The following is a 105,877-nucleotide window of genomic DNA, read 5'->3' on the forward strand; positions in this document are numbered from 1 at the left end:
CACAAATCACCTTGAAAAAAAACAACCTTTTCCTGTAAGGTAACTGATACACTCCTAAAGTCCCACATCTCAAATGGAAGGAGTGCCTTCAGCGCTCTCCTCAACAGTTAACAGTTTTGCTCACTCACAGTCTGTCCCTCTCCCTTGTTTTTTTATTTTTTAAATTGTGGTAAAATACACATAATGTAAAATTTGCCATTTTAACCATTTTCTTTTTTTTAATTTTTAAAGATTGTATGTATTTATTTTAGATAGAAACAGTGAGAGGGAGAACATGAGCAGGGGGACGAGGGAGAGGGAGAAGCAGACTCCTTGCTGAGCAGGAAGCATGACCAAGGGCTTGATGGCAGGACCCCGGAATCATGACGTGAGCTGAAGGCAGACACTTAACCAACTGAGCCGCCCAGGCACCCATAACCATTTTCAAATGTCTAGGTCAGTCATTTAGTACATTCACATTGTGTGCAAACATCATCACCAACTAAGTGGAATTATGCAGTGTTTCTTCTATCACTGGCTATTTAACTTAGAGTAATGCTGTCAAGTTTCAACCATGTTGTCACAAATGACAGGATTTCCTTCCTCTTTAAGGCTGAAAAGTATTCCATGTCTATATATACTACACTGTTGTTGTAAAGATATGCATCTGCTGATGGACGTTGAGGCTGTTTCCCCATCTTAGCTATTGGGAATAATGCTGAAATGAGCATAGGAGGGTCAAGAATTCCTTGAGATCCTGATTTCAGTAGTTTTGGATAAATACCCAGATGTGGGATTGTTGGATCATATGGTATTTTATTTTAATTTTTTGAGGAACCTCCATTCTGTTTTCCGTAGTGACTGCATGAATTACATTCTTACCCTCAGTGAACAATGGTTCCCTTTCTCCACAGCCTTACTAATACTTGTCATCTCTTGTCTTTTTGATACTTGCCATTTTAAGAGCTGTGAAATGATATCATTGTGGTTTGGATTTATATTTCCCTGATGATTAGTAAAGTTGATCATATTTTCATTTACTTTTTGGCCATTTGTTTATTTTCTTTGTGAGAATGTCTATTCGAGTCTTTTGCCCATTTTTAATTTGGGCTATGTTTGCTATTGAGTTGTATGAGTTCTTTGTCTATTTTAGATACTAACCCTGTATTATACGTAAGGTTTGCAAGTATTTTTTCCCCATTCAATAGGTTGTCCTTTCACTCTGTTAATTGTTCCTTTGTTGTACAGAAGATTTTAAGTCTGATGTATTCCCATTTGTCTATTTTTGCTTTTGTTGTCTGTTCTTTTAGTGTCATGTCCAAGATTTCGCAGCCCATTCCAATGTGGTGAAGATTTCCTGATATGTTTTGTTCTCAGAGTTTTACAGTTTCAGGGCTTCCATTTTGAGTTGGTTTTTGTGAAGGTATAAGATAAGTGTTCAGTTCCATTCATTTGCATGTGAATATCCAGTTTCCCCAGCACCATTTACTGAAGAAGTTATTCTTTTCCATTGTGTATTCCTTTTTTTCTGATTTGATTCCATTCTAGCTTTATTTTTTTTAATTTTTTATACTATTTTTTATTATATTATGTTAGTCACCATACAGTACATCCCTAGTTTTTGATGTAAAGTTCGATGATTCATTAGTTGCATATAACACCCAGTGCACCATGTAATACATTCCCTCCTTACTACCCATCACCAGCCTATCCCTTTCCCCCATCCCGCTCCCCTCTGAAGCCCTCAGTTTGTTTCTCAGAGTCCATAGTCTCTCATGCTTCATTCCCCCTTCTGATTACCCCCCTTTCTTTATCCCTTTCTTCTCCTACCGATCCCGTTGTGTATTCTTGGCACCCTTGTCCAAGATCTGTTGACCATATGAATATACATGGGTTTTTTTTTGTGGTTTCTCTATTCTGTGCATTGGTTTCTATGTCTTTATGCCAGTACCATACAATTTTAATTACGGTAGCTTTGTAATATAGTTTGAAATCAGGAAGTGTGATGCTTCTAACTTTGTTCTTCTTTCTCAAGACTGCTTTGGCTATGGGAGTCTATTGCAGTTCCACATGAATGTTGGGATTTTTTTTTAACGTTTATTTATTTATTCTAGAGAGACTGAGAACATGAGTGAATGAGGGGAGGGGCAGAAGGAGAGGGAGAGATCTCAAGGTGACTCCCCATTGAGATAGGAGCCTGGCATGGGGCTTGATCTCATGACCCTGATTTCATGACCTGAGCTGAAACCAAGAGTCGGTTGCCCAACTAATGAGCCACCCAGGTGCCCCAGCATTGTGTGTGTGTGTTTTGTTTTTTTTTTTAATTTCTGTGAAAAATTCCTTTGGGATTTTGATAGGGATTTTACTGACTGTAGGTTACTTTGGATAGTATGGACATTTTGAAAATGTTGAATCTTATAATCCGTGAACACAGGATACCTTTCAATTTATTTTCCTTTTTTTTGGTTTTGTTTTTTTGTTTTTACTTTCTTTCATAAATATTTTGTCTTTTTCAGTTTACAAATCCTTAAAATTTTTAGTTCAGTTTATTTCTAAGTATTTCATTCTCTTTGGGTAATATTTATTCTGGCCTTATACAGCAAGTTCAGATGTGTTTTTTCCTTTTCAAATTTTTAGAAGTGTTTGAGAAGCATGGGCATTTATTCTTCTTTAAATGTTTTTGAGATTTCACCAGTGAAGCCCTCTGGTGTTGGGCTTTTCTTTCTTGGAAGGCTTCTCCTTATGGATTTGATTTCCTTGCTCTTTATTTGTTTATTCAGATTATCTACTTCTTCACGCTTCAGATTTGGTAGAATGTATGTTCCTATGAATTTATTTCTTCCAGGTTATCCAATTTATTAGTGCATGGCTGTAGTAGTGTCTTATAATCCTTTTATTTCTGTGTTGAGTTTTAATATTCCCTCTTTATGTGTGATCTTTTCTCAGTCTAGCTGAAGTTTGTCAGTTTTGTTTTACTTTAAAGCACAACTTTTATTTTCATTTATAATTTTCTATTGAGTTTGTAGTTTCTCTTTCCTTTATCTGCTGTAATTTTAATTATTCCTTCCTCTATTAACTTTAGACTTAGTTCTTTTTAAAAAAAATTTTTTTTTATTATATTATGTTAGTCACCATACAGTACATCCCTGGTTTCTGATGCAAACTTATACCTCAAGTAATGAGAAAAAGAACTAGACTTAGTTCTTTTGAGGTATACTCTTTGGTTACTTGAGATCTTTTTCAATGATGGTGATCATTGCTATAAATTTCCCTCTTAGTATCGGTTTTGCTGCATCCCATAGGTTTTGGTGTATAGTTTTAAATTTTGTTTGTTTTGACATTGTTCTAATTACCCTTTTGATTTCTTCTTTGACCCATAGGTTGCACAATAATGTGTTATTTAAGTTCCATGTATTTGTGAATTTTCCCCTTTTCCTTCTGTTATTGATTTCATTTCACTTCATTGTGTTTAGAAAAACTACATTGTATGATTTCAATCCTCTTAAGTTTATCAAGACTTATTTTGTGACCTAACATGATCAACCCTGCATCATCTTCCATGTGCACTTGAGAAGAATGTACATTCCACTGCATATTGGAATGACTGTTCTGTACGTGTCTGTTAGGTCCATTGGGTTAACAGTGTTGTTCATGTCCATTGGGTCCTTATTGATTTTCTGTCTATGTTGTATCCATCATTGAAAGTGGAGCATTGAAGTATCTTACTATTACTGTGTTTTTGCCTCTCTCTGCCTTTATATCTGTTAATATTTGCTTGATATATTTAGGTCTTCTGTGTGCATAAATATTTATAATTATTAAATCTTCCTTGTAAACTGTCCCTTTTATCATTTTATAATGTCTTTATTTATGACAATTTTTGTTTTAGAGACTATTTTGTCTGGCATAGGTATAGTCCTGCCCTCTTTTAGTTGCTGTTCACATGGAATACCTTTTTTTCATCATTTCAGTTTGAACCAACGTGTGGTTCAAATGTTAAGTGAGTCTCTTGTAGACAGCATTTAGTAGGTCAAAAAATCCATGGAGTCACTCTGTGTCTTTTGACTGTTGAGTTTAACCCATTTCCATATAAAGGAATTATTTATAGGTAAGTCCCGCCATTTTGTGCTCTGTGTGTCCCGTAGTTCTTCTGTCCCTCCTTTCCTTTCTTACCACCTTCCTTTGTGTCTTGGTGATTTTTGGTATTGATATGCTTTCATGATTTTCTCTCTTTCTCTGTTTTGGAGAACTTTTGTCTTGGGTCAAATTTGAAACTTTTTATTTGAGTTCTTTCTCTTAGAATGATCTGTGTCTGTATCTCAGAATACTTCCCATTGCATTGCTTTGCAATTGTCTTAAGGTTGTCATTTAAATTTGAATGCGTAGTCTTTCTGTCTTGCTTACGCAATTACCATTAACTCTCTCTTTTGTGCTAGATACTTTTGTTTCTATTACCTAAGGCAGAAATCCATGTAATTACAGCTCCTTCAGGGGTGAAGTGGTGTATAGTATGTCTTTGACAGAAGAAATGTTCCTCCAGTTATCTTCTGCCTGGGAATCATGTGCAAGATTGTTCTATGGCTGTACCTGGAAAAATTTTGTATTCCTTTTTGGCTTTAGGCAGAGAACATAATTTATTCTAGGAAGAATGCAGATTCCAGTGTAAATGGTGCCCGTAGAATTATGCAACAAGGCATCATTAATTTTGGGATGAATCCTCTCTCATTGTTTAAAACTCATTCATTTCTGGTTGATCTTTATTTCTCATCATAATAAATCTTGTTTGACTACATAGTTGGGATTGAAACTATTTTTGGGTAAATACTTGGACATTATGCCTTTCATTGAAATATTTTATTGTCTAATTGGTTATGTAATCTATACCCAAAGCTTTACAGAGAATTGTTCCAGTGAATACACATACTCAAAAATTTCACATAGGTTGTGACAATATAATGCTGATTCGCAATGTCCCTTTGATCAATAACTTGCAAATGCAGAGGTTTCTAATTGGAAGAGACTTTTGTCATCAGGTAATCAAATATTGATATGAAAGAGGAACCATTAAATATTACAGAAAGCACAGGTAGCATAATATTTAACACGCATGTTTTCACTTCAAGACCATTATCCTTTCTATTTAACTTGTTGTTAAAAGTTGAATCAAGTTCTTTTTTTCTCTCTAGTCACGTGAACAGTTACCCAAGATTACTCTGTGGCTCCAGAGCTTCCTCATGGCATTTTTCACCTCTGAGTTTCTAAGGTTGTAGATTAAAGGGTTTATCATGGGTGTTATCATAGTATAAACCACAGCCACTGCTTTGTCAATGAGGAAAGTGCCCACAGGCTGAAGGTACACAAATATACAGGGTACAAAGAATAGGACAACTACAGTAACATGGGAGGCGCAGGTGGACAGAACCTTACGTTGTTCTTCAGTACTGTGAGTTCTTAGGGAGTAAAGGATGAAGACATAGGAGGTGATAAGAATAGAAAAAATGATCAGACACATCAGCCCACTGTTGGCAGGAACAAAAAGTCCAAAGATGTGAGTGTCAGTGCAAGAGAGTTTTAGCAGAGGGAAAAGGTCACAGATGAAGTGGTCAATGACATTGGGGCCACAGAAGGGCAAGCAGACAGTAAAAAGGTTTTGAATCAGAGCATGAAGAAATCCCCCAGCCCAGGCCATGGCCACCAGGTGGCCACACATTTGCCTGGTCATTGTGAGCCTGTAGTGTAGGGGCTTGCAGATGGCCAGGTAGCGGTCATAGGTCATCACCGTGAGCAGGATGATCTGAATTCCTCCAAAGAAATGCTCTGCAAAAAGCTGAGTCATGCACCCACTGAAGGAGATAGTTTTCTTTTCAGTGAGTAAGTCAAATATCATTTTGGGAGCCATGGTGGAAGAGCAGCAGGTGTCTAGGAAGGACAAGAAGGACAGAAAGAAATACATGGGGGAGGCCAGGGCTCTGGTGGTGGTGATTGTCACGACAATGAGTAGGTTGCCTGCCACAGTGAGAAAGTAGATGACTACTAACACAGCCAACAAGAGTTTCTGCACATCTGGGTTCTGTGTCAGGCCAAGCAGGATGAATTCGGTCATGTTGTTCATTTTTTCTTTGAATCCACTTTCATATCTGGATAACTAATTTTCCTGTGAATAGCAAAGGGATTGCTGTTGTGTTAGATAGATTTTGATGATGCAAATCATTTCTGTCAGGATTGTTTTCTGTGAGACTGATGGAAACCCCAAGCAGATGAGCTCAGAATTAAATTTGGGACTTATTACTAGTTATATAATGAGCACATAGCCTCCTCACCCTCTGAGAGACACAGACAGTAAGGGGCATGCATGCATTCACACATATACTCATCCGTAACACAAATACAATTTTACGAAAGTAGGTCCTTTCTTATCATTGCGCACAAATCCATATTCTCTGAATAACTGCCATAGTATTTTCTCCCCTAGGAAAACCAGAATGATACGAGGATCAGAGGAGGGGCAGAGGCTTGAATTCATGAGAAGCTACTGCCCTGTGTCCCTTCTCTAGTCACCTCTGCTGCTAAGGCTAAGCTGCAGTTGTTATTCTTGGTGTTTGTAGCTTTTTCAGGGTGAATATAAAACATCAGGCAAATTCATTTTGAAATTAGGAATGATGGAGTCACATTTCAGAAAAAAACTGAGGGGATGTTTGAAGCTCCATTACGATATAAGAGCATTTGGATTTGTGAGCTTACAACACATTTAAACAGAATTGTCTAAGAACATCATCAACACGAAAAAGGAAGAATATCCTGTAGAGGAAGAAAGAGCATGATGTGAAATGCAAAATCCTGCAGATTTACTTGAAACTTTAGAATTCACTGTTTGGACAATTTTGTTATGTGTATTTTCCCCGGGTATTTTGCATATAAAAATTCAGATTAAGGAAGACTTGGAGAAGCTCTCTGGATGTATTTAGAAACCACATTCTTTAAAGGTGAGGAAGCAAAAGCATCCTAATTCGTTGGACAGAGTGTGTTCTTCACAGTCAGCTAGACTGTGTCTTCACTGTGTTCTCACTGCTTAGCAGCTGTGGAAGGATGTGTACAGACCTTAGTCTTACTCCGTCCAAACTGTCTCCCGTATAAAATAGGTAATATAACAAATAGCACAGGGTATTGAAGAATATCATTATTCCATAGAGCAAACTTTTATCTCAAAGGTAAAACATAGCTTTCTTCACAGTCTAAATTCTTGAAGGAAGGATAAAAATGAATAAACCTTTAATTTAATTACTCTTAACCTTGAAATATTTAATTGTTGTAATATAAAGATAGAAAATAAATGAAGAGAAAATAAATGAAATATTCAAGAAGCTAGGAAAGAAACCAGTTATATTCAGAAAAAAGATTGAATGCAGAAATCAGTATATGTCAATAGAAAAATGCTAGATTTCATAAATACATTAGAAGTTTTCGTATTTCAAAAATACAAGTACCTGAGCAGAAATATAACTGATGATGGGATAAGCTTAAAAAGAACCAAGTGCAGTCAGATTACAAAAGGAGATTATTTTTATTTTTTTACTTTTAATTTTTTAGAAGATTTTATTTTTTATTTTTTTTATTTTTTAAAAAATTTTTATTTATTTTTTTAGATTTTATTTTTTAGAGAGGGAGAGAGAGAGAAAGCACAAGTGGGGTGAGGTGCAGAGGGAGAAGCAGGCTCTCCACTGAGCAAGGAGCTGGGCACAGGACTCAATCCCACAAGTTCGAGATCATGATGACCTGAACTGAAAGCAGAAGCTTAACTGACTGAACCACCCAGGCTTCTCAGGGAGATTATATTTAAAGAATATTTAAAAGATTATTATGTGTAGTTCTTAAAACATTTTCAACAACTGGATAATTGTTTTTCAAAATATAATTAGTCTTCATGCCATCATCAAACAAAAATAAGAAAGAGAAAAAAGAATAGAGTGCATTAATGTCCTCAAATAAACTATGGATTTGTTCAAAAAAGAAAAAGAACTGAATATATATCTAATCTCTGGATGAGGAAGAGCATGTTAAGCAAAAGGCAATGGTATGAGAAATTGGAGAAACTAATGGATTTAGTAACATAAAGATCTGGAACACACTGGGAACATACTTGCAAGAAGTATAACAAGTAACCATTATTATGGAAATAGTTTTTATAAAAAAGTTCTACTCGTAACATTAGGAAAAAAAGGGAAAACTAATTAAAAGATACCTCTAACAGTAAAACAGTAGATCTCTCAAATAATCCTCTATTTCACAAGTCATCAAAGAAGTACCATATAAACACAGTGGAATGCTTTTAACTATCACGTTGGTAAAGATTTATGACAGTTATGTTACCCAGTGCTGGTGGCTGCGTGTTGATATAAAATCTTCTGGAAAGAAGTTTGACCTGATATATAAAGGCTTTATAACTGATCATGTCCAGTGCTCCTTAGGCTTGGGAATCTATTCTAGATAAAAAATTAGGGACAAAGATTATGCATGCATGTTCATGTTGTATTTCCTAATTATTTATGATGAATAAATGAACATAATCCAAATACCTGCATAAAGATGAATAATTAAGTGAATTATGGTTATGAAATGTCAGGTGGACATTGAAGTTAATTACAAGAAGAGTTCATAGTGTGGAAAGATTCTTCCAATATAATATTGAGTGGAAACCACCAGATATAAAACAGTTTATATATTTGATCTAAAATGTCCAAAATGACATACATACATAGAGAAGCATCTGAAAAAAAGGTACAGTATAAAGAGTTTTTAAAAAATAGTGCTTTCTTGAATTATGAGTTAAGGGCACCTTCTGTCAAAAATTACTTTTTAATCTATGTTTTCTACAAAGTGAATAGATTACCTTTATAATCAGTGGGATAAGTTAGTAAAAGATATATTATTTTCTTATCTCTGTTCTGGGTTCATCATATCCTGAGTGACTGCTTTTCTTAATAGACTACATGTAGTCATTCTTCAAAAATTTCTGTGACAGTAGATACACATATTTAAATCTAACTGACCAAATTAGAGGCCCTAGTATCACCCTGAGAACAAAATATTAATAAAAAAATTACACGTTGTACCTACCTGTCTGAATGCGTTCGAGAAAGAAGTATCAGATTCTTTCCAGAACAGGTGTCTTATTTCAGAGCACAGTTGGCATGGGGGTAGCCGTCACTGACCCATTCCAGTGGCTGCTTTGCAAGTTCATCCATTTTGATCTGAGGTATAAGATTTCTTTTGTTCACTTAGTGACTGGAAAATGATTGCTGAGAGAGACTTCCTAAATAATTCTGAGCTCATAGGCTGGGTTTAGTTTTGCTTCCTAGGCTCACAGCTTCCTTTGAGTGGAATCTACGAGCATTCCAGCTCAGATAATAAATTTCTTTACTTGGCTTCCAAAGTGTTAGGCTTCATAAGAAATCGAGGGGGGAAAACGTAACCACCGGGAGAACCTCTCTCTCCAAGCCACCTTACTACATATTTGCCAGTACTTTTTGGTGACCAGATGAGGTATATTTTAAAAGCCACTTGATCTGAGATCTACACTGATTTAAAGCCCTGAAAATAGCAAACTTCGTTAAAGCAGGAAGCTGATTATTTGCAAGCACCATACAATCAGCAGTGAATGAAGGATGCCTTGGAGTAGCAGGCAAGTTATCTCAAGTCAGCTCTTTTAAGTCTTTTTCTTAGTAAGCCTGTGCTCAACCCAGAGATGCCTCCTTTGGTGTTTGGGAATCTGGATCCAGCTATGTTGGAAACTCAGAGCCAAACAGCTTCTGTGATGTGTGTCTGGTTATTTTTATGTGGTCTTCCTGGGTCGATCTTTATCAATATTTCCATGTGTGGTTTCAGGCAAGAATTTAAATGGGTATTAGTTAAGTGCAAGGAGTTAGGGAGTCTCTGACCTTTCACCATTCTAGCAAGGAGGGAAATGAACAGAATATTTCTTTATTAAATTTAAATATAAGTACAGAATTTGTGAGAGAGGGATCCCATTGCACACACGAACAGGTGGCTGCCTTGCCTTGGAGCCCTACATGAGATCCTCCTGTGGAGTTACCTACACTCACAGCTGAATGGGTCCTTCCCTATGCTCAATTTACGGTGGGTGCCTAACAAGCAGTGTGGTGTGTAGATGGTAACTCTGTTGTGGAGAGCCATCACTCAGTCTGGACGTAGCTGCATAGAGGCTGATTAATTGAAGAGGAAAATATTAATCCCCTAAGTGTGTTAAGAGTGGTGTTTCTTGTGATAACAGAAGAACTGGATTATAACCTTAGTGATACAGTATGGCTTTTCTAAAGTTTGGGCAGTCGTCAATGGACTGGCAGTGCAGTCTGCAGCAGGGTCCTGGGATGACTGGAAAATGAGGGCAACCCTGGATTATATCAAATGAAGGGTCTGAGTGAAAATTAATTCAATAGCAAGAAGTAGCTGCTGCTAGAAAGGGAGCCAATCAATCAAAAATAATGCAACTGTTCCTTGGTTTAATACCAGTGTAACTGGTAGGATTAACTTGATTTCAACAATATCTTTAATACCGATATTGATGATCACAGGTATTAGGAAATTGACAACATCTCCCATGATGTTCATCCAATTAAATCTGATTGGTTAGGGCAGGAACTACAATTAGTTAATAATTAATTAATTGTTACACTAAATCTACCTATTGATACTTTTCATAAAATTTTAATTTCAGTTGTGGGAGGAGGTAAAATCATTCTCCAACTTGTGCTTGGTTATGATTAAGTTTGTGGTGGAATATTTGGTTAACTGAAATGCTTCTTTAAACAACAACCATCTCTTAGTTGATGATAGAAGATATTAGCACTTTGGATGTGGTCTATTTCTTTCTTGTCTATAAGTGGTGCAAAATATTTAGGAGAAGGAATAATTTTGAGTGATTTAGTGCTGATCAAGAGTCAGAGGGTGGACTCTGTAGGAAAGATTTATTTTAATACTCAACAGGAAAGTCTTCTTTATTTCTGGTTTGCAAGGTTTTGACCCTTGGTTAGGATAAGTCCAGTGGGATTCTTGGTGTATTTTTTAAAGTCCCAAACTCCCCTAATGACCGTAAGAATCAGTTTTTTACTGATTGTTTTGACCTGATGTAAGTGATTTGACCAGAGGACATAAACAACTCGTCGGAAACGTCTTCCTTGAGCTCTCCTGAAGCCAAGACTTATCTCATGCTGGTCTTGGTGGTTCACCTGGAGATAAGCTTGCTTGTCTGTGTGAACAAGGACTCTTGGGAGATTGTTTAGTTATTTCTTGGATCTTCAGTGCTTGCTTGTACTGTTTCTCAGACTGGTTCTAGCCAACATAATGTTCATAGAGGCTCATGATGATGAGAAAGATTTGCTCCCCCAAAGAGGAACACTAGAGGGATCTCTGTTGCAGGAGGTAGAATTGAAATTGGCTTGGAATCAGGAAGCTATAGTGAGTGGATTAAGTCAGTAATTGCTATGATGGAATGCCATATCTATCACTGTTGATGGTAAAAGACCTGCCCCTTATGTAGGAAAGCATATTGGCTGTTTTAATCACTATGTAATCTGACATCTGTAAAGTCTAATGGCCAGGAGTGCTAGAGGGCCAAGGCCAAGAGGAGGTTTTTATAGGAACGTTATGCTAAGCTTCAATTATGGCAGGTTGTTATTTTACAGTGTGGCCTTTATTGATTTGTGATGGCCTGATACCACAGAGATTTCTGTCAATGTTATCTTCCCTTTGGTTCAACTGGTTAAAAGAAAAAGACTCTGTTGAACCTGTTAGGGAAGGGGTGGCAGGTGGATAGTGTTACACAATGATTCTTGGAAGCCTGTGTATAAAACTAAACCTGTACTATGATATCTGGAATATGATTATATCCACAAACCAGAGGGCATCCAGAATTTGATAAGCAGTGGCCTCCAGTCACTATTCCAGTAACTGGAGTGTGTGGTGCATGGGAAAATTTGTTGGGAAGGAAAAGAGAATGATCCTGTAAGTTCACTAGCTTTATGGGGCGTGGAACACTAATCTCCCTGACATGGCTTCCTGGTGGAACAGAGGATTTGTAAGTTCATCAATGAAAACATATTTTGGGATGTTGATTTGAAGCCCATGATTGGTATGATACCTTTGGAATTGGATTGAGAAAAAAAAAAAAAAAACCAAAAAAACACCCACCTGAATTTGGTCTTAGAGTATTTGAAACTGTATGAAATGACTCCATTAATGTGTAGAAACATTTTAAATAACTGGATAATGCAAGAAAAACCTAATTGAGCTGCAAGAAAATATTGAAAGATTTTTGTATGGGTATGATCCCTAGGGGTATGCTTCGTTTACAGAAATCTTATTTCCTCTTGAATGAGGCCAATCCTGGTGGTCACTGAATAAGCTTATTCTTCTATATAATTTATTGTTGAAAGTGTTATGAGCTATATTTTAAAAGATGCTTGAGAATATGTAGAAAGGAGATTGTGATTGAGGTCAGAGGACGGACTGGGAAGGAAAGAGTTAGAAGCAGGTTAGCTGTCCCAGGTATTCTGCTTGAGGGGTGCATTTTATTGATAATACAGTGAAAGGAATTTTGTAAAATTTTCTTTGGCAGAAAGAAGAATACAGGCACAAAGTGAAAAAAATCTCATTTTATATAATAATATTTCCTGTGCAATACTTTTAAGTATTTTTCCTGGTTCCAGTAGGTTATATTTTCAGTGTTTCACATCTAATGTCAGTAGCTTACACATTCCCCCACAGTTTTATGTTCCTTTGTACACAGATTCTGTTCACCTGTTTAAACAGGTGACATTTATCTATATTTGCTGTCACAGAAAGTGTTTACCACTTAAGAGAGAACTTAAAAATCAGGTTATGAAACAGCATGTGGCCTGGTGATGTAAAATTCTGTAGCTTGTCATCTGCCTGTGCAGGTCTGGGTAGCGATGTGTGTTTGGAAGTAGGTTTATCAAATGGCAACAGTACTTAACTTTGTGGTTCGAGTCTACTTTAGATTGAACTTTTACTTATACTTTTTGTTTTTTTCTTAATTTACAGTAAGCATACTTGATTGCCCCAAATAATAAAGACACATTACAAACAGAATATACTGGAACTCATAATAAACTCAAGCTGGTTTCTTGACAAAAACCAACATCCCAGATGAGGTTCTAGATTCTGGGGGCATCACGCTGAGTAGAATCACACTCAAATCTTGTCTTCAAAGAAGGACCAAGTCCCTAGAATTTAATATTAGAAAGCTCATTAATAGAATGGATTTTCCTCTTAATAGGCCAATGGAGAAAAACTGTATGATTCTCTCAGTAAATTGTGGTAAAGTATTTTATTTCAGCTCTCAAAGCTATCCTGCCAGTGATTACAGTTCTTTTAGAATGCTGGAGATGATTTAAAATAAGAAGGCTCTGCAAGCCATGTCTTAGGAACTTTTATTAGCTATTTTATCCCTCACCCAATGAGAGTGGGGCAGTGTCCCATTCCAACACACCCCAACTCAGAGTGCCTTTGCTAAGGTTTTTATCACTGAATTTCTTCAGCCTCTTCCAAGTTTCCGCTAATTTCAGCACCTTTCCATCATCACATGGAGTCGGTAGAGTGGTCCATGGTGCTCATAGTGTTTAGACACACAATCCCTAGAGGTCTGCACATTGGAGAAGTGGTTTTCTCAGGGTGCCATCAAGTGGCCTATGTCTGGCACTTCAATCTGTGTACCTTACAGTTGAAAAATCGTAGTGATTGGAGGAGAAGTGTTAGACTCAACTCAGTAAGACTGTGCACTGTATTTAGAAGTTTTGAAATGTCATAGAACTGTGTGTGTGTATGTTTATAATGAGCATGAAACTAGCCCTGCAGAAATGGACCATGCTTCTGTGACCTCTCATTTTCACCCAAGAGCAGAGGGCTTAATTTAGTCAAGTCTGTTTTTCTAATCTTATCTTGTGACTTCAGCTTTAAAACAGTTCTAGTTTCTGTGATGGAAATGCTTTCTGTTGGGTGTGGCACCCTTGTTCCCAAAAGGTAATTCCCGAAGGCTTAAGTACTCTGCCTTCGGAGCTTGATGGGGTCGGTTCACCTGTTTCTTGCCTATCTTTGGTTATGTTCTAGTTCTTTGCTGTAGATGAAACTCATCTCATCTAGTCCTCAGCATAAATCACATACACTGTCTCACTGAAAATTGTGAGTAAGAGACAGGAGGTGCCAACTCAGCTCCATTGTATGCTGTAGTATGAATTAGTTGATGAGAGAACTGTATGTCTATTCCTTTTCCAGCAAGGATTCTCCATCCCAGGCTTTCATTCACCTTCCTTTTGACTCAGTACAAAACTTTGGAGTTATGCTGGCTCTTCTCTCTTTCTCTCCCCTTCCTTCCCCCCTCATTTCATAGCTGATCCATGAGCAAATCTTAGCTCAACTTCAAAATACGCCCCATATTGAAGAGTTCTAGCCCCAGACATGGTAGAGTAAGCACAGTCTGTCTGCCTACCACAGAGATGCAAGTATGAACCCTAGACAGAATGCAGAGAGAAGACATCTGAACGCATTTAAGCTGAATGATAACAGGCACATTTGGAAGGAGATCAGATTTGAAGGTTCTGCTTTATTATCCACCCTTCTCTTTATCACTTGGTCTGGACTCAAAAGCTATCCAGACCTGGAAATATACATTGGGTACATGTAGGAAAAGCTTCAGGAAAACGTTTCTCTTATTGGTCATACAAGGGGGCCAGAGAATGAAGAGATTATCTCTTCCCTTTCTTTTTACTACTACTACTACTGCTACTACTACTACTACTACTACTACTACTACTACTTCTCCTCCTCCTTCCCCCCTTCTTCTTTCTTCTTTCCTTCTTCCCTCCTTCTTCCTCCCTTCTTCCTTCCTTCTTCCTTCCCCCCTGTTTTCTCCTGTCCTAGACCAGACAGTCTTGTGGCAGAGAAGCAGTGACAAAGGCAAAAGTGGTGGTGGGACACGTGCCTTAAACTTTCAGGAAGGGGGATTTTTTTTAAAGATATTATTTATTTATTTGACAGAGAGAGAGACAACCTTCAAGAGAGGGAACACAAGCAGGGGGAGTGGGAGAGGAAGAAGCAGGCTCCTAGCAGAGGAGCCTGATGTGGGGCTCGATCCCAGAACTGGGATCACGCCCTGAGCTGAAGGCAGACGCTTAACAACTGCGCCACCTAGGCGCCCTAAGGAACGGGGATATTTTTAATTCACCATTGGAACTGTGATCTCAGGAGCCTGGGACAAATCCTTGTTATTCTCTCTGTCCTTCTGAGTCTTGGCCATTGACAGACTCAGTTGTGGGAAGCATGCGGCACAGTAAGAAAACTAAAACCAAGTTTACAGAGCTAAAAAGCACCAGGGAGATGAAAGAGAGGAGAACACTCAAGAGAGTCATCCCATTAAGCTGTGTATGAATTCCAGAGTTCTCCACCTCAGAGTGGTGAGATGTGTGAATCTGAACTCAAACAGCATACCAGAGAATGGCGTTATAGGACAGGCCACCACTCAAGTCCCATACTGGCCACTGGGTGGCGTACAGGTGAGAAAGAGCTGAGGAACAATGCAGAGGATTTGTTAACTGAACTGACTTTGGAATCACAGCCCATAGAAGATGGATTGGAAACTGCAACCTGAAACTAGCAAGGTTAATCACCTCCTAAAATTAAAGATTCAACATTCTCAATTTAAAAAATATCAGGTATCCTTGCATAATATTCAAAATCTCCAGAATACGATCCAACTTTATTCAGTATACAGAGAAGCAGGAAATCTCAACCTGCAAGGGGAAAAACAATGATGAGCAGACACAGTGACGCAGATGTTGGCATTTTCAGACAAAGACTTTAAAGCAACCGTTATAATCATGATTCTATCAGTAAGGGCGAGCATACTTGAAACATATAGAAAGAAAGTGTCAGTCAAAGAAATAGAGACTATAAAAAAGAACGCAATTGAAAATTGAGAACTGAAAGATTCAGTGGCCAAAATAAAGAATTCACTGGCTGGGCTCAGTGGCACAGTAGGAATATAAAAGAAAGGTTAACTTGAAAATAGACCTATAAAATTATCCAGTCTGGGATGAGTCGTCCCAGAGGGAGGAGGAGTAGGAGACCTTAATTTCATCTTGTCTCAGGAATTCAGCTAGATGGCTATCAAATCATTCTGAACAACTGCAAATTCAACCGGAGAGCTAAGAAAAGAATAGCTGCTTTTTGAATAGAAAAGTGCCTCAGAGGGGAGGGGGGTGGGGGAATGGGATAGGCCGGTGATGGGTAGTAAGGAGCGCACATATTGCATGGTGCACTGGGTGTTATACGCAACTAATGAATCATCGAGCTTTACATCGGAAACCGGGGACGTACTGTATGGTGACTAACATAATATAATAAAAAATCATTAAAAAAGAAAGAAAAAAAAGCGACCACTTTCTGCAAGGTAGGAGGTGGGGAGAAGTGAATCTGAGGCGATACACGGGAAAATAAACTGTGCGGGGGGGGCAGCCTCTGGAAGCCAGCTACTGCCAAGTGATAGAACAGCAGAGCACAAAATTAGAATTTTAGAACTCAGCTCTGGTGAGGGATGTTGCTCAGGTGGCCAGTCGGGGGCAGAACCATTGCTGGGCCAGTGTAGTTTTAGGATCCTTGGGGTTACAGGAAGACTGGGGGTGCCTGAGTGAGGCAGAGCTGCCAGGCATTGGAGTGGGGAACTGATGTAAACAGTGAGCCCGGGAGTGGGGTCTCAGCTCGGGGTTGTCCTAAACCATGAACTGTGGCATTGTCGGGCAAGTGGTCTCTGAGCTGGGGCCCAAGAAGCAGCAGAACTGGTGAGTCACCCCTTCATCTCCTGGAGGAAGCATTTGACAAATTGTTTTAAACTCTTCACAGTGTAAGGACAGAGGGAACATACCTCAATATCATAAAAGCCATATATGAAAACCCCACAGCAAGTATCATTCTCATTGGGAAAAACTGAGAGCTTTTCTCCTAAGGTCAGAAACACAGCAGAGATGTCCACTATCACCACTGCTGTTCAACATAGTAGTAGAAGTCCTAGCCTCAGCAATCAGACAACAAAAAGAAAAAAAAGGCATTCGAAAAGGCAAAGAAGAAGTCAAACTCTCACTCTTTGCATATGACATGATATTCTATGTGGAAACCCAAAAGACTCCACCACAAAACTGCTAGAACTCATACAGCAATTCAGCGAAGTGGCAGGATATAAAATCAATGCACAGAAATCAGTTACATTCCTATACACCAACAATGAGATAGAAGAAAGAGAAATTACGGTGTCGATCCCATTTCCAATTGCACCAAGAACCATAAAACGCCTAGGAATAAACTAAAGAGGCAAAGGATCTGTTTTCAGAAAACTATAGAACACTCATGAAAGAAATTGAGAAAGACACAAAGAAATAGAAAAACATTCCATGCTCATGGATTGGAGACGAAATATTGTTAAAATGTCTATGCTACCTAGTCAGTCTACATATTCAATGCAATACCTATCAAAATACCACCAACTTTTTTTCACAGAACTGGAACAAATAATCCTAAAATTTGTATGGAACCAGAAAAGACCCTGAGTAGCCAAAGGAATGTTGAAAAAGAAAACCAAAACTGGTGGCATCACAATTCTGGACTTCAAGCTCTATTACAAAGCTGTGATCATCAAGACAGCATGGTACTGGAACAAAAACAGACACATAGATCAATGGAAGAGAATAGAGAACCCAGAAATGGACCCTTAGCTCTTTGGTCAACTAACCTTTGACAAAGCAGGAAGGAATATCAATGGAAAAAAGACAGTCTGTTCCACAAATGGTGTTTGGAAAATGGGATAGCCACATGCAGAAGAATGAACCTGGACCATTTCCTTACACCATACACAAAAATAGACTCAAAATGGATGAAAGACCTCAATGTGAGGCAGGAATGTGTCAAAATTCTAGAGGCGAACACGGGCAGCAACCTCTGTGATTTCAGGTGCAGTACCTTCTTGCCAGACACGTCTCCAAAGGCAAGGGAAACAAAGGCAAACATGAACTATTGGGACTTCATCAGGATAAAAAGCTTTGGCACAGCAAAGGAAACAGTCAACAAAACCAAAAGACAACCGACAGAATGGGAGAAGGTATTTACAAAGGACATATCAGATAAAGGGCTAGTACCCAAAATTTATAAAAAACTTCTTAAACTCAACAACCACAGAACAAATAATCCAATCAAGAAATGGGCAGAAGACATGAACAGACATTCAAAGAAGACATCCAAATGGCCAACAGACACATGGAAAAGGAAATACAAATCTAAACCATAGTGAGATACCACCTCACACCAGTCAGAATGGCTAAAATTAATGTTAGGAAATGGCAGATGTTGGCAAGGATGCAGAGAAAGGGGAACCCTCCTACACAGTTGTAGGGAATGCAAACTGGTACAGATACTCTGGAAAACAATATGGAGGTTCCCCCAAAAGTTGAAAATAGAGCTACCCTATGACCCAGCAATTGCACCACTGGGTATTTACCCCAAAGATACAAATGTAGTGATCTGAAGGAGCATCTGCACCCCAATGTTTATAGAAGCAATGTTCACCATAGCCAAACTATGGAAACAGCCCAGATGCCCAATGATAGTTGAATGCATAAAGAAGATGTGGTATATGTATACAATGGAATATTACACAGGCATCAAAAATGAAATCTTGCCTTTTGCAACAACGTGGATGGAACTAGAGGGTATCATGCTAAGTGAAATAAGTCAATCAGAGAAAGATAATTATCATATGATCTCACTGATATGTAGCATTTAAGAAAAAAAAACAGAGGATCATAGGGGAAGAGGGGAAAAAGTAAAACAAGATGAAATCAGAGAGGGAGACAAACCATAAGAGACTCTTAATCATAGGAAACAAACTGAGGGTTGCTGGATGGGGGGGAGGTGGTGGAGTGGAGTAACTGGGTGATGGACATTAAGGAAGGCATGTGATGTAATGAGCACTGGGGTTTATATAAGACTAATGAATCACAGCCCTATACCTCTGAAATAAATAATATATTATATGATAATAAAAAAATGACAACCCATATTTGTAAAAGATCCAAGTAGATTTACCAGAAATTAAAATATAATGTAAATAAACAAAAAAAATTTTCCAGTCTGAATCACAGAGAGGAAAAACTATTTAAAAAACTGGATAGAGTCTCAGGGACATGTGGGACACAATGTCTATCATTCATGTTCTTAGAGTCTCAGAAAAAAGAGAAAGAATGTGGCTCAGAAAGAAATTTTTAAAAAATAATGGCTGAAAACTTCCCAAGTCTGATAAAATATATAAACGTATACGTTCCGGGAGCTCAGCAAATGTTAAACTGGATGAACTTAAAGAAATTCACCTGAGACGCATCATTATCAGACAATTAAAAAACCAAGACAAAATCTTTGATTCATAAAATGGGACACCCATAAAAAAACAAAGCTATTCAAGAAGTAGAACATTTCTAGCCCTCCCAGGATCCCTTCTATCTCTTTCCAATCATACCTCTTTCCTTCCCTTAAAGGTCAACACTCAGGTGACTTTTGTGATAAAACTTCTTTGCTTTTCTTCATACTTTTATACATTTACCACCTATGTACACATCCCTAGGTTGTCCTCTTTTGAATTTTATAGAAATGTGGTCATATATGCAATCATTGTGTCTGGATTCTTTGGCTCACCATTGTGTTGGTGAGATTCATTCATGTTGTGATATATGTCACTCACTTATTTTCATTCTGTTGTATAAATATAACAACTTTTTTACTCATTCTATTAATTTTGGACACTTAAGTTTTTCTTAGTTTTATGGTATTATATTTAGCTCTGTTACGAATCTTGGTGATGTTTCTTCCCAGGCACAGCTGCATACCTTTCTTTTAGGTTTATACCTAGGAATAAGGTTTCTGGGTCATAGGTTGCAGGTACATTGTTTTATATCCAATGTATACTTGGAAAACCTTTATACATTTCCACCAGCAGCATATGAGAGATACCATTCCTCCATATTGACAATAGACAGTTGGTATCGTCTACCCTTTTAATTTTGGGCATGTAGGGGAAGCATTGCTGTGGTGTTTTGTTGTGGTTCTGTATCCTATTTCTCAGATGATGAAAGAGGGGAGCCCTACCCCTTTAGATGTTTACTGACCATTGGGTATCTTCTTTGCTGAAGTGCTATTCCAATCTCATGTTTTTTTTTTTTTTTTTTAAATCTTATTGATTTAAGAGTTCTTCCTATTTTCTACATCAGTCCTGGTTCTGAGAAGTAGAAGAAGGTAAGGCAGAGTTGATGTGCAAGAGATTTACTGGAGGAAGCACTGGTGGAGGAAGGTGGGAGGAGCCATCCAGAATGACACAGATCTTGCTCTGTGAAGTAGAGCTGAGAAAAGGAAGAAAGAAGCCCATGAACTGCATTGTAGTTCTAGGAAACAAGACTTAGGGAGTTCTTGAGTTAAAATGAAGAGTAATGGGGTGTGTAGTGGCTCAGTTGGTTAAGTGTCTGACTCTTGTATTCAGTTCAGGTCATGGTCTCAGGGTCCTGGGAGCTAGACCCACATCAAACTGGATGCTCAGTGTGGAGTTGGCTTAAGGTTCTCTCCCTCTGCCCTTCCCCCTGCTCGAGTTCTTTCTCTCTCTTAAATAAGCAAGTAAGTGAATAAGTAATAAAATGTAGAGTAGTGATCAGATGTTGGGAAAAGGAATTTTGAAGAAAGTGGAAGTTTTAAATGGTCCTAAGAATAATTGGGGAAATGTGTTGATTATAGAAATAGAGTAGGATTGCTGGGCAATGTTGACGAGCCTTTCGAAGGTGGTGACCTGAATTTATAGTCGACTAAATTCTCCTTATTTTGTGACTCTTTACAGATGCTTTTGGGAAACAGTTTGGGAGACGGCTTAGAATAGGATTCATTCAGTCCTGGGGAATTGCTGAGCACTTGCTGAGCAGGCAAGAGTGCTAGAAGGGTAAATGGTCATATTTTATGGAGGAAAAGTTGCCAGCTCCATAAATAAGTACTAAACACATGCATCTCTGTCAGTATTGATCAGCATTGAAAATATGTAAAGTGAACCCAGCAATTCCATGTATTGGCTACTGCTCCGTTTAGAATATAAGTTCCATGCTGCCAAAGGCTATGTCTGCCTCACTCATTATGTATTCCTGACATTTAGCAAAGTGCTAATTTTTATTAGGTAGGGACTGTAAAAAATCCTTATTGAATGATTAAAATCATGGATGTACAGTTCTGATTCATGTCCTTTTGATCTTTTGATGCACCACACAGGAGAGGCATGGATAAGGACAGTGATCATCTTCGCTCAGCTTTAAGGGTGTGTGGGGGGGATGTAAGACCTGTGCCTAGAACACAGCCTCTGACAGGTTGACGGCATCTGACAAATGTGGGTGCCCTTTCCTGCCAGTGGGTAACAGAAGAAGAAAGGCTGGAAATAGTACAAACTTCCAAATGTTAAGCACTGTTGAAAATATGCTTGTGGAGGAAAAACAGAAGGAGAATTTTATTCCACAATTATTGTGACGTGGCTACTGGCAAGTTACTTGAAAATACAGTTTTTCACCTGTCGTGAACTTTCTTACCCCAGTGAAATTCTTTTCTTTCTATTTTAATGGACGACAGCAGGATGAGCACAGAATCATATCTAAAATATTTGTTATTTACTTATCAGGGAATACTACTTTATAAGCCACAGGTCATTCCTTTATATACAAACTATTGCCAATGGAGAAGAAAATAATTTCAAAGAAATTTCCTGTTATGTGGGAATCAAAGTATTTATGGAGTTGCAAATTACTGATTAGTCACTAGCTGGTTCTTTGCAGACTTGTACATTTTCAGCCTGGCCATTCTATGAAGTCAAGAGCACCTATGGATTGGTTCAAACCATGAAGGTGAAAGGTTTTTTTTTTAATGTTTTTTTATTATATTATGTTAATCACCATACAGTACATCCCTGGTTTCTGATGTTAAGTTCAATGATTCATCAGTTGCATATAACACACAGTGCACCATGCGATACGTGCCCTCCTTACTACCCATCACCAGCCTATCCCAATCATTCTTGAGCAGGATGGTTCTTAGTTTCCAGGTGTTTGAGTTTCTTCCAAATCTTTCCTTGTGATTGAATTCCAGTTTCAAAGCATTGTGGTCTGAGAATATGCAGGGAATAGTCTCAGTCTTTTGGTATCGGTTGAGACCTGTTTTGTGACCCAGTATATGGTCTATTCTAAGTTTGATATTTTAAACATACTGTTGCCTGCATATATTTATAAGAGGGTGACCCACAGGAAATTATGGGAAAACATCTATATTTTAGAATTTATTATTGTAATGTCATTGACATACAATGGTATGCTAGTTTCAGGTGTATGTACAACATAGTGATTTGACAGTTCTATACATTATTCAGTGCTCACCAAGATAAGTGTAGTCATCCTTCCGTCAACAGTATCACAGTATCATTGATTATATTCCTTATGCTGTCCTTTTCATCTGCTTGACATATTTATTTTATAACAAAGTTAGTACCTTTTAATCCTCTTTATGTATTTCACCCTTCCCCCACAACCACCTCTCGCAACCACCACTGTATTCTCTTAAGAGACTATTGGTTTGTTTGTTTTGAGAAAACATTTATTTTTAAAAGGCCTTCATGTAGATTGAGATATAACCTGATATAAAGTCCTGAGAACATGAGAAATGTCCGCATCATATGATACTTGAATCCCTGGTTGTGAAATCACCTTCTGAACACAAGTTGCTGAACTCTTCCTCAAGAATCCCAACCTCTGTGCAGAGAGGTCTGTTGGCCTCTGGCACTGGGCTCTCCCTATTCCTCCTTCGGGAGCAGGAGAAGGGGATCCATCATTAGTGAGAGCTTTTGAAATAAGTTGTCCTCAGATATCTCACAGTTGCCCCAACCAGGTCCCCCATTTGTTACTGCAGAGATGTTTGAGGGCATTCGTATCCTAGACTAGGGAGTTGGTGGTGGGCTAGCTTTTAGTGTCCACAGATCTGCTCACAGGTCCTCTTAATCTCCATGATGAGACAGTAACTCACTGCTATGTTGTCCCTCCTCATAAGCAGATACCTTTTATGACTTATTTTGAAGAGAAGTGAGGCTGGCACAGATGTTTGGTCCTCCTCTAATCATGGTTAGTGAATGATGGTTAGTAGTGGTGTTCTTGGGCTCCTCTTGTCAGCAACTGTTGTCCCTGGCATACTTTCTGTGCTGGTGATATCGCTGAAGCCTGTAACCATGTCTAAGCAATTTCATTAATCTTCAGCTGATTCATTTTTTCAATCTAAGTAATTTAATTCTTATAACTTAAGAGTGTACGCAATGCTATTTCCATTTTACAGATTAAAAGAATCAGGAGAGAGATGAAGCAAAATGCTTACATTGACAAAGCTAATTAATGCAGGAACAAGATGAGAAATCAAGCCGATGTGATCCGAAGCTCTTAATCTCTGATTTCAAAGCATCTGACTATTTCTAAATCTCTCCTAGAATTTCATTATGTACATGATCTGAATTCTTTTCTGTTATCCAGATCTGTGGTCATTGTCTTCTGGTTTTGACACAGACTTGTTCTTATATCACTGGTAATTTCCTGCCCCAGCTGTTCAGACTCTTCCTCTGTCCATGTCTAAAACATGACTTTAACATACAGATATTTGCTGCCTTAACTCTACAGATTTGATCACTTATTTTCTTTTGCATCAGCCAATTCTGCCTCTAGTTCTTTCTCTAGAGCATTGTATACTACTGAGAATGGTCGTGATGTGATTTTTAAGAAGCACCTTTGTGTGCAAGTGTTCTCTTCCTGGGATTGTGACAAGTAGAGTTTAGTTGCTCTGGTGCAGGAGCATCTCTAAACTTCTCAAAATTAGGAAGATAAGAAAAAGTATATTTGGATGAAAAATACTTCTTGATGACTCCCTGGCTTTCCATAGTTTTTTGTATATAGAGTTACTTTTCCTCTTTTAAAATAAAACTTCATTAGAGCTTCAGTGTGGTGTGTAAAGAGTGTTCAAGAATAAAGCTGCTAATCTGTTTCATACCCACGATCAGAGCAACATTATGACTTTTGTGGCCCCTTGCTACTTTGTCCTCATGAGTCCTTCTCCTCCATAAAGAATGTTAAAGATTCTATTTTATGAATGCATTGTATAATGAAACCTATACTCCAAATTGGACTTGGATTATATTCATTTTTATCTTCTCATTTTAAAAGAAATTAAACTACTTCAAGGACTCATAAAATTATTCTGGGCTTTAAGCACCATGTGTACTGTGCCTTAATGGGTATGTTGGTCCTGCCCACAATATATATGCCCCTGAAGAAATGTGCTCCGGACAGGATAGTTGACTGCCCCAAGTTTAATCAACTAAGAAGGGGAATAAATCTCTCTAAATTATCACTAGATATTTTTATGTAAATAATCTCAAGATTCATTTATCACCAGTTATCATTATTTTCTCCCAGAGTTTCTTCATGACATTTTTCACTTCTGCATTTCTGAGGGTGTAGATTAAAGGGTTTAACATAGGAGTTACTACGGTATAAAACACAGCCACAGCTTTGTCAGTGGAGAAGGAAGTCATGGGTCTCATGTACAGGAATGAACAAGGTACAAAGAATAAGATGACAACAGTGACATGAGAAGCACAGGTAGACAGGGCTTTGCGACGCCCTTCAGAGCTATGGGTCCTCAGAGAGCACAGGATGACAATGTAGGAAGCAACCAGCATAGAAAAACTGAGGAAGCATAGTGATCCGCTGTTGGCAGTAATCAGGGGCCCCAAGGTGTGAGTGTCTGTACAGGCTAGTTCCAGGAGAGGTATTAAATCACACATAAAATGGTCGATTATATTAGGGCCACAGAATGGTAACTGCGCCATGAACAAAACCTGGATCCCTCCATGAAGAAAGCCTATAATCCCAGCTGTTCCCAGCAGGAAAGCACAGACAGTTGGGCTCATGATGGTCATGTAATACAAAGGCTTACAGATGGCTACATAGCGGTCATAGGCCATGGCAACTAATAGGATGATCTCAGCTCCAGCAAGGAAATGTTCAGCAAAGAGCTGAGTCATGCAGCCATTGAAGGATATGGTGTTCTCAGAGATCAAGTCAAAGATCATTTTGGGTGCTATGGAAGAAGAGTAGAAACCATCTATAATGGACAAGTAGGACAGAAAAAAGTACATGGGAGAACCCAGGGCTGGGCTGATGAAGATGGTGACTGAGATGAGCAGGTTACCTGCCAGTGTGGTCAAGTAGGTGATTAGAAACACAGCAGATAAGAATTTCCTCAGTTCTGGATCCTGGGTCAGGCCCAGCAGAATGAATTCTGTGACATTGCTCATCCTTTCCATGGAGTCAGCTTGGGTTATATTCCATCGGGAAGGATCAGATGGTTCACCTGTAAAGATTACAGAAATTCTGAGTAGTATTTTTAATTCAACAGTGAAATCTTCATCACTTCTTTATTCCTGGCCTCTGGGATTGATGGAACCACACCTTCCTCTCACCTCAACCACTTTGGAGGTAGTTATAAAAATGGAATAAAAGAGATTAAATTTTCTTATTCATGTCTCAAACACCAGAATAAAAACAACGTTTTACTACGACTGTTGAGTTATAATTGACTTCCAATTTCTGGCTCTAAAACATTACAGTTGGTTTTCATTCACTGTTTTCTGGGAAGGATTTCATCAATAACAATTATTTTGAAGTTATATTTGCCCATTGGCATGAATATTTATATGTATAGGAACACAATATTCTTTCAAATGTGAACTGTATATCAGATAGAAAAGTGTCTTTCTTACTATATCTGTATCAGCAGCGTTCTTTGACCTAGGATTCCTTTCTGTCAAATGAACGCAGAGACACACAGAGAGACAGAACTGTAGATGGAGTGTTTCCCCTTCAGAATGCCAAGGAACTGTGTTTATAACAGCTCTTTGAACCACATTCAGTCAACAGCCCTGGATGTTGTGTCTGACTCAACATCACTAATACATATTCACTCTTCTCACCTCTTTGGATGTAGATATGTCAGTGGTACAAAGTTCCTGAAAAGTCTTCGGTATTTCTTCAATGAATTTTCTGTGCAATTGGTCTTTTATCATATAAAGAATAATGCTCTGGAATAGATTTAGAAACCTAGTCACAGTTTATAAATGGAATTAAATGAATGATGGAGTTTCCCTGAATTTCCTATTGTGAGACAGAAATGTTATCTAAGATAATACAAGTTTTTCTTTTGACATAGGTTTAGTCAATTAAGATAAACTAAAGTTTTTATTGCTCATTGTTAAAAAAAATGAACAAATACAGGAATGTATTCTTTTTTTGAATGACGTATAGATGGATTTTCAGTAGTGAGTACATGTTACAAAGGATCATAGTAGATTTTATTCCTTCTCCCCCTCACTTTCTCCTTTCCCTGTCAAAAAAATATAATAACATTTTTTCCTCAAAAGTTTCTGGACATACAATTCAGCATCATGACCTTCCAGCTCCAGTAAAGGTTAGGAAAGTATCTTTTATTTTCCCAAAAGCTCAGTCTCTTTAGTGGTTTCTTCTCTGTCCACGGCTGCTATGGGTGGCAACTACGTGCTTCATCGTCCTTAATAGATCTAATCCACAAATTCTAACCTCCGTGTGGCGGTATGGAAGTCATGAAAAGGGGAAACAATTTCAAATAATCACGTGTAGAAACCTACCGACGCAGTCTACTTCGGCGTCCATGTGCATCACAATGTTATAACAGTGACCTTATTTCTCAGCAGCATCTTGTCTGGCAGCATTACAGGTCATGTTTTCCACTGATATGTTCGTATCATCGTGTTCACAGTTGTCTTTAGAGAAAAAGATTACCTTCAATGACAGAATCTCGCTATAGAAAGTATTTGCTGAAAACAATTTGGGTAAATTAAGTGAATCTGCTTAAAATTTGGGGAAAAAGATTTAGTTATTACTGACCTGGATCTAATTGGTTGTGGATTCCACTGTTTTTTGATTGTATCCAGTCATTGTTTTCTTCCGTTGAGTGCATAGCTCCACAGCTGCAAATATAGTCCCATAAGTGGGACACTGGAATTCTCTCTCTAGACAACTCCCCCAGTCTTCTTGGTCATTTTAGTTTATTTTGGTTCCCATTACCAGTCTGAATTTACTCAGAAAATGAGCTGTTTTAGTTAGGAAACTTCAGTCGCTCTAAGATTTAATTTCTACTCTATTGGCCTCCTACTCAAGTGTAAAGACATCTTCAAAATACATGTATTTTTCACATCTCAGAAGTATCCTCAATCTAAATTAAAAACAAGGGAACAAAGAAAAATTCTTCAGAAAAAGCTGATGTATGGGTCTACAAAATGTGAAGTGCATCAGATCGACTCGATTGCACAGTGTTTTCATATCCATTCTGCCAAATTTATGTTTCCCAAAACGTCTATGAGAAGTGTGGAGAGAATTTTTTTAATTCCTGGTTTATGTCCCCCCTCACTCTTAACCCACTACGTTTAGGAGCAGTGTCTCTCATATAAATCTTAAGCTTGTTGGTACATCCTTTGCTTCTGTCACTACTTAAATATCCTGTAATTTTTTCTTCATTGAGTCTAGAAAAATATTTAAATAGACTTTGACAAAGTGCTTGCACTTTGGTATTGCATTGAACTCTAAGGTCCTCAGAGGATTAGTAATTGGTCCTGTTGGAATCTTTGCTGGAAGCGTCAGCTACCATCTTTCACTTACTCCTCATTGGCCCCAGCGACATCATTAGAGGCCAGTTTTAGAAATGCAATTGTGCTTTGGTGAAACATGTGTCTGTGACTATAGTTTAGGATGAGATTTTGTATGAGAAGTTGGAAAGCTTCCTGATAGGGCTTTGTTCATTTTGACATTGTAGATCCTGGCAGAGGATAAGGGGTAGTTTTAGGCATAGGTCAGAGTTCAGAGATTGGATTTCTTCCTGAAAAATGTGTCTGTTCTAATATGGTTGTCCTGAGATTGGAAATGCCAGTTGTCAAGGTTATGTGCCATGTCAGTCTAGGAGACTGACATTTTTATTAGTGTTTGACAATGGAGACTCAGAGGGCAGAATGCTCAGCTACCAAAGATTGGGTAATTTATGAGTCATAGATCTATCAAATTTCTTTGATGTGTGTATCTAGATGAAAGATCCTCATGATGTGTTCATGGGAATATAGCTTTTCTCTCTATCCCACACAGAAAGAATTGTGGAGATTTACAGTAAAGAGCAGTGCTTCCATATGGGAGGCATTGAGAAAATCACACTGAGCCAAACATTATAAAAAAGACATTCAGAGGTAGAGTTTAGAATCGCTATAGAAAGGAGGATCCACGACAAACTTCTCTCCCTCTGCTTCCGAAGTGTTAACTATCTGGCTAAAATCCTGCACAAAATCATCTTGAAAAAAATCAACCTTTACCTTTAAGGTTACTGATATACTGCTGAAATCCCAAACCAGAAAGGTAAGCAATGCCTTCAGCCCTGTTCTCAATAGTTAAGAATTTTGCTCACTCACAGTCTGTTCATCTCTCTGCCCCCATTTTTAAAAGATTTTATTTATTTATTTATTTATTTAATTTTATTTTTAATTTTATTTTTTCTGTATCTTTTTAAATGATTTTTTTATTATATTGTGTTAGTCACCATACAGTACATCCCCGATTCCGATGTAAAGTTCGATGCTTCATTAGTTGCGTATAACACCCAGTGCTCCATGCAATACGTGCCCTCCCTACTACCCATCACCGGTCTATCCCAATCCCCCAACCCCCTCCCCTCGGGCCCTCAGTTTGTTTCTCATAGTCCATAGTCTCTCATGTTTCATTCCCCCTGATGATTACCCCCCCTTTCTTTATCCCTTTCTTCCCCTACCGATCATCCTAGTTCTTATGTTCCGTAGATGAGAGAAATCATATGATAATTGTCTTTCTCTGCTTGACTTATTTCACTTAGCATTATCTCCTCCAGTGCCGTCCATGTTGCAGTAAATGTTGAGAATTCGTTCTTTCTGATAGCTGAGTAATATTCCATTGTATATATGGACCACAACTTCTTAATCCAGTCATCTGTTGAAGGGCATCTCGGCTCCTTCCACGATTTAGCTATTGTGGACAATGCTGCTATGAACATTGGGGTGCATATGGCCCTTCTCTTCACTACGTCTGTATCTTTGGGGTAAATACCCAGTAGTGCAATGGCTGGATCATAGGGTAGCTCAATTTTTAACTTTTTAAGGGACCTCCACACTGTTTTCCAGAGTGGCTGTACTAACTTGCATTCCCACCAACAATGTAGGAGGGATCCTCTTTCTCCACATCCTCTCCAACAATTGTTGTTTCTTGCCTTGTCTATTTTTGCCATTCTAACTGGCGTAAGGTGGTATCTCAGTGTGGTTTTGATTTGAATTTCCTTGATGGCTAATGATTTTGAACATTTTTTCATGTGTCTGTTAGCCATTTGTATGTCTTCATTGGAAAAGTGTCTGTTCATATCCTCTGCCCATTTCTTGATTTGTTTATTTGTTTCTCGTGTATTGAGTTTGAGAAGTTCTTTGTAGATCTTGGATACCAGTCCTTTATCTGTAGTGTCCTTTGCAAATATATTTTCCCATTCCGTGGGCTGCCTCTTACTTTTTTTGATTGTTTCCTTGGCTGTGCAGAAGTTTTTATCTTGATGAAGTCCCATAAGTTCATTTTATCTTTTGTTTCTCTTGCCTTTGGAGATGTGTCATGAAAAAGGTTGCTTTGGCCGATGTCGTAGAGGTTGCTGCCTATGTTCTCCTCTAGAATTTTGATGGATTCCTGTCTCACATCTAGGTCTTTCATCCATTTGGAGTTTATTTTTGTGTATGGTGTGAGAGAGTGGTCAAGTTTCATTCTTTTGCATGCAGCTGTCCAATTTTCCCAGCACCATTTATTGAAGAGACTGTCTTTTTTCCACTGGATGTTTTTTCCTGCTTTATCAAAGATTAGTTGCCCAAAGAGCCGAGGGTCCATTTCTGGGTTCTCTATTCTGTTCCATTGGTCTATGTGTCTGTTTTTGTGCCAGTACCATGCTGTCTTTGTGATCACAGCTTTGTAGTACAGGTCAAAATCCGGTATTGTGATGCCCCCAGCGTTGTTTTTCCTTTTCAACAGTTCCTTGGAAATTCGGGGCCTTTTCTGTTTCTATACAAATTTAAGGACTATTTGTTCCAGTTCTTTGAAAAATGTCCTCGGTATTTTGATCGGGTAGCACTGAAAGTGTAGATTGCTCTGGGTAGCATGGACATTTTAACTATGTTAATTCTACCAATCCATGAGCATGGAATATTTTTCCATCTTTTTATGTCTTCATCAATGTCTATCAAGAGTGATTTATAGTTTCTAGAATATAGGTCCTTTACATCTCTGGTTAAGTTAATTCCAAGGTAACATATGGTTTTTGGTGCTATTCTAAATGGGATGGATTCCCTAATTCCTCTTTCTTCAGTCTCGTAATTCATGTATAGAAATGCAACTGAGGGGCGCCTGGGTGGCACAGCGGTTAAGCGTCTGCCTTTGGCTCAGGGCGTGATCCGGCATTATGGGATCGAGCCCCACATCAGGCTCTTCCGCTATGAGCCTGCTTCTTCCTCTCCCACTCCCCCTGCTTGTGTTCCCTCTCTCGCTGGCTTTCTCTATCTCTATCGAATAAATAAATAAATAAAATCTTTAAAAAAAAAAAAAAAGGAAATGCAACTGATTTCTGAGCATTGATTTTGTATCCCGCCACATTACTGAATTGCTCTATAACTTCTAATAGTTTGGGGGGTGGATTCTTTTGGGTTTTCCATATAGAGTATCATGTCATCTGCGAAGAGAGACATTTTGACTTCTTCTTTGCCGATTTGGATACCTTTGATCCCTTTTTGTTGTCTGATTGCTGTTGCAAGGACTTCTAGTACTATGTTGAATAATAGTGGTGAGAGTGGGCATCCTTGTCATGTTCCTGATCTTAAGGGAAAGGCTTCCAGCTTTTCCCCATTGAGAATGATATTTGCAGTAGGCTTTTCATAGATGACTTTTATGAGATTGAGAAATGTACCCTCTATTCCTACACTCTGAAGGGTTTTAATCAGGAAAGGATGCTGTATTTTGTCAAATGCTTTTTTGGCATCAATTGAGAGGATCATATGGTTCCTGAGTCTTTTCTTGTTGATATGATGTATCACGCTGATTGATTTGTGAATGTTGAACCACGCTTGCATCCCAGGTATGAATCCCACTTGATCATGATGGATAATCCTTTTAATGTACTGTTGGATTCTATTAGCCAGGATCTTGTTGAGGATTTTGGCGTCCATATTCATTAGGGAAATCGGTCTGTAATTCTCCTTTTTGATGGGGTCTTTGCCTGGTTTGGGGATCAAGGTAATATTGGCCTTATAGAATGAGTTTGGTAGCTTTCCTTCTGTTTCTATTTTTTGAAATAGCTTTAGGAGAGTAGATTGTTTGAATGTTTGGTAGAATTCCCCAGGAAAACCATCCAGGCCTGGAGTTTTGTTTTTTGGAAGGTTGTTTATCACTGACTCAATCTCTTCATAATTGATTGGCCTGTTTAAAAAATCAATTTCTTCCTGTTTCAGTCTTGGTAGTTTATAGGTTTCCAGGAAGGCCCCCATCTCTTCCAGATTGCTTAATTTATTGGCATAAAGCTGTTGATAAAAGTTTCTAATAATCCTTCCAATTTCATTGTTGTTGGTTGTGACCTCTCCTTTTTCATTCATAATTTTATTTATTTGGGTCCTTTCTCTATTCTTTTGGATAAGCCTTGCCAGTGGTCTGTCAATTTTATTAATTCTCTCAAAGAACCAGCTTCTAGTTCTGTTGATCTGCTCTACCATACTCCTGGTTTCTAATTCATTGATTTCTGCTCTAATCTTGCTCAACTGCTTCCTCGTGCATAGATTAGGCCTGTCCCTCTGTTGCTGTTCCAGTTTCTTGAGGTGAGAATATAAAAACTGCATTTTATATTTTTCTATTCTTTTGAGTGAAGCTTGGATGGCTATGTATTTCCCCCTTAGGACTGTGTTTGCAGTATCCCATAGGTTTTGGACCATTGTGTTTTCATTCTCATTGGTCTCCATAAATTGTTTAAATTGATTTTTGATTTCCTGGTTTATTGAATCATTCTTGAGCAGGATGGTTCTTAGTCTCCAACTGTTTGAGTTTCTTCCAAATTTTTCCTTGTGGTTGAGTTCCAATTTCAAAGTGTTGTGGTCTGAGAATATGCAGGGAATAATTTCAGTCTTTTGGTATTGGTTGAGACCTGTTTTGGGTCCCAGAACATGGTCTATTCTTGAGAATATTCCATGGGCATTAGAATAGAATGAGTATTCTTTGGTTCTGGGGTGTAGTGTTCTATATATATCTATGAGGTCCAACTCATCGAGTATGGCATTCAAAGCCCTAGTTTGTTTGTCGATTTTTTGCCAGGGTGTTCTGTCTTTTTCTGATAGTGGAGTGTTGAGGTCTCCTACTGTTAACGTATTTTTATCTATATGTCTCTTTATTCTGGTTAAGAGTTGGCTTGTGTATCTTGCTGCTCCCCTGTTGGGGGCATATATATTTATAATTGTTGTATCCATTTGTTGGATACATCCTTTAAGAATAATATAGTGCCCTTCTGTGTTTCTAACTATAGTCTTTAGTTTAAAATCCAATCTGTCTGATATGAGAATTGCTACCCCAGCTTTCTTTTGAGGTCCATTGGCGTGAAAGATGGTATTCCATCCTTTTACTTTCAGTTTGAATGTATCTTTAGGTTCAAAATGAGTCTCTTGTAGGCAACACATGGATGGGTCATGCCTTTTTATCCAATCTGCAACCCTGTGTTATTTTATGGGAGCATTTAGGCCATTTACATTGAAACTGAATATTGAGAGATATGATTTTAATGATGCCATGTTGCCAGTAAAGTCTTTGTTTCTATCGACTGTGACTTTCTGTTCTGTATCACTCTTGGGGCCTTTTTACCTTTATAGAACCCCCCTTAATATCTCCTGAAGGGCTGGTTTCATGGTTACGAAATTGGTAAATGACTGGCGATTCTTGAAGGTCTTTATTCTCCATCAATTCTGAATGGCAGCCTTGCTGGATAAAGGATCCTTGGCTGCATGTTTTTCTCTGAAAGAGCTTTAAAAATGGGCCCCCAACCCTTTCTCTCATTCCAGGTCTGTGTAGACAGGTCTGATGTAATTCTGATATCTTTGCCTTGGTACGTGAGAAATTTCTTTGCCCTGGCTGCTTTCAATACTGTATCCTTGGATCTAATATTTGCAAAATGCACTATGACGTGACATAGTGTAGGTTTGTCGTGGTTGAGCTTGGGAGGGGTCCTCTCTGCCTCTTGGACACGAATGTTTGTTTCCCTTGCTAGATTAGGAAAATTTTAAGCTACAATTTGTTCAAATATCTCTTCTAGACCTGTTTTCTCCACCCTCTCGGGGATGCCGATGATTCTGACATTGCAACGTTTCATTGAGTCAGTAATCTCCCATAACCTACATTCTTGCGCGTGGATTTTTTTACGTCCAGATTCTATTTTAGCTTTCTCTTCTACTAACCCATACTCCAATTCGCTGATATGTTCTTCTGCCTCATTCACCGTGGCCGTCAGAGCCTCTAGTTTTGACTGCATTTGGCTCATAGAATTTTTAATTTCTGCCAGATTCGCTCTCATTTCCGCCCTTAGAGATTCTATATTCTCATTAACATTTTCGTTAATACTTTTTTCAAGTCTACACATCATCTTGACCATTGTTACTCTGAATTCCATTTCTGATAATTTGGTTATATCCATATCCATTAGTTCTGTGGCAGAGGCCACAGACTCATTGTCTTTTCTTTGCTGGGGGGCATTTCTCCTTCTGTCATTCTGATGAGGAGAGGTTGCGGGGTTGTCCAGAGCCCAAATTATTGACTGGGACCCAGGTAGTGCGCACTTTTTTTATAGGGACCTTAGGGATGTGGGCTTCTTGATTTTTTAGCCTGCCTTCTGGGGGAGGGGCCTGCCAGTCCAATACTCAGGCAACCCTGTTTGGGTAGAGTCTCTGTGTCCCCTGCGAGGGGGGATGGGGATGGGCATTCCCTGAGCCGGTATTTCCAGGCTTTTGTTCTCTGGCGGCTTTCCCTGGCGGTTTGCTGTGCCTCTTCTGAGAGTCAGAGCAGCAGCGGCCGAATCTCAGCCTCTGTCACAAAACTGAGGGATCACGGACTGTTCTCCACTGATTTCTGGCCACTTTAACTCTGCTTCTGTTGGTGCTGCTCAACCCTGCAGCGTCCCGGGATGTGCGCCCCACAATCGATGTCCCAGCCCTCACTTCCTGGGCCAGCGCGTCTCTGTCCTTTGTGTTTCTAACACCGCCAGCCGCCAGCCGTCCCCGCGCTCGGAGCTCCCGGTCTCAGTCTGTTTCCAGTGAGCTCACCGGAGCTCCATTTCAGTCTGGTGGCGCGCGTTCCTGGCTCACGGTCTCAGTCTACTGTCTCGGGGTGCCGACCGCGAGTCCGCCCGCTCCCCCGTGCAAGTGGCTACCGCTTCCTGGCGCCCGAACACGGAGGCTCCCTCCCCCTTCCATTTATCTTCTGATATCTGTGCACGGTTTCACGGCTCCCCGCTTCGTACCTCAATACTCAGCGCTGGAGATGTTCATTTGTAGAGATCCAGATGTATCTTCCTGCGTCTCAGGCTGATTCCGTGGATGTTCAGGCTGGTCTGGTACCTATCCAACTCGACTCAGGGGACCGGCTGAAAAAGGGGTCCCCTACTCCTCCGCCATCTTAACTCCCTCTCCCAAATCTGGTCTTCAAAGAAGGACCAAGTCCCTGGAAATTAATATTAGAAAGCTCATTAATATGATGGATTTTCCTTTTAATAGGCCAATGGAGAAAAACTGTATGATTCTCTCAGTATGTTGTGGTAAAGTATTTTATTTCAGCTCTCAAAGCTATCCTGCCAGTGATTACAAATCTTTTAAGATCCTGGAGATGATTCAAAACAAGAAGGTTCTGGCAAGCCATGTTTTAGGAACTTTTGTTATCTATTTTATCCGTCACTTAATGAGTGGGGAAGTGTCCCATTCCAACACACCCCAACTCAGAGTGCCTTTGCTAAGTTTTTTATCACCAAATTTCTTCAGCCTCTTCCAAGTTTCCCCTAATTTCAGCATCTTTCCATCATCACATGGAGTCGGTAGAGTGGTCCATGGTGCTCATAGTGTTTAGACACACAATCCCTAGAGGGCTGCACATTGGAGAAGTGTTTTTCTCAGGATGCCATCAAGTGGTCTATGTCTGGCACTTCAATCTTTGTATCTTAAGGTTGATAAATCATACTGATTGGAGGAGAAGTGTTATACTCAACTAAATGAGAACATACACTACACTCTATTTAGAAGTTTTGAAATGTCATAGAACTGTGTGTATGTGTGTTTATAATGGGCATGAAACTAGCCCTGCAGAAATGGGCCATGCTTCTATGAACTCTCATTTTCACCCAAGAGCAGAGGACTTAATATAGTCAAGTCTGTTTTTCTAATCTTATCTTGTGACTTCAGTTTAAAATAGTTCTGTCCATGATGGAAACACCTTCTCTTAGTTGTGGCATCCTTTTTCCCAAAAGGTAATTCCTGAAGGCTTAAGCACCCTGCCTCCTGAGCTTGATGGGATGGGCCCACCTGTTCCTTACTTTGATTGGTTATGTTCTAGCTCTTTGCTGTAGATGAAACTCATCTCATCTAGTCCTCAGCATAAATCACATACACTGTCCCACTGAAAACTGTGAATGTGAGACAGAAGGTGCCAACTCAGCTCCATTATATGCTGTCATATGATTTAGTTGATGAGAGAACTACATGTCTATTCCTTTTCCAGCAAGGATTTTCCATCCTATGCTTTCTTTCACCTTCCTTTTGGCTCAGCACAAACTTTGGAGTCATGCTGATCCTTGTCACTCTCTCTCCCCTCCCCTCTCCCCCTCATTTCATAGCTGTTCCATGAGCAAATCTTCTTAGCTCAACTTCAAAATATGCCACATTGTGAAGAGCTTCAGTTGCAGATATGATGGAGTAAGCACAGTCTATCGTCTCCCTCCCACAGAGATGCAGCTATGAACCCAGGACAGAATACATGGAGAAGCCCTCTGAACACTTTGAAGAGTTAATGATAGCAGGCACATTTGGAAGGAGTTCAGATTTGAAGGTTTAGCTTTTTTTGTTTTTTTCCCCTGCTCCTCTTATCACTTGTTCTGGACTCAAAAGTCATCCAGACCTGGATTTAAGCATTGTGTAATGTAGGAAGATCTCCAGGAGAACCTTTCTTGTGTTGGTCAGACAAGTAGGCCAGAGAATGAAGGGGTGGATGTCTCCCTTTCCTTTCCTTTCCTTTCCTTTCCTTTCCTTTCCTTTCCTTTCCTTTCCTTTCCTTTCTTTCTCTTTCTTTCTCTCTCTCTCTCTCTCTCTCTCTCTTTCTCTTTCTTTCCTTTCTTTCTTCATCCTCTCATAGACCCCAGTCCGTCTTGTGGCAGAGAAGCAGTGACAAGGGCAGCAATGGTGGTGGGACAGGTACCTTAAACTTTCAGGGAGAGAGATTTTTTTAAATTTGACTATTGGAGCTGTGATCTCATGAGCCCGGGACAAATCTTTTTATTCTTTGTTCTCCTGAATCTTGGCCATTGATACAGACTCACTTGTGGAGAGTGAGCAGCATAACAAGAAAACTAAAGCCATATTTCCAGATCCAAAAAGAAGCAGGGAGATCAAAGAAAGGAGAGCACTCAGAGTCACCCCATTAAGTTGTGTATGAATTCCAGGGCTCCTTGCCTCAGAGCTGTGAAAGTGTGAATCTGAGCTCAAACAGCAACCAAGGTCTTTGAGAATGGCATTACAGGACAGACCACCACTCAAGTTCTGGACTGGCTACTGGGTGGCATACATGTGGGCAAGAGCTGAAGAACACTGCAAAGAATGTGCTGACTGAACTGACTTTGGAATCACAGCCCACAGAAGATGGGTTGGATATTTCAACCTGAAACTAGCAAGATTAATTGCCTGCTAAAATTAAAAAGTCAACATTCTCAATTTTAAAAATATCAGGTATCCTTACATAATAATCAAAATATCCAGGATACAATCCAACATTACTCAATATACAGAGAAGCAGAAAATCTCAACCTGGAAGGAAAAAAACAATGATGAGCAGACGCAGTGACACAGATATTGGAATTTTCAGACAAAGACCTTAAAGCAACCATTATAATCATGATCCTATCAGTAAGGGTGAGCATACTTGAAACAAATGGAACATGAGGAAGTGTCAGCAAAGAAACAGAGATTACTAAAAAGAATGCAGTTGAAAATTGTATACTGAAAGATTCAATGGCCAAAAGGAAGAATTCACTGGCTGGGCTCAGTGGCACAGTATGAACATAAGAGAAAGGTGAAATTGAAGATACATCAATAGAAATTATCCAGTGTGACCACAGAAGAAAAAAATATTTACAAAAACTGGACAGAGTCTCAGGGACTTGTGAGACAATATCCAAATGTCTAACATTTATAGACATGTCTAATGTCTAATAACATGTTATTAGAGTCTCAGCAAGAGGAGAAGGAATGTGGCTTAGAAAGGAATTTAAATCCCTGGGTGTTATACACAAAGAATCATGGAACACTACATCAAAACTAATGATGTACTGTATGGCGACTTACATAATAAAAGAAACTTTAAAAAAAAGGAAGTAAAAAATAATGGCTGAAAACTCCCATATTTGGTGAAATATATACATTTACAGCTTCAGGAAGCTCAGCAAATCTCAAAAGGGGTGAACTTAAATCCACCTGAGACACATCATAATCAGAAAATTAAAGGCAAAGAAAATCTTTAATTGATAAAGTAGGACATCTGTAAAACTACAAAGCAGTTCAAGAAGTAGAACATTTCTAGCCCTCACAGAATCCCTTCTATCTCTTTCCAATCATGCCTCTTTCTCTTCCCTTAAAGGTCAACACTAGGGTGACTTTTGTGATATAACGTCTTTGATTTTCTCCATACTTTTATACATTTACCACCTATGTACACATCCCTAGGTTGTCCTCTTTTACATTTTAAATAATGCAGTCATATGCAGTCATTGTGTCTGGATTCTTTGGCTCACCATTGTGTTTGTGAGATCCATTCATGTTGTGACATCTGTCATTCACTTATTTTCATTCTGTTAGTCTGTTGTATAAATATACCAACATATTTTACGCATTCTATTAATTATGGACATTTAAATTGCCAGTTTTATGGTATTACATATAGCTCTGTTAAGAGTCTTGCTGATTTGTCTTCCAGTGCACAGTTGCATATCTTTCTCTTGGGTTTATACCTAGGAATAGGTTTTCTGGTTTATAGGTTATAGGTACGTTTATTTATATCCAGTGTATACTTGAAAATCATTGTACATTTGCACCAGCAGCATATGAGAGATACCATTCCTCAGAATCGACAATAAACACATGGTATCATCCATCCTTTTAATTTTGGGCGTGTAGGGGAAGCATGGCTGTGGTGTTTTGTTGTGGTTCTGTATCCTATTTCTCAGATGTGAAAGACGGGAGCCCTACCCCATTAGATGTTTACTGGCCATTTGGTATCTTTGCTGAAGTGTTGTTCTCATCTTATGTGGTTGTTTTTATCTTATTGATTTTTAAGAGTTCTTCATATTTTCTACATCAGTCCTGGTTCTGAGAAGCAGAACGTATGACAGACCTGTGCTTAGAGCACACCTCTGACAGGTTGACAGCATCTGATAAATGTTGGTGCCTTTCCCTGCCAATGGGCAACAGAAGAAGAAAGTCTGGAAATAGTATAATCTCCCCAATTTTAAATACTGTTGAAAACATGCTTGTGGAGTAAAAACAGAAGAATTGCATTGGAGAATTTTATTCCACAGCTTATTATAACATTGCTACTTGCAAGTTACTTGAAAATACAGTTTTTCACCTGTCGTGAACTTTCTTCCCCCAGCAAAGTTTTTTTTTTCTTTCTTTTTTAATGGACGACTGCAGGATGAGCACATAATCATATCAAAAATATTTGTTATTTATAAGGGGAAAGTACTGCTATGTAAGCCTCAGTTCATTCCTTTATGTACAAACTATTGCCAATGGAGGAGAAAATAATTTCAAAGAAATTTCCTGTTATGTGGGAATCAAACATTCATGGAGTTACAAATTACTGACTAGTCAGTAGCTGGTTCTTTGCAGACTTGTACATTTTTAGCCTGGCCATTCTGTGAAGGCAAGTCTAGCTACAGATTGGTTCAAAGAATGAAGGTGAAAGGGTTTGAAGAAGAAAATTCCAAAGATTAGAGAGAAATGTAAAAACTTTAGTTTGTTGTCTGGTTATAGTAAGCAGCTTCACAGTGGGCTTGGTAATGAGGAAAGGCTTTGGGTCGGACAGGCTTAGATTTGAATTCTGGTGCAGGCAAATTGTAGCACATTGATCTTGAGCTATATAATTAACCTCTCCAACCGATTGTTTCCTAATTCATGTAATGGGGAAGTCAGTGTCCTTGGAGTTACTGGGCTGTAGTAAGAATCAAATAACAAAAAATGTGACTACAAAGTACTTTGCACCTTGTAAACAGTCAAAAAGAAAAAAACCCACCCACAACCCTGTCACAATTATTTACACTAGCATTCTTTTATTGATTGTCACACAATTCCATTTGGAGTGTCCCCATTATGTTCAAATAGGGAAATGTTTAAACCGAGGTAAGTTCCCCAGGTTGAGACTTACATTAATGAAAGAAATATGGACAGAAGTGTACCGCCTCCAACACATATAAATGAGCGCGCAGGTCAGGACATTGTCCACAGAAGGTGCTCGACAAACTGTCATCATCAGTATCATGAGCATCGTCATCCTTATTTTTACATTATCTTTTTCATCCCATATTTCTTGGGAACTCCAGCTGGATCTTTAAAGGAAAGTTTGATATTTTAGACACACTGTTGCTTGTATAGATTTAGAAGATGGTCACTCAGGAAATTATAGGAAAACATCTTTTTTTTTTAGAATTTATTATTGAAGTGTTAGTGACATACAATGTTTTGTTAGTTTCAGGTGTACCACATAGTGATTCGATAGTTTTATACATTATTCCGTGCTCACCAAGATAAGTGTGGGCACCTGTCTGTCACCATGAAACAGTATTACAATATTATTGACTATATTCCTTATGCTATACTTTTTAATCCCTTGACTTATTTATTTTATAACAAAGTTTGATGTTTTAATCCACTTTACGTATTTCACCTTTCCCCACACAACCACCTCTGGTGACCGCCATTGGCAACCACCACTTTGTTCTGTTACTTAAGAGTCTGTTTGTTTTGGTAAACATTTATTTTTAAAAGGCCTTTATGTAGAGTGAGATCTAACCTGATATAAAGTCCTGAGAACATGAGAAATGTCAGCATCACAGGATATTTGAATGCCCGGTTGTGAAATCACCTTCTGAAGACAAGTTTCTGAGCTCTTCCTCAGGAATCCCAAGCCCTGTACAGAGAGGTCTGTTGGTCTCTGGCACTGGGCTCTCCCTATTCCTCCTTTGGGAGCAGCAGAAGGGGATCCATCATTAGTGAGAGCTTTTGAAATAAGTTCTGCTCAGCTATCTCACCGTTACTCCAAAATCTCCTCCATTTATTACTGCAGAGATGATGAAGGGCATTTGTATCCCAGACTAGAGAGTTGGAGGTGGGCTAGCTTTTAGTGTCCAGAGATCTGCTCGTAGGTCCTATTAGTTTCATTGCCGAGATAGTAACTTACCACTCTGAGGTCCCCACTCATATGCAGATGCCATTTATCACTTATTTTGAAGTGAAGTGAGGCTGGCACTGATGTTTGATCCTCCTCTAATCCTGGTTAGTGAATGATGGTTAGTAGTGGTGTTCTTGGGCTCCTCTTGTCAGTAACTGTTGTCCCTGGCATATTTTCTGTGCTGGTGACAAAGCTGAAGGGTATAACCATGTCTGAGCAATTTCCTTAATTTTTAGCCGATTCATTTTTTCAATCTAAATCATTTAATTCCCACAATTTAAGAGAGTATGCAATTATATTTCCATTTTACAGACTAAAAAATCAGTAGAGAGATGAAGCACAATGCTTACTTTGAGAAGGTTAATTAGATCAGGAGACAAAATGAGAAATCAAACCTATTTGATCCAGAGCTCTTAGCCCTGACTTCAAATCATTTGACTCTGACTTTCTCCTTGAATTTCATTATTTAAATGTTAGGAATTCTTTTCTGTAATCCAGATCCATGGTCATCGTTATAACTTTTGTGGCTCCTTGCTACTTGTCCTCATGAGTCCTTCTATGCCATAAAAAATACTAAAGATTATATATTATGAATGCATTGGTATAAGAATGACTGTACTCCAAGTTGGATTTGGATTGTATTCATTTTTTCCTTCTTATTTAAAGGAAATTAACCATTTCGTATGCTCCTAAAATTATTGTGGGTCTAGGCACCGTGCCTTAATGGGTGTGTTGACCCTGCCCATACTATATATGCCCCTGAAGAAAAGTGATCCAGACAGGATAATTGACTGTCCCAAGTTTAATCAACTAAGAAGGGGAATAAATCTCTCTACATTATCACTAGATATTTTTATGTAAATATCTAATCGCAAGATTCATTTATCACGAGTTTTCATTATTTGCCTCCAGAGTTTCTTCATGACATTTTTCACTTCTGCATTTCTGAGGGTGTAGATTAAAGGGTTCAACATGGGAGTTACTAGGGTACAAAACACAGTCACAGCTTTGTCAGCAGGGAAAGAGGTCATGGGTCTCAGGTACAGGAATGAACAAGGTACAAAGAATAAGATGACAACAGTGACATGAGAAGCACAGGTAGACAGGGCTTTGTGACGCCCTTCAGAGCTATGGGTCCTCAGAGAGCACAGGATGACAATGTAGGAAGCAAGCAGCATAGAGAAAATGAGCAAACATAGTGACCCACTGTTGGCAGCAATCAGGGGCCCCAAAGTGTGAGTGTCTGTACAGGCTAGTTCCAGGAGAGAGATTAAATCACACATAAAATGGTCAATGACATTGGGGCCACAGAATGGTAACTGCACCATGAACAAAACCTGGATCCCTCCATGAAGAAAGCCTATAATCCCAGCCATTCCCAGCAAGAGAGCACAGACAGTTGGGCTCATGATGGTCATGTAATGCAAAGGCTTACAGATGGCTACATAGCGGTCATAGGCCATGGCAATTAATAAGATGATCTCAACTCCACCAAAGAAATGTTCAGTAAAGAGCTGAATCATGCAGCCATTGAAGGATATGGTGTTCTTGTCAGAGATCAAGTCAAAGATCATTTTGGGTGCTATGGAAGAAGAGTAGAAACCATCTATAATGGACAAGTGGGATAGAAAAAAGTACATGGGAGAACCCAGGGCTGGGCTGATGAAGATGGTGACTGAGATGAGCAGGTTACTGGCCAGTGTGATCAAGTAGGCGATTAAAAACACAGCAGATAAGACTTTCTGCAGTTCTGGGTTCTGGGTCAAGCCCAGCAGAATGAATTCTGTTACATTGTTCATCCTTTCCACAGAGTCAGCTTGGGTTATGTTCCATCGGGAAAGATCACATGTTTCATCTGGAGAGATCACAGAATTTCTGAGTAGCGTTTTTAATTCAACACTGAAATCTTCCATCACTTCTTTAGTCCTGGCGTCTAGAATTAATGGAACCATACTTTCCACTCACCTCAACCACTTTCGAAATAGTTATAAAAAGGGATAGAATGAGGTTAAGTTTTCTTATTCATATAATTTGAATAGTGACAGAAATAGAATAAAAGCAAGGTGTTATTACGATTATGGACTTTTGATTGACTTCTAATCTCTGGCTGTAAAACGTTGCAGATGGATTTCTTTCAGTATTTTTTGGGATAAATTTCATTAATAACAATTATTTTGAGGTTATATATGCCCATTGGCATGAATATTTATATGTGTAGGAACATAGTATTCTTTAAAATGTCATCTGTATATCAGATAGGAAAATGCCATCCTTAATATTTCTATACCAGCAGTGTTCTTTGAGCTGGGATCCCTTTTTGTCAAATTAATGCACATACACAGAGACAGAGCTGAAGATGGAGTGATTCCTCCTTCGAATGCCAATGGACTGTCTTTCCAACAGCTCTTTGAGCCACATTCACTAGGCTGCCCTGGATGTTGTATCTGGCTCCACATGACTAATATACACGCTTCTCACATCTTTGGATGCAAATATTTAAGTGGTACAAAGTTCCCTGAAAACTCCTCAGTATTTATTAAATGAATTTTCTGTGCAAATGATCTTTCTTCACATATAGAGTAATGTTTTGAAAAGATTTATAATCCTAGTCACATTTTACAAATGGAATTAAATGAGTCATGGAATTTCCCCAAATTTCTTATTATTGAGACAGATATGTTTTGTAAGATAATATAAGTTTTTCTTTTGACACTGAGTTTAATGTCAAGATGAACTTCAAGTTTCATTGCTAATTGATGGAAAAATTGAATATACGAAGAATATATATTTTTTTTGAATGATCTGTACATGGATTTTAATAGTTAGTACATGTTCCAAAAGATCATAGAATATTTTATTGCGTCTCCCCCTTTCTCCTTTCCCTAAATACATAACGATATATTTTTCCTCAAAACGTTCTGGACACAGAAGTCAGCATCATGACCTTTTAGCTTCAATAAAGGTGAGAAAAGATATCTTTTGTTTTCCAGAAAGCTCAGTCTCTTTAGTTGTTTCTTCTCTATCTGTGGCTGCCATAGGTGGCAACCATGTGCTTCATCATCCTTACTAGGTTTAATCCACAAATTCTGACTTCGGTGTGGCACATGGAAGTAATGAAAAGGGGAAACAATTTCAAATTATCACATGTAGAAACCTATTGAAGCAGTCTACTTCTTCATACCTGTTAACTACAATGTTATACAATTGACCTTAGTAGTTATCAACAGCATCTTCTGTAGGAAACTTATAGATCATGTTTGACTGGTATTTTCTTAAGTTTTATTTATTTATTTATTTGTGTGTGTGTGAGAGAGAAAGCTTGAGATATAAGCAGGGGGGAGGAGTAGAGGGAGAAACAGACTCCCTGTTGAGCAGGATGCCCACTACAGGACTTGATCCCAGGACTCTGGGATCATGACCTGAGCCAAAGGCAGATGCTTAAGCAACTGAGCCACCAAGGGGCCATCTACTGGTATTTTCATGTCATTATGTTCATTTTTTAGAGAAAAATATTACCTTCAGTTCACAGCATCCAGCTGTTAAAACTATTTGGTGAAGATAATTTATGTAAAATAACTTAATCTGCTTAAGTTTGGGAAAAAAGATTTAGTTATTACTGACCTGTGTCTAGTTGATTGTGGATTCCACTGTTTGTAGATTGCACCCAGGCCTGGTTTTCTTCCCTTGGGGGCATAGCGCCACAGCTGCAAATACACTCTGAACTAACAAGTGGGTCACTGGAATTCTCTCTCACACAGCTCTTCTAGTCTTGGTCATCGCAGTTTATTTTTGTTCCCATTATCGGTCTGAACTTACCCAGAATATGAGCTGTTTTAATTAGGAAACTTCAATACTCTGGGATTTAATTTCTACTCACTTTCTTGGCCTCTTTTGAGAGTACAGACACATCTTTGAAATACATATATTTTTCAGATTTCAGAACTAAATTTAAAGTAAAAAGAATGGGGAAAAAGAAAAGAACTTCACAAAAAAGCTAGTATATGGAACTGTAACATACAGAAGTGCATTGAATCCACTTGATTGGATACATTTTTTTTTTCAGATCCTGCCAAATTTATGTTTCCCAAGAAGTCCATGAGCAGTGTGGAGAGATTCTTTCATTCCTGCTTTTAACCCACTGAGCTTGGGTGCAGCGTCTCCCTTATGAGTCTTCAGCTTGTTGGAACATTCTCTGCCTCTGTCATTTTGTTAAATGTCCTGTAATTCTTTCTTCACAGACTCTAGAGAAATATTTAAATAGACATTTACAAAGTGCAGAATTTGCTAATGCGTTGACCTCTCAAGTCCTCAGAGGATTAGTAATTGGTCCTGTTGGAATCTTTGCTGGAAGCCTCAGCCACCATCTCTTGCTTACTCCCACTTGGCACCCACAACCATCATTAGAGGTCAGTTTTAGAAATGCAGTCAAGCTTTGGTTAAACATGTGTCTCTGGTTATAGTTTAGGGTGAGATTTTGTTCAGCTAAGTTGGAAAGCTTCCTGAAGGGCTTTGTTGCTCATTTTGACATTGTGGAGCCTGGCATAGGGTAGGAGGTGGTTTTAAGACATAGGTCAGAGTTCAGAGAATGGATTTCTCTCTGAAAATGTGATTGTTCTAAGTATATAGTTGTCCTGAGAATGGAAATGCCAGATTTCAAGGTTATGTGCCATGTTAGTCTGGGAAACTGACATTTTTATTAGTGGCTGACAAAGGAGACTCAGATGGCTGAATTCTCAGCTGCCAAAGATTGGGCATTTTATGAGTCATAGGTCTATCAAGTTCCTTTGACGTGTGTATCTAGATGAAAGATTATCATGATGTGTTTATGGGAATATAGCTTTTCTCTTTATCACACATAGAAGGAATTGTGGAGATTTAGAGTAGTGTTTCCACTTGATAGGTGTTGAGAAAATCACACTGAAACAAATATTATATGTAAAGACATTCAGAGGTAGAGGATGGAAACACTAGAGAAAGGAGGCTCCACTACAATCTTTTCTCCCTCAGCCTCTGAGGTGTTGAGGAGCTGGTTGAAAACCTGCACAGAATCACCTTGGAAAAATCAACCTTTACCTGTAAGGAAACTGCTACTCTGCTGAAATCCCAAACCAGAAATGGAAGTAGTACCTTCAGCCCTGTCCTTAATATTTAACAATTTTGCTCACTCACATTCTGTCCCTTTCCCATGTTTTTTTTTTAATTGTGGTAAAATACACATAATATAAAATTTGCCGTTTTAACCATTTCCACATGTACAGTTCAGTGATATTAGCTACATTCACATTGCTGTGCAAACATCATCACCAACCATCTCCAGAACTTTTTCATCTTTCCATACATAAAATCCATATCCTTTAAGCAATCCCTGCCATTTTTTCCTTCCCCCAGCTTCTGGAAAACACTTGTTTGCTTTCTGCTTCTTTGAGTTGGACTATTTTAAATATTTCATGGAAGTGGAATTATGCATTATTGCTTCTTCTAACGTTGGCTTCTTTTACTTAGTGTAATGCCCTAACGTTTCATCCATGTTGTCACATATGACAGGATTTCCTTCCTTTTCAAGGCTAAGAGTTTTCTATGTCTGTATATACTGTATTTCTTATTTTAAAGATAAGCATCTGTTGATGGACATTGAGGTTGTTTCCCCATCTTAACTATTGTGAATAATGCTGAAATGAACATAGGAGTGCAAAGAATTCCTTGAGATCCTGATTTCATTAGTTTTGGATAAATACCTGGATGTGGGACTGTAGGATCAAATGGTTTTCTATTTTAAATTTTTTGAGGAATCTCACCCTGTGTTCCATAGGATTTACATTCCTAGCATCAGTGAAGAAGGGTTCCCTTTCTCCAGATCCTCACTTAGTACTTCTTACGTCTTCTCTTTTTGATACTGGCCATTTTAACAGATGTGAAATGATATCTCATTGGGGTTTTGATTTGTATTTCCCTGATGATTAGTGATGTGGAGCATCTTTTCATTTATTGTTGGCCACTTGTGTATTTTCTTTGCGGTGATGTCTATTCAAGGCTTTTGCCTATTTTTAAATTGGGCTATTTTTACTATTGAGTTGTATGAGTTCTTTGCGTATTTTGGATACTAACTCAGTATTAAATATATGGTTTGCAAATATATTTTTCCCATTCCATAGGTTGCCTTTTCACTCTGTTAATTGTTACTTAGTTGTACAGGAGAGTTTTAGTCTGATGTAGTCCCATTTGTCTATTTATGTTTTTGTTGTCTGTTCTTTTGATGTCATATCCAAGATATCGTAGCCCAATCCAGTGTGGAGAAGATTTTCTGCTGTTTTCTTTTAAGAATTTTAGAGTTTCAGGGCTTCCATTTTAATTCCATTTTGAGTTGATTTTTTGAAGGTATAAGATAAGCATTCAATTCCATTCGTTTGCATGTGGATATCCAGTTTTCCCAGCACTACTTATTGAAGAAATTATTCTTTTCCCGTTGTGTATCGTTGGCACCGTTGTCAAACATAGTTTGGCGTATGTATATACATGGGTTTTTTTGTGGGTTCTCTATTGTTTTGCGTTGTTCTCTATGTCTGTCTTCATGCCAGTATTTAGTATTTTAATTACTATAGCTTTGTAAGATAGTTTGAAATCAGGAAGTGTGATGCTTCCAGTTTTGTTCTTCTCAAGATATTTTTTGGCTATTTATGTTCTACCGTGGTTCCATATGAATTTTAAGATTGCTTTGTCTTTTTTTTAAAGATTTATTTATTTATTTTAGAGAGAGCAAGATTATGAGTGAGTCGGGGGAGGGGCATTGGGAGAGGATGAGATGTCAAGGAGACTCCCCACTGAGATAGGAGCCTGACTTGGGGCTTGATCTCACGGAGATCATTACCTGAGCTGAAACCAAGAGTTGGATGGTCAATTACTGAGCCACCCATGTGCCCCAGGATTGTTTTTTCATTGCTGTGAAAAATTCCATTGGGGTTTTGATAAGGATTGTACTAACTCTTGATCACTTTGGATAGTATGGACATTTTGACAGCATTGAATTTTACAACCCAAGAACATAGGATGTCTTTCCATTTATTTGCCTTTGTTTGTTTGTTTTTACCTTCTTTCATAAATGTTTTGTCATTTTCAATTTACAAATCCTTAAACTTTTTAGTTCAGCTTATGTCTAAGTATCTCATTCTTTTTTGGTTAATAGTAATTCTGGCCTTATAAAGCAAATTGAGATGTGTTTTTTAGTTTTTAAATTTTTAGAAGTGTTTGAGAAGGATTGGCATTTATTCCTTTTTAAACACTGTATTGTAGATTTTACCAGTGAAGCCCTCTGGTCTTGGGCTTTTCTTTCTTGGGAGGTTTCTCCTTATGGATTTAATTTCCTTGCTCATTATTGTTCTGTTCAGATTATCTTCTTCATGCTTCAGATTTGGTAGATTGTATGTTCCTAGGAATTTACCTATTCGTTCCATTTTATACATTTTATTAGTGTATAGTTGTAGTAGTGTCTTATAATCCTTTTATTTCTGTGGTATGAGTTTTAATGTCCCCTCTTTCTTGTGTGATGTTTTCTCAGTCTAGTAAAGTTTGTCAGTTTTGTTTTACCTTAAAAAAAAAAAACCTCCGTTTCATTGATATTTTTCTATTGTTTTTCTAGTCTCTGTGTCTTTATTTCTGCTGTAACCTTAATTATTCCTTTGTAGTAAACGTTGGACTTAGTTCTTTTTCTCTTTTCTTGAAGTATACTGTTAGGTTATTTGAGATCCATTTCTTTTTTCTTTTTTCTTTTTTTAAATTTAAATTCAGTTAGCCAACATATAGTACACCATTAGTTTTTGGGGTGGTGTACCATGAATCTTTTAAGATCTTTTTAAATGTAGCCATTCGTTGCTATAAATTTCCCTCTCAGTATTGCTTTTGCTGCTTCCCATAGATTTTGGTGTATACTTTTAAGTTTTGTTTGTTTTGACATGTCTTTAATTCTCCTTTTGATTTCTTCTTTGACCCATGGGTTGTACACTAATGTGTTGTTTAATTTCAGTGTATTTGTGAATTTTCTAGTTTTCCATCTGCTATTGATTTTGTTTCACTTCGTTGTGTTTAGAAAAGATACATTGTATGGTTTCAATCTCTTAAGTTTTTCAAGACTTGTTTTGTGACCTAACACATGATCTATGCTGCATCATCTTCCATGTGCACCTGAGAAGAATGTATATTCCACAATTTTTCGACGGGATGTTTTATATATGTCTGTTAGGTCCTTTCCATAAATAGTGTTGTCCATTGGATTCTTTTTTTTTTTTTTTAAAGATTTTATTTATTTATTCGACAGAGATAGAGACAGCCAGCAAAGAGGGAACACAAGCAGGGGGAGTGGGAGAGGAAGAAGCAGGCTCATAGCAGAGGAGCCTGATGTGGGGCTCGATCCCATAACGCTGGGATCACGCCCTGAGCCGAAGGCAGACGCTTAACCGCTGTGCCACCCAGGCGCCCCTGTCTATTGGATTCTTATTGATTTTCTGTCTATATGCCGTATCCATCATTGAAAATGGAGCATTGAAGTCTCTTACTATTATTGTTTTGTTGTCTATTTCTACCCTTATGTCTGTTAACATTTGCTTGATATATTTAGGTATTCTGATGTTGGTTGGGTGATTACATATTTATAATTATTTTATCTTCCTGGTAAAATGGTAAAAACTGATGCTTTTACTATTATATAAAGTCCTTATTTGTGACAGTTTTTGTTTTAGAGTCTACTTTCTGTGACACAAGTATAGTCCCTGCCCTACTTCAGTCGCTGTTCACATGGAATATCTTTTTTTCATCACTTCACTTTGAGACAATGTGTGCTCTTAAAGCTTAAGTGAGTCTGTTTCAGACAGCATTGAGTGGGATTTAAAAAAATCCATGGAGTCACTGTATGTCTTTTGACTGTTGAGTTTAACCCATTTCCATATAAAGGAATTATTTATAGGTAAGTCCCGCCATTTTGTGCTCTGTGTGTCCCGTAGTTCTTCTGTCCCTCCTTTCCTTTCTTACCACCTTCCTTTGTGTCTTGGTGATTTTTGGTATTGATATGCTTTCATGATTTTCTCTCTTTTGGGAGAACTTTTGTCCTGGGTCAGATCGGGATCTCCTTTTCTTTGAGTTCTTTCTCTTAGAATGGCAGTCTGTGTATATCTCAGATTACTTCCCATTGCATTACCTTTCAATTAGTCTGAAGTTTGTCCTTCAAATTTGAATGCGTACTCTTTCATTCCGGCTTACTCAATTATCATTGACTCTCTCTTTTGTGCTTGATACTTTTGTTCCTATTAGCTAAGCCAGATATCCAAATAATAACAGCTACTTCAGAGGTGAAGTGGTGTATAGTATGTATTTGACAGAAAAATGTTCCACCAGTAATCTTCTGCCTGGGAATCATGTGCAAGATTGTTCTATGGCTGTACCTGGAAGAATTTTATATCCCTTTTGGGTTTTAGGCAGAGAACATAATTTACTCTAGGAAGAGCCCAGATTCCAGTGTAAATGGTGCTCGTGGAATTGTGCAACAAAGCAGCATTAATTTTGGGATGAGTTCTCGCTCATTCTTTAAAACTAATTCATTTCTGGTTGATCTTTATTTCTCATCATAATAAATCTACTTTGACTATATAGATGTGATTGAAACTATGCATTTTCAGCTAAATACTTAGACATTATGCCTTTCATTGAAATATTTTATTGTCTAATTGGTTATATAATCTTTACTGGAAGCTTTACAGAGAATTGTTCCACTGAATACACAAACTCAGAGATTTTCTATATGTGTGACATTTTTATGCTGATTAACAATGTCCTTTTGATCCATAACTTGAAAATGCAGAGAGGGTTCTTATTGAAAGAGAACATCATCATCACTTAATCAAATATTGCTATGAAAGGGGAACGATTAAAGATTACAGAAAGCACAGGGAGCATAATACACTTAAACTCTCATATTTGGACTTCAAGACCATCATCCTTTCTATTAGTCCTACTTGTTCTTAAAAGATGAATAAAGTTTATTTATTTTTTCTTTTCTGGTCACGTGAATTATACCCAAGATTACTCTGTGGCTTCAGAACTTCCTCATGACATTTTTCATCTCTGTGGTTCTGAGGGTGTAGATTAAAGGGTTTAACATGGGTGTTATCATAGTATAAAACACAGCCACTGCTTTGTCTAATGGGGAAGGTGACCATGGATCAAAGGTACATGAACATACAAGATACAAACAATAGGACAACTACAGTAACATGGGAGGCACAGGTGGACAGAGCCTTACACTATCCTTCAGTACTTTGAGTTCTTTGGGAGTAAAGGATGAGGACATAGGTGGTGATGAGAATAGAAAAAATGAGCAGACACATCAGCCCACTATTTGCGGCAGCAAAAAGTCCAGAGATGTGAGTGTCAGTGCAAGAGAGTTTTAGCAGAGGAAAAAGGGCACAGATGGTCAATGACATTGGGGCCACAGAAGGGCAAGCAGACAGTAAAAAGGATTTGAATCAGAGCATGAAGGAATCCCCCAGCCCAGGCCATGGCCACCAGGTGGCCACACATTTGCCTGTTCATTGTGAGCCTGTAGCGTAGGGGCTTGCAGATGACCAGGGAGCGGTCATAGGCCATCACCGTGAGCAGGATGATCTCAACTCCCCCAAAGAAATGCTCTGCAAAGAGCTGAGTCATGCACCCACTGAAGGAGATAGTTTTCTTTTCAGTGAGTAAGTCAAATATCATTTTGGGAGCCATGGTGGAAGAGCAGCAGGTGTCTAGGAAGGAGAAGAAGGACAGAAAGAAATACAAGGGAAAGCCCAGGGCTCTGTGGTTGTTGATTGTCATGATAATGAGTAGGTTGCCAGGTACAGTGAGAAAGTAGATGACCGAAAGCACAAGGAACAAGAGTTTCTGCACATCTGGGTTCTGCGTCAGGCCAAGCAGGATGAATTCAGTCACGTTGTTTATTTGTTCTGTGAGTCCACTTTCACATCTGGATAATTGATGTGTCTGTGAATAGCACAGGGTTTGCAATTGTGTCAGATAAATTTTGATGAAGCAAATCATTTGTGTCAGGATTCTTTTCTGTGAGACTGATGGAAACCCCAAGCAGATGAGCTCAGACTTAATGTCGGGACATATTACTAGTTACATAATGAGCACATAGTCTCTTTTCCCTCTGAGAGACACAGACCCACAGACACATGCACACACACATTCACACATACACTCATGCATACACACAAATACAGTTACGAATGTAGGTCCCTTTTTGTAATTGCACATGGATGGATATTCTCTGAACAACTGCCATAGTATTTTCTACCCTAGGAAACCCAGAATGAGACGAGGATCAGAGGAGGAGCAGAGGCTTGAATTCATGAGAAGCTACTGCCCTATGTCTCTTCTCTAGTCACCTCTGCTGCTGAGGCTAAGCTGCAGTTGTTATTCTCGGTGTTTGTACCTTGTTTCTGGGTGACTCTAAAACATCAGGTGAATTCAGTTTGAAATTAGGAATGATGGAGTCATATTTCAGAAGACACTGAGCGAATGTTTGAGGCTCCGTTAAGATACACCAGCATTTGGATTTGTGAGCTTACAACACATTTAAACAGAATTGTCTAAGAGCATCAAACAAGAAAAAGGAAGAATATCCCAAAGAGGAGGAAACAGCTTGATGCAAAATCCTGCAGATTTACTTGAAACTTTAGAATTCACTGTTTGGACAATTTTGTTATGTGTACTTTCCAAGGGTATTTTGCATATAAAAAGTCAGATTAAGGAAGACTAGGAGAGACTCTCTGGATGTATTTAGAAAGCACGTTATTTAAAGGTGAGGAAACAAAAGCATCCTAATTAGTTGGACAGAGTGTGTTCTTTACAGTCAGACTTTTTCTTCACTGTGTTCTCACTGCTTAGCAGCCATGGAAGGATGTGTACAGACCTTAGTCTTCCTGTGTCTAAACTTTCTCCTGTATAAAAATAGGCAATATGTCAAATAGTGTAGGGAAATTGAATTATTCCATAGAGCAAAGTTTTATCCCAAAGGTAAAACATAGCTTTCTTCACACTCCAAATTCTTGATAAAGATGAGAAAACCCACAGATCATTATTCTTTTCCTTGAAATATTTGATTGTTATATTAAGAAAGAACATAGATGAAGAGAAAATAAATGAAGTATTGAAGACGTTCGTGTAACAACCATTTATATTCAGAAAAAAGGTTGAATGCAGAAACCTGTGTATCAGTCAATAGAAAAATACTATATTTGATAAATGCATTCAAAAGTTTTTTAATATTTCAAAAATACAAATAACTGAGCCCAAATATAACTGATGATGGGATAAGCGTAGAAGGAACCAAGCATGGTCAGATTACAAAAGAAGATTACTTTTAAGGAATATTTAAAGAATAAAAGAACCCAATACATACATGAACAAGTGGCTGCCTTGCCTTTGAGCCCCCTGTTAGATCCTCCTGAGGAGTCACCTGCACTCACAGCTGAACAGGTCCTTCCCTCTGATCAGTTTTTGGAGCATGTCTAACAAGCAGTTTGGTGTACAGATGGTGGCTCCAGTGTGGAGAGCCATCACTCAGTCTGGAAAGTTGCTGCATAGAGGCTGATTAATTGAAGAGAAAATATAAATGCACTCCATGTTGTTGAGTTAAGAGTGGTGTTACTTGTGGTACCAGAACTGGATGGTAACTATAGTGATACAGCATGGCTTTTCTGAGGCTTGTAGTCAATGGACTGCCAATGCAGTCTGCCTCAGGGGTCTTGGATGACCGGAAGATGAGGGAAACCCAGGGTTATATCAAATGAAGGGTCTGAATAAAAATTAATTCAATAGGAAGAAGGAATTGCTGCTAGAAAGGGAGCCAGTCACTCAATAATAATGCAACTGTTATTTGGTTTAATACTGGTGTAACTGGTAGGATTAATTTGATTTCAACAAAATATAATACTGACACTGACGATCACATGTATTAGGAAGTTGAATTAACATCTCCCATGATGTTCATCCAATGAAATCTGATTGGTAGAGGAGGAACTAAAATGAGTTAACAATTAGTAATTGTTACCTTAAGTCAACATATTTCTACTTTTCATAAAATTTGAATTTCAGTAGTGGGAGGAGACAAAATAGTTCTCTAACTTTTGCATGCTTTTTTTAACAAGGTTATGATGGAATATTTGGTTAACTGAAATGCTTCTTTAAGAAAATGCCGTTTTCTTATTTTTTATACAATTTATTAGCATTTTGGAAGTTATCTACTTTTTCCTGTTCTATAAGTGGTACAAAATATATAGGAGAAGGAATGATTATGAGTGATTTTGTCTTCACCAAGAGTCACAGTTTGAACTGTGTATGAAAGAGATATACTATGCAACAGGAGAGTCTGTTCTTATCTGTGGTTATGTTTGGCTTTCACTCTTGAGTGGGATACGACTGCAGGGATTTTAATGTGTTTTTCAACATCCCCAAATACCCAAGAGATTTTTTTTTTTTTTTTTACTGATGGCATTTATTTTCATAGCTGGCTTAACCGGAGGGACATAATCACCTCATTGCAAACTTCTGCCTTGAGCTCTCCTGAAGCCAAGACTTACCTCATGCTGGTCCTGGTTCAGCTTCAGATGAAGCTTGATTGTCTGTGTGAACAAGGACTCTTGGGAGGTTATTTGGACACCTCTTGGACCTACAGTCTTGCCTGTACTTTGTTTCTTATTTCTCAGTATTGTTGGTCTTTAAATAATGCTTTCTCTGGCTATGCTTTGTGGGTTCTTGTGAGTCCTTTCAAATATGCAAACTTGCGAAACCTTTATAGTTGATGTCTCAACTAGAAGTATTTTTAGTGTTAGTAGCAAAAGGAGATCAATAATGATGCCATTCCACATTTTCTTATCTTCACCATTTCACAACATTTTAAACAGAGGTATGTTCCACTGTTTGAGACTTAAATTAATGAAAGAAATAAAGACCAAAATTACTGCCTCCAAAGCATGTAACTGAGTGGGTAGGTCAAGACATTGTTCACAGAAATTGCTCAACAAATTTGGCTGTCAACATCAGCATCATGGACATTGTCATCCTTATTTTTACATTATCCTATTTCATCCCATCTTTCTTGGGAACTGCACTAGATCTTTAAAAGATAAGTTTGATATCTTAGATATACTGTTGCTTGCATATATTGAAAAGATGGTCACTCAGGAAATTATGGCAAAACATCTATTTTTTAGAATTTATTATTGAAGTGTACATGACATACAGTGTTACGTTAGTTTCAGCTGTACAACATAGTGATTCAGCAGTTCTACACATTATTCAGTGCTCACCAGGATAAGTGTAGTCAGCCATCTGTCACCATACAACAGTATTACAGCATTATTGATTATATTCCTTATGCCGTACTTTTCATCCTCTTGACTTATTTATTTCTTAATGAAGTTTGAACCTTTCAATCCCATTTAGCTTTTTCACCTTTCCCCACACAACCACCTCTACCAACCACAAGTTTGTTCTCTTACGTAAGAGTCTGTTGGCTTGTTTGTTTTGGCAAAGTATTTATTTTTAAAAGGTCTTCATAGAGTGTGTGACCTATCCTGCTATAAAGTCCTGAGAGCATGAGAAATATCAGCATCACAGGATATTCGAATGCCTGCTTGTGAAATCACCTTATGAAGATGAGCTTCTGAGCACTTCCTGAGGAATCCCAAGCTCTGTACAGAGATTGGTCTGTTGCTCTCTGGCACTGGGCTCTCCCTTCTCCTCCTTTGAGAGCACCAGAAGGGAATCCATCATTAGTGTGAGCTTTGAAATTAGTTTTGCTCAGACATCTCAGAGTTGCTCCAACCAGGTCTCCCATTTGTTACTGCAGAGATGTTTAAGGGCATTTGTATCCCAGACTGGGGAGTTGGTGGTGGGCTAGCTTTTAGTGTGCAGAGATCTGCCCACAGGTCCCATTAGATTCCTTGCTGAGATAGTAACTCACCTCTATGCTCTCTCTACTTTTACCTAGATGACTTTTGTTATGACCTATTTTGAAGTGAAGTGAGGTTGGCACAGATGTTTGTTCTTCCTGTGCTTGTGGCTAGTGAATGATGGTTAGTAGTGGTGTTCTTGGGCTCCTGTTGTCCGTGGCAAAATTTCTTTCCTGGTGACATCACTGAATGTTGTAAGCATGTCTGAGCAATTTCACTAATTTTTAGCTGATTCATTTTTTCAATCTAAATCATTTAATTCTTACAACTTAAGATTGTATGTAATGCCATTTCAATTTTACCGATTAAAAGAATCAGTGGAGAGATGATGCAAAATGCTTACATTGACAAAGCTAATTAATGCAGGAACAAGATGAGAAATCAAGCCTATGTGATCCAGAGCTCTTAATCTCTGACTTCAAAGCATCTGACTATTTCTGAAGCTCTCCTAGAATTTCATTATGTGCATGTTATGAATTCTTTTCTGTAATCCAGATCCGTGGTAATTGTTGTTTAGTTTTGTGACACAGACTTGTTCTTACATCACTGGTTATTTCCTGCCCCAGCTGTTCAAACTCTTCCTCTGTCCACGTCTAAAACACGACTTTAACATACAAAGATTTTCTGCCTTAACTCTATAGACTTTATCACTTATATTTCTTTTGCATCAGCCAATTCTGCCTCTAATTCTTTCTGTAGACCACTTTATACTACAGGGAATGGTGGTAATGTAATTTTTAAAAAGTACCTTTGTGTTGAAATGTTCTCGACTTGGGAATGTGACAAGTAAGGAGATTTTTATGTCTGTGGTGCAGGAACATCTACTAACCTCTCAAATTTAGGAGGATAAGAAAAAATACATTTGGATGAAGGTCTTTTCTCAGGACTCTCTGGTGTTCTATACTTTTTTGCATGTATCATTACTTTTCCTCTTTTATTTGTCTTTTAAATAAGATTTTTACTTATTTATATGAGAGAGAGAGAGAGAGTGAGAGTACACAAGCAGGAGGAGGAGCAGAGGGAGAAACAGACTCCTTGCTGAGTGGGGAGCCTGACATGGGGGATAGATCCCAGGACCCTGAGATCATAACCTGAGCCTAAGCCAGACACTTAACCAACTGAGCCACCCAGGCGGCCCTTCTCTTTTAAATTAAAACTACATTCTAGCTATAGTACTGGTTGAAGAGTGTTGAAAATATTGCTCCTGAATTGTTTCATACACACAATCAGGGCAACATCATGACTTTTGTGTCCTCTTGCTCCTTTGTCTTCAGGAGTCCTTCTCCATAAAACATAATAATGATTATATTTTATGAATGAATTGTTATAATAATGACTATACTCTAAGTTGGATATGGCTGATATTCATATTTTCTTCTTATTTTAAAAATATTAATCCATTTCAGGGGCTCCTAAAATTATTCTGTGCTCTAGGCACCATGCCTACTGTACCTTTAGGGTACATTGACCCTGCCCACAATATATGTGGTCCTGAAGAAAACTGATCCAGCCGGGATAATTGACTGTCCCAAGTTTAATGAATTCAGAAGGGGAATAAATCTCTCTATATTATCACTAGATATTTTTATTATAAATACTCTAATCCCAAGATTCATTTATCACCAGTTTTCATCATTTGCCCCCAGAGTTTCTTCATGACATTTTTCACTTCTGCATTTCTGAGGGTGTAGATTAAAGGGTTCAACATGGGAGTTACTAGGGTATAAAACACAGCCACAGCTTTGTCAGCAGGGAAGGAGGCTATGGGTCTCAGGTACAGGAATGAGCAAGGTGCAAAGAATAAGATGACAACAGTGACATGAGAAGCACAGGTAGACAGGGCTTTGCGACGCCCTTCAGAGCTGTGGGTCCTCAGAGAGCACAGGATGACAACGTAAGATACAAGCAGCATAGAGAAAATGAGCAAACATAGTGACCCGCTGTTGGCAGCGATCAGGGGCCCCAAAGTATGAGTGTCTGTACAGGCTAGTTCCAGGAGAGGTATTAAGTCACACATAAAATGGTCAATGACGTTGGGGCCACAGAATGGCAACTGCACCAAGAACAAAACCTGGATCCCTCCATGAAGAAAGCCTATAATCCCAGCCGTTCCCAGCAAGAAAGCACAGACAGTTGGGCTCATGATGGTCATGTAATGCAAAGGCTTACAGATAGCTACACAGCGGTCATAGGCCATGACAACTAATAAGATGACCTCAACTCCACCAAAGAAATGTTCAGCAAAGAGCTGAGTCATGCAGCCATTGAAGGATATGGTGTTCTTGTCAGAGATCAAGTCAAAGATCATTTTGGGTGTTATGGAAGAAGAGTAGAAACCATCTGTAATGGACAAATACGACAGAAAAAAGTACATGGGAGAACCCAGAGCTGGGCTGATGAAGACGGTGACAGAGATGAGCAGGTTACCGGCCAGTGTGATCAAGTAGGTGATTAGAAACACAGCAGATAAGACTTTCTGCAGTTCTGGATTCTGAGTCAGGCCCAGCAGAATGAATTCTGTCACATTGCTCATCCTTTCCCTGGAGTCAGCTTGGGTTATGAGCACATGTTCCACCTGGAGAGATCACAGAATTCCTGAGTAGTATTTTCAATTCAACACTAAAATTTTCTTGGGACACCTGGGTGGCTCAGTCGTTAAGCGTGTGCCTTCGGCTCAGGGCATGATCCCGGCGTTCTGGGATCGAGCCCCACATCAGGCTCCTCCGCTGGGAGCCTGCTTCTTCCTCTCCCACTCCCCCTGCTTGTGTTCCCTCTCTCGCTGGCTGTCTCTTATCTCTGTCAAATAAATAAATAAAATCTTAAAAAAAAAACACTAAAATTTTCCATCTCTCTTTAGTCCTGGCCTCTGGGATTGATGGAAACATACCTTCAACTCACCTCTAATATTGTGGAAATATTTTTAAAAAGAAATATAAAAAAGTTGAATTATCTTATTCATATAATTTGAATAGCAACAGTTATGTCACAAACAGCAGAATAAAAACAACATTTTATTATGACTGTTGACTTATGATTGACATCCAAACCCTGGCTCCAAAACCTTACAGATCGCTTTCTTTCACTGTTTTGGGGACAAATGTCATCAATAACAATAATTTTGAAGTATATTTGCCCATTGGCCTGAATATTTATAGATATAGTAACTCAATATTCTTTAAAAAGTTAAATATATCAGGTAGTTAAGTGCCATCCTTACTATTTCTATACCAGCAGTATTCTTTGAGCTGGGATTCCTTTGTGTGAAATGAATGCAGATATGTACAGAGAGAAAAAGGTGCAGATGCAGTGTTTCCCCTTCAGAATGCCAGGGAACTATCTTTATAACATATCTTCGAGCCACATTCACTCAACAGCCCTGGATGTTGTATCTGCCTCAACATGGCTATTATATACTTCCTCTTCCAACTTCTTTGAGGGCAGATATGAAAGTGGTACAGAGTTCCCTTAAAAGTCCTCAGTATTTCTCAAATGAATTTTCTGTGCAATTGGTATTTCACCACATATAGAATAATGCTCTTGAATAGATTTGTAGTCATAGTCAAATTTTACAAATGGAATGAAATAAGTCACTAAGTTTCCTTGAATTTCCTGTTGTTGAGAAAGAAATGTTATCTAAGATAATACAAATTTTTCTTTGATGTTATGTTTAATCAATTAATATGAACATGAACTTTCAGTCCACAATGGGGGAAAAATTGAATATATACCAGAATATATTCTTTTTTTGAATGATCTGTACATGGATTTTTCAATAGTGAGTACAAGTTCCAAATGATCATAGGACTTTCTATTCCTTCTCCCCCTCTTTTTCTCCTTTCTCCAATCCCTGCCAAAAAACAGAACTACATATTTTTCCTCAAACTTTCTGGACACAGAAGTCAGCATCATGACCTTTCAGCTTCCATAAAGGTGAGGAAAGATATTTTGTTTTCCAGAAAGCTCAGTGTCTTTAGTCCTTCCTTCTCTATCCATGGCTGCTCTAGGTGGCAACTGTGTGCTTCATCATCCTTAGTAGATTTAATCCACAAATTCTGACTTCACTGTGGCACATGGAAGTCATGAAAAGGGGAAACAATTTCAAACAATCCCATGTAGAACCCTACTGAAGCAGTCTACTCCTGCATACGCGTGGACCACAATGTTATAGACGTAACCTCAGTAGTTGTCCACAGCATCTTGTGTGGCATCATTACAGATCATATTTTATATGGATATTTTATGTGACCATGTTCAAATTCATTTTTAGAGCTAAAGATTACCTTCAATTCACAGCATGTAGGTGTAAAAACTATTTGGTGAAGACAATTTGGGTACAATAATTTCATCTGTTAAAATTTGTGGAAAAAGATTTAGTTATTACTGACCTGGATCTTGTTGATGTGGGTTCCACTGGTTTTCGATTTTACCTAGTGATTGTTTTCTTCCCCTGAAGGCATAGCCGCACAGCTGCAAATATAGTCTGTGAATAACAAGCGGGACACTGGAATTCTCTCTCTAGACAACTCTCCCAGTCTTCTTGGTCATTTTAGTTTATCTTGGTTCCCATTACCAGTCTGAACTTAATCAGAAAATAAGCTGTTTTAGTTAGAAAACTTCAGTTGGTCAACGATTTAATTTCTACTCTCTTCCTTGGCCTCCAATGAAAGTGTAAAGACATCTTCAAAATAGATACATTTTTCAGACCTCAGAAGTATCCTCAATCTAAATTAAAAACAATGGAAACAAGGGAAAATTCTTCAGAAAAAGCTGGTGTATGGACTATAAAATGAAAAGTGCATCAGATCCACTTGCTTGCACATTGTTTTTCATATCCATTCTGCCAAATTTATGTTTCCTACCAAGTGCATGGGAAGTGTGGAGAGAATTTTTGTGATGCCTGATTTAAGCCCTCCTTTTAACTCACTACGCTTGGGAGCAGTGTCTCCCATATAAATCTTGGTATGTGCTTTGCTGCTGTCATTTACTTAACTATTCTGTAATTCTTTCTTCATAGACTCTAGAGAAATATTTAAATAGACTTTGACAGAGTGCCTGCACTTTGGTAATGCATTGACCTCTAAGGTCCTCAGAGGATTAGTAATTGGTCCTGTTGGAATCTTTGCTGGAAGTGTCAGCAACAGTCTTTTGCTTACTCCCCCTTGGTCCCCATAAACATCATTAGAGGCCAGATTTAGAAATACAGTTGTGCTTTGGTGAAAAATGTCTATGACTATAGTTTAGGGTGAAATTTTGGTAAGAGACGTTGGAATGCTTCCTGATAGGGCTTTGTTGTTCATTTTGACATTGTGGAGCCTGGCACAGGGTAGGGGGTGGTTTTAGGCATAGGTCCGAGTTCAGAGAATGGATTTCTCTCTGAAAACGAGATTGTTCTAACTAAAATGGTTGTCCTGGAAATGGAAATCCCAGTTGTCAAGGTTATGTGCCATGTTTGTCTGGGAGACTGACATTTTTATTAGTGGCTGAGAAAGGAGACTCAGAGGGCAGAATTCTCAGCTACTGAAGATTGGGTAATTTATGAGTCCTAGATCTATCAAGTTCCTTTCGTGTGTGTATCTAGAGGAAGGATGCTCATGGTGTGTTCATGGGAATATAGCTTTTCTCTCTATCCCACACAGAAGGAATTGTGGAGATTTACATAAAGAGCAGTGCTTCACATGGTAGGCAGTGATAAAATCATAGTGAGCCAACCATAATAAAAGAGACATCCAGAAGCAGAGGACAGAAACACTATAGAAAGGAGGCTCCACTACAAACTTCTCTCCCCTAGCTTCTGAGATGTCAAAGAGCAAGCTGAAATGCTGCCAAAATTCACCTTAAAGAAATCACCATTACCTTTAATACCAAAGGGAACACTCCTGAAATCTAGAACCAGAAAGGGAAGCAAACAGTACCTTGAGCTCTCTCCTGTACAGTTGACAATTTTGCTTACTGACAGTTTGTCCCCCCCACCCCTATTTTTAAAAAAGATTATTTATTTATTTAGAGAGCATGAGCGTAGAGATCCAGATGTATCTTCCTGCGTCTCAGGCTGATTCCGTGGGTTTTCAGGATGGTCTGGTAGATATCCAGCTTGACTCAGGGGACCAGCTGAAAAAGGGGACCCCTACTCTTCTGCCATCTTAACTCCGCCCCTCTGGATAATTCATTCTTAGTTTCAAGAAACATAACTGATTTTAGTGTATTGATTTCATATCCTGTGATTTTACCGAGTTTGTTGATTAGTTCTAATATATTTTGAGTGTGCCTGTGTGTGTGTGTGTGTGTGTGTGTGTGTATGGAATATTTAGGGTTTCTTACATAGAAGGTCAAGTCACCTGAGTAGAAAGAAGTTTACTTCTTCCTTGCAATTTGGATGACTCATTTCTTTTTCTTGCCCAGTTGCTCTGGGTAAGACTTTCAATACCATGTTGAATAGAAATCGTGAGAGGGGATTTTTTTTTTTTTTCCTAGTGTTAGAGGAAAGTCTTTTAGTTATTCACTTGTTGAATAAAGAAGGTGTTCACTTGGTAAATATGATGTTTGGGATTGTCATATATGACCTTTATTATGTTGAGATAATTTCTTTTTATTCTTGGTTTGTTGAGAGTTTAATAATGAAAGGGGTTTGATTTTATCAGATGCTTTTTCCACATGATCATGTGATTTTTATCCCTCATTCTGTTAATGTGGTGTATGCTATTGATTGATTGTTGCATGTTGAATCATCCTTTCATTCCAGAGTTAAATCCCACTTGGTTGTAGTATATGATCCTTTTAATATGGTTTTGAATTCAGTTTACTAGTACTTTGTTTAATATTTTTGCCTTTATGTAAATCAGGGGTGTTGGCTTGCATATTTCTTTTATGGTGGTATCTTTGGCTTTGGTAAGAGAACAATTCTGGCCTTATAAAACAAATTTAGAGCTGTTTTTTTCCTTTTTACATTTTTAAAAGTGTTTGAGAAGGATTGGCATTTATTCTTCTTTAAATGTTGTTTGTAGATTTCACCAGTGAAGCCCTGGGTCTTGGGCTTTTCTTTCTTGGGACGTTTCTGATTATGGTTTTAATTTCCTTGTTCATTATTGTCTGTTTAGATTATCTATTTCTTCCTGGTTCAGATTTGGTATATTTTATGTTCCTAGGAATTTATGTACTTCTCCAGGTTTTCCAAATTATAAATGTATAATTATTTGTAGTAGTCTCTTATAATCGTTTTATTTCTGTGGCATGAATTTTAATGTCTGCTCTTTCATTTCTTTTTTTTTAAAGATTTTATTTATTTATTTGACAGAGATAGACAGCCAGCGAGAGAGGGAACACAAGCAGGGGGAGTGGGAGAGGAAGAAGCAGGCTCATAGCGGAGGAGCCTGATGTGGGGCTTGATCCCATAACGCTGGGATCACGCCCTGAGCTGAAGGCAGACGCTCAACCGCTGTGCCACCCAGGCGCCCCTGCTCTTTCATTTCTGACCGTATTTGTTTGATTTTTTTTTTTTAAGAGAGAGTGAGAGCAGGAGTGGTGGCGGGGTGGAGCAAAGGGAGAGGGGGAAAGGGAGAAAATCTTACACAGGCTCCATGCCCAGTGTGGAGCCAGACATGGGGCTCAATCTCATCACACTGAGATCATGACCTGAGCTGAACCTGAGTCAGACACTTATCGAATGAGCCATCCAGTTGCCTCTATTTGAATTTTTTCTCAGTGTAGTTAGTTTGTCAATTTTGTTTTACTTAAAAAAAAAAACTACTCAGTTGCATTGATCATTTTCTATTGTTTTTCTACTTTCCATTTATTTCTAGTATAATCTTAAGTATTCCTTCCTCTGCTAACTTGGGCTTAGTTCTTCTATTTCTCATTTCTTGAGGGATTCTGTTAGGTTATTTATTTGAGAACTTCTTTTAAAATGCAGGTGTTCATTGTTGTAAATTTCCCTCTTTGCATTCCTTTTGCTGTATGCCCCAGGGTTTGGTGTATAGTTTTAAATTTTTGTTGGTTTTGAAATATTTCTAAGTCCCCTTTTGATTTCTTCTTTGACCCATCGGTCATACAATAACGTGTTGTTTAATTTCCACATATTTGTGAGTTTTCCAGTTTTTCTTCTGCTATTGCTTTCTAGTTTCACTTCATTGTGTTTAGAAAAAATACCTTGTATGATTTTTATCTTCCTAAGTTTTTCAAGACTTTTTTGTGACCTAACATATGATCTGTCCTGCCAAGTTTTCCACATGCACTTGGGAAGAATGTATATTCCCCGTTTATTGGATGGAATATTTAGTATATGTCTATTAGGTCCGTTTGGTTAACAGTGTTGTTCACATCCATTGTGTTCTTCCTGATTTTCTGTCTATATGTTCTATGCATCACTGACAGTGGAGTATTGAAGTCTCTTACTATTATTGTGTTGTTGTCTATTTCTGCCCTTAGATCTGTTAATATTTGCTTGATATATTCAGATATTCTCATGTTGGGTGCATAAGTATTTATGAGTCTTATATCTTCCTGGGAAACTGACCCTTTTATCATTATATAAAAACCTTATTTGTGACAGTTTTGTTTTAGAGTCTATTTTGTGTGACATAAGTATAGTCCCTGCCAGACTTTAGTTGCCATTCACATGGAATATCTTTTTTTCATCACTTCACTTTGAGACAGTTTGTCCTCTTAAAGCTTAAGTGAGTCTTTGCAGACAACATAGAGTGGGATTTAAAGAAATCCATGTACTCACTGTATGTCTTTTGACTGGGGAGATTAACCCATTTACATACAAAATAATTATTTATGGGCAAAGACTTAGTCTTGCCATTTTGTTTTCTGTGTGTCTTGTAGTTCTTCTGTTCCCCTTTTCCTTTCTTACTGTCTTCCTTTTTACTTTGTTGATTTTTGGTATTGATATGCTTTCAAGATTTTCTTTCTTTCTTTTGGAGAACTTTTGTCCTGGGTCAGATCTGGATCTCCTTTACTTTGAGTTCTTTCTCTTAGAATGGCAGTCTGTCTCTATCTCAGATTACTTCCCATTGCATTGCCTTTCAATTGGTCTGAAGTTTGTCCTTCAAACTGAATGCATACTCTTTCATTCTGGCTTACTCAATTATCATTGACTCTCTCTTTTGTGCTTGATACTTTTGTTCCTATTAGCTAAGGCAGATATCCATATAATAACAGCTATCTCAGAGGTGAAGTGTTGTATAGTATGTATTTGACAGAAAAATGTTCCACCAGTAATCTTCTGCCTGGGAATCATGTGCAAGATTGTTCTATGGCTGTACCTGGAAGAATTTTATATCCCTTTTGGGCTTCAGACAGAGAACATAATTTACTCTAGGAAGAGCCCAGATCCAGTGTAAATGCTGCCCGTGGAATCATGCAATAAAGCAGCATTTTTTGGGATTAATTCTCTCTCATTCTTTAAAACTAATTCATTTCTGGTTGATCTTTATTTCTCATCATAATAAATCTACTTTGACTACATAGATGTGATTGAAACTATGCATTTTCAGCTAAATACTTAGATACTATGCCTTTCATTGAAATATTTTATTGTCCAATTCGTTATATAATCTTTACTGGAAGCTTTGCAGAGAATTGTTCCACTAAATACGTAAACTCAGAGATTTTGTATATGTGTGACATATTTATGCTGATTAACAATGTCCCTTTGATTCATAACTTGAAAATGCAGAGAGGTTTCTTATTGGAAGAGACTGTCATCATCATTCAATCAAATACTGCTATGAAAGGGAAATGATTAATGATTACAGAAAGCACAGGGAACATGATATACTTAAACTCTCATATTTGGACTTCAAGACCATCATCCTTTCTGTTAGTCCTTCTTGTTTTTAAAAGATGAATAAAGTTTGTTTTTTTTTCCTTCTCTAGTCACATGAATTATTACCGAAGATTACTTTGTGGCTTCAGATCTTCCTCATGACATTTTTCATCTCTGAGATTCTGAGGGTGTAGATTAAAGGGTTTAACATGGGTGTTCTCATGGTATAAAACACAGCCATTGCTTTGTCTAATTGAAAAGGTGACCATGGGATGAAGGTACACGAATATACAAGATACAAGGAATAGGACAACTACAGTAACTTGATAAGTGCAGGTGCACAGAGCCTTACGCTGTCCTTCAGTACTGTGAGTTCTTAAGCAGTAAAGGATGAGGACATAGGTGGTGATAAGAATAGAAAAAATGAGCAGATACATCAGTCCACTGTTGGCAGCAACAAAAAGTCCAAAGATGTGAGTGTCAATGCAGGAGAGTTTTAGCAGAGGGAACAGGTCACAGAGGAAATGGTCAATGACATTGGGGCCACAGAAGGGCAAGCAGACAGTAAAAAGGATTTGAATCAGAGCATGAAGGAATCCCCCAGCCAGGCCATGGCCAACAGGTGGCCACACATTTGCCTGTTCATTGTGAGCCTGTAGCGTAGGGGCTTGCAGATGGCCAGGGAGCGGTCATAGGCCATCACCGTGAGCAGGATGATCTCAACTCCTCCAAAGAAATGCTCTGCAAAGAGCTGAGTCATGCACCCACTGAAGGAGATAGTTTTCTTTTCAGTGAGTAAGTCAAATATCATTTTGGGAGCCATGGTGGAAGAGCAGCAGGTGTCTACAAAGGACAAGAAAGACAGAACGAAATCCATGGGGGAGGCCAGGGCTCTGGTGGTGGTGATTGTCATGACAATGAGTGGGTTGCCTGCCACAGTGAGAAAGTACGTGGCTACAAACACAGTGAACAAGAGTTTCTGCACATCTGGGTTCTGTGTCAGGCCAAGCAGGATGAATTTGGTCATGGTGTTCATTTGTTCCATGAAACCACTGTGGCATCTGGAGAACTGATGTGTCTGTGAGTAGTACAGGGATTGCAATTGTGTCAGATAAATTTTGATGAAGCAAATCATTTGTGTCAGGATTGCTTTCTGTGAGACTGAGGGAAACCCCTAGCAGATGACCTCAGTCTTAAAGATGGGTCTTTTTGTTAGTTATATAATGAACACATAGTCCCTTTACTTATTGAGAGACACAGACCCACAGACACATGCAAACACACATTCACATATACACTAATGCATATCCACAGTTACAGTTATGTATGTAGGTCCCTTTCTGTAAGTTCACATGGGTGGATATTCTCTGAACAATTGCCATAGTATTTTCTACCCTAGGAAATCCAGAAAGAGAGAAGGATCAGAGGCTTGAATTCATGAGAAGCTACTGCCCTATGTCTCTTCTCTAATCACCTCTGCTGCTCAGGCTAAGCTGCAGTTGTTATTCTCGGTGTTTGTAGCTTGTTTCTGGGTGACTCTAAAATATCAGGTGAATTCAGTTTGAAATTAAGAATGATGTAGTCATGTTTCAGAAGACACTGAGCGAATATTTGAGGTTCCATTAAGATATACCAGCATTTGGATTTGTGAGCTTACAACACATTTAAACAGAATTGTCTAAGAACATCATCAAATAAGTAAAAGGAAGAATATCCTAAAGAGGAAGAAACAGCTTGATGCAAAATCCTGCAGATTTATTTGAAACTTTAGAATTCACTGTTTGGACAATTTTGTTATGTGTACTTTCCAAGGGTATTTTGCATATAAAAAGTCAGATTAAGGAAGACTAGGAGAGACTCTCTGGATGTATTTAGAAAGCACGTTATTTAAAGGTGAGGAAACAAAAGCATCCTAATTTGTTGGACAGAGTGTGTTCTTTTACAGTCAGACTTTTTCTTCACTATGTTCTCACTGCTTAGCAGCCATGGAAGGAAGTGTACAGACCTTAGTCTTCCTGTGTCTAAACTTTCTCCTGTATAAAAATAGGAAATATATCAAATGGTGTAGGGGAATTGAAGAATATCATTATTCCATAGAGCAAAGTTTTATCTCAAAGGTAAAACATATCTTTCTTTCTTCACACTCCAAATTTTTGAAAGAAGAATAAAGATGAGCAAACCCATAGATCATTATTCTTTTCCTTGACATATTTGATTGTTATAATATCAAGAAAGAACATAAATGAAGAGAATAATAAATGAAGTATTCAAGACGTTAGTGAAGCAACCATTTATGTTCAGAAAAAGGTTGAATGCAGAAACCCATGTATCAGTCAATAGAAAAATACTATATTTGATAAATGCATCCAAAAGTTTTTTAATATTTCAAAAATACAAGTAACTGAGCACAAATATAACCGATGATGGGATAAGCTTAGAAGGAACCAAGCATGGTCAGATTACAAAAGAAGATTATTTTTAGGAATATTTAATGATCCATCATTAGTGTGAGCTTTGAAATTAGTTTTGCTCAGACATCTCACAGTTGCTCCCACCAGGTCTCCCATTTGTTACTGCAGAGATGTTTAAGGGCATTTGTATCCCAGACTGGGGAGTTGGTGGTGGGCTAGCTTTTAGTGTGCAGAGATCTGCTCACAGGTCCCATTAGATTCCTTGCTGAGATAGTAAGTCACCTCTATGCTCTCCCTACTTTTACCTAGATGACTTTTTGTTGTGACTTATTTTGAAGTGAAGTAAGGTTGGCACAGATGTTTGTTCTTCCTGTGCTCGTGGTTAGTGAATGATGGTTAGTAGTGGTGTTCTTGGGCTCCTGTTTTCCGTGGCAAAATTTCTTTCCTGGTGACATCACTGAATGTTGTAAGCATGTCTGAGCAATTTCACTCATTTTTAGCTGATTCATTTTTTCAATCTAAATCATTTAATTCTTACAACTTAAGATTGTATGTAATGCCATTTCAATTTTACCGATTAAAAGAATCAGTGGAGAGATGATGCAAAATGCTTACATTGACAAAGCTAATTAATGCAGGAACAAGATGAGAAATCAAGCCTATGTGATCCAGAGCTCTTAATCTCTGACCTCAAAGCATCTGACTATTTCTGAAGCTCTCCTAGAATTTAATTATGTGCATGTTATGAATTCTTTTCTGTAATCCAGATCTGTGGTCATTGTTGTTCAGTTTTGTGACACAGACTTGTTCTTACATCACTGGTAATTTCCTGCCCCAGCTGTTCAGACTCTTCCTCTGTCCATGTCTAAAACACGACTTTTACCTACAGAAATTTTCTGCCTTAACTCTATAGACTCGATCACTTATACTTCTTTTGCATCAACCAATTGTGCTTGTAATTCTTTCTGTAGACCACTTTATACTACAGGGATGGTGGTAATGTAATTTTTAAAAAACACCTTTGTGTGGAAATGTTCCCTTCTTGGGAATGTGACAAGTAAGGAGATTTTTATTTCTGTGGTGCAGGGACATCTATTAACCTTTCAAATTTAGGAGGATAAGAAAATGTATATTTGGATGAAGTACTTTCTGAGGACTCTCTGCTGTTCTATATTTTTTGGATATATCATTACTTTTCCTCTTTTATTTGTCTTTTAAATAAGATTTTTATTTATTTATATGAGAGAGAGAGAGAGCACCAGCAGGAGGAGGAGCAGAGGGAGAAACAGACTCCTTGCTGACTGGGGAGCCTGACATGGGGATAGATCCCAGGACCCTGAGATCATAACCTGAGCCTAAGTCAGACACTTAACCAACTGAGCCACCCAGGCGCCCCTTCTCTTTTAAATTAAAACTGCATTCCAGCTGTAGCACTGGGCATAAAGAGTGTTGAAAATATTGCTCCTGAATTGTTTCATACACACAATCAGGACAACATCATGACTTTTATGGCCTCTTGCTCCTTTGTCTTCAGGAGTCCTTCTCCATAAAACATAATAATGATTATATTTTATGAATGAATTGTTATAACAATGACTATACTCTAAGTTGGATATGGCTGGTATTCATATTTTCTTCTTATTTTAAAAATATTAATCCATTTCAGGGGCTCCTAAAATTATTCTGTGCTCCAGGCACCATCCCTACTGTACCTTTAGGGGTGCATTGATCCTGCCCACAATATATGTGGTCCTGAAGAAAACTGATCCAGACAGGATAATTGACTGTCCCAAGTTTAATGAATTAAGAAAGGGAATAAATCCCTATAAATTGTCACTAGATATTTTATTATAAATACTCTAATCTCAAGATTCATTTATCACCAGTTTTCATTACTTGCCCCCAGAGCTTCTTCATGACATTTTTCACTTCTGCATTTCTGAGGGTGTAGATTAAAGGGTTCAACATGGGAGTTACTAGGGTATAAAACACAGCCACAGCTTTGTCAGCACGGAAGGAGGTCATGGGTCTCAGGTACAGGAATGAGCAAGGTACAAAGAATAAGATGACAACAGTGACATGAGAAGCACAGGTAGACAGGGCTTTGCGACGCCCTTCAGAGCTATGGGTCCTCAGAGAGCACAGGATGACAACGTAAGATACAAGCAGCATAGAGAAAATGAGCAAACATAGTGACCCACTGTTGGCAGCAATCAGGGGCCCCAAAGTGTGAGTGTCTGTACAGGCTAGTTCCAGGAGAGGTATTAAATCACACATAAAATGGTCAATGACATTGGGGCCACAGAATGGCAACTGCACCAAGAACAAAACCTGGATCCCTCCATGAAGAAAGCCTAAAATCCCAGCCGTTCCCAGCAAGAAAGCACAGACAGGTCGGCTCATGATGGTCATGTAATGCAAGGGCTTACAGATGGCTACATAGCGGTCATAGGCCATGGCAATTAATAAGATGATCTCAACTCCACCAAAGAAATGTTCAGCAAAGAGCTGAGTCATGCAGCCATTGAAGGAGATGGTGTTCTTGTCAGAGATCAAGTCAAAGATCATTTTGGGTGTTATGGAAGAAGAGTAGAAACCATCTGTAATGGACAAGTAGGACAGAAAAAAGTACATGGGAGAACCCAGGGCTGGGCTGATGAAGATGGTGACTGAGATGAGCAGGTTACCTGCCAGTGTGATCAAGTAGGTGATTAGAAACACAGCAGATAAGAATTTCCTCAGTTCTTGATTCTGGGTCAGGCCCAGCAGAATGAATTCTGTGACGTTGCTCATCCTTTCCCTGGAGTCAGCTTGGGTTATGAGCACATGTTCCACCTGGAGAGATCACAGTATTTCTGAGTAGTATTTTTAATTCAACACTAAAATTTCCGTATCTCTTTAGTCCTGGCCTCTGGGATTGATGGACACATATCTTATACTCACTTCTAATACTGTGGAAATAGTTATGAAAAGGAATATAAAGAAGTTAAATTATCTTATTCCTATAATTTGAATAGTGACAATATGTCATCAATCCCAGAATAAAAGCATTTTATTATGACTATTGACTTACGATTGTCTTCCACACCCTGGCTCTAAAACTTTACAGATCGCTTTCTTTCACTGTTTTGGGGACAAATGTCATCAATAACAATAATTTCGTAGTATATTTGCCCATTGGCCTGAATATTTATAGATATAGTAACTCAATATTCTTTAAAAAGTTAAATATATCAGGTAGTTAAGTGCCATCCTTACTATTTCTATACCAGCAGTATTCTTTGAGCTGGGATTTCTTTGTGTGAAATGAATGCAGATACGTACGGAGAGAAAAAGCTGCGGATGAAGTGTTTCCCCTTCAGAATGCCAGGGAACTATCTTTATAACATATCTTCGAGTCACATTCACTCAACAGCCCTGGATGTTGTATCTGCGTCAACATGGCTATTATATTCCTCTTCCAACTTCTTTGAATGCAGATATGAAAGTGGTACAGAGTTCCCTTAAAAGTCCTCAGTATTTCTCAAATGAATTTTCTGTGCAATTGGTCTTTCACCACATAAAGAATAATGCTCTTGAATATATTTGTAGTCATAGTCAAATTTTACCAATGTAATGAAATGAGTCACAAAGTTTCCTTGTATTTCCTATTGCTGAGAAAGAAATGTTATCTAATACAAATTTTTCTTTGATGTTATGTTTAATCAATTAATATGAACATGAACTTTTCAGTCCACATTGGGGGAAAAATTGAATATATACCCAGAATATATTCTTTTGAATGATCTGTACATGGATTTTCAATAGTGAGTACAAGTTCCAAATGATCATAGGACTTTCTATTCCTTCTCCCCCTCTTTTTCTCCTCTCTCCAGTCCCTGCCAAAAAACAGAACTACATATTTTTCCTCAAACTTTCTGGACACAGAAGTCAGCATCATGACCTTTCAGCTTCCATAAAGGTGAGGAAAGATATCTTTTGTTTTCCAGAAGGCTCAGTGTCTTTAGTCCTTCCTTCTCTATCCATGGCTGCTATAGGTGGCAAATATATGCTTCATCACCATTAATAGATTTAATCCACAAATTCTGATTTCACTGTGGCAATATGGAAGTCATGAAAAGGGGAAACAATTTCAAACAATCCCATGTAGAACCCTACTGAAGCAGTCTACTTCTGCATACGCATGAACCACAATGTTATAGACGTAACCTCAGTAGTTGTCCACAGCATCTTGTGTGGCATCATTACAGATCACATTTTCTATGAATATTTTATGTGACCATGTTCAAATTCATTTTTAGAGCTAAAGATTACCTTCAATTCACAGCATGTAGGTGTAAAAACTATTTGGTGAGGGGCGCCTGGGTGGCTCACTCATTAAGCGTCTGCCTTTGGCTCAGATCCTGGCGTTATGGGATCGAGCCCCCCATCAGGGTCCTCCGCTGGGAGCCCTCTTCTTCCTCTCCCACTCCCCCGGCTTGTGTTCCCTCTCTCACTGGCTGTCTATCACTCTGTCAAATAAATAAATAAATAAAATCTCTAAAAAAAATATTTGGTGAAGAAATTTGGGTAAAATAAGTTCATTTGTTAAAATTTGTGGAAAAAGATTTAGTTATTACTGACCTGGATCTTGTTGATGTGGGTTCCACTGGTTTTCGATTTTACCCAGTGATTGTTTTCTTCCCCTGAAGGCGCAGCCGCACAGCTGCAAATACAGTCTGTGAATAACAAGCGGGATACTGGAATTCTCTCTCTAGACAACTCCCCCAGTCTTCTTGGTCATTTTAGTTTATCTTGGTTCCCATTACCAGTCTGAACTTACTCAGAAAATGAGCTGTTTTAGTTAGGAAACTTCAGTTGGTCAACGATTTAATTTCTACTCCCTTCCTTGGCCTCCAATGAAAGTGTAAAGACATCTTCAAAATAGATATATTTTTCAGACCTCAGAAGTATCCTCAATCTAAATTAAAAACAATGGAAACAAGGAAAAATTCTTCAGAAAAAGCTGGTGTATGGACTATAAAATGAAAAGTGCATCAGATCCACTTGCTTGCACATTGTTTTTCATATTCGTTCTGCCAAATTTATGTTTCCTACCAAGTGCATGGGAAGTGTGGAGAGAATTTTTGTGATGCCTGATTTAAGCCCTCCTTTTAACCCACTAAGCTTGGGAGCAGTGTCTCCCATATAAATCTTAAGCTTGTTGGTACATGCTTTGCTGCTGTCATTTACTTAACTATCCTGTAATTCTTTCTTCATTGAGTTTAGAAAAATATTTAAATAGACTTTGACAAAGCGCCTGCACTTTGGTAATGCATTGACCTCTAAGGTCCTCAGAGGATTAGTAATTGTTCCTGTTGGAATCTTTGCTGGAAGCGTCAGCCACAGTCTTTTGCTTACTCCCCATTGGCACCCACAAACATCTCTAGAGGCTGGGTTTAGAAATACAGTTGGCTTTGGTGAAACATGTCTATGGCTATAGTTTAGGGTGACATTTTGGTAAGAGAAGTTTGAAAGCTTCCTGATAGGGCTTTGTTGTTCATTTGGACATTGTGGAGCCTGGCACAGGGTAGGGGGTGGTTTTAGGCATAGGTCTGAGTTCAGAGATTGGATTTCTCTCTGAAAACATGATTGTTCTAATTAATATGGTTGTCCTGGAAATGGAAATCCCAGTTGTCAAGGTTATGTGCCATGTTTGTCTGGGAGACTGACATTTTTATTAGTGGCTGAGAAAGAAGAGTCAGAGGGCAGAATTCTCAGCTACTGAAGATTGGGTAATTTAGGAGTCACAGATCTATCAAGTTCCTTTGGTGTGTGTATCTAGAGGAAAGATCCTCATGGTGTGTTCATGGGAATATAGGTTTTCTCTCTATCCCACACAGAAGGAATTGTGGAGATTTACATAAAGAACAGTGCTTCACATGGTAGGCGTTGATAAAATCATAGTGAGCCAACCATAATAAAAGAGACATTCAGAAGTAGAGGATAGAACAGACTGAGGGCTTCAGAGGGGAGGGGGGTGGAGGAATGGGATAGGCTGGTGATGGGTAGTAAGAAGGGCACGTGTTGCTTGGTGCACTGGGTGTTGTATGCAACTGATGAGTCATCAAACTTCACATAAAAAACCAGGGATGTACTGTATTGTGACTAACATAATATAATAAAAAATATTATTATAAAAAAAAGAAACACTAGAGAAAGGAGGCTCCACTACAAACTTCTCTCCCTCAGCTTCCGAGATGTCAAAGAGCCAGCTGAAATGCAGCCTAAATTCACCTTAAAGAAATCACCATTACCTTTATTTTATTTTTTTTATTTTTTTTATTTTTTTTATTTTTTAATAATTATTTTTTATTATATTATGTTAGTCACCATACAGTACATCCCCGGTTTTCGATGTAAGGCTCGATGATTCATTAGTTGTGTATAACACCCAGTGCACCATGCAATATGTGCCCTCCTTACTACCCATCACCGGTCTATCCCATTCCCCCACCCCCCTCCCCTCTGTAGCCCTCAGTTTGTTTCTCATAGTCCATAGTCTCTCATGTTTCATTCCCCCTTCTGATTACCCCCCCTTTCTTTATCCCTTTCTTCCCTACTGATCATTCTAGTTCTTATGTTCCATAGATGAGAGAAATCATATGATATTTGTCTTTCTCTGCTTGACTTATTTCACTAAGCATTATCTCCTCCAGTGCCGTCCATGTTGTAGCAAATGTTGAGAACTCATTCTTTCTGATTGCTGAGTAATATTCCATTGTATATATGGACCACAACTTCTTAATCCAGTCATCTGTTGCAGGGCATCTCGGCTCCTTCCACGATTTAGCTATTGTGGACATTGCTGCTATGAACATTGGGGTGCATATGGCCCTTCTCTTCACTACGTCTGTATCTTTGGGGTAAACACCCAGTAGTGCAATGGCTGGATCATAGGGTAGCTCAATTTTTAACTTTTTAAGGGACCTCCACACGGTTTTCCAGAGTGGCTGTACCAACTTGCATTCCCACCAACAATATAGGAGGGATCCCCTTTCTCCACATCCTCTCCAACAATTGTTGTTTCTTGCCTTGTCTATTTTTGCCATTCTGACTGGCGTAAGGTGGTATCTCAGTGTGGTTTTGATTTGAATTTCCTTGATGGCTAATGATTTTGAACATTTTTTCATGTGTCTGTTAGCCATTTGTATGTCTTCATTGGAAAAGTGTCTGTTCATATCTTCTGCCCATTTTTTGATTTGTTTATTTGTTTCTCGTGTATTGAGTTTGAGAAGTTCTTTGTAGATCTTGGATACCAGTCCTTTATCTGTAGTGTCATTTGCAAATATATTCTCCCATTCCGTGGGCTGCCTCTTACTTTTTTTGATTGTTTCCTTGGCTGTGCAGAAGTTTTTATCTTGATGAAGTCCCATAAGTTCATTTTATCTTTTGTTTCTCTTGCCTTTGGGGATGTGTCATGAAAAAGGTTGCTTTGGCCGATGTCGTAGAGGTTGCTGCCTATGTTCTCCTCTAGAATTTTGATGGATTCCTGTCTCACATCGAGGTCTTTCATCCATTTGGAGTTTATTTTTGTGTATGGTGTGAGATAGTGGTCAAGTTTCATTCTTTTGCATGTAGCTGTCCAATTTTCCCAGCACCATTTATTGAAGAGACTGTCTTTTTCCCACTGGATGTTTTTTCCTGCTTTATCAAATATTAGTTGCCCAAAGAGCTGAGGGTCCATTTCTGGGCTCTCTATTCTGTTCCATTGGTCTATGTGTCTGTTTTTGTGCCAGTACCATGCTGTCTTTGTGATCACAGCTTTGTAGTACAGCTCGAAATCCGGCATTGTGATGCCCCCAGCTTTGTTTTTCCTTTTCAACAGTTCCTTGGAGATTCGGGGTCTTTTCTGGTTCCATACAAATTTAAGGACTATTTGTTCCAGTTCTTTGAAAAACATTCTCGGTATTTTGATCGGGATAGCATTGAAAGTGTAGATTGCTCTGGGTAGCATGGACATTTTAACTATGTTAATTCTTCCGATCCATGAGCATGGAATATCTTTCCATCTTTTTATGTCTTCCTCAATGTCTTTTAAGAGTGATTTATAGTTTCTAGAATAAAGGTCCTTTACGTCTCTGGTTAAGTTAATTCCAAGGTAACGTATGGTTTTTGGTGCTATTGTAAATGGGATGGATTCCCTGATTTCTCTTTCTTCGTTCTCGTTATTCGTGTACAGAAATGCAACTGATTTCTGAGCATTGATTTTGTATCCCGCCACGTTACTGAATTGCTCTATAACTTCTAATAGTTTGGGAGTGGCTTCTTTTGGGTTTTCCATATAGAGTATCATGTCGTCTGCGAAGAGAGACATTTTGACTTCTTCTTTGCCGATTTGGATACCTTTGATCCCTTTTAGTTGTCTGATTGCTGTTGCAAGGACTTCTAGTACTATGCTGAATAATAGTGGCGAGAGTGGGCATCCTTGTCGTGTTCCTGATCTTAAGGGAAAGGCTTCCAGCTTTTCCCCATTGAGAATAATATTTGCAGTAGGCTTTTCATAGATGGCTTTTATGAGATTGAGAAATGTACCTTCTATTCCTACACTCTGAAGGGTTTTAATCAGGAAAGGATGCTGTATTTTGTCAAATGCTTTTTCGGCATCGATTGAGAGGATCATATGGTTCTTGAGTCTTTTCTTGTTGATATGATGTATCACGCTGATTGATTTGCGAATATTGAACCACGCTTGCATCCCATGTATGAACCCCACTTGATCGTGGTGGATAATCCTTTTAATGAACTGTTGGATTCTATTAGCAAGTATCTTGTTGAGGATTTTGGCGTCCATATTCATTAGGGAAATCGGTCTGTAATTCTCCTTTTTGAGGGGGTCTTTGCCTTGTTGGGGATCAAGGTAATATTGGCCTCATAGAATGAGTTTGGTAGCTTTCCTTCTGTTTCTATTTTTTGAAATAGCTTTAGGAGAATAGGTATTATTTCTTCTTTGAATGTTTGGTAGAATTCCCCAGGAAAACCGTCCGGGCCTGGAGTTTTGTTATTTGGAAGGTTGTTTATCACTGACTCAATTTCTTCATAATTAATTGGCCTGTTTAAGAAATCAATTTCTTCCTTTTTCAATCTTGGTAGTTTATAGGTTTCCAGGAAGGATTCCATCTCTTCCAGATTGCTTAGTTTATTGGCATATAGCTGTTGATAAAAATTTCTAATAATCCTTCCAATTTCAATGGTGTTCGTCGTGACCTCTCCTTTTTCATTCATAATTTTAATAATCTGGGTCCTTTCTCTTTTCTTTTGGATAAGTCTTGCCAGTGGTCTGTCAATTTTATTGATTCTCTCCAAGAACCAGCTTCTAGTCCTGTTGATCTGCTCTACTGTACTTCTGGTTTCTGCTTGATTGATTTCAGCTTTAATTTTGGTCAACTGCTTCCTTGTGCGTGGATTAGGCCTGTCCCTCTGTTGCTGTTCCAGCTTCTTGAGGTGAGAATATAAAAACTGCATTTTAGATTTTCCTATTCTTTTGAGTGAGGCTTGGATGGCTATGTATTTCCCCCTTAGGACTGCCTTTGCAGTATCCCATAGGTTTTGGACTGTTGTATTTTCATTCTCATTGGTCTCCATAAATTGTTTAATTTGATTTTTGATTTCCTGGTTTATCGAGTCATTCCTGAGCAGGATGGTTCTTAGTCTCCAAGTGTTTGAGTTTCTTCCAAATTTTTCCTTGTGGTTGAGTTCCAATTTCAGAGCGTTGTGGTCTGAGAATATGCAGGGGATAATTTCAATCTTTTGGTATCGGCTGAGACCTGTTTTGTGTCCCAGAACATGGTCTATTCTTGAAAATGTTCCATGGGCATTAGAATAGAATGAGTATTCTTTGGTTCTGGGGTGTAGTGTTCTATATATATCTAAGAGGTCCAACTCGTCGAGTATGGCATTCAAAGCCTTTGATTCTTTGCTTAGTTTTTGCCAGGGTGTTCTGTCTATTTCTGATAGTGGAGTGTTGAGGTCCCCTACTATTAATGTATTTTTATCTATATGTCTCTTTATTCTGGTTAAGAGTTGGCTTGTGTATCTTGCTGCTCCCCTGTTGGGGGCATATATATTTATAATTGTCATATCCACTTGTTGAATACTTCCTTTAAGAATAATATAGTGCCCTTCTGCATCTCTAACTATAGTCTGTAGTTTAAAATCCAATTTATCTGATATGAGAATTGCTACCCCAGCTTTCTTTTGAGGTCCATTTGCGTGAAAGATGGTACTCCATCCCCTTACTCTCAGTCTGAATGCATCTTTGGGTTCGAAATGAGTCTCTTGTAGACCGCAAATGGATGGGTCATTTCTTTTTATCCAATCTGCAACCCTGTGGCGTTTGAAGCCAGAATTTAAACCATTAATGTTCAGGCTGAGTACTGAGAGATATGCTTTTAATTCTGCCATGTTGTCAGTAAAGTCTTTGTTTGTATTGGCTGTGACTTTCTGTTTTGTATCACTCTTGGGGCCTTTTTACTTTTATAGAACCCCCCGTAATACCTCCTGTAGGGCTGGTTTCGTGGTTACGAAATTGGCTAGTGACTGTCGATTCTGAAATGTCTTTATTTCTCCATCAATTCTGAATGACAGCCTTGCTGGATAAAGGATCCTTGGCTGCATGTTTTTCTCTGAAAGAGCTTTAAAAATGCTCCCCCAACCCTTTCTCTCATTCCAGGTCTGTGTAGACAGGTCTGATGTAATTCTGATGCCTTTGCCTTGGTACGTGAGAAATTTCTTTGCCCTGGCCGCTTTCAATACTGTTTCCTTGGATCTCATATTTGCGAATTGCACTATGACGTGACGTGGTGTAGGTCTGTCATGGTTGAGCTTGGGAGGGGTCCTCTCTGCCTCTTGGACACGAATGTTTGTTTCCCTTGCTAGATTAGGGAAGTTTTCAGCTACAATTTGTTCAAATATCTCTTCTAGACCTCTGTTTTTCTCCACCCCCTCGGGGATGCCGATGATTCTAACATTGGATCGTTTCGTTGAGTCAGTAATCTCCCGTAGCCAACATTCGTGGGCGTGGATTTTTTTAAGACCATCTTCTATTTTTATTTTTTCCTCTATTAACCCATCCTCCAATTCACTAACCCTTTCCTCCGCTTCCGTGACCCTGGCCGTCAGAGCCTCTAGTTTTGCCTGCATTTGGCTCATAGAATTTTTAATTTCTGTCAAATTCGCTCTCATTTCCGCCCTTAGGGATTGTATATTCTCAGTAATATTTTCCTGAATACTTTTTTCAAGTCTACTCATTATCTTGACCATTGTTACTCTGAATTCCATTTCTGATAATTTGGTTACATCCATATCCGTTACTTCTGTGGCAGAGGCCACTGACTCACTGTCTTTTCTTTGCTGGGGGGGGCTTCTCCTTCTTGTCATTCTGATGAAGAGAGGTTGCGGGGTTTCCAGAGCCCAAAATTATTGACTGGGTCCCAGGCCGTGCCCCTTGTTTTATAGGGATCTTAGAGATGTGGGCTTCTTCTTTAAAGATTTTCTTTATTTACTTATCTGAGAGAGGGAGACAGTCAGCAAGAACGAAACAGAAGCAGGGGAGTGAGAGAGGAAGAAGCAGGCTCCCAGCGGAGGAGCCCGATGAGGGACTCCTTTCCGGAACGCCGGGATCACGCCCTAAGCTGAAGACAGGCGCTCAATGACGGCGCCACCCAGGCGCCTCCGGTTGTGGGCTTCTTGATTTTTCAGCCTGCCTTCTGGGGGAGGGGCCTGCCGCGCCGATACTCAGGCAACCCTGTTTGGGTAGAGTCTCCGTGTCCCCTGCGAGGGGGGATGGGGACGGGCACTCTCTGAGCCGGTATTTCCAGGCTTTTGTTCTCTGGCGGCTTTCCCTGGCGGCCGGCAATGCCTCTTCTGAGGGTCAGAGCAGCAGAGGCTGCATTGTCACAGAACAGAGGGATTGCGGCCCGTTCTCCACTGATGTTCTGGCCACTTTAACTCTGTTACTGTTGGTGCTGCTCAACCCTGTGGCGTCCCGGGATGTGCGCACCAACTCGGCGTCCCTGCCCTCACTTCCAGGGCCGGCGCGTCTCTGTCCTTTGTGTTTCTAATGCCGCCAGCCACCGGCCGCCCCGCGCGCTCCCGGGTCTCCCGGTCTCAGTCTATGCCCGGTGAGCACACCTCGATTCCGGAGTTTCGGGAGAAGCCTGGTGGCGCGCGCACCCGGTTCAGGGTCTCAGTCTGCTGTTTCGCGGGTGCCGACCGCGAGTCCGCCCACTCCCCCGTGCAGGTGGCCCGCCAGCCGCCAGCCGCCCCGCGTGCGCGCGCTCCGGGAGTTCCCGGTCTCAGTCTGGATCCCGTGAGCACACCGTGATTCCGGAGTTCCGGGAGATGCCTGGTGGCGCGCGTTCACCGCTCACCGGTCTCAGTCCGCTCTCTCGCTGTGCCCTCCGTGAGTCCGCCCGCTCCCCCGTGCAGGTGGCTGCCGCTTCCCGGAGCCCAAATGCGGCGGCTCCCTCCCCCTTCCTTTTATCTTCCGATATCCGTGCACGGTTTACAGCTCCCCTCTTCGTACCTCAATACTCAGCGCTGGAGATGTTCATTTGTAGAGATCCAGATGCATCATCCTGCGTCTCAGGCTGATTCCGTGGTTATTTAGGCTGGTCTGGTACCTATTCAGCTCGACTCAGGGGACCGGCTGAAAAAGGGGTCCCCTACTCCTCCGCCATCTTAACTCCTCCTCTAAATCAAGCCTTAAAGATGACACGTATTGACTTGAAGAGGTTGGCTTCTCTGTGGATGGAAGGTGTTGAAAGGCACGCAGAGAAATTCACCTCTGAGGAACACACATATCCGCAAATCCTGGGTCTTCATAGCTCCTTGGTCTCCCGGGGCCACCATTACCTTTAATACCAAAGTGATACTCCCCAAATCTAGAACCAGAAAGGGAAGCAGAGAATACCTTGAGCTCTCTCCTGTACAGTTAACAATTTTGCTCACTCACAGTTTGGCGCCCTCCACCCCTAATTTTAAAAAAGTTTATTTATTTATTTAGAGAGCATGAGCAGTGGGAGGGGCAGAGGGAAAGGGAGAGAGAAAATCTGAAGCAGACCTGATGCTAAGTGTGGAGCCTGACAGGGAATGGTTCTCACGACCCTGAGATCATGACCTTAGCTGAAATCAAGCATCTGATGCTTAACTGAGGGAGTAGCCCAGGTGTCCTGTCTCTCTCTCTCTCTCTTTATTTTATTGTGGTAAAATACTCTTAATATATAATTTGCTATTTTAACCATTTTGAAATGTACAGTTTGGTGGCATTAAATATATTTACATTATTATCCCAACATCACCACCAACCATCTCCAAAACATTTTCATCTTCCCATTCTAAAAATCCATATTCTTTAAATATGACTGCTCATTTCTTCCTTCCCAAGCTTCTGGAAAACACTGTTTGCTTTTTGGTTCTCTGAGTTGGAGTATTTGAAATATTTCATATCGGTGGAATTATGCAGTGTTTCTACTTCTGTCATGGCTTATTTGACTTAGAGTAATGCCCTCAGGTTTCATTCATGTTGTCAGAAAGGACAGGATATCCCTCCTTTTTAAGGCTGAAAAGTATTCCATGTCTATATATATATTACATTCTTGTTTTAAAGATATGCATCTGCTGATGGACGTTGAGGCTGTTTCCCCATCTTAGCTACTGGGAATAATGTGGAAATAAGCATAGGAGGGCCAAGAATTCCTTGAGATCCTGATTTCAGTAGTGTTGAATAAATACCCAGATGTGGGATTGTTGGATCACACAGTATTTTATTTTTAATTTTTTGAAGAACCTCCATCCTGTTTTCCATAGTGACTGTATGAATTTACATTCTTACCCTCAGTGAACAAGGGATCCGTTTTTGCACATCCTTACTAATACTTGTCATCTCTTGTCTTTTTGATACTGGCCATTTTAACAGATGTGAAATGATATCTCATTGTGGTTTTGATTTGTATTTCCCTGATGATTAGTAACGTGGAACAACTTTTCATTTATTGTTGGCCGTTTGTTTATTTTCTTTGAGGGAACGTCTATTCCCGTCTTTTGCCTAATTTTAAATTGGGCTATCTTTGCCATTTTATTTTTTTTTATGGAGGATCAATTTTGTTTTTATTTATTTATTTTTAAATAATTTTTATTTTGTTATATTAGTCTCCATACAGTACATCCCCAGGTCTTGATGCAATGTTCCATGATTCATTGTTTGCATATAACGCACAGTGCACCATGCAATATGTGCCCTCCTTAACACCCATCACTGGCCTATCTTTGCTATTGAGTTGTATGAGTTCTTTCTGTGTTTCGGATACTAACCCCGTATTACACATATGGTTTGCAAATATTATTATTCCCATGCTATAGGTTGTCTTTTTACTCTGCTAATTGTTCCTTAGTTGTACAGAAGATTTTTAGTCTGATGTATTCCCATTTGTCTATTTTTGCTTTTGTTGTCTGTTCTTTTGGTGTCATGTTCAAGAAATCATAGCCCATTCCAATCTGACAAAGATTTTCTGCTATCTTTTCTTCTCAGAGTTTTACTGTTTCAGGGCTTCCATTTTAAGTTCATTTTGAGTAGATTTTTTTATGAAGGTGTAAGATAAGGGTTCAGTTGATTCTTTTGCATGTGGGTATCCAGTTTTCCCAGCACCATTAGCACCATGTATTATTTTTGTGTATTTTTGGCACCTTTGTCAAAGATCAGTGGACTACTTGTATATTCATGGGATATTTGTGGGTTTCCTGATCTCTTGCATTGGTCTCTATGTCTGTCTTTATGCCAGGATTATACTGTTTAAAGTATAATAACTTTGTCATATAGTTTGAAATCAGGAGTGTGAGGTATCCAGTTTTGTTCTTCTTTGTTCTTTCTCTGGCTATTTGGGGTCTATTGTGGTTCCATATGAATTTTAGGATCGTTTTTTCCATGTCTGTGAAAAATTCCATCAGGATTATAATGGGGATTGCAGTGACTCTATATCTTGCTGGGTAGTATGGTCTTTTGTTGACACTGAGTCTTACATTCCACAAACACAGAATGTCTTTCCATTTATTTGCCATTTTTTGTTTTTATTTTCTTTCATAAAAGTTTTGTAGTTTTCAGTTTACAAATCTTTAACCTTTTGAGTTAAGTTTATTCTTCAGTATTTTATTGTTTTTGATACTATTATAGATGTAATTGTTTTCTTAATTTTCTGTTTGGATAACTCATTCTTAGTTTTAAGAAATGCAACTGATTTTAGCATGTTTATTTCATATCCTTTGATTTCACTGAGTTTATTGATTAGTTCTAATATATTTTGAGTGTGCCTGTGTGTGTGTGTGTGTGTGTGTGTGTATGGAATATTTAGGGTTTCTTACATAGAAGGTCAAGTCACCTGAGTAGAAAGAAGTTTACTTCTTCCTTGCAATTTGGATGCCTTATTTCTTTTTCTTGCCCAGTTGCTCTGGGTAAGACTTTCAATACCATGTTGAATAGAAATCATGAGAGGGGATCTTTTTTTGTTGTTGTTCCTAGCATTAGAGGAAAGTCTTTTAGTTATTCACTTGTTGATTAAAGAAGTTGTTCACTTGTTAAGTATGATGTTTCCTGTGGGGTTGTCATATATGACCTTTATTATATTGAGATAATTTCTTTTTATTCTTGGTTTGTTGAGAGTTCAATAATGAAAGGGGTTTAATTTTGTCAGATGCTTTTTCCACATGATCATATGATTTTCATCCTTCATTCCATTAATGTGGTGTATGCTATTGATTGATTGTTGCATGTTAAATCATCGTTGCATTCCAGGGTTAAATCCTGCTTGGTTATAGTATATGATCCTTTTAATGTGGTTTTGAATTCAGTTTACTAGTAGTTTGTTTAATATTTTTACCTTTATGTAAATCAGGGGTATTGGCCTGCATATTTCTTTTATGGTGGTATCTTTGGCTTTGGTAAGAGAACAATTCTGGCCTTATAAAACAAGTTTAGAGCTGTTTTTTTCCTTTTTACATTTTTAGAAGTGTTTGAGAAGGATTGGCATTTATTCTTCCTTAAATGTTGTTTGTAGATTTCACCAGTGAAGCCCTGGGTCTTGGGCTTTTCTTTCTTGGGACGTTTCTTTTCTTTTCTTTTCTTTTTTTTTTTTTAAGATTTTATTTATTTATGTGACAGAGAGACAGCCAGAGAGAGAGGGAACACAAGCAGGGGGAGTGAGAGAGGAAGAAGCAGGCTCCCAGCGGAGGAGCCCGATGTGGGACTCGATCTTGCAACGCCGGGATCACACCCTGAGCCGAAGGCAGAAGCTTAACGACTGCGCTACCCAGGCGCCCCACACTTGGGACGTTTCTGATTATGGATTTAATTTCTTTGTTCATTATTGTCTGTTTAGATTATCTATTTCTTCTTGGTTCAGATTTGGTATATATTATGATCCTAGGAATTTATGTACTTCTCTAGGTTTTCCAAATTATAAATGTATAATTATTTGTAGTAGTCTCTTATAATCATTTTATTTCCGTGGCATGAATTTTAATGTCGGCTCTTTCATTTCTGATTGTATTTATTTTAATTTTTTTTTTAAGAGAGAGAGAGAGGTTAGGAGTGGTGGCAGGGTGGAGCAGAGGGAGAGGGGGAAAGGGAGAAAATCTTACACAGGCTCCATGCCCAGTGTGGAGCCAGACATGGGGCTCAATCTCATCACACTGAGATCATGACCTGAGCTGAACCTGAGTCAGACACTTATCGAATGAGCCATCCAGTTGCCTCCATTTGAATTTTTTCTCAGTGTAGTTAGTTTGTCAATTTTGTTTTACTTAAAAAAAAAAACTACTCAGTTGCATTGATCATTTTCTATTGTTTTTCTACTTTCCATTTATTTCTAGTATAATCTTAAGTATTCCTTCCTCTGCTAACTTGGGCTTAGTTCTTCTTTTTCTCATTTCTTGAGGGATTCTGTTAGGTTATTTATTTGAGATCTTCTTTTTAAATGTAGGTGTTCATTGTTATAAATTTCCCTCTTTGCATTCCTTTTGCTGTATGCGCCAGGGTTTGGTGTACAGTTTTAAATTTTTGTTGGTTTTGAAATATTTCTAAGTCCCCTTTTGATTTCTTCTTTGACCCATAGGTTGTACAATAACGTGTTGTTTAATTTCCACATATTTGTGAATTTTCCAGTTTTTCTTCTGCTATTGCTTTCTAGTTTCACTTCATTGTGTTTAGAAAAAATACCTTGTATGATTTTTATCTTCCTAAGTTTTTCAAGACTTTTTTGTGACCTAACATATGATCTGTCCTGCCAAATCTTCCACATGCACGTGGGAAGAATGTATATTCCCCTTTTATTGGATGGAATATTTAGTATATGTCTGTTAGGTCCGTTTGGTTAACAGTGTTGTTCACATCCATTGTGTTCTTCCTGATTTTCTGTCTATATGTTCTATGCATCACTGACAGTGGAGTATTGAAGTCTCTTACTATTATTGTGTTGTTGTCTATTTCTGCCTTTAGATCTGTTAATATTTGCTTGATATATTCAGATATTCTCATGTTGGGTGCATAAGTATTTATGAGTGTTATATCTTCCTGGGAAACTGACCCTTTTATCATTATATAAAGTCCTTATTTGTGACAGTTTGTGTTTTAGAGTCTATTTCGTGTGACATAAGTATAGTCCCTGCCAGACTTCAGTTGCTATTCACATGGAATATCTTTTTCATCACTTCATTTTGAGACAGTGTGTCCTCTTAAAGCTTAAGTGAGTCTTTGCAGACAACATAGAGTGGGATTTAAAGAAATCCGTGTACTCACTGTATGTCTTTTGACTGGGGAGTTTAACCCATTTACATACAAAAATAATTATTTATGGGCAAAGACTTAGTCTTGCCATTTTGTTTTCTGTGTGTCTTGTAGTTCTTCTGTTCCCCTTTTACTTTCTTACTGTCTTCCTTTTTACTTTGTTGATTTTTTTGGTATTGATATGCTTTCAGGATTTTCTCTCTTTCTTTTGGAGAACTTTTGTCCTGGGTCAAATCTGAATCTCCTTTTCTTTGAGTTCTTCCTCTTGGAATGGCATTCTTCTTCCTATTGCATTGCCTTGCAATTGGTCTGAAGGTTGTCTTCCAAATTTGAATGTGTAGTCTTCTGTCTGCTTACTCAATTAATAGTAACTCTCTCTTTTGTGCTAGATACTTTTGTTCCTATTAGCTAAGGCAGATATCCATATAATAACAGCTGCAAAATGCAAAATCCTGCAGATTTACTTAAAGCTTTAGAATTCACTTTTTGGACAGTTTTGTCATGTGTATTTTCCAAGGGTATTTTGCATTTAAAACTCAGATTAAGGAAGACTGGGAGAAACTGTCTGGATGTATTTAGAAAGCTCGTTCTTTAAAGGTGAGGAAGCAAAAGCATCCTAATTTGTTGGACAGAGTATGTTCTTTACAGCCAGATAGTCTGTTTCTTCATTGTGTTCTCACTGCTTAGCAGCCATGGAAGGATGTGTACAGACTTTAGTCTTACTGTGTCTAAACTTTCTCCCATACAAAAATAGGAAACATAACAAATAGTGTAGGGGTATTGATAATATCATTATTCCATAGAGCAAAGTTTTATCTCAAAGGTAAAACATATCTTTCTTCACACTCCAAATTCTTTTTTTTTTTTTAAAGATTTTATTTATTTATTTGACAGAGATAGAGACAGCCAGCGAGAGAGGGAACACAAGCAGGGGGAGTGGGAGAGGAAGAAGCAGGCTCATAGCGGAGGAGCCTGATGTGGGCCTCGATCCCAGAACGCCGGGATCACGCCCTGAGCCGAAGGCAGACGCTTAAACGCTGTGCCACCTAGGTGCCCCCACACTCCAAATTCTTGAAAAAAGAGTAAAGATGAGCAAACCCACAGATCATTATTCTTATCCTTGAAATATTTGATTGTTATAATATCAAGAAAGAACACAAATGAGGAGAAAATAAAGTATTGAAGACGTTAGTGAAACAACCATTTATATTCAGAAGAAATGTTGAATGCAGAAACCCATGTATCAGTCAATAGAAAAATACTATCGTTGATAAATGCATCCAAAAGCTTTTTAATATTTCAAAATTACAAGTAACTGAGCACAAATATAACTGATGATGGGATGCACTTAGAAGGAACCAAGTATGGTCAGATTACAAAAGAAGATTATTTTAAAGGAATATTTAAAGAATGAAAGAACCCAATACACATATGAACAAGTGGCTGCCTTGCCTTTGAGCCCCGCATTAGATCCTTCTGAGGAGTTACCCTCACAGCTGAATGGGTCCTTCCCTCTGATCAGTTTTTGGAGCATGTCTAACAAGCAGTTTGATGTATTGATGGTGGCTCCAGTGTGAAGAGCCATCAGTCTGTATGGAAAGTAGCTGCATAGAGGCTGATTAAATAAAGAGAAAATATAAATGCACTCCATGTTGTTGAGTTAAGAGTGGTGTTACTTGTGGTACCAGAACTGGATGGTAACTATAGTGATACAGCATGGCTTTTCTGAGGCTTGTAGTCAATGGACTGCCAATGCAGTCTGCCTCAGGGGTCTTGGATGACCGGAAGATGAGGGAAACCCAGGGTTATATCAAATGAAGGGTCTGAATAAAAATTAATTCAACAGGAAGAAGGAATTGCTGCTAGAAAGGGAGCCAGTCACTCAATAATAATGCAACTGTTATTTGGTTTAATACTGGTGTAACTGGTAAGATTAATTTGGTTTCAACAAAATCTATAATACTGATATTGACGATCACATGTATTAGGAAGTTGAATTAACATCTCCCATGATGTTCATCCAATGAAATCTGATTGGTAGAGGAGGAACTAAAATGAGTTAACAATTAATAATTGTTACCTTAAGTCAACATATTGCTACTTTTCATAAAATGTGAATTTCAGTAGTGGGGGGAGACAAAATAGTTCTCTAACTTTTCCATGCTTTTTAACAAGTTTGTGATGAAATATTTGGTTAACTGAAATGCTTCTTTAAACAACGTCCTTTTTTTTTTTTCTTATATAATTTGTTAGCACTTTGGAAGTTGTCTCCTTTTTCCTGTTCTATAAATGGTACAAATATGCAGGAGAAGGAATAATTATGAGTGATTTAGTCTTCACCAAGAGTCAGAGGGTGGACTGTGTATGAAAGAGTTATTTACTACACAACAGGAAAGTTTCTTCTTATCTATGGTTATGCCTGGCTTTGACCCTTGAGTAGGATAAGACTGTAGGGGTTTTTAATGTATTTTTCAACGTCCTCAAATACTCAAGAATTGTTTTGTTTGTTTTGTTTTGTTTGACTGATGGCATTTATTTGGCGTAGCTGGCTTAACCAGAGGGACATAATCACCTCATTGCAAACTTCTGCCTTGAGGTTTCCTGAAGCCAAGACTTACCTCATGCTGGTCTTAGTTGTTCAGCTGCAGCTGAAGCTTGATTGTATGTGGGGGAATGTTTGGATACCTCTTGGACCTACAGTCTTGCCTGTACTCTGTTTCTTGTATCGCGGTATCATTGGTCTTTAAATAATGCATTTTGTGACTATGCATTGTGGGTTCTTGTGAGTCCTTTCAAATATGAAAACTTGTGAAATCTTTACAGTTGATGTCTCCACTAGAAGCATTTTTAGGGTTAGTAGGATAAGAGGAGATGAACAATGATGGCATTCCACATTTTCATGTCTTCACCATTTCACAACATTTTTCTTGTGTTGCCTGACCCAGTGAGCATCGTTATGTGTTTAAACTTACGTGTACTGAGGGAAACTGATAAAGATGCCCAAGACACAATATCTTTGTAATTAAATTTTAAGATATATATTCCTAAGATACTTTAGGGTGAATCATAACTTCCTCTCATGTAACCAATTTAGGGAAACTACAAATGTAGCCCAGTTACCAAGTAGGAAGGTCACTCCTTGAATCTTTTCCTATCAGAGTTTAGGATATCTGCCTGGGTGTGTGCCCAAAGATGTGTTAACACAGCTTCTGTTATAGTCAGCCCTGTGGAGAAATAGTATGGTGATTTAGGAAATCTGATGATCGAGAGAGGTTTTGGGACAAAGGTAGTAATGAATAGAAACAGGTAGAAGTACTTTTAAGTGGACCATGTTTCAAGAGCAGAATGAACTCATGCTATTTTCCAGGGACCACTTTGGAACAAAAGATAGTACTCTTACCATCTCTCATATGTCACTGATGAAAGACTAAGTCTAGAAAAATCCTGTGACTTCTTCTCTCCATAGTAGGGGACTTGTCCTCCTGCTGATTTTCAGGCTCTACCTGAGAACTCTCAACTGGGTAATTTGGAGAAAAGAAGTGAGATTACGTATTGATGACTCCACTTATGGCTAGATGACTACAGGTATAGTTTGGCTTGGGTTTTTGTGGCTATATTACCATGTGGTCATTTTTCAGATGACCTGAGAAACACTACAAATGAATCCTATAGGAAATAGAATGTGAATAAGGACATTCTGTGTGGCCACAAATGGATATGATAATTTGCTAATCTGACTGATATGATTGGAGGTGGATTCTTGCTGACTTCCAGAGGGGTCAGAGCTTGATTTGCTCCTTTGAATATACCAACTGTGGAAGTGGTATGAATGTGTTCAAGGAAAGCAAATGTTGAGGGAGGTGAACTTGGGTTTGCTTTAATGGCCCAGTATTTCTGAATTTTCTCCTCTGGTGGTATGTACAGGACATTTTTTTTCTTTTTTCTTTTTCTTTTTTTATTAAAACAGTTTAGTTAGTTTTTTTATTGCTTTTTTTGTAAAGGACATTTTAAAGAGAGGTATGTTCCACTGTTTGAGACTTAAATTAATGAAAGAAATAAGGACCAAAGTTACTGCCTCTAAAGCATAAAGAAGGAGTGTGTAGGTAGGATTATGTTCACAGAATATGCTTGGGAAACATTGGCTGTGTCAACATCAGCATCATGAGCTTCATCATCTTTTTTTAAATATTATCATATTTCACCCCATCTTCTTGGGAACTACAGCTAGATCTTTAAAAGATAAGTTTGATATTTTAAACATACTATTGCTTGCATATATTTAGAAGATGGTCACTCAGGAAATTATGGCAAAACATCTGTTTTTTAGAATTTATTATTGAAGTGTACATGACATACAGTGTTACGTTAGTTTCAGATGTACAACATAGTGATATGACAGTTCTATGTATTATTCAGTGCTCACCAAGATAAGTGTAGTCAGCCATCTGTCACCATACAACAGTGTTACAGCATTATTGATAATATTCCTTATGTTGTACTTTTCATCCCCTTGGCTTACTTATTTTATAATGAAGTTTGAATCTTTTAATCCCCTTTACCCCCTAACCTTTCCGCACACAAGCACTTCTGGCAAGCACCACTTTGTTCTCTTATTTAAGAGTCTGTTGGTTTGTTTGTTATGGCAACATATTTACCTTTAAAAGGCCTTCATAGAGAGTGAGATCTAACCTGATATAAAGTCCTGAGAACATGAGAAATGCCAGCATCACATGATATTCGAATCCCTGGTTGTGAAATCACCTTCTGAAGACAAGTTTCTGAGCTCTTCCTCAGGAATCCCAAGCTCTGTACAGAAATTGGTCTGTGGTCTCTGGCACTGGGCTCTCCCTTCTCCTCCTTGGAGAGCACCAGATGGGGATCCATCACTAGTGGGAACTTTTGAAATTAGTTCTGCTCAGACATCTCACAGTTGCTCCAATGAGCTCCCCCATTTGTTACTGCAGAGATGTTTAAGTGCATTTGTATCCCAGACTGGGGAGTTGGTGGTGGGCTAGCTTTTAGTGCCCAGAGATCTGTTCACAGGTCGCATTAGTTTCCTTGCTGAGATAGTAACTCACCACTACGCTGTCCCTACTTATACGTAGTTGGCTTTTTTTTTTATGACTTATTTTGACATGAAGTGAGGCTGGCACAGATGTTTGGTTCTCCTGTGATCATGGTTAGTAGCAGTGTTCTTGGGCTCCTGTTGTCCATGGCATACTTTTTGTGCTGGTGACATCACTGAAGGTTGAAACCATGTGTGAGCAATTTCACTAATATTTAGCTGATTCATTTTTTCAATCTAAATCATTTAATTCTTACAACTTAAGATTGTATGTAATGCTATTTCCATTTTATAGATTAAAAAATCAGTAGAGAGATGAAGCAAAATGTTCATATTGAGAAGGCCAATTAATGCAGGTATAAGATAAGAAATCAAGCCTATTTGATCCAAAGCAATTAATCTCTGACTCAGAGCATGTATTTCTGAATCTCTCCTAGAATTTCATTATGCAAATGTTATGAAATTTTTTCTATAATCCATATCCATGGTCATTGTTCAGTTTCGTGACACAGGCTTGCTATTACATCACTGGTCATTTCCTGCCCCAGCTGTTCAGAGTCTTCCTTTGTCCACGTCTAAAACATGAGTTTAACATACAGATATTTTCTACCTTAACTCTAGAGACTTGGTCACTTATATTTCTTTTGCATCAGCCAATTCTGCCTCCAGTTCTTTATGTAGACAATTGTATACTACAGGGAATGGTGGTGATGTAATTTTTAAAAAGTACCTTTGTGTGGAAATGTTCTCTTCTTGGAATTGTGACAAGTAAAGAGTTTTTCATTGCTGTGGTGTGGGAACATCTATTAACCTCTTAAATATAGGAAGATAATAAAAAGTATATTTGGATGAAAGTCCTTCCTGAAGACTCTCCAGTGTTCCATCCTTTTTTGCTTCTATACTTACTTATCCTCTCTTAATTTATTTTTTAAAAAATATTTTCATGTATTTATATGAGATGGAGAGAGAGCACAAGCAGTGGGATGGGCAGAGGGAGAAACAGATTCCTCGCTGTGTGGGACCCCTGACATGGGAGTAGATCCCAGGACCCTGAGATCATAACCTGAGCCTAAGTCAGACACTTAACCAACTGAGCCACCCAGGTGCCCCTTCTCTCTTAAATTAAAACTACATTCTAGCTGTAGCACTGGGTATAAAGAGTTTTGAAATATTGCTGCTGAACTCTTTCATACACACAATCAGGGCAACATCATGACTTTTGTGGCCTCTTGCTCCTTTGTCTTTACGAGTCCTTCTCCATGGAATATAATAATGATTATATTTTACGAATGATTTGTTATAACGATGAGTATACTGCAAGTTGGGCTCTAAAATTATTCTGGGCTCTAGGCACCATGCCTACTGTACCTTAGGGGTACGTTGACCCTGCCCACAACATATGTGGTCCTGAAGAAAACTGATCCAGACAGGATAATTGACTGTACCAAGTTTAATGAATTCAGAAGGGGAATAAATCTATATTATCACTAGATATTTTTATTATAAATACTCTAATCCCAAGATTCATTTAGCACCAGTTTTCATTATTTTCCCCCAGAGTTTCTTCATGACAGTTTTCACTTCTTCATTTCTGATGGTGTAGATTAAAGGGTTCAACATGGGAGTTACTGTGGTGTAAAACACAGCCACAGCTTTGTCAGCATGGAAGGAGGACATGGGTCTCAGGTACAGGAATGAGCAAGGTACAAAGAATAAGATGACAACAGTGACATGAGAAGCACAGGTAGACAGTGCTTTGCGACACCCTTCAGAGCTATGGGTCCTCAGAGAGCACAGGATGACAACATAAGAAGCAACCAGCATAGAGAAAATGAGCAGACATAGTGACCCACTGTTGGCAGCTATCAGGGGCCCCAAAGTGTGAGTATCTGTACAGGCTAGTTCCAGGAGAGGTATTAAATCACACAAAAAATGGTCAATGACATTGGGACCACAGAATGGCAACTGGACCAAGAACAAAACCTGGATCCCTCCATGAAGAAAGCCTAAAATCCCAGCCGTTCCCAGCAAGAAAGCACAGACAGTTGGGCTCATGATGGTCATGTAATGCAGAGGCTTACAGATGGCTACATAGCGGTCATAGGCCATGACAGCCAATAGGATGATCTCAGCTCCAGCAAAGAAATGTTCAGCAAAGAGCTGAGTCATGCAGCCATTGAAGGATATGGTGTTCTTGTCAGAGATCAAGTCAAAGATCATTTTGGGTGCTATGGAAGAAGAGTAGAAAACATCTATAATCGACAGGTAGGACAGAAAAAAGTACATGGGAGAACCCAGGGCTGGGCTGATGAAGATGGTGACCGAGATGAGCAGGTTACCGGCCAGTGTGATCAAGTAGGTGATTAAAAACAGAGCAGATAAGAATTTCTGCAGCTGTGGGTTCTGGGTCAGGCCCAGCAGAATGAATTCTGTGACGTTGCTCATCCTTTCCCTGGAGTCAGCTTGGGTTATAAGCACATGTTCCATCTGGAAAGATCACAGAATTTCTGAGTAGTATTTTTAATTCAACACTAAAATTTCCATCTCTCTTTAGTCCTGGCCTCTGGGATTGATGGAAACATACCTTCAACTCACCTCTAATATTTTGGAAATATTTTTAAAAAGGAATATAAAGAAGTTAAATTATCTTATTCATATAATTTGAATAGTGACAGTTATGTCTCAAACACCAGAATAAAAACAACATTTTATTATGACTGTTGCCTTATGATTGACATCCAAACCCTGGCTCTAAAACCTTATAGATTTCTTTCTTTCACTGCGTTTGGGACAAATTTCATCAATAACAATAATTTTGTAGTATATTTGCCCATTGGCCTGAATATTTATACTATAGGAACATAATATTCTTTAAAAAGTCAACTGTATATCAGATAGTTAAGTGCCATCCTTACTATTTCTATACAAGAAGTGTTCTTTGAGCTGGGATTCCTTTTTGTCAGATGAATGCACATACACACTGAGACACAGAGGTGTAGATGGAATGTTTCCCCTTCAGAATACCAAGGAATAATCTATATAACATCTTCGAACTGCATTCACTTCCAACCCTGGATGTTGTACCTGGCTCAACATGACTATTACATACTCCCTCTTACATCTTTGAATTCAGATATGGAAGTGGTACAAAGTTCCCTGAAAAGTCCTCAGTATTTCTCAAATGAATTTTCTGTGCAGTTGGTCTATCATCACTTAAAGAATAATGCTCTGGAATAGATTTATATTCATTGTCAAAATTTTCAAAAGGAATGAAATGCGTCACGAAGTTTCCTTGAATTTCCTATTGTTGAGAAAGAAATTTATCTAAGATAATACAGAGGTTTCTTTGATGTTACGTTTAATAATTGAAGATGAATGTGAAGTTTTCAGTCCTTATTGGTGGAAAATTGAATATATACTAGAATATGTTCTTTTTTTGAATGATCTGTACATGGATTTTCAATAGTGAGTACATGTTACACATGATCATAGGATATTTTATTCCATCTCCCCCTCTCTTTCTCCTTTCCCAATCCCTACCAAAAAACATAACTACATATTTTTCCTCAAAACTTGCTGGACACAGAAGTCAGCATCATGACCTTTCAGCTTCCATAAAGGTGAGGAAAGATATTTTGTTTTCCAGAAGGCTCAGTGTCTTTATTCCTTTCTTCTCTATCCATGGCTGCTCTAGGTGGCAACTGTGTGCTTCATCATCCTTAGTAGATTTAATCCACAAATTCTGACTTCACTGTGGCACATGGAAGTCATGAAAAGGGGAAACAATTTCAAACAATCCCATGTAGAACCCTACTGAAGCAGTCTACTCCTGCATACGCGTGAACCACAATGTTATAGACGTAACCTCAGTAGTTGTCCACAGCATCTTGTGTGGCATCATTACAGATCATGTTTTGTATGGATATTTTATGTGACCATGTTCAAATTCATTTTTAGACAAAAAGATTACCTTCAATTCACAGCATGTAGGTGTAAAAACTATTTGGTGAAGACAATTTGGGTACAATAATTTCATCTGTTAAAATTTGTGGAAAAAGATTTAGTTATTACTGACCTGGATCTTGTTGATGTGGGTTCCACTGGTTTTCGATTTTACCCAGTGATTGTTTTCTTCCCCTGAAGGCACAGCCGCACAGCTGCAAATACAGTCTGTGAATAACAAGCGGGACACTGGAATTCTCTCTCAGACAACTCCCCCAGTCTTCTTGGTCATTTTAGTTTATCTTGGTTCCCATTACCAGTCTGAACTTACTCAGAAAATGAGCTGTTTTAGTTAGGAAACTTCAGTTGGTCAACGATTTAATTTCTACTCCCTTCTTTGGCCTCCAATGAAAGTGTAAAGACATCTTCAAAATAGATACATTTTTCAGACCTCAGAAGTATCCTCAATCTAAATTAAAAAGAATGGGAACAAGGGAAAATTCTTCAGAAAAAGCCGGTGTATGGGACTATAAAATGAAACGTGCATCAGATCCACTTGCTTGCACATTGTTTTTCATATTCGTTCTGCCAAATTTATGTTTCCTACCAAGTGCATGGGAAGTGACGAGAGAATTTTTGTGATGCCTGATTTAAGCCCTCCTTTTAACCCACTAAGCTTGGAAGCGGTGTCTCCCATATAAATCATAAGCTTGTTGGTACATGCTTTGCTGCTGTCATTTACTTAACTATCCTGTAATTCTTTCTTCATTGAGTCTAGAAAAATATTTAAATAGACTTTGACAGAGCGCCTGCACTTTGGTAATGCGTTGACCTCTAAGGTCCTCAGAGGATTAGTAATTGTTCCTGTTGGAATCTTTGCTGGAAGCGTCAGCCACGGTCTTTTGCTTACTCCCCACTGGCACCCACAAACATCTCTGGAGGCTGGGTTTAGAAATACAGTTGGCTTTGGTGAAACGTGTCTATGGCTATAGTTTAGGGTGACATTTTGGTAAGAGAAGTTTGAAAGCTTCCTGATAGGGCTTTGTTGTTCATTTTGACATTGTGGAGCCTGGCACAGGGTAGGGGGTGGTTTTAGGCATAGGTCCGAGTTCAGAGATTGGATTTCTCTCTGAAAACATGATTGTTCTAACTAATATGGTTGTCCTGGAAATGGAAATCCCAGTTGTCACGGTTATGTGCCATGTTTGTCTGGGAGACTGACATTTTTATTAGTGGCTGAGAAAGAAGAGTCAGAGGGCAGAATTCTCAGCTACTGAAGATTGGGTAATTTATGAGTCCTAGATCTATCAAGTTCCTTTTGGGTAATTTATGAGTCCTAGATCTATCAAGTTCCTTTGGTGTGTGTATCTAGAGGAAGGATGCTCATGGTGTGTTCATGGGAATATAGCTTTTCTCTCTATCCCACACAGAAGGAATTGTGGAGATTTACAGTAAAGAACAGTGCTTCACATGGTAGGCGTTGATAAAATCATAGTGAGCCAACCATTATAAAAGAGACATTCAGAGGTAGAGGTTAGAATCACTATAGAAAGGAAGCTCCACTACAAACTTCCCTCCCTCTGCTTCTGAGTGTTGGGGAGCTAGCTAATACCCTGCAGAAGATTACCTTGAAAAAAATCAATGTTTACCTTTAAAACCAAACTGAACACTTCTGAAATCTAGAATCACAAAGGGAAGCAGTTACTTCAGCTCTCTCCTCTACAGTTAACAATTTTGCTCACTCACAGTTTGTCCCTCCTCACCCCCATTAAAAAAAAAAAAGATTATTTATTTAGAGAGCATGAGCAGTGGGAAGGACAGAGAGAGAGGGAGAGAGAAAATCTGAAGCAGACTTGGTGCTGACTGTGGAGCCTGACCCAGGGCTTGTTCTCATGACCCTGAGATCATGACCTGAGCTGAAATCAAGAGTCTCATGCTTAACTTAATGAGGCCCCCAGGTGCCCCATCTCTTTATTTTAGAGTGTGGTAAAATACACTTAATATAAAATTTGCCATTTTAACCATTTTCAAATGTACAGTTTGGTGGCATTAAGTATATTTCATTTATCCAAACATCACCACCAATGATATCCAAAAATTTTTATCTTCCCATTTTAAAAATCCATATCCATTAAATAATCACTGCTCATTTCCTCCTTCCCCAGCTTCTGGAAAACACTGTTTGCTTTCTGGTTCTCTGATTTGTATTCTTTTAAATATTTCATATCAGTGGATTTACACAGTGCTGCTTGTATCACTGGCTTATTTTAGTTAGAGTAATGCCCTCAGGTTTCATCCATGTTGTCACAAATGATGAAATATCCCTCCTTTTTAAGGCTGAAAAGTATTCCATGTCTGTATATACTACATTCTTGTTTTAAAGATATGCATCTGCTGATGGACGTTGAGGCTGTTTCCCCATCTTAGCTATTGGGAACAATGCTGAAATGAGCATACGAGAGCCAAGAATTCCTTGAGATCCTGATTTCAGTAGTGTTGGATAAATACCCAGATGTGGGATTGTTGGATCATATGGTATTCTATTTTAATTTTTTGAGGAACCTCCATTCTGTTTTCTATAGTGACTGTACGAATTTACATTCATACCCTTAGTGAACAAGGGTTCCCTTTCTCCACATCCTTACTAATAATTGTCATTTCTTGTCTTTTTGATACTGGCCATTTTAACAGATGTGAAATGATATATCATTGTGGTTTTGATTTGTATTTCCCTGATAATTAGTAACGTGGAGCATCTTTTCATTTACTTGTTGCCTATTTGTATATTTTCTTTGTGGGAATGTCTATTTGAGTCTTTTGCCTATTTTTAAATTAGGCTATTTTTGCTATTGAGTTGTATTAGTTCTTTCTCTATTTTGGATACTAACCCCATATTACGCATATGGTTTGCAAATATTTTTTTCCCATTCTATAGGTTGTCTTTTCACTCGTCAATTGTTGCTTAGTTGTACAGAAGATTTTTAGTCTGATGTATTCCCATTGCTTTTGTTGTCTGTTCTTTTAGTGTCATATCCAAGAAATCATAGCCCATTCCAATGTGATGAAGATTTTCTGCTATGTTTTCTTCTTAGAATTTTACAGTTTCAGAGCTTCCATTTTAAGTCCATTTTGAGTACATATTTTATGAGGGTATAAGAAAGGGTTCAGTTTCATTCTTTTGCATATGCATATCCAGTTTTCCCAGCACCATTACCACCATGTATTATTTTTGTGTATTTTTGGGACCTTTGTCAAAGATCAGTTGACTACTGTATATTCATGGGATTATTTGTGGGTTCTCCATTCTGTTGCATTTTTCTCTATGTCTGTCTTTATGCCAGTATTTTACTATTTTAATTACTGTAAGTTTATAATATAGTTTGAAATCAGGAGTGTGATTCATCCACGTTTGTTCTTTCTTGTTCTGGCTATTTGGGGTCTATTGTGGTTCCATATGAATTTTAGGATTGTTTTTTCCATGTCTGTGAAAAATTCCATCAGGATTATAATGGGGATTGCAATGACTCTATATCACACTGGGTAGTATGGACTTTTGTCGACACTGAGTCTTACATTCCACAAACACAAAATGTCTTTCCATTTTTTTGCCTTTTTTTGTTTTTACTTTCTTTCATAAACATTTTGTAGTTTCCAGTTTACAAATCTTTAATCTTTTGAGTTAAGTTTATTCTTCAGTATTTTATTGTTTTTGATACTATCATAGATGTAATTGTTTTCTTAATTTTCTGTTTGGATAATTCATTCTTAGTTTTAAGAAACACAACTGATTTTAGTATGTTGATTTCATATCCTTTGATTTTACCGAGTTTGTTGATTAGTTCTAATATTTTCGAGTGTGTGTGCGCGCGCGCACGCGTGTGTGTGTGTGTGAGTATGGAATATTTAGGGTTTCTTATACAGAAGGTCACGTTACCTGAGTAGAAAGAAGTTTACTTCTTCCTTGCAATTTGGATGCCTTATTTCTTTTTCTTACCCAGTTGCTCTGGCTATGATTTTCAAAACCATGTTGAATAGAAGTGAAGTAAGTCAAGCAGAAAAAGACAATTATCATATGGTTTCACTCACTTATGGAACATAAGAAGTAGGAAGATTGGTAGGAGAAGAAAGGGAAGAAGAAGGGGGGGGGTAAACAGAAGGGGGAACGGACCATGAGAGACTATGGACTCTGGGAAACAAACTAAGGGCTTCAGAGGGGAGGGGGTGGGGGAATGGGATAGCCTGGTGATGGGTAGTAAGGAGGTCACGTATTGCATGGTGCACTGGGTGCTATATGAAAGTAATGAACCATGGAATTTTACATCAAAAACTAAGGATGTACTGTATGGTGACTAACATAATAAAATATTATTTAAAAAAATAAAAAAAAATAGTGAGAGGGGATCTTTTTTTGTTCCCAGTGTTAGAGGAAAGTCTTTTAGTTATTCACTTGTTGAATAAAGAAGTTGTTCACCTGTTGAGTATGATGTTTCCTGTGGGGTTGTCATATATGGCCTTTATTATATTGAGATAATTTCTTTTTATTCTTGGTTTGTTGAGAGTTCTATAAAAAAGGGGGATTAATATTGTAAGATACTTTTTCCGTATGTTGCAACATGATCATATGATTTTTATCCTTTTTTCTGTTAATGTGGTATATGCTATTGATAGATATTTGCATGTTGAATCATCCTTGCATTCCAGGGTTAAATCCCACTTGGTTATAGTATATGATCCATTTAATATGCTCTTGAATTCAGTTTGCTAGTAGTTTGTTTAATATTTTTGCATTCATGTAAATCAAGGGTATTGGTCTGCAGATTTCTTTTATGGTGGTATCTTTGTCTTTGGTAAGAGAGAAATTCTGGACTTACAAAACACGTTTAGAACTGTTTTTCCCTTTTCACATTTTTAGAAGTGTTTGAGAAGGATTGCCATTTATTTTTCTTTAAATATTGTATGTATATTTCACCAGTGAAGCCCTCTGGTCTTGGGCTTTTCTTTCTTGGGAGGCTTCTCCTTATGGATTTGATATCCTTGCTTATTATTGGTATGTTAAGATTATTTATTTCTTCATGCTTCAGTTTGGGTAGATTATATGTTTCTAGGAATTTATGTATTTCTTCCAGGTTATCCGATTTATAAGTATATAATTATTTATAGTAGTCTCATAACCATTTTATTTCTATGGTATGAATTTTAATGTCTCTTTCATTTCTGAATGTATTTATATGGTTTAGTCATTCTTTTTTTTTTTTTTTTTGAGACAGAGAGAGAGAGAGAGAACAGGAGTGGTGGCAGGGGGGAGCAGAGGGAGAGGGAGAGAGGGAGAGATCTTAAGCAGGCTCCATTCCCAGTGTGGAGCTGGACATTGGGCTCAATCTCATCACCCTGAGATTATGACCTGAGCCAAACCTGAGTTGGATGCTTAATCAAATGAGCCACTCAGTCGCCTGTATTTGAATTTTTCATAGTCGAGCTAGTTTGTCAATTTTGTTTTACTTAAAAAAAAAAAAACCTCAGTTTCATTGATTTTTTTCCATTATTTTTCTAGTCTCCATTTATTTCTACTATAATCTTAATTATTCCTTCCTCTGCTAACTTGGGCTTAGTTTTTCTTCTTTTTCTCATTTCTTGAGGGAAACTGTTAAGTTACATATTTGAGATCTTCCTTTTAAATTCAGGTATTCATTGTTATAAATTTCCCTCTTAGCATTCTTTTTGCTGCATGCCACTGGTTTTGGTGTATAGTTTAAAATTTTTATTGTTTTTGAAATGTTACTAAGTCCCCCTTTTTTTAATTTTATTTTTATTTTTATATATATATATTTTTTTTAAATGATTTTTTATTATATTATGTTAGTCACCATACAGTACATCCCCGGTTTCCGATGTAAGGCTCGATGATTCATTAGTTGTGTATAACACCCAGTGCACCATGCAATACGTGCCCTCCTTACTACCCATCACCAGTCTATCCCATTCCCCCACCCCCCTCCCCTCTGAAGTCCTCAGTTTGTTTCTCATAGTCCATAGTCTCTCATACTTCATTCCCCCTTCTGATTACCCCCCCTTTCTTTATCCCTTTCTTCCCCTACCGATCATCCTAGTTCTTATGTTCCATAGATGAGAGAAATCATATGATAGTTGTCTTTCTCTGCTTGACTTATTTCACTTAGCATTATCTCCTCCAGTGCCGTCCATGTTGTAGCAAATGTTGAGAACTCGTTCTTTCTGATAGCTGAGTAATATTCCATTGTATATATGGACCACAACTTCTTAATCCAGTCATCTGTTGAAGGGCATCTCGGCTCCTTCCACAATTTAGCTATTGTGGACATTGCTGCTATGAACATTGGGGTACATATGGCCCTTCTCTTCACTACGTCTGTATCTTTGGGGTAAATACCCAGTAGTGCAATGGCTGGATCATAGGGTAGCTCAATTTTTAACTTTTTAAGGGACCTCCACACTGTTTTCCAGAGTGGCTGTACCAACTTGCATTCCCACCAACAATGTAGGAGGGATCCCCTTTCTCCACATCCTCTCCAACAATTGTTGTTTCTTGCCTTGTCTATTTTTGCCATTCTAACTGGCGTAAGGTGGTATCTCAGTGTGGTTTTGATTTGAATTTCCTTGATGGCTAATGATTTTGAACATTTTTTCATGTGTCTGTTAGCCATTTGTATGTCTTCATTGGAAAAGTGTCTGTTCATATCTTCTGCCCATTTTTTGATTTGTTTATTTGTTTCTCATGTATTGAGTTTGAGAAGTTCTTTGTAGATCTTGGATACCAGTCCTTTATCTGTAGTGTCATTTGCAAATATATTCTCCCATTCCGTGGGCTGCCTCTTAGTTTTTCTGACTGTTTCCTTGGCTGTGCAGAAACTTTTAATCTTGATGAAGTCCCATAAATTCATTTGATCTTTTGTTTCTCTTGCCTTTGGGGATGTGTCATGAAAAAGGTTGCTTTGGCCGATGTCGTAGAGGTTGTTGCCTATGTTCTCCTCTAGAATTTTGATAGATTCCTGTCTCACATTGAGGTCTTTCATCCATTTGGAGTTTATTTTTGTGTATGGTGTGAGATAGTGGTCAAGTTTCATTCTTTTGCATGTAGCTGTCCAATTTTCCCAGCACCATTTATTGAAGAGACTGTCTTTTTCCCACCGGATGTTTTTTCCTGCTTTATCAAATATTAGTTGCCCAAAGAGCCGAGGGTCCATTTCTGGGCTCTCTATTCTGTTCCATTGGTCTATGTGTCTGTTTTTGTGCCAGTACCATGCTGTCTTTGTGATCACAGCTTTGTAGTACAGCTCGAAATCCGGCATTGTGATGCCCCCAGCTTTGTTTTTCCTTTTCAACAGTTCCTTGGAGATTCGGGGCCTTTTCTGTTTCCATACAAATTTAAGGACTGTTTGTTCCAGTTCTTTGAAAAATGTCCTTGGTATTTTGATCGGGATAGCATTGAAAGTGTAGATTGCTCTGGGTAGCATGGACATTTTAACTATGTTAATTCTTCCGATCCATGAGCATGGAATATCTTTCCATCTTTTTATGTCTTCCTCAATGTCTTTCAAGAGTGATTTATAGTTTCTAGAATATAGGTCCTTTACGTCTCTGGTTAAGTTAATTCCAAGGTAACGTATGGTTTTTGGTGCTATTGTAAATGGGATGGATTCCCTAATTTCTCTTTCTTCGGTCTCGTTATTCGTGTATAGAAATGCAACTGATTTCTGAGCATTTATTTTGTATCCTGCCACGTTACTGAATTGCTCTATAACTTCTAACAGTTTGGGAGTGGCTTCTTTTGGGTTTTCCATATAGAGTATCATGTCATCTGCAAAGAGAGACATTTTGACTTCTTCTTTGCCAATTTGAATGCCTTTGATCCCTTTTTGTCGTCTGATTGCTGTTGCAAGGACTTCTAGTACTATGTTGAATAATAGTGGCGAGAGTGGGCATCCTTGTCGAGTTCCTGATCTTAAGGGAAAGGCTTCCAGCTTTTCCCCATTGAGAATAATATTTGCAGTAGGCTTTTCATAGATGGCTTTTATGAGATTGAGAAATGTACCTTCTATTCCTACACTCTGAAGGGTTTTAATCAGGAAAGGATGCTGTATTTTGTCAAATGCTTTTTCAGCATCGATTGAGAGGATCATATGGTTCCTGAGTCTTTTCTTGTTGATATGATGTATCACACTGATTGATTTGCGAATATTGAACCACGCTTGCATCCCAGGTATGAATCCCACTTGATCGTGATGGATAATCCTTTTAATGTACTGTTGGATTCTATTAGCAAGTATCTTGTTGAGGATTTTGGCATCCATATTCATTAGGGAAATCGGTCTGTAATTCTCCTTTTTGAGGGGGTCTTTGCCTGGTTTGGGGATCAAGGTAATATTGGCCTCATAGAATGAGTTTGGTAGCTTTCCTTCTGTTTCTATTTTTTGAAATAGCTTTAGGAGAATAGGTATTATTTCTTCTTTGAATGTTTGGTAGAATTCCCCAGGAAAACCGTCCGGGCCTGGAGTTTCGTATTTGGAAGGTTGTTTATCACTGACTCAATTTCTTCATAATTAATTGGCCTGTTTAAGGAATCAATTTCTTCCGGTTTCAATCTTGGTAGTTTATAGGTTTCCAGGAAGGATTCCATCTCTTCCAGATTGCTTAGTTTATTGGCATATAGCTGTTGATAAAAATTTCTAATAATCCTTCCAATTTCAATGGTGCTCGTCGTGACCTCTCCTTTTTCATTCATAATTTTAATAATCTGGGTCCTTTCTCTTTTCTTTTGGATAAGTCTTGCCAGTGGTCCGTCAATTTTATTGATTCTCTCCAAGAACCAGCTTCTAGTCCTGTTGATCTGCTCTACTGTACTTCTGGTTTCTGTTTGATTGATTTCAGCTCTAATTTTGGTCAACTGCTTCCTCGTGCGTTGATTAGGCCTGTCCCTCTGTTGCTGTTCCAGCTTCTTGAGGTGAGAATATAAAAACTGCATTTTAGATTTTTCTATTCTTTTGAGTGAGGCTTGGATGGCTATGTATTTCCCCCTTAGGACTGCCTTTGCAGTATCCCATAGGTTTTAGACTGTTGTATTTTCATTCTCATTGGTCTCCATAAATTGTTTAATTTGATTTTTGATTTCCTGGTTTATCGAGTCATTCCTGAGCATTATGGTTCTTAGTCTCCAAGTGTTTGAGTTTCTTCCAAATTTTTCCTTGTGGTTGAGTTCCAATTTCAGAGCGTTGTGGTCTGAGAATATGCAGGGGATAATTTCAATCTTTTGGTATCGGTTGAGACCTGTTTTGTGTCCCAGAACATGGTCTATTCTTGAGAATGTTCCATGGGCATTAGAATAGAATGAGTATTCTTTGGTTCTGGGGTGTAGTGTTCTATATATATCTATGAGGTCCAACTTGTCAAGTATGGCATTCAAAGCCTTTGATTCTTTGCTTAGTTTTTGCCAGGGTGTTCTGTCTATTTCTGATAGTGGAGTGTTGAGGTCCCCTACTATTAATGTATTTTTATTTATATGTCTCTTTATTCTGGTTAAGAGTTGGCTTGTGTATCTTGCTGCTCCCCTGTTGGGGGCATATATATTTATAATTGTCATATCCACTTGTTGAATACTTCCCTTAAGAATAATATAGTGCCCTTCTGCGTCTCTAACTATAGTCTGTAGTTTAAAATCCAATTTATCTGATATGAGAATTGCTACCCCAGCTTTCTTTTGAGGTCCATTTGCGTGAAAGATGGTACTCCATCCCCTTACTCTCAGTCTGAATGCATCTTTGGGTTTGAAATGAGTCTCTTGTAGACCGCAAATGGATGGGTCATTTCTTTTTATCCAATCTGCAACCCTGTGGCGTTTTATGGGATGGTTCAAACAATTTACATTAAGACTGATCACTGAGAGATATGATTTTAATGATGCCATGTTGCCAGTAAAGTCTTTGTTTGTATTGGCTGTGACTTTCTGTTCTGTATCACTCTTGGGGCCTTTTTACTTTTATAGAACCCCCTGTAATATCTCCTGTGGGGCTGGTTTCGTGGTTACAAAATTGGTTAGTGACTGGCGATTCTGAAATGTCTTTATTTCTCCATCAATTCTGAATGACAGCCTTGCTGGATAAAGGATCCTTGGCTGCATGTTTTTCTCTGAAAGAGCTTTAAATATGCTCCCCCAACCCTTTCTCTCATTCCAGGTCTGTGTAGACAGGTCTGATGTAATTCTAATGCTTTTGCCTTGGTACGTGAGAAATTTCTTTGCCCTGGCCGCTTTCAATACTGTATCCTTGGATCTCATATTTGCGAATTGCACTATGACGTGACGTGGTGTAGGTCTGTCATGGTTGAGCTTGGGAGGGGTCCTCTCTGCCTCTTGGACACGAATGTTTGTTTCCCTTGCTAGATTAGGGAAGTTTTCAGCTACAATTTGTTCAAATATCTCTTCTAGACCTCTGTTTTTCTCCACCCCCTCGGGGATGCCGATGATTCTAACATTGGATCGTTTCATTGAGTCAGTAATCTCCCGTAACCTACATTCGTGGGCGTGGATTTTTTTAAGACCATCTTCTATTTTCATTTTTTCCTCTATTAACCCATCCTCCAATTCACTAACCCTTTCCTCTGCTTCTGCGACCCTGGCCGTCAGAGCCTCTAGTTTTGCCTGCATTTGGCTCATAGAATTTTTAATTTCTGTCAGATTTGCTCTCATTTCTGTCCTTAGGGATTCTATATTCTCAGTAACCTTTTCGTTAATAGTTTTTTCAATTATACTCATCATTTTGACCATCGTTACTCTGAATTCCATTTCTGATAATTTGGTTACATCCATATCCATTATTTCTGTGGCAGAGGCCACAGACTCACTGTCTTTTCTTTGCTGGGGGGGGGCTTCTCCTTCTTGTCATTCTGATGAAGAGAGTTTGCGGGGTTTCCA

The 105,877-nt window shown here is 38.5% G+C and overlaps 6 protein-coding genes and 2 pseudogenes across 7 annotated transcripts; all 8 read right to left on the reverse strand.

Moving 5' to 3' along the window:
• Positions 1-5,161: 5,161 nt before the first annotated feature.
• On the reverse strand, positions 5,162-6,147 carry LOC125282276 (olfactory receptor 4C5-like). The gene is given in 2 exon segments (XM_048216578.2): positions 5,162-6,097; positions 6,100-6,147. Coding segments are annotated over 2 exon segments (951 nt in total). The 5' UTR covers positions 6,115-6,147.
• An 18,388-nt stretch (positions 6,148-24,535) lies between these two features.
• On the reverse strand, positions 24,536-25,462 carry LOC125282571 (olfactory receptor 4C45-like). Its single transcript, XM_048217646.1, has one exon. The coding sequence runs from the start codon at positions 25,460-25,462 to the stop codon at positions 24,536-24,538; it is 927 nt and encodes a 308-aa protein (XP_048073603.1).
• Positions 25,463-41,830: 16,368 nt separating this feature from the next.
• Positions 41,831-42,754, reverse strand: LOC113249261 (olfactory receptor 4C45-like). The gene has a single exon (XM_026490771.3). It carries the CDS (start codon positions 42,749-42,751, stop codon positions 41,831-41,833), a length of 921 nt encoding a protein of 306 aa, XP_026346556.3. The 5' UTR covers positions 42,752-42,754.
• An 8,276-nt stretch (positions 42,755-51,030) lies between these two features.
• On the reverse strand, positions 51,031-51,982 carry LOC125281257 (olfactory receptor 4C5-like; annotated as a pseudogene).
• A 5,566-nt stretch (positions 51,983-57,548) lies between these two features.
• Positions 57,549-58,783, reverse strand: LOC125282511 (olfactory receptor 4C45-like). 2 transcript variants are annotated; one of them, XM_048217445.1, is made up of 3 exons: positions 58,769-58,783; positions 58,576-58,583; positions 57,549-58,464 (listed from the first exon to the last, which is right to left on the reverse strand). In XM_048217445.1, the coding sequence occupies exons 1-3, from the start codon at positions 58,781-58,783 to the stop codon at positions 57,549-57,551; spliced, it is 939 nt and encodes a 312-aa protein (XP_048073402.1). The 2 variants fall into 2 exon arrangements, with proteins under 2 accessions (XP_048073402.1, XP_048073404.1); XM_048217447.1 differs by lacking the exons at positions 58,576-58,583; positions 58,769-58,783 and having other exon boundaries at positions 57,549-58,472.
• A 7,064-nt stretch (positions 58,784-65,847) lies between these two features.
• LOC125282596 (olfactory receptor 4C5-like) lies at positions 65,848-66,738 on the reverse strand (annotated as a pseudogene).
• A 3,247-nt stretch (positions 66,739-69,985) lies between these two features.
• LOC125282563 (olfactory receptor 4C45-like) lies at positions 69,986-70,909 on the reverse strand. Its single transcript, XM_048217597.1, has one exon. The coding sequence runs from the start codon at positions 70,904-70,906 to the stop codon at positions 69,986-69,988; it is 921 nt and encodes a 306-aa protein (XP_048073554.1). The 5' UTR covers positions 70,907-70,909.
• Positions 70,910-92,517: 21,608 nt separating this feature from the next.
• On the reverse strand, positions 92,518-93,441 carry LOC125282584 (olfactory receptor 4C45-like). Its single transcript, XM_048217674.1, has one exon. The coding sequence runs from the start codon at positions 93,436-93,438 to the stop codon at positions 92,518-92,520; it is 921 nt and encodes a 306-aa protein (XP_048073631.1). The 5' UTR covers positions 93,439-93,441.
• Positions 93,442-105,877: the final 12,436 nt, after the last annotated feature.

This window comes from Ursus arctos, unplaced genomic scaffold (assembly GCF_023065955.2).
Source record: "Ursus arctos isolate Adak ecotype North America unplaced genomic scaffold, UrsArc2.0 scaffold_23, whole genome shotgun sequence".
In the NCBI taxonomy this organism is placed as follows: Eukaryota; Metazoa; Chordata; class Mammalia; order Carnivora; family Ursidae; genus Ursus; species Ursus arctos.

What these genes read in the sequence shown, in the direction of transcription:
- LOC125282571 (XM_048217646.1), bottom strand. Translation starts at nt 25,462, where the DNA reads ATGGAAAGGATGAGCAATGTCACAGAATTCATTCTGCTGGGCCTGACC.
- LOC113249261 (XM_026490771.3), bottom strand. Translation starts at nt 42,751, where the DNA reads ATGAACAATGTAACAGAATTCATTCTGCTGGGCTTGACCCAGAACCCA.
- LOC125282563 (XM_048217597.1), bottom strand. Translation starts at nt 70,906, where the DNA reads ATGAGCAACGTCACAGAATTCATTCTGCTGGGCCTGACCCAGAATCAA.
- LOC125282584 (XM_048217674.1), bottom strand. Translation starts at nt 93,438, where the DNA reads ATGAGCAACGTCACAGAATTCATTCTGCTGGGCCTGACCCAGAACCCA.